At 40.0% G+C, this 120,510-nt stretch overlaps 2 protein-coding genes across 3 annotated transcripts; both read right to left on the reverse strand.

The window, feature by feature from the left end:
• Window positions 1-1,056: 1,056 nt before the first annotated feature.
• On the reverse strand, window positions 1,057-85,175 carry DENND2C (DENN domain containing 2C). Its single transcript, XM_030935716.1, is given in 20 exon segments — window positions 1,057-2,169; window positions 3,927-4,013; window positions 4,260-4,496; window positions 10,667-10,772; window positions 11,715-11,756; window positions 15,203-15,380; window positions 16,115-16,263; window positions 16,712-16,852; window positions 17,400-17,477; window positions 18,022-18,091; window positions 20,746-20,855; window positions 24,828-25,015; window positions 27,201-27,245; window positions 33,073-33,169; window positions 37,215-37,385; window positions 38,303-38,415; window positions 38,825-38,961; window positions 40,480-41,012; window positions 41,014-41,488; window positions 85,061-85,175. Coding segments are annotated over 19 exon segments (2,784 nt in total). The 5' UTR covers window positions 41,284-41,488; window positions 85,061-85,175; the 3' UTR covers window positions 1,057-2,137.
• A 2,994-nt stretch (window positions 85,176-88,169) lies between these two features.
• AMPD1 (adenosine monophosphate deaminase 1) lies at window positions 88,170-111,530 on the reverse strand. Of its 2 annotated transcripts, XM_010371966.2 has the most exons (16): window positions 111,363-111,530; window positions 109,088-109,099; window positions 104,221-104,401; window positions 102,408-102,573; window positions 99,557-99,722; window positions 95,286-95,505; window positions 94,625-94,754; window positions 93,386-93,580; window positions 92,964-93,095; window positions 92,402-92,565; window positions 90,951-91,077; window positions 90,604-90,767; window positions 89,824-89,944; window positions 88,981-89,154; window positions 88,707-88,817; window positions 88,170-88,345 (listed from the first exon to the last, which is right to left on the reverse strand). In XM_010371966.2, exons 1-16 carry the CDS (start codon window positions 111,382-111,384, stop codon window positions 88,187-88,189), a joined length of 2,244 nt encoding a protein of 747 aa, XP_010370268.1. In that variant the 5' UTR covers window positions 111,385-111,530; the 3' UTR covers window positions 88,170-88,186. The 2 variants fall into 2 exon arrangements, with proteins under 2 accessions (XP_010370268.1, XP_010370269.1); XM_010371967.2 differs by lacking the exon at window positions 109,088-109,099.
• Between the last annotated feature and the right edge of the window lie 8,980 nt (window positions 111,531-120,510).

Here is a 120,510-nt window from a genome sequence, read left to right on the forward strand (position 1 = left end):
AAACAAACTGATATTTGCTATAACATTAATAAATGAAAAGTGCACCATCTGAACTTGAATTTGCCCATGAGTTTGAAAAAAAAAAAAACAAATAGGCCCGGTGCAGTGACTCACGCCTGTAATCCCAGCACTTTGGGAGGCCAAGGTGGGTGGATCACCTGAGGTCAGGAGTTCAAGACTAGCCTGGCCAACATGGTGAAACCCCATCTCTACAAAAAATACAAAATTAGCCAGGTGTGGTGGTGGGCACCTATAATTCCAGCTACATGAGAGGCTGAGGCAGGAGAACTGCTTGAACCCAGGAGGCGGAGGTTTCAGTGAGCCGAGATCGTGCCATTGTGCTCCAGCCTGGGCAAAAAGAGCGAAACTCCATCTCAAAACACACACACACATACACACACACACACACACAAAACATTGCACCATCACTGAAAAATTTCTCTTTCCAATCACTACTACTACTTTAGATATTAAAGGTCTGGATGACTAAGTGGTATATGTTCAAGGAATGTTCATATTTTGAGTCTAATTTAATTAGAGCAAAAATTTCAGCATTTCTAGGGGAATAAGAAGAGTCTCATCTAGGCATCTATATATAAAGTCCCTTATCCTCAGAGCTGAAAAGTGGCTCTGGTACACTTAATACAAAATTTTTATTAATAAAATAAATAGCTATATAATCCTACTGAGATGAAATTTCCATCTGGAGGACTAACCAACTTTCTCTGTGTCCATAAAAGTCCTGGCTTCAGTTCTGTGTTGTATAACTTTGGGCAACTTATTTAACTTCTTTGAATTTGTGTTTTTTTCTATTTTTTTTTTTTTTGAGATGGAATCTTACTCTGTCACCCTGACTGGAGTGTAGTGGTGCGATCTCCGCTCACTGCAACCTCCACCTCCTGGGCTCAAGCAATTCTCGTGACTCAGCCTCCCGAGTAGCCGGGATTACAGGCACCTGCCACCATGCCCAGTTACTTTTTTTTAAATTTTATTTTTAGTAGAGAGAGGGTTTCACCATATTGGCCAGGCTGGTCTCGAACCCCTGACCTCAAATGATCCACCTGCCTTGGCCTCCCATAGTGCTGGGATTACAGACGTAACAGCACCCAGCCTTAGTTTCTTTATTAGTAAAATGGAGATATAAATATCTATCTCATAAGGTTGATTTAAGGATTGGTTGAGATGATATGCATACATATACCACAGTGCATGGCACGTGGTGGACACTAAAAAATAAAGGTGGCTCCCATGCCCTTGAGAGGACATTTTCATAATAGTTATAATTCCACAAAGTTTAAATTTATTTACTTATTTTTAAAATGTTTTTGTAGAGATAGGATCTTGCTATGTTGCCCAGGCTGGTCCCAAACTCCTACCCTCAAACTCCTGCCTTAGCCTCCCAAAGTGGTGGAGATTACAGGCGTGAGCCACTGGATCCAGACTTCACAAAGTTTAATGTTGACATGTGAGGGACAAGCAAGCTACTCAAATGCTACACAATTTGGAGCAGGAGTTGCAAGATGTCTAATTTTATAAGGTACTTAATAACAGTACTTTATAATATTACAAGTAGGGCTTCCTCCTGAGATTCCCCTAGATACAATATAAGGCAAAATAATGGAGATATGTGATGAGTCTATTCCTTTGCCCAGGTCAAACAGCCCATGGATTTAAAGCTGACATGATAGTTCAGTGATGAGAATTATGCATATAAGGCCAGTGTTCTCCATTTCCATCGTGTCTCTCTTCTATGTTAAACTCAGCATTTCTCTCATTATTCTCATCTTTGGGCTATTTTTTAAAATGTAACAACAAGGCTTTTCCTTGTGAAAGACAACTACTTTCATAGATGAAGCACAAAACAGAGAATGAGCCCAAGAATTACATAGAAAAGGCTGCTATTAAAAAAAAAAATGGAGACAGAGTAAAGATGGCATTGGTTCCAGACCATTCCCAACAATTCTCCAGTGATTACTACAGCAGCAACAGGAGAATCCTCCTCCGACAGCCTGACTCGCTCTTTAACCTTTTAAAATTTCAAGAATTTTGTAGAATACTTCATGGGATCCTGACCCTTGGAAAAATATTTTCTTTGGCACTTTCTGTTGTATATTCAGGATGGAGACAATCAGAGGTTTCATTTCTTCTGCAGAAATTTCATTTTACTTCCTAAAGGGAAAGAAAAGGACAGTGAACTCTCAATTCATTTTTATTTATTGTACATTATTTGAGGCAATGGGTTAACGGGTCAGTCATTCAGAACAGCCCAAGAGTTAAGCTGACATCTCAAACTCAGTTGATGTGTTTAACCACCAAAACAAAAACAAAAACGAACCCCAAACCCCATGTGTCTAATTAATTGCAGAGGTCAAAAAGAATTCAGACATCATGTAATCCGGTGGTTTTCAACCTTGACTATAGGTTAAAATCACCTGGCTTCTCCCCAGAGATCTCCTGGAGCCCAGGGGAAAATTTTTTAAAGTTGTCTGGAGATTATAAAATGTAGTCAGAGCTGGGAACCACTGATCTAATCTAACTCCATAGTATAAAGATGAAATAACAGCCTAAGGCCTAATATGTCCATGGTCTGTCAACTAGTGAAGGACAGGGCCTAATTAGGGGGCATATATTTCAAAAACAAAATATAAATATCATAGAATATAGGTTATTCATTATTTTAGGCTAGCCACACCCCTGTTCTCTTATATCATACTAGATAATTAACTATTATTGAAAAATCATAAATGTGTTTATGAACTAGAAAATTAAAGACTTGTAAGAAATCCTCTTTTGCCTCAGAAGTCCCTCTAAACCAGGTGTTTTTAATCTGGAGTACCAAGGATAGACTTCATGGGGTACATGGGCAGCCTAAAATTATACGCAAAATTTATTTATATGCTGTAAATACATTTTTCTGGGAAAAAGGACCACAGTTTTTATAAGATTCTCCAAGGAATGTGTCCTAGAAAAGATTAATAATCATGATATACAAACATATCATGAAATAAATAAACTTCTATCAGAGAGGTTCATCTCTGGGAAATGGCCCCACAGACCACTCTGATGAGGGATCCCAAATTTTGAGAAAAATGCTTCTTTTTCTCCAAAACACTTAGAAACTAGCATCATGGTTTATGGTCAGCGTATTTAAGGCTATATTACTGATTTGATTATAAAGCTTTTGTGATGAGGCCCACTTACCGCAAAGCTTTTTCGGCCACATTTATTTTTTATTTTTATTTATTTATTTTTTATTTATTATTTTTTAAATTTTTATTTATTTTTTTCAGAGACAAGAATCTCACTCTGTCGTCTGTGGCAAGATCATCTTACTGAGGCTTCAAACTCCCAGGCTCTAGCAATTCCCCTCAGGCCTCAACCTCCTACATAGCTAGAACTACAGGCATGTGCCAGCATGCCTCATTTTTTTTTTTTTTTTTTTTTTTTTTTTTTTGAGAGAGAGTTTTGCTCTTGTCGCCCAGGCTGGAGTGCAATGGTGTGATCTCTGCTCACTATAACCTCTGTCTCCTGGGTTCAAGCAATTCTCCTGCCTCAGCCTCCCAAGTAGCTGGCATTACAGGTGCCTGCCACTAAGCCAGGCTAATTTTTGTATTTTTAGTAGAGACAGGGTTTCACCATGTTGGACAGGCTAGCTAGTCTCGAACTCCTAACCTCAGGTGATCAACCTGCCTCAGCCTCCCAGAGTGCTGGGATTATAGGCATGAGCCACCATGCCAAGCCATGTCCAGCTAATTTTAAAATTTTGTGTAGAGATGGGGTCTCACTATGTTGCCCATGCTGGTCTCAAACTCCTGGCCTCAAGCAAACCTCCTTACTTGACCTCGCAAAGTGCTGGAATTACAGGCATGAGCCACTGCGCCTGGTCTTCAGCAACATTTATCTAACAAGAAAACACAGCAACTTACCAAGACTCCGCAAAATTCTATTCATCCCACTGGGCTCTGACTCAGGAATTGTTTCCAAATACTGGATGGCCCGGACCTCAAACAAACCTACAAGGAAAAACTCATGTTGGTGAAACTGTCTAACACTCCAGACTGGGAATTACATAAAACTCTGTGCTCATTACCAGTGTATTATTCCCAGGGCTATAACAATATTACAAAATAAACAATTCTCATAATAAACAACTCGGATTTCGAGTCCTTGTTGCTTTACAATACTTTTTATTCATAATATAGTAAAATCTTTCAAGGTATTCACTAAATAGAGAGGGAGAACTTAATAATGAAACCGACCTTTAACTCCACTTTTCCGGAGCTCTCGGTCCTGGATGAATCCTGCAAACATCTGAGTCTCCATGAAGAGATCCAGGAAGTGGCGTACACTTCGGGAGGTGTGGGACTTACGGAATGGTTCCCTTTGGAAAACACGCTCCCCACGCTCCGTGACAGTCATGTTCAAAGAATAATGTCCTACTAACTCCACAAAAAACCTGACAAATGCTTCGGACACCAGAGAGTTGAGTGTCACATCTGCTGCAACATGAAAAAAAAAAAAGAAAAAAACTCCTCAGTTATCTGTATCTGTAAACACTGGTTCTGGTTATGGAAGTCATGCCTAAGAAGTTATAGATCAAAGGACTGAGAATAAATCTAGGAGTGTTCATTCTTCACTTTCTTTCTCCATGACCTAGAAAAGGCTAATTGATTCTACCCTTACCTTCATTTTCTTTCCATACATACTCCTTCTACATCTTGCAAACTGGCTTGCACATCTGTTGATTTCATTGTAACTGCTCTTTCAAAGGCCACTGGTGAGAGCCAGCCAAATTTAATCTGCTCTTCTATTTTTATCTCCTTTAAGCTCCATGTTGCATTTGTGCTGACTACCTCCTCATTTCTTTTGTCCCCCACAACTCTATGCTCTTCTGATTTCCTGGTTCCCTTCCTGACTTGATGACAAAGCAGTTCTTTTTCTCTTGTCCTTTCTCTTCCTGAGCATGGTGCTCAGACACTCTTCTTCAACACCCCCTTCCTTAAAGGGCTAATTGGCACAGAGATAGAGCTGGCTATGATAATACTGTAATTCCAAACCTTAGTTTTCCAGCCCTGTTATCTCACCTTCTACATTTTCAGGCTACCTATGGGTGGTTATCATTTGGCTGTCCCATTAGCACATAAGTTCCATCTGTCTAAAGGTCACTATGTCAGGTTCTTTTTGGAACTTGGACTATGAATCAATTAAACAAACAATACATATCTAAAGCCAAATCCATTATATTTCCCCACCAAATCAGTTTCCCTCTCAATAGTCCCATTTTTTTAAATAAAGATTTTTTTTTTTCCCTAAAATACAGACAGGGTCTTGCTATGTTGCCCAGGCGCTGGTCTCAAACTCCTGGGCTCAAGCAATTCTCCCACCTCAGCATTCCAAAATGCTGGGATTACAGATGTGAGCCACCATGCCTCGGTGACACTGCCATTTCATACTACACTATAATTATTCCATAAAAATAGTGATTTGAGTGCTGAAGTTGCACTGTATTAAGTGCTTTTACAAACATAATAATCTATTATTATTTTTTTCTTTTACGGAGGAAACTGAGGTGCCAAATGATTAAATAAATTCTCCAGGGTCATCCCATCTAGTAAGTGAAGATGCTGGACTCACAAGTCAGGTGATTTTTAATCTCTATAATATACTACATTATATTGCCTTCCAGGTTCCAGGCTCAAACTTCAGATTCAGCTTACACTCCCTCTTTTTCTTCCATATCCAAATAGTCTTTCCCCCCCAACCCTTCACACTGTCATTGCTCTTTTCCCAGGGATGCACTCAGGATGGGAATCAGGGACCTAAGTTTAGTCAGAGTTCTACCATAAAGCAGTTGTGTAATAGTGGGTGGCTCACTTTTCTCAGTTGGCCTGTCCACATCTGGGCAGCTAGCAGGGCTGACCAGGTGATTTCCAAGGTCTCTTTCTGAATTACACTTTGACTCTAATCTAGGGTTTTGCTATATTTTGTCCAACTCCCTTCCTTCTCATCTCTTTCCTTCTGCAGCTGAGAATCCGTGTCCATCACTGCATTTATCTTTTTCTCTTTTTTTAATTACTTTTTTTTTTTGTAGAGATGGGGTCTTGCTATGTTGCTCAGGCTGGTATTGAACTTATCCTGCCTTGACCTCCCAAAGTGCTTGAGATCACAGGTATGAGCCACCACACCCAGCCCCAACACTGCATTTATCTTCAACACTTTTGCCTCACTGTTATGTCTTATTTTCTTTCTTTTAAAAATTATGTTTTTCTATAATTTCTTTATTCTTTCCCTTTTAATGTATATACTTTACATATTCTTTGATATGTATATTTTATAAGATCAACAATGAAATGAATAAATTCTCTACCACAAACAAAGCTTACAAACAGAACATCACTAGTATCTTTGAAGTTTCCTGTGTGACTCTCTCTAATGGCATTCTTCTCCTACTTTCCAATAGAGTGACCATGGAATTTTGTATTTATTATTCCCTTGCTCTGCATTATAGTTTCACTATACCCATATAAAACCCCAATAGCATATTATTAGGTTTTGTATGTCTTTGAACGGTATACAAAATGTTGTAGTCTTCTTCAATTTACTGTTTTATTCAATATACGTTTTTAAGATTCATTCTTAACTGGGTGCAGCTACAATGGCTCATGCCTGTAATCCCAACACTTAGGAGACTGAGGCAGGCAGCTCACCTGAGCCCAGGAGCTTAGGACCAGGTTGGGCAACATAGACTCCATTTCTACAAAAAATTTAAGAATTAGCTGAGTGTGGTGGCACAGGCCTGTGGTCCCAGCTACTCAGGAGGCTGAGGACAGAGGATTGCTTGAGCATAGGGGGTCAAGGCTGCAGTGGGCCATGATCACACCACTTGCACTCCAGCCTAGTCGACAAAATAAAACCTTATCTCAAAAAAAATTCATTCTTAAAGCTTTATTCTCCTGAAAATGGATATTCACATTGTTTTTAGTTTTTGCTATCACATATACTAGCACTATGAAAATTACTGAACTTGTTTCCCAGTGATCATGTACGAGAGATTCACTAGGGTATGTATCTACAAACTACATTGTTGGGCTGTAGGATATGTACGCCTTTAATTTTACTAGATAATGCCAACTTCAAAGTGGTTGAACTACTTGACACACTCTTACCAATACTTGATATTGTTAGACTTAATTTTTTTTTTTTTTGAGACAGGGTCTTGCTCTATTGCCCAGGCTAGAGTGCAGTGGCACCATCACAGCTCACTGCAGCCTCAAATTCCTGGGCTCAAGTGATCCTTCCACCCAAGCCTCCTGAGTAGCTGGGACTACAGGCACACATCAACACTCCTGGCTAATGTTTTAATTTTTTTTTGTAGAAACAGGGTCTTGCTGTGTTACACAGGCTGGTCTTGAACTCCCGGGCTCAAGTGATTCTCCCACCTTGACCTCCCAAAGTGTTAGGATTACAGGTATGAACCACAGTGCCTGGACAGATTTTTTAGTTTTTGTGAATATGGTGGGTATAAAAAATGGTATTGCACTGTGGCTTACATTTACACTTCCCTGAATGTAAATGATGTAGTGAGGCTGCATGTCTCTTCAATTACTTATGTGCTTATCATGTTTCTTCTTCTTTGAATGTTTGTTCCTATCTTTTCCTCATTTTTCTATTGGATTGTTTATCTTTTTCTTACTGATTTGCAGGGGTTTTTTAAAAAAATAAATTCTAGACACTATTCATTTGGTAGCTACATATGTTGAAGATGTCTTCACCTAGTCTGTAACTAGTTTTTAAAATCTCTTTTCCATGGTGTCCCTTGATGAAAAGAAAATTTAAAGATTTAACACAGTCAAATTAACCTATCTTTTCCTTTATGGTCTCTGCTCTTTGTGCCATGTTTTTAAGAACCCCACCACTCTGTTATTGACATAAAATATTTTCTTCTATGCTTTCAAAAATATTTTCAAAAGCTTTGCTTTTAACATTTAAGTCTTTAAATTCACTGGAATTAATTTTCTGTATAGTATGAGATGTACATCCATATTCATTTCTTTTCATATAGAAGACCAATTGTTCTATTTTTTATTATTATTTCTTTATTATTATTATTTTAGACAGGGTCTTACTCTCTCACCCAGGCAGGAGTGCAGTGGCACAATCTTGGCTCACTGCAACCTCCACCTCCCGGGTTCAAGTGATTCTCCTGCCTCAGCATACTGAGTAGCTGAGATTAAAGGTGTGCACCACCACACCTGGCTAATTTTTGTATTTTTAGTAGAGACGGGGTTTCACCATGTTGGCCAGGCTGGTCTCAAACTGCTGACCTCAAGTGATCTGCCCACCTCCGCCTCCCAAAGTGCTGGGATTACAGGTGCGAGCCACCACGCCCAGCCCAAGGATCATTAAATGATCCATCCTTTTTCCACTGATACACAACGCTGGCACTGACACAAATCAAGTTTCCTTATGCATACACACTCTGTATTCTTTCTGTTGCTCTATTTCTGCACCAAACCCAAACTATCTTAATTACTATCTTTATAATAAATGTTGACGTCTAGTAGTGCAAGCCTTCCAATCTTGTTCTTTTTTGAGTGCCTTGGCTATTCCTGGCCCTTTGTACATCCAATTAAGTTTTATGGTGGGCGTAATGGCTCACCCATGTAATCCCACGGCTTTGGGAGGCCGAGGTGGGTGAATTGCTTGAGCTCAGGAGTTCAAGATCAGCCTGGGCAACATCGTGAAACCCTGTCTCTACAAAAAATACAAAAAACTAGCCAGGTGTGATGGTGCACGCCTGTTGGCCCAGCTGCATGGTGGGCTGAGGTGGGAGGATTGCTTGTGCTCAGGAAGTCAAAGCTGCAGTGAACCAAGATTGCACCATTGTACTCCAACCTGGGTGACAAAGCGAGACCCTGTCTCAAAAATAAAAATAAAAATAATAAATAATAAATTTTACAATCAATCGGCTGAATGGAATTCTGATTCTCTCTTGAACCCTCTCCCATCTCACTTTCTTCCCCTCATTCCACTGAATCTGCTGTTATCAAAGTCTTCATATTAGCAAATCCACTGGTCAAATCTTAAGTCCTTGCCATACTTGGTCTCTTTGTAGCTGTAGGCATAACTGATTACTCTTCTTTTCATGAAGTATTCTATTTGCTCAACTTCTGCAATGTCACACTCCTGTTTGTTTTTTATTTTTCTTTTCACTTTTTGTAGAGATGAGGTCTCATTATGTTGCCTAGGCTAGTTTGGAATTCCTAGGTTGAAGCAATCCTCCTGCCTTGGCCTCCCAAAGTGCTGGGATTATAGGTGTGAGCCACTGTACCTGCCCACACTCCTGGCAGTTTACACACATACTTTCCTGGTTTTTCTCCTTTACTGGCTGCTCCTCTTAGTCTCCCTTGCTGGATAGTTCTCCTTCCAACCTCCAAGTGTTGGAAATCTAACCACGCCATTTAAAGCAACAGAGGGCTCAATCCTTAAACCTTTGTTATTTTCTAACAATACTCACTCTATAGGATCATCTCATCTGGTCCCACAGCTTTAAAACAGCAATTTCTAAATGTTTGCTTTTAGCCCAAATCTTTCTTCTAAAACATTTCCAGTTGGATGTCTGCTTAAGTATTAAACTTCTAATAGGTATCTCAAACTGTAACATCCAAAACTAAACTTTTTATTACTCCTCTAAATCTGCTTCTTCTAGGCCAGGTGTGGTGGCTCACAACTGTAATCCCAGTGCTTTGTGAGGCTAAGGCCGGAGGATTGCTTGAGACCAGGGGTTTAAAATCAACCTAGGCAACATAGTGAGACCCCGTCTCTACAAAAAATAAAAAGATTAGCTAGGTGTGGTGGTGCATGCCTGTAGTCCCAGTTGAGGCAAGAGAATTGCTTGAGCCCAGGAGGTTGAGGCTGTGGTGAGCTATAACTGCATCACTGCACTCCAGCCTGGGTGACACAGCAAGAAACAAAAAACAAAAAAGGAAAAAACCCAAAACAAACAAAAGAGCCCTGCTCCTTCCCTAATATTCCCTGTCAGTACATAGCCTTAGTTTTCTCATCTGTAAAATGAGGATTAAATAATGATACCTGCTTCATAAAGATAAAACAAAATGTATATTAAGTGTTTAGCATAATGCCTGATATAGTGTAAGCACCCAATAAATATTATTTGCCCATTTATTTAACAAGTATTGAGTACCTACTTACTGAATACTGTTTAAAGTACTGGAGATAGAGAACAAAATAAAGCCACTGTTCTCACAGAACTTATGCTGTAGCATATGAAATAGTGCTAAGAGCCTTGAAGAAAATTAAAGCAAGGGGAAGAGGATAAGGAGCACTAGGGGAATGGGTACAATTTAAAATACGACAGTCAGGAAAGGCCTCAGGGAGAAGGTGACGTGAGCATGGACCTACAGGAAGAAAGGGCAGGAGTCATGTGGATATCTGCGGGAATAGCATTCTATAAATGTAACTGAGCAAGTGCAAAGGTCCTGAAATAGAAGAGGACTTGGCATATTGAGGATAAGCAAGGAAGCTGATTATAAGATTTTCAAGGCGCAGGCAATCTAATGCTACTTTGGTATATCCTTTAACATAGTGCTAGGCATTCGGTAAATATTTACTACCTTAAACCTTAAGTCCTTGGCTCACTTGATACCTTGTGAAAAATTCTGCTCCTGAGTCAAGATTTCATTTCTTTCTTTCAAAATCTGCATCAGGGCAGCTTGAAGTTTTGGTGGTAGAATTTCATCCTCATCAGATACCTTAAGAAAAAAAAATGGAGATTTTTCTTTGTATGAGATTTGAGGGATTAAGTCTCAAATATACCCTAGTTATTTCTCCAAAATTCCACAAATGACTTTATATGTCTTGGCTAAAGAGTTAGTCTGAAGTCTCCTTCCCTACATGAAGAATCTCTCATGTTTATGGTGTATATATTTTAACTATATTAAAAAAATAAATAATATACTTTATAAAATTTTCTGGCACTTTTCCACCAGATCTCTCTCATCTACAAGTCTTCTATTATATTACGAAGATCATGCACAAATAAATTGTATTTCAAACGTGATGAGCTAATCAATTCTGAAAATGTCCTGGGAAACACTCTTCTTTTCACCCTGTGTTTCAGAGCTTACACTCTGACTACAGGTTATATCCGGAGGGCTGATCTAAGAAGGCTTTATGAACTCTTCCTTTCTACTTCAATATTAAGAATAAATGATCACTTCATTTTTGCTCCTACTGTACCTTGTACAAATTTCTATTATACAATTTCTAAAACTTTATGTATGTGTCTGTTTCTCCGCATTAGACTGTAAGACGTGAGGGTTCAAACTGTGTCTTACTCATTTTTACATTCTAACAGAGTATGTAGAAACAATCAGTGCTTAATAAATGCCTTTAAAATGTAATTAAATTAGAGGCTTATGTGTCGACCCACCTGGAGTTGAAGGGTGGTTTTACCTCTTTTGAGAATGACACATTTATGTTTCCTCCTTCCTTTGGGATAGACAGCTATAAACTGAAGCCAAATTTTTCAAGTCGATCTTGCTTGACTGGCCATGGTGTCAACTCAAGTATGTATAAGAACTAAAAGTTTTGCCTGAGTCATATTCTCTAAGTACTTTCACATATTGTCTGTCCAATTATCTACAGTAGACATTTATCCTAAAACATTAGTAATTACCTCCTTCGGCACTCACCTCCTGTAAGAACTTGTCTGCACAGAGATCAACTATCAGCACCTGTGAAATAAAGGAGCCAGGCAAGTTCAACCAGAGACATTCACGGACAAATATAGGCAATGAGAATAGTTTTAAACAAAATTTACTCAAAGTTTTAGCCCATTTAAAAGTTAGTCAATCGACACAAGAAATAAATTGCAAATGAAAGAATGATGACGTGCATACCTATAGATTAAAAGAGACTAAAAACGTATCAACTAAATACGACGTGTGGGGCCAGGCACGATGGCTCACACCTGTAATCCCAGAACTTTGGAAAGTCGAGGCAGGAGGATCTCTTCAGTCCAGGAGTTGGAGACCAGCCCTGGCAACACAGTGAGACCCTGTCTATACACAAAATTTAAAAATTAGCTGGGCGTGTGGTACACACCTGTAGTCCCAGCTACTCGGGAGGCTGATCTGAGAGGATCACGTGAGTCTGGGAGGTCAAGGCTGCATTGATTGTGATTGCGCCAATGCATTCCAGCCTGGGTGACAGAGTGAGACCCTGTCTCTAAATAAATAAATGAATAAATAAGTACAATGTGTGGACTTCATTTTGAACCTGATTTAAACAAATTATTAAAAGTTTATGAGACAACTGGAGATTTAAACACTGGATTTTGCTGATATCAAGGAATTGTTGGATATTTTAGGTGTGATAATGGTATTGAGGTTATGTTTAAATATGCCCTTATGTTATAGAGGTTCACACTGTAATATTTAGAGATGAAATTGTGTCAGGATATCCTTCAAAATATTATGGGAAAGAGGAATGGGTAAGGGTAAAGACTGGCCATTACTTGATAAGTACTGAAGTGGGGTGACTGGTACACAAGGATTCATTTCACTCTTCTGTTTACTTTTACATATGTTTAAAGTTTCCAAAATAAAAAGTGTTTTTTTTTTTTTTTTTAAGAAGGACAAGGCAGCGGAGTAACAGGGAGCAGTCTTTTCAGTAAGTGGTATCGGCACAGATGGTACCATATAAAAACAAATGAAACAACCCCTACTTCACATTATACACACAAAAAATCAAGTTCCAGGAGGATTCATAATCAAAAGTTAAAGGCAAAATAATGAAAGGCCCAAGAGATAATATAGAAGGATATTTTCATGAGGTTAATATAAAGTAACTTAAGCAGCTCACTAAAAACACCATGTATAAAGAGAAAGACTGATAATTTTAAATTATTTTAAAATTCATTTTAAAATCATGTGAATTATTTAAATTCACATTAAAAGTAAGAATTTCTGTGCATTAAAAAACATCATTTTTGAAAATGAAAAGGCAAGCCACAGACAAAGGGGCCAGTATCCAGAATATAAAAAGACATCTTAACGCCAGGCGCAGTGGCTCATGCCTGTAATCCCAGCACTTTGGGAGGCTGAGGTGGGCGGATCACCTGAGGTCAGGAGTTCAAGAGCAGCCTGGCCAACATGCTGAAACCCTGTCTCTACTAAAAATACAAAAATTAGCCAGGCGTGGTGGCTACTCAGGAGGCTGAGGCAGGAGAATCGCTTGAATCCAGGAGGCAGAGGTTGCAGTGAGCTGAGATCGCGCCATTGCACTCCAGCCTGGGAGACAAGAGCGAGACTTCATTTCAAAAAGAAAAGAAAAGAAAAAGAAAACATCTTAAACAATAAGAGAGTAGGGGCTGGGTGTGGTGGCTCACACCTGTAATCCCAGCACTTTGGGAGGCCGAAGAGGGCAGATCACTTGAGGACAGGAGTTTGAGACCAGCCTGGCCAACACGGTGAAACCCCGTTTCTACTAAAAATACAAAAAATTAGTTGGGCATAGTGGCGTGCACCTATAGTCCCAGCTACTTGGGAGGCTGAGACACGATAATTGCTTGAACCTGGGAGGTGGAAGTTGCAGCAAGCTGAGATCACGCCACTGCACTCCAGCCTGGGCAACAGAGTGAGACTCCATCTCAAAAACAAAACAAAACCAAAACAAAACCAAAAACAAAACAAGAGAGTAAACAATGTAGTGGAAAGAGACAAAGATTTTTATAAAAGATGATATTCAAGAGACCAATAAATAGAAGGATGCTTAACCTCAACAGGAATCAAATTAAATTAAATTTGTGCAAATTAAACCACAATGTGAATAACACTACGCACGCACCAGATAGGCTAAATTATACAACTGATGACAGTGATGGTGAAGACGTGGAGCAACAGGAATTCTCATACGCTGTTGAAGGGAATTTAAATTGGCACAACTACTTTGGAAAACAATTTAACTTTATTTATTAAAGTTGGAGATATGTTTACCCTATGACTCAGCAATTCAATTTCCAAGTATATACCCATTGAACTACGTGTGTATGCACTGGGAGTCATGTATATTTATAGCAACATTATTTATAACAACCTCAAACTGGAAACAACTCAAATGTTCAATTGTAGAATGGATAAGAAAATTGTGGTACATTCACACAATGGAATCCTATATACAATTAGAATGATCAAACTATTGTTGACCTCATCAACATAGATCAATCTTACAGATATAATATTGAGCAGAGGAAGCCAGGCAAAAATATATATACCATATGAATCTATTTATATCAAGTTTAAAACCAGACAAAGCTGGATTACATTGCTTAGGGAGGAATGCCTAGGGGTTAAACTATAAAGAAAAACAAGTCAATGAATACCATAAAAGTCAAGATAATGATTACCTTTGGTGGGGGATGGGGATGGGGATGGAAACAGAGATTAGAAAGAGGCATGAGGGGCACTTCTAGGGGGTTGGCACTGATTCCATTGTGGTAATATTTCCATTCCATTCTAATGCTGGTTATGTATCTGTACATTTTGCTTTAACCACGTATCTATATTGTGTTTTATTTGAAATAAAGTTTTTTGGGTTTTTGCTTTGAGACAGCGTCTCCCTCTGTCGCCCAGGCTGGAGCACAGTGGCATGATCTCAGCTCACTGCAACCTCCGCCTCCTGGGTTCAGGCAATTCTGCCTCAGCCTCTCAAGTTGCTGGGATTACAGGCATGTGCCACCACACCTGGCTAATCTTTGTCTTTTTAGTAGGGATGGGGTTTTACCATGTTGGCCAGGCTGGTTTCAAACTCCTTGACTTCAAGTGATCCACCTGCCTCAGCCTCCCAAAGTGCTGGGATTACAGGCATGAGCCACCATGCCAGGCCATGAAATAATTTTTAAAGTTAATCCAGAGTACTGTACCCTTCAGAATAACACAAGAATGAGCCCAAGGTTACTACTGTAAATAAGATACAGGTTTGAATTTATGTGTACTATCAAATTTTCCCATCTTAATACTAGAAATATTATAAACAGTAATATTATAATACAATAGAAATATTATAAATAGCATAAAGTAGTAATAATAACTATATTAATTAATAACAATTCCACCACTCTTAAGATCACTTATTTTTACTTCTCAATGCTCCAATATTAGGTTCCATTCTTCCATCTCACCTCTTCAATGGGTAGGTCCTGGAGCTGTGGTAAGCAGCAAGACAGGATTCCAATAAGGAATGGAGTAGGTGAGCAGACAATGTCAATCATAGATGCTGGCAGGACTGGGATGTAGGTATGCTGCCAGGTGAACGGATACAGTGTAGCTACCACAGCATGGCCACATTTTGACAGGGTGCTAGCCAGAGGAGAAAACAAATGGTGTCATATATAGAGCAACATAAGGAGGACATTTCAGTTATGTTAAAGAATTAAAAATTGATGCTGGTTAGTGATCATAGATTAAAAACTATGTGAACAGTCATCAATTTTTTAACATTTTAGTTAAAATTTAAACTTAATTTACTGAAAATGTTCAATCTCAATCCAGCTCATCTCCACAATTTCTCATGCAAAAAATTAGTGTACTTAGAAAAGTATTACCAACTTTTGACAATAGGGTAAGCAAAATGCATTTAAAAGGGAAATTTATTATAACCCAAAAAAGTCATTTGTATAGCCTAATGCAAGTGGCTTTTTGTTGATTTACCATTTGAAATTATCCATGCCACTATATACTACTAGATAATTGAAAGACTGATCCTACATTTTAAAAATATGCCCAAATTTTTGTTCTCACTCATAGGTGGGAATTGAACAATGAGAATACTTGGGCACAGGGTGGGGAACATCACACACCGGGGCCTGTTGTGGGGTGGGGAGAGGGAGGGAGGGATAGCATTAGGAGAAATACCTAATGTAAATGACAAATTAATGGGTGCAGCACACCAACATGCATACGTATGTAACAAACCTGCCTGTTGTGCACATGTACCCTAGAACTTAAACTATAATAATAAAAAAAACTCCAATTTTAAAATTTGGAACAAATAAAACACCAGTGTGAAGTAACATATTTCACTTATTTCTTACCTTAGGCTGTCAGCAACAAAGATTACCCTACGCTCCAAAAGGAGCGAGGCACAGACGCGGATGAGATGACATACACTCAGGCACTTAAAGAGACATTCAAAATCAACATGTTCCAATCGGGAATCTAGTGGTCGGCAGAGTTCAATGGACTGAAATGCAAGAAGTTGAATCAGGTGAGCTAATATTGGAAAACAATCCCTAGTGCCAACGCTATGGATCCTGTTATTCTTACATAAGTTAAATTCAAGAAGGGTCTGCTACACAGGATCTGTGAAGCTTCCTATACTAATGCCAGGACCCAACAGCTTATTTTTGTTCTGTAAATCAAGATCCTTTATTCCTTCTGACAACAGTACATACAGTCTTCATTTATCACATTGAAATTGTCATTACAAAGGGACTCAGTCTATGTATGGTAGAAAATCTCTGGGTCCTGGGTCTAGGAAGAACTATGTTACAGATCAGCTGGATATTTCTCCATTGCTTTTACAGTTTATGGAAAAGGGAAATCTATCCCCTTGGGCTCTGGAAACTGCCTACTAGTATAAGTCCTGCTTTTTAATGGCTATCAAATCTTTTCAAAATGAGCTAACTTACCTCATCTCCAGCCCCAGGGAGGTAACTCTTAACTGTGATGGTGCGTCCAGGAGCTGGGAAAGGAGCTTCTATGACACTTCGCATGAATGGGTAAACAAGGGCTGGAGACATTTCTCTTCTCTTCTCTACTTCATCCAGAATCTATACATGCAAAGCGTTACTTTGTTATGGACTAAGTTAAAAAACATAAAAGAATGCTATTACAGGAACTGCCCAATCTGGTGTACAAACTTTAAAATAACCTAAATATAATTTAAGGCAGATAAGCTTCTGCAATCAATAAAAGTTAAATAAGCATCATATCTCTTGGGAGGTATCATTATACCCTGAAGAAAAGTTACTAACATAAATCAACATATTTTTAAAGGAGAAGCCCCTTTTTGGCTCACTAAGGGAGGGACAAGGAAGGTGACAGTAACAACAATATCCTGCAATTTGGTCTAAGAAAGACGCAAGACAAGATAAGCTTTGGACTATGTTCTCCCTTAAGCTGAAAGTTCTAGCAAACCAAAATGAAGATGATATAGCAACAGCAAATGGATTAGAGATGTGAGTTTAAGCCTTCAGGCATGTGATTCCTAGTTTACTAATAGGGAACCTTTCTGAAGTAGTATGTTAAAGTCTATGCCACTTAACATTGCGAGCTCAAAAAGGACACCATTTTTCATACAGCTCATTCTCCACTCACCTTTGAAAAAAGATTGAAGCAGCCTAGGCGACTAACCATGCAGTATACCTCAGGGAGTCGCTTTCCTTTGCCTTCTGGCTAAAAGATAAAAACAACAACAACAACAAAATCAAGCAGTGTAAGTTTTTATTAATATTGATTTGGACTACTAATTATCTTTTACTACTCTTTAGTACAGAGCAGTAACCAAGGCTCACATCTTCAGTGAACACTAAAAGATGTGAAAAATGCTAAAAATGATAGCATGATTTATTCTAGGTATAGTGAAGCCATCTAAGCAAGAAAAAAGTCCTAATATGGTTGATGAGTAACTCAGAGCTCCTTCGAGTAGCTCATTGTACTCTATTCCAAATGTACCCAGATGAGATTCAGCCACTATGTCATCAGTTACTTTCTCTATTATAAACAAATAAAATAAATCCATACCCCTTCTCTTCTAAAACACTCCGTGGCTAACCCCCACCTTGCTCTTGCTGTTTAATGCTAATACAGCTTCCTTAATACACAGGTAATTGAGCATCCCTCAAACTCATCTAGAGATAGTGCTTCTGAAATTCCTACTCTGACTCAATTGTTCCTTGACCAACCCTGTCTTGGTAAGTAACACAAATCTGATACTTACCAAGAGCTTCTTACAGTAACCAAACCACCGGCTTCCATCTTCACCAGTCAAGACAAAGGAGAATGTTTCACTGAAAAAAGAGCCAATAGTTAGTTTAGGATCCAAACAACCACTTATGGCATTCTCCATGGAACAAACAATTGAAAACTAGAATCCAACAGTAGTCATTTTGTGATCTAAAAGAAGGCATAATATTACATTCATTGCAAGTCACATTCCTCCTAAGGAATGAATGCCCAGGCCTTAAGAATATCTTGCCTTGTACTGGAGTGAGAGAATAGGTATGGGATAAGCTGTTGATGTTCGTTCCTTTTGTTTTCTTATTCATCCACTCTAGGTATTAATCAGGCTTATTTTCATTTAAATTTTATTTTTATTTTTTAAGACAGTCTCACTCTGTTGCCCAGGCTGGAGTGCAGTGGTGCAAACAGAGCTCACTGTAGCCTTGACCACCTGAGGCTCAAGTGATCCTCCCACCTCAGCCTCCCAAGTAGCTGGAACTACGTATGTGTGCCACCATGCCCTGCTAATCTTTTAATTTTGTATAGAGATAAGGTCTCACGATCTTGCCAGGGCTGGTCTCAAACACCTGGGTTCAAGTAATCCTTCTGCCTCGGCCTCCCAAAGTGCTAGGATTATAGACATGAGCCACTGCGACTGGCCTTATTTTCCTTTTGTTGAATCCTCAATTTAGTCAAACAGGTAAGCTACAAAGACTTTTGATATGTCATTTCTCAGTTCCAAATTCTTCTCTTTAGTTCTGAGAGGCTGTATAGAGCAGTGATAGGCAAAGGATTATATCCTTAATATACAAAAATTATTAGGAAAATATCAACTCCTCATTAGAAACATGGGCAAAAGAAATGCGTTAATAATTTACAAAATGAAAACCTAAATATGCCGAAGAAAGAAACTCAGACTCAATAATCAAATAAGTCCCCCCCTTTTTTTTTTCTGAGACAGAGTATCACTCTGTCACTCAGGCTGAAGTACAGTGGCGCCATCTCCGCTCACTAGAACCTCTACCTCCCGGGTTCAAGCAATTCTCCCGCTTCAGCCTCCCGAGTAGCTGGGACTACAGGCACGTGCCACCACACCCAGCTAATTTTTTATTTTTAGTAGAGACAGGATTTCACCATGTTGGCCAGGCTGGTCTTGAACTCCTGACCTCAAGTGATCCTCCCGCCTTGGCCTCCCAAAGTGCGAGGATTACAGGCGTAAGCCACAGCACCCGGCAAAGTCCAATTTTTTTTTTAAGAGACTGGGTCTCACTGAACACAACTTAATTTTCTGAAGACATATTTATTATCTTCCTTCCTTCCTTCCTTCCTTCCTTCCTCCCTCCCTCCCTCCATTCCTTTTTTTTTGGACAGAGTCTTGCTCTGTTGCCCAGGCTGGAGTACTATGGCATAATCATAACTCACTGCAACCTTGAACTCCTGGGCTCAAGTGGTCCTCCTGCCTCAGTCTCCTGAGTAACAACTGCACACCACCATGTCTGTCTAGCTTTTTGGTATTTTCTGTAGAGACAAGGACTTGCTATGCTGCCCAGGATGGTCTCAAACCTGGCCTCAAGTGACCCTCTCACCTTAGCCTCCCAAAGGGCTAGGATTACAGGTGTGAACCACTGCACCTGGCCTAAATCCAAACTTGAACAATATATACATATCTGTATTTGGCTAAAAATAAAGATTGGAAGGGAATATGACAAAATATTTACAGTGATTACCTTTGAGTAACCAGATTGCCAGTGATCTGTAATTTCTGCTTTTTACTTACTCTTCTGTATTTCCCAAATACTCTAGAATAAACATATATAACTCGTTGTGGGGGAAAGCCAGCCACAGAGCAGCCAGGTCAATATGAAAGGCGCTGTTTATAAAGGTAGCAGTGCAACTGACAACACAAGAGCATCAACAGTGATGGCTGAGAGATGAGAGTGTCAATCAGGCTAAACTGCTTATGAGAGACAGTGGCTTAGTCCGGAGGCAATGCGAAGTTGAAGTGCAGAGCTATTTAAGCAACGGCTGAGGCTGTTATCCAGAAGGTCATTACCATGTGATATGGTTCAACAAATCAAGCTTTTCAAACTAAATGGCATCAGCAATAATTACAGTTTTGAACAAAGCAGGCATCTATTAATATTTACAAGCAGAATTCAGAAATTGTGATAGTTCATTAAAAATAGTAATTTCCTCTAGATACCTGGAAGAAATTCTTTAACACTTCCTTTCTTAATATACTACACTTCCCAAACTGGAGCCTCCCTTTGTACAGGTTCCACAGGGGAACATAAAAGCTGGGCTGTGGATTCTTCTGTTAATTTGAAGGAGAAAGAAAATGAAGATGAAGACATTGCTCTGTTTTATCTCTGTTTCTAGGTTGAGTCTCAAAATCCAAGTCTTTTTTCCTTTCTGTACACTTGGGAGCATTTTTGATTGCACGTAAAATAGAACTTTTGTTGTTGTTGTTGTTGTTGAACTGGCAAGCTTGAAGTGACTCTCAAATTTGTTTTCCTTTTGACACTGAAATTATTCCATGTTTTTCTTTTTTTAAGCCCCACATAGGAAATGTTCTAATTCTGCTTCTTCCTTTCCTCCCACCACATCCTTGACTTGCCACAGTATTCACATAGCTTCACTAATGGCTCTACTCATTTCTCAAATACTCTGATTTATTTTTTCAGTTCTAATGAATATAAATTAGATAAATTAGCCCATTTACCTCTTGAGTTCTGAGGTTGGCATCCAGTCCTTTGAATCAGGAAAACAAAATTTTGGGATAACTTTAAGCCTCTCTTCCGTGTCTTTGGACTGCTTATAGCCATGATCGTCCTGAAAAAGATAACACCCTCAAATACCCTCAAAATAGGTGACTTAAATTATACTATGTAAGTGGGGAATAGAAATAAAAAACCCAGTCTCATCTCAGGAAAAAAGGTCTCTGATAAGCCTGGGCAGTTACTGATAAGCCTCAGCATGGTTTTGTACTGCTTAACAAAATTAAAAAGTCAATTCTGGAAATCACTGGAGGTGAACTGAGAACAGCGTTACTGAGAACAAAGAATCCTATTTTTACTGAGAAATGGTACCTGTGGATATCTCAGCATCTACTGTAAGAGAGATTAGTGAAAAGTTTCCTATCAAGAGGAAATATCTTAATTCAGGATTGACAAACTAATGGGAACCCAGTATCTTTATGAACCGAGGAACATAAGATAAAAATTCATTCTTCAATATACTGAGAACAAAAACCTAGTCACCTCAAGACACTGTCCAATCAACAATCAAAGAAGCTTTGAAATGGTAGATGAATATTATTTAGAAAAGATACGGCCAGATGCACTGGCTCATGCCTGTAATTTCAGCACCTTGGGAGCCCAAGGTGGACATATCACTTGAGCCCAGGAGTTGGAGACCAGCCTGGGCAACATGGTGAAACCCCATCTCTACAAAAAATACAAAAGTTAGCTGGGTGTAGTGGCACATGCCTGTAGTCCCAGCTACTCAGCAGGCTGAGAAGTGGGAGGATCTCTTGAGCCTAGGAGGATGAGGCTGCAGTGAGCAGTGATTGCTTCATTGCACTCCAGCCTGAGTGACAGAGAGAAACCTGCCTCGAAAAAAGAAAAAATAGGCCGGGTGCGGTGGCTCAAGCCTGTAATCCCAGCACTTTGGGAGACCGAGACAGGCGGATCACGAGTCAGGAGATTGAGACCATCCTGGCTAACACAGTGAAACCCCGTCTCTACTAAAAAAATACAAAAAACTAGCCGGGTGTGGCGGTGGGTGCCTGTAGTCCCAGCTACTCGGGAGGCTGAGGCAGGAGGAGAATGGCGTAAACCCGGGAGGCGGAGCTTGCAGTGAGCTGAGATCTGGCCACTGCACTCCAGGCTGGGCGACAGAGTGAGACTCCGTCTCAAAAAAAAAAGAAAGAAAAAATGAGAGATACTATTTTGAGAATCCATCCCATATATAATCATTTCCTTTAGCATAGAATCTTTGCTACCTAATTGCTGGTTTGCAACTTCTTGTAAAAGTTTAGCATAGAAGACCCTTTTGCATAAATCTGGTACTGTACCTATGTGACAGTCTAAATTTCAGTAAACTAGACATTTAGAAATTAGTATGACCTGTCCTCTATAAAAACAAGCCCTTAAGTCTAATTACCATATTGCCTTCAGATAACTAGTAAAAATCACCTCCCCTTTAATTTCTTTTTTGTTGTTGTTGAGAAGGAGGTCTTGCTATGTTGCCCAGGCTGGTCTCAAACTCCTGTGCTCCAGTGATCCTCCCGTTTCAGCTGGTCAACTAGCTGGGATTATAAGCATGTGCCACTGTGCATGGCCCCTTTAATTTCTTAAAAAAACCAAACTATGTAGCCATTCTGGGTCACTTAACAGTGCTGTGACATTGTACTTTCAGGCTACATTGAGAAATTTTATGAGAAATTAAACTTACTGATTATTTACTGTAGGGATATTTTTGAGGACCTTTTGAAAATGAGAATCCATGCAGGAAATGTCTCTTAGATTCCAGTACAGTTGTACTTCACCAGCTTTTTTAGTGAAACATGTAACTCAGGGTTATAAACCCAAAAGTCCTAAAGTGGCCAAGCAGGTAACTGAAATGAGAGAAGTGGTCCAAGTAATGAGCAGGAGAGTGAGTAAATGTCCCTATTAAAGGGATCACTCCTTACTAAGGAAAACTACATAATTCAGACAGCATAATGCAACATGAAAATGTGGAGCTTCTTGTCCAAAAAGCAGAAAAAATTAAACATAAAACATCTTTTCTTCCATGGCCTCTGTAATGGAGTTTTTATTTGCTATTTAACATCACACTCCCTTAGGCATGAGGATCCTGGGGGATGAGTGTAGACTCTCACAGACACCCAAGTGCTGCAGTCTGCAATCTGGTACACAAGGGGCCCACGAGGTACTGGGTTTCCTCTCCGGGTAGCTGCAGAATTGAGACTCTGTGTTTCGACTGGGGGTTGGGAAGTTAAGCCAGGCATCTCCCCTTCCCATGGGGGCCAACATTCCAACCCACAGCAGTTGAGCAACCCCCAAAAAGTCACCCATGAGTGGCACCACCAGCCCAGGCCAGGGAAAGCTTCCCCATGCCTTGCCTGGAGATGCTGCAGAGCAATGCTGGCCTGATCCTAACCCTCCCAATGCCTGTGCCCAGCAGGGGGGAGAAGGTGGCAGTAGTCACTGAGTAGAAGTGGAAAGGGCACATGCTAGGTAGGACCCAGGGAATCAGGCAGTGGAGAACAGGACAAGAGAACTCATCCTAGGGAAGCAGCAGAAGGTAACAACATGCATGAACTCAGGCTTTAAGACCTTGGCACATGCCCAATTTTCCTATCAGACTTCATTTACAAACACAAATTCAAAGCTAAAATTATTTAGCATTTCAAGATGGTGACTGCAGATCGTTAGACCCTACATGCAGGGCCCTTCTGAGTGAGGGCCTTATGTAACTACACTGGTCACCTGCTCTGAAGTCCTGCTCCTTATTAAGCTTCAACCCATTCCTGACACTTAGGAATGCAGGCTGTGTTGGCATTCTTTCCAGTTTCTCAGGAAAAGGCAGAAATACCGATTTGTATGTGAAATTTGATTGTTAAATGTTGGCAACAAAAATTATTGTTGTTACTTTTACACAAACACTATGCAAAGCAAAAGAAACCCAACCATGTCTCTGGGCTTAACTGGTTCACAGGCTCAATAAGCTCTGTGAACCAGAGACTAAGATCTTTTTCAGTAGTACTCCCATCATCTAATCCTGGCAAATATTAGGTATTTTAAAAATATTTGAATGAATGAATGATTTTATTTTAAAAAAGGTAGAGAAATCAAATATTATTGTTAATAATAATGGTTACCAAAAATTAACACCTACCATTTATCGAGTACATACTATGTGCCAGGGATGGCATTAAGCACTTTATATACATTATCTCACTAAATCCTTACTAGTAATGGATAACATCATATTGAGCTTACTATATGCCAGACACTGTTCTAAGTGCCTTATATAAATTAGCTTATTTAATCCTCACTATGATTCAGAGGGGTAGATACTATTGTGATTACCCCCATTCTACAAATTAAACAACTAAGACACAATATGGTGGCTCACGCCTGTAATCCCAGCACTTTGGGAGGCCGATGCGGGCAGATCACTTGAGGTCAGGAGTTCGAGATCACTCTGGCCAACATGGTGAAATCCTGTCTCTCCTAAAAATATAAAAATTAGCTGGGCGTGGTGGCACATGCTTGTAGTCCCAGCTACTCAGGAGGCTTGAACCTGGGAGGTGGAGGTTGCAGGGTTGCAGTGAGCCGACACTGCACCACTGCACTCCAGCCTGGGCAACAAAGCGAGACTCTGTCTCAAAAAAAAAAAAAGAGAGAGAAAGAAAAGTAACTTCTTAAAGTCACAGAACTAATAAGTGGGAAACGCAGAGCTTTTGCACAGAGTACATGCTCTAAACCACTACCCTATTCTGTCACATTTATTATTCCCCTCCTTAAGGATGAGAAAACTAAGGTTTTGTAACTTGTTAAAGATTATTAAATGGCAGAGCCAAAAATTTAAAAAACTAGGAAAATGAGCTATTTTGTTTTGCTTTGTTTCGCCTGGGTTGCAGCTCATGCCTAACATAAGATGTTTTCAGAGCCACCAGATCCTACCACAAGTATTGGTAAAAACTGGCTGAGATAACAAAAACCAAGAGGACAGGAAATAAATGCACACAGAGACACAGGAACATTCCTGAATGCCTCTTGGCCTCCTTGTACCTACCTTGCCAGGGAATTGTTGTATGACCTGGGGAATATAGCTTATTCCTGATGGTTTCTTCTGTAGAGACACCACCACAAAAAGTTCAAACAGCTGCTGCTCCTGTAATTCAATAAGATCCCGCTCCAAGGTCTGGTAGTGAGGATTCCTCTTGGAAGACTGTTGCAGTTGTGCTAAGCGTTTATGGCGATCTGTAATGAAATCATGGAGCAATGTTTTCTCTCTGTAGCCCTACCTTCCTTGCAGCACCAGAGGTCATGACCCACACAGGATTAATCTTCACACAGTCACTGCGGAATGAATGCTGAATAACCAGTATCTGCCACATAGACATATCTGTTAGGGCTGTGACATACTAGGGGGAATAACTGCAGACCCTCACAAGTGCGCAGGGTCCTCACTCCACTTCTGGACAGCAATGGGACTAACATTCCATGTACCAACCAATACTTATGTATGTCCCAACAAATAATCTATGCTATCCCATCTTTCATGGCATCACACCAGGACACATGGAAAATGTCACGAAAAAGTGCTAGACTGACAACAGATGCTACTGCTGGGAATGCCATTAAATCACACGGTGCCAGGTGGCAGGGGGCAGGGGGCAGACATTTGATAAAATAACTGAGTCCTAAGTACAGAAAGGGGTGAGTTTGATAAATTAAAACAAAAATTATCCTCACATTGAAGAAACTGTCCAGTTCCCTTCCCTCCTTGCCGTATATTACTAACAATGAATATATGCTTGTATCAGTAAATGGTGCTAGACGCAAGAGAAAAATATTAAGTGGAAGAAGATATCCATCAGCAGACTTTCTCAAAAGAATAAAATTATGGAAGCATACTATTTAAACAGTCATAGCAGTATCAATCAAAACTGGATAGCACCTATCCTCTATTCTCATTTATCTCTAAATTTTGAGCAATCTAGGGTGGTCCCCACGGAAGGAAACTGTGGACTTGCAGAATAGTCTACATGTCCCAGTGATTTGCTTATGTGTCATTCTGAGCCACTGATAGACTCAACCTCTAATTGTCTTTCCTTTCTTTTTGATATAATGCATTCTGTCCCAAAAGAAGTTATACTATAGATCAAAATATTAAGAACATTTAAAAAAAATGCATCCGGGAATGGCTCCCCAGAATAATCCAGTACATTCAGTGCTCTAGGCAAAACTTTACTTACGTCAAAGGGCTGAGTTCAAGTCAAGAAAACTTTAGGTCCTGTTTCTCAGTAGTAACAGCCCTAAATTAGTCATCTTTACATATCTAGACTGAACCTGATGATTATTAAATTTCACCTTCAGTCAGGCTACAGAATCAAACACCTGAAGCAATTCAGGCCGGTGGAGGGAGCACAAGACTATATTAATCATAAAATTAGGGTGTCAGATTGGAAGTGGAACTGCCCTGTACTCAGCTCTGATAATGTATGTCTTCTACTTTTTACACGGCTTAGTATGTCCGTCACTGAAATATGAAGTAGATAACTTGCTGTGGTAACTAGATAACATCATCATTAGATGAAGGATGAAGGCATCATGAAGTGCTTGGACAAACAGAGTCAAAAAAGCATGATGCATTCTATATTCTACTAGAAAGTAAACAGCACAATAATCTGGAATATAAATGCCTATAAATAACAAATAGATGTTTACTTTTTCAATATCAGAGGTATCAAAGTTACTTAAATAATTACACTTGAGTGGCTACAAAAAAATCAGATATTTGGCTGGGCGCGGTAGCTCACACCTGTAATCCCAGCACTTTGGGAGGCTGACGTGGGAGGATCATGAGGTCAGGAGTTTGAGACAGCCTGACCAACATGGTGAAACCCCATCTCTACTAAAAATACAAAAATTGGCTTGGTGTGGTGGCGCGTGCCTGTAATCCCAGCTACTCAGGAGGCTGACACAGGAGAATCGCCTGAACCCAGGAAGCAGAGGTTGCAGTGAGCCGAGCTCGCACCACTGTACTCCAGCCTGGGCGACAGAGGGAGACTCCGTCTCAAAAAAAAAATCAGATGTTTACTGCTCAGAGGATGATTCACACACTCTATTTTGGCTGCCAGGAAACTACTGCATATATGTCTGGACATGCAGCCCTCTGCTGCTCCCCTAAGAATATTCCATCATAAGAACCACACTGTTCAACCTCACTCCACCATGGGAGACTTTAAATGCTGTCAAACAGCTGACAGTGTTTAATTCTAACTGTTTAATTCTCCAAACCTCAACAGGTTCTGAAAATAAGGAAATCACCTACAAAATGGAACTTCATGTTGGGAAAAACATGCTTAATCACAAAGGTAGGTGCCCTCCACCTAACTCATGATCATCATAAGAACGGGAGCAGCTCCATTGACTCACTCACTCTTTGGCAGATACTCGGCATCACTTTCATTCCCACTGGTTTCACCTGAAAAAGAGAGACGGAGTTTCCATTTGTATTGTCCAACAGTAGGAAGTACATGAGGATGAGAACAATGCAAACCCACAAACCTGGGGACTTGGGAGTAAGGAATAATAAAGCTGCTGAGCCTTTCTCCAAACCACTTGGTTGTATCAGGTTGGGACAGTTATCAAAAGAGAGCAAAAGGCTCAAAGAGGAAACTCCTCTACTACATCTTCTTCCCACACCCTACTTCACTCCTCAGCTCCCCCTCATCCCTAATTCTAGAAACTAATTGCATTTCAAACCAGTTTTAAGAAGTCTAGTTCAGAGTGGATTCTATTTCTATATCCACATAGTTGTCTGTATATTCCAAATAAAGTATCAAAGGCAAACACCAAGAGGCCTAACCAAGAATATAAACACCAACCAGACTATAAATTTAGAATAACAGGAAACCATGAGAACTAGGAGAGGGATATTACCAAGTCAGCCCACCTCTTCTATAATGCCTCTAAACTACTTCTAGTCCACATGGATTTTTTCTTTACTCCAAATTCTCATAGTACTCATAATGCTTTGAACTATTTTCATTTTCCCCAATCAGATTTTAAGTATTTTGGAGATAAGAGACTATCTTGTTTTCACAAGGGAGTGTTTTGTATAATTCTGAGCACACAGGCAACACACACACACACACAAGCAGCTTTTAAAATAAATAAATGAAACATTTCTAGATTAAGTTTGAAAAGTTAAAGCAAAACAGAAATGCAAAGAAAGGGAAAACATTTAAATGTATCAGAAAAAAACAAGGCCTAGAAGTCATAAGTGAAATTTGATGATATAAACTTGTATCTAATTTAAAAGTCAGTATTAAACTCAAAAAGTGAACGATAAACTGGGAAAGTATTTGTAAACACATTGCAGATACAAGGCTGTTTCTTAATGTTCAAAAAACTGTTACAAATCGAGAAGAAAAAGCACAACAGAAAAAAGGAATAAAGGGTGGGAACAGGCAATTCATAGAATAAGATTTGTAAGTTGTTGATAAACATAAAAACTGCCCAAATTCATAATGAAATAAACGTAAATTAAAACAATAAACAAGACATACATTTTCAACCATGATACTGCCATAAAAAGCTTTAATAAAGCATAGTGTTTATTGATGAAGATTATGGGGAAAGAGGTATTTTCAAATGATGTTTGTAGAAACAAGCTGTTACAATCTGCTTGTGGGACAATTTGGCAGTAGTTACAATTTTTTTTTTTTTTTTTTGAGACAGGGTCTCACTCTGCTGCACAGGCTAGAATGCAGTGGCACAATCTTGGCTCACTGGAACCTCTGCCTCCCGCGCTCAAGTGATCCCCTCTACCTTAGCCTCCCGAGTAGGCTGGGACTATAGGCGTGTGCCACCACACCCAGCTAATTTTTTTTTTTTTTTTTGAGACGGAGTCTCACTCTGTCGCCCAGGCTGGAGTGCAGTGGCACGATCTTGGCTCACTGCAACCTCCACTTCCAGGGTTCAAGCAGTTCTCCTGCCTCAGCCTCCTGAGTGGCTGGGATTACAGGCATGCGCCGCCATGCCTGGCTAATTTTTGAATTTTTTAGTAGAGACAGGGTTTCACCATGTTGGTCAGGCTGGTATCGAATTCCTGACTTCATGATCCGCCCGCCTTGGCCTCCCAAAGTGCTGGGATTATAGGTGTGAGCCACCACACCCGGCCACCCAGCTAATTTTTGTATTTTTTGTAGAGACAGGATTTCGTCATGTTGCCCAGGCTGGTCTCAAACTCCTGGGGTCAAGTGATCCACCCACCTCAGCCTCCCAAACTGCTGGAGTTACAGGTGTGAGCCACTGTGCCTGGCCAAAATTTTAAATCCATATGTTCTGTGATTAAGCTCACTTCTAGGAACTTATTCTACAAAAATAGTCTTATATAGAAACATAAGTAAAAGATGCGTTTGCAGCATTGAAGATTTTTATGTATACACACACACACACTTTTAAATATCCACAGGTTAAATAAAATGTTAGAAACAACTAAACTGTCTACTAGCTAAATAAAATTATTTTACTTCTATGCAATGAAATACAGTACAGCTATGTGGATCTCTGTGTTGATATTGAAAGAGCTCTGAAATACATTAATTAAGCTTTTTAAAAAAGGAAGGCATACAAAGCCTGAATAGTGTAAGAGTATTTGTGTAGAAAATGTATTTGCATGCACATGAAATTTTCTAGGTATGCGAGGGGGAAGTTTGGAAAATTCTGGCTTTTCATTTTATAATAAGGAATAAGAGAACATTAAAATAAATGCTGCCTATTCTTAAGATAGGTGGGAAAGACACATAAGATGTTACAGAAAAAGTGCTTGTTTAAATATTGCATATTACATATGTTTTATAACTCAAAATTAACCACCATGACAAAAAGTATAGTGTGGCTATAAAATATTATTCAGAGGACGAAACAAACACTGTGAGCTCCTGGTCCTATCTATAGTCTTAGTACCAGGTACCTCTTAGAAACTTAGGAAGTGCTTGGAAAAAAAGAAAAGAGAGAAGAAAAGGGGAAAAGGCAATATAACTAGAAAAGTCCTTATAAAAGATCACTTAATTGGCTTAATATATTCTCATCTATGGGTTTTGATGACCTGTATTCTAAGACAATGAATGAAGGTTCGGGGGATTATGAGGCAAGAGAAAAATCTACTGAGAATCCACAGGGATCGAAAAAGTACCAGATAGTCCACTTTTAATATGAGACTTCAACACACAAAATTATAATGACAGAATTGATGAAGGCTGATAAGTCCTTTTGTAATATGTGAAAACTGAAAGTTAAGAAATATTTAGGGCCAGGTATGGTGGCGCATGCCTATAATCCCAGCACTTTGGGAGGCCGAGGCAGAAGGATCGATTGAGCCCAGGAATTCAAGACCAATCTGGGCAACATGGTGAGATTTTGTCTCTATAAAAAATTAAAAATTAGCTTGGTGTGGTGGGCATGAGCCTGTGGTCCCAGCTACTCAGGAGACTCTGGTGGGAGGAAAGCTTGAACCCAGGAGGTTGAGGCTACAGTGAGCCATGTTTGCATCACTGCACCCCTGCCTGTGTGACAGAGTGAGACTCTGTCTCAGAAAAAAAAAAAAAAAAAAAAAAAAATCAAGAAATATTCAGGTTGGAATATATTCAGTAAACTCTAGCAGGGACTTCAGAGTAGGTAAATATAATTATCTATTGTATTAGGCATTGTTGATATACAGACAAAAGCTTAAGAAAGAAAATGAAAATCTGAGAACTGTGATGATAAAGGCAGGAGATCCTCAGGCATGAGAGAAATTTCTCTGGTGCATTGGAGGAGTTGGTCAGAGGTAGGGAAAGGTAAATGTTTATTTTATTTGAGCCATAAGTGAAGGGTTACAATGTAGAGGCTGCTCCTTTTTTCTTTACTTTTGTTTTGGACAGCAGAAGTTGGCTAGAAGTTGGAGGATTTTTTGTTCTTTTCAACATTAATACAGTCAAAAAACTGGCTCTTCAAAAACTTGTCTTAAAGCCAAATTTACTAGAATGTTCCTAATCCATAAGGCATAGACTACAAATAAATTAAGGGCTCGGTAATAACCTACTTAGAGATACCTGGGTGCAGTGGCTCACGCCTGTAATCCCAGCACTTTGGGAGGCCAAGGCGGGCGGATCACGAGGTCAGGAGATCAAGACCATCCTGGCTAACACGGTGAAACCCCATCTCTACTAAAAATACAAAAAATTAGCCGGGCATGGTGGTGAGCACCTGTAATCCCAGCTACTCGGGAGGCTGAGGCAGGAGAATGGCGTGAACCCGAGAGGCGGAGCTTGCAGTGAGCTGAGATTGCGCCACTGGACTCCAGCCTGGGAGACAGAGCAAGACTGTCTCAAAAAAAAAAAAGCAGCAGCAAAAGGAAAAAAAAGAAAATTCTGGCCAGGTGTAGTGGCTCATGCCTGTAATTCTAGCACTTTGGGAGGCCCAGGGAGGTGGATCATTTGAGGTCAGGAGTTCAAGATCAGCCTGGCCAAATATGGTAAAATCCCATCTCAACTTAGAAAAAATTAGCTGGGTGTGGTGCCATGCGCCTGTAATCCCAAGCTCCTCAGGAGGAAGAGGCAGGAGAATCACTTGAATCCAGAAGTCAGAGGTGGCAGTGAGCTGAAATTACACCACTGCACTCCAGCCTGGGTGACAGAGTGAGACTCTGTATCAAAAAGGAAAAAAAAAGAAAAGAAAATTCTATCTTTAAAAGTCTGCAAAAAGAAGAAATATTCTCCTTTGCTATGACTTAGCTGTTGTTTCTAAGGAACTTATAAACCAAAATTGCTAAATTCTACATATTTGCCAGATGCATTAGTCCATTTTCACACTGCTAATAAAGACATACCCAAGGCGGGGCACAGTGGTTCACGTCTGTAACCCCAGCACTTTGGGAGGCTGAGGTGGTGGATCACTTGAGGTCAGGAGTTTGAGATCGGCCTGGCCAACATGATGAAACCCCGTCTCTACTAAAAACACAAAAAATTAGCCAGGCATGGTAGTAGACGCTTGTAATCCCAGCTACTTGGGAGGCTGAGGCTGAGAATTGCTTGAACCCGGGAGATGGAGGTCGCACTGAGCCGAGATCATGCCATTGCACTCCAGCCTGGGCAGCAAGAGCAAAACTGCATCTCAAAAAAAAGGCATATCCAAGACTGGGAAACAAAAGGGGCTGAACTTGACTTACTGTTCCATATGGCTAGGGAGGCCTCAGAATCATGGTGGGAGGCAAAAGGCACTTCTTACGTGGTGGCAGCAAGAGAAAATCAGAAGAAGCAAATGCAGAAACCCCTGATAAACCCATCAGTTCTCGTGAGACTTATTCACTATCACAAGAATAACATGGGAAAGACTGGCCCCTATGATTCAATTACCTCCCCCTGGGTCCCTCCCACAACATGTGGGAATTCTGGGAGATACAATTCAAGTTGAGATTTGTGTGGGGACACAGCCAAACCATATTCCCAGACAACCAAGTTAAGAATCTTGCATAAGTTTTTAAGAAAGTTCTAATGATTTATTATAAATGTTGACAATTTCTTAGTTAACAATATAAGTTTTGTCTAGGCATCTGAAGGATACAACTTTTTTTTTTTTTTGAGATGGAGTCTCGCTCTGTTGCCCAGGCCAGAGCACAGTGGCGTGATCTCAGCTCACTGCAACCTCTGCCTCCTGGGTTCAAGTGATTCCCCTGCTTCAGCCTCCTGAGTAGCTGGGATTATGGGTACGCACCACCACGCCCAGTTAATTTTTGTATTTTTAGTAGAGACGGGGTTTCTCCATGTTGGTCAGGCTGGTCTCGAACTCCTGACCCTGTGATCTGCCTGCCTCGGCCTCCCAAAGTGCTGGGATTACAGGCATGAGCCACCATGCCTGGCCAGGATAAAACTTATTAAATGACTACAAGTTGAGTACCACATACCTTCAGTCTATACAAGACTAATGTTTTCATACCTACAACAAAAGAGTCTATACTGATAAATGATTATAAATCAAAGTAGGACTACAAAATAGTGATTCAATTTGTCTATGAAAATTAGTATCATTGGTTTATGATTATTTTTGCATTTATTTATTTGTTCATCCAATAGGTATTACTTGACACAGAATTAAATAAAATGGGTTTGAGCAACAATCCCTTATCTTAAAGAAGTTTATGCTTAAGTGGGATAACAGGAAAGTAAGCCAAAATTTTTAATACGTATCAAACATTAAGTTATATGGTGATTCTCCTCCTGTATCCTGACAGCTACAGGATAGCTGGAACAGATAACAATTCTTACCTTTTGTTGGAGGTAATTCCTTTCCAGTGTAAGTATGTAACTTTACCTTCTTCTTCCCTCTTTTAGATTCGAATATGTCATCTATTTTCAATACAAGCTGAAAAAAGACCAGAAAAATACAAATTAAGACCAACACCCAAAAGTTTCACAGTTTGATGATATTTATCTATTAAGGATTCTTATTCAGAGAAAAGACCTATTTTATAAATAGAAACCTTTACCTTTTTGAATATTGGATTTAAAATGATGACCTTTAATTAGATGATACGTTGTTCTAATACCAAGTCCACATAACATAGGGAAGGAAAATGGGAAAGGATATCGTATGAATCCAGCACAGGCTTTTAGACTCCTTGTCACTCCATATCACAACATGCAGGAAATGTGGCTATTGCCCTTTGTATAGTGATCAAGCCTCTACTATTAAACTCAAGTTCTCACTTGCCTGGAGCAGGAAGCAGAACACTCATTTATCTAAAAGGCAAGGTGAGGCATAGTTATTTCTGCTCCCAGAAATTCTTCCCAAGGAGCAGATAAACATACTTAGAAAGCTTTTGTCAAAAGGAATATTCTAAGAGTACTAACATTACCATTTATTTTAGAAATATGTCATAAAATTACGAGACCCAAATATACTGAAATATAAAAACTATGTTTTTTCTTCCACTCATCAATCTATTTCTCAAGCAAGTAAAATCCAGACCATTTATTTTTAAATTGTTATATAATTGCTTCTCTCCATTTCATAAGTATTACTCATTACAAAGTTTTCTTTGCTGCTGGGAGAGATGTGTGTGTGTAAGAGAGACAGGAGACACACACAGAATGCGGTAAAAAAGAGGAGATTCGGAGCTGATCAACAGGTACTTTTAAAAGGAGGAATTGATTAGTTTTTCTATAAATACTTCTCTTTTTTTCTTAAAATTCCAAGCTTTTCTTAAGTATCAATCCTGATTTAACATACTTAAAGCCTAGAATTACAATTGTTAGGAACATTATAAATGACAACAACCAATAAAGTTCCCCGAGAAAAATGCTCTTGTATTCTCTTTTGTCCTTGTTTCTCTAGCCATCCTGGCAATCAACAGGCAGTGAATCAGTCCAGTGCAAACCACCGTCCCCTGCCAACCACCCATCCCCAAAAAACCATGCAAGAAACATATGCTTCCAATACACAGATTATTACCACATTTTTGGATGAGTTTGTGCTCTTAAAAGATTTTTATCGCTGCAATGCAAGTGAAAAATTGCCAATGTTCTTAAATATTACCATTACAAAAAACAAATTTAAGAGAATCTAAAATTAAAAAGTACTAAGAGCTATAGGAAAGATGTATGGAAATAAATATATATTTGGGTTACATAATGACCCAAAATAGCATAATTGTTAATTTGCATTTGAAAAGTAGAATCAAAAGTATATTCAAGTATAAAGGAAAGAGAACTGTTCTAAAACTATGCGATAAAGTGATAAATTTAAATTTCTGTCATGAGCTAGGAAGAAGAGCCTCCTAGTTGCAAGAAATACTGTAGAATATTCTTCCTAAGAAATGATGGAAATCATACTGCTGTACACACAACACAAACAATAGAGGCAGTAGGAAATGTACTCTAGCAAACAATCCGACACAGGTTTCCACAGCAGGGAAGGAACGGAAGAGTGGGGAAGAGGCAAATGGACTAGATCAGTGAGGTGAAACTGTGAGGCAGTTTCCTTTCCAGGGACAGCTGGAGGCCTTAAAGGGGAAATAAATGAAAATGGACTTTCTTATGGAATGTTGTTCTAGAAGATACTACAAAGCCAAAATTTGTATTGCATAAGGGACATCCTAAAAAGATTTAATCCAAGGAGGGTCATGGGTAGAAAAGCTGTCATGGCTTGTTCCTGCCTGACAATTAAAAATTCATAATCATTTTTTTCTCCTCATGTCTCCAGAAACCTTCAGAAAAATATTAGAAAGGGAAAAGTTAGATCATATCACCTATCATCAGATACAGAAAAAGCTTCGAGTACTTGAGATCCATAATACATAAAATATTGAGGCATGAAATCAAAAGTGCTGTAAAGCCTCCCTGGGTCTCATTAAACTCTATAACCCGTGATTCCTAAATATTTGTTAATGCCATTATAAGAACCACATCTTAAACGCAATCCCTTAAGGTGTTTGCATTCTTCTCCCTATGAACACACAATTTGTCGTTTCTTGGCCATGTGGGAGGCTGCTTTGTTGTGCCAACATGATCTACCAGAGGATGGAGCTACTGCAAGATGCCTGGCAGTTCTTTAAGCCTCTTTTTAAAAAAAAATTCCTCATGATACACAGAAAGATAAACAGTCAATTTTTTTTTTTTTTTTTCACTAAGAGAGATCAGTTTAACTCTTTTTTTTTTTTTTTTTTTTTTTTTGAGACAGAGTCTTGCTCTGTTGCCCAGGCTGGAGTGCAGTGGTGTGATCTCAGCTCACTGCAAGCTCCGCCTCCCGGGTTCATGCCATTCTCCTGCCTCAGCCTCCTGGGTAGCTGGGACTACAGGTGCCTGCCACCATGCCCAGCTAATTTTTTGTATTTTTTAGTAGAGAAGGGGTTTCACCGTGTTAACCAGGATAGTCTCGATCTCTTGACCTCATGATCCACCAGCCTTGGCCTCCTAAAGTGCTGGGATTACAGGCGTGAGCCACCACGCCTGGCCCAGTTTAGCTTTAAAAAACCTCTATGTCTTTAACTTTTCACATAGTAAAGAGGAAGGGGCAGAAAACTGATCATAAGAATTAAACTGTGGAATAGAATATTTCCCAAGGAATCAATCAACAGTTACTAACCCAAGAAACAGATGTGACTTTTGTTTAATGTTAAAATCAAGTACAAAAAGTACATGTTAGGCCGGGCGCAGTGGCTCAAGACTGCAATCCCAGCACTTTGGGAGGCCTAGGCGGGTAGATCACGAGGTCAGGAGATCGAGACCATCCTGGCTAACACAGTGAAATCCCCTCTCTACTAAAAATACAAAAAAATTAGCCGGGCGTGGTGGTGGGCATCTGTAGTCCCAGCTACTCAGGAGGCTGAGGCAGGAGAATGGCGTGAACCCAGGAGGTGGAGCTTGCAATGAGCCGAGATTGCGCCACTGCACTCCAGCCTGGGCAACAGAGCAAGATTCTATCTCACAAAAAAAAAAAAAAAAAAAATTACATGTTAAATGAACAAATTCAGATGGGATTAAAGAAGGAATAATATTTAAGTGATCTGATTTCTTCATTACAGCACAATATTTGCACAGTATTTTGACAATTCTGATAACACCCTGCATTACAGCAGAACAAAGTAACAGAGAAAGTTTAAAAATTTTTCATATAATTTCTTCAGTGTTTCTCCTAAGAGAAAATGTCTATCAGTCTGGTGCAGTGGCTCACACCTGCAGTCCCAGAACTCTGGGGGGCCAAGGCAAGAGGATTGCTTGAGGCCAGGAGTTCAAGAACAGCCTGGGTAATATAGCGAGACTCTATCTCTACAAAATAAGTAAACACGTAAGAAAAAATATATATATGTATGCCTGCAAGTAATCTCAATTTCTTCATTTTGGTTGCAATGCTTCCAGTAGAGATGACATACAGACTTACTGCCTTTTCTCCCTTGAGGGAGAAGTCATTTATGTATTATGATTGCTGATAATTTCTATTCCCAAGTAATAGATTTGTTTTTTTCTTTGGAAATTTTTGCCCCAAATAAATGGCATATACTTTTTCGTTACTGAAAATCTGTAAACTCAAGCACAAAACTGAACTCACTTTGGCAATGATATGAATGAGTGAATTAGAACAACACTGAAGCCATCCTGAGAGAACGCCCTTTTACATAAGATTCTGGTGCTTCCTTGAAATAGGCAGATGATTTTAATGAGAGCTAAAGTAACTGAAGCGAAGTCCCCATCTAAATCAATTTTACAAATCCATAATGAAACTCTGGCAAAAGCCATTCATGCACTTTTCTAGCATGAGCAAAAATTTAAAACGTAACGCTGCCTTCCAAGTCTTCTAATCCCAGTAGGTCAGTTCTAACCTATTATTCATTCCAGTCTACAGTTTACTTATTCTCATTCATGGAAATGCTGAAATAAGAGTCAAAGAATGAAAGCACTGGAGTCTTTACCCTTGGAAGATTTTTCATTTTCCTGTTTGCAACTTCACCAGCTCGGAAAAGCTTCCATTCCGTTAAAGTGACCGGCAAAGTGGTATCTTTTGTGAGCTTTGACCGCAAATAAGCTTGTGAGTTCTTTACTTCCATAGTCTTCCGGTGAAGGAATTGAGGTTTGGGAGGGAGCTAAAACAGGATAAGATGTACTGTTAAGATCACCTAGTTCTGTTGTTGTTGTTTGTTTGTTTGAGATGGGGTCTTGCTCTGTCACCCAGGCTGGAACTCAGTGGCATGATCATGGCTCATTGCAGCCTCAACCTCAGAGCTCAAGCGATCCCCCCACCTCAGCCCCTTGAACAGCTGGGACTACAGGCACGTGTCACCACATCTGGCTATTTTTTTTTGGTAAAGATGGGGTTTTACCAGGTTGCCCAGGCTGGTCTCAAACTCCTGGGCTCAAGCACTCCTCCCACCTCCGCCTCCCAAAGTGCTGGGATTATAGGTGTGAGCCACTGCGCCTGGCCAGCATCATCTAGTTAATCTCTGTGTTATCATACAAAGTCAAAGCTATTCCAGAAATGCATTTATCCTATATTTCATTTAAAATCATTTCAAATGAAGATAACATAATTTCTTTCTCACCATTTATAAAGAAGTTTCTCAGGTTTCTAATCCAAAGTTCCACTACCGGGTAATCAAATTCCCAGAAAACAATGGCCCACAGTTTTCATGAACTCTAGGGAGCCTTTGCTTCTAGGTGTCTCGCAGGCTTTCAGGGACTAGGAAGGTAATTTAATGGGCATAGGTTGATGTAGATTAATAGGGAAAGTGGGAACTAAAGTGAACTGAAAAGTTCATGGCTGTCTAAAGGCATATATATTCAATTATTTTTGAAGTGTTAACCACCAAAAAAAAAAAAAAAAAAAAAAAAAAAAAAGCTGTATGCTATCCCAAAAACAAAACAAAACAAAAAAACCACCACCAACATTAAAACTTACATTTCAGTGCCTCTTAGTTCTGGCCCCAGTTAAATACCCTTAATCTTTTTGTAGATACCATGAATAAGATTCTAATGTTTTCTTCAATTAATTATCTGGTTATACCTTGGGCGCTTTAAAAGCACTTTTAGCGGGTGGTAGCTTCCATGCTGAAGGGGATCTCCACATAGGTAAAGGCTGCACTGGAATATCTTCATATGGATTTTCTTTGGTGGGATCTTAAAAAATAATTTTAAAAAAGTTTACATGAACATAATTAAATGCAAAGATAACCACGGCTAGCAAAAGAAAGAAAAAGCTAACTATGTTCAGCTTTCTTATTCGACATTGCCGTAGGGATGTGGGTTAAAGCACTTTAAGCTTACAAAACCACTTATGTGTCCAACAGAGCTAAAAGAATTCTCAAAATGCTATATTATAAAAATCTACTTATGAGCTGAGCAGTCTATCACATTAGTTGTAAAATTCATTAGAGAATAAAATAATTTATACACCAAAGGTTTCCATGCTAAAGAGAAAAACCTAGGGCAATATATGCTTGATTATAGAAGAAAATACCATCCTACAATTAAAGGCTTCACCAAATACATAATCATCAAACTTAATTGCAAAGTTGTCAACACCTACATATGATATCTTCATAGATATTGTCCTCAGACTGTGTGTAATAAAGTGCTGACCCAGAATTTTTTCCAAGTTCTTCATGAATCATCTGTGAGTTCCGATTTCGAAAGTGCTGAATATCCTCAAATTCAAAGGATTTCCTTAAGAAAATAGATATATTTTAAAGTTATATCTTTCAAAGCTCTAATCTTTATTTTTTAACATTTTTATTTATTTATTTGATTGTTTTATTATTGTTATTTCTTGAGACAGAATCTCAGTCTGTTGCCCAAGCTAGAGTGCAGTAGCACAATCTTGGCTCACTGAAACCTCTGCCTCCCAGGTTCAAGTGATTCTACATTGCCGTAAGGATGTTACGCCTGGGATTAGAGACGCATGCCACCATGCCCAGCTCTTTTTTGTATTTTTAGTAGAGACGAGGTTTCACCATCACCACCAGGCTGGTCTTGAACTCCTGACCTCAGGTGATCTGCCTGCCTCAGCCTCCCAAAGTGCTAGGATTACAGAAAATTCTAATCTTCTTCAAATTGGTATGGGAGACAGAAATAAATAAGTACAGAACTTGTATGCAAAATTACAAAGGTGTTTTATCAGAGATCTAAGAATAATGAAGTAGGCTGTGCCTTGTAAACACCATGAGAAAACTGGATGCTTGCAGCGAATCACATTCATGTTCTACATTGGGTTCCTTTATTAAGTTCACTTAGTAAGGAAAAGTGGGGCTGAGGCCAGCATGCCCTAAACGAAGTGGAAGAATGTTACTGCTTCCCTACAGAATTTTTTAATTTAAATTTTATTTTATTTTATTTTAGAAGCAGGGTCTCATTCTGCTACCCAGGTTGGAGTGCAGTGAAGTGATCACAGATCACTGTAGCCTGAGCTCTTGGGTTCAAGTAATACTCCCAAGTGGGTAGGATGACAGGAACACATCACCACACCTGGCTAATTTTTTCTTTTTTTTTTTTTTCTGTAGAGACAGGGTCTCACTATGTTGCCCTGTCTAGTGTTTGGCTGGTCTTGGACTCCTGGCCTCAGGTGATCCTCCTGCCCCAGCCACCCAAAGTGCTGGGATTGAGCCAGCACACCCAGCTCCTATAGATTAATTTTGTTTTTTGTTTTTTTGAGACTGAGTCTTGCTCTGTCACCCAGGCTGTAGTGCAGTGGCACGATCTCAGCTCACTGCAAGCTCAGCCTCCCAGGTTCAAGTGTTTCTTCTGCCTCAGCCTCCTGTATAGCTGGGACTACAGGTGCACACCACCACGCCCAGCTAATTTTGTATTTTTAGTAGAGACAGGGTTTCACCATGTTGGCCAGGCTGGTCTTGAACTCCTGACCTCAAGTGATCTGCCAGCCTCAGCCTCCCAAAGTGCTGGAATTACAGGAGTGACCTACCATGCCCGGCGCTGGCCCAGATTCTTAAAGATGTATTAATAAAATGGAAGGTGTTCTGATGCTCTTATGTCAGTAGATTATCTTAGACATTACTACATTTCTGCTTTTTTCTCTTATTTTCCTTCCACATTAATCAACACCTGCATGTTCAAATCAAGGCCATCACCTAAGCTGGGAAATGGAAACTGGTTTGAAAAGGAAAAAGAAGCTCAATAATCCTGTAAGGGAAATACCTACAAGTGTTTATCTGTAGGATAAAAACATACCTTTTAGATCTTCCTCTTATTTTTCCACCATATTTCTTTGGTTCAGGTTCCTGAGAAGAGGCCAAAGAAGATTGTGCACAAGAATTATTTTCACAGTATTTTTTGTCACAGTTTCTTTCTTTATACGGCATAACACCAGATTCGGATAAATATCTGAATGTCCTACGAGGTTTTGGCAAAGGATTTATGGAAGGTCCACATTCTTGCCCCTCAGGCTCAGAGTAAATATTTTCTAAGCTCTTGGTTATTCCGTATGAACTATCCAGAACTCTGAAGTTCAGTTCTTTTTCTGAAGAGTCACAATGTTCTAAAGCCAAATTTAAGAGTTTATCTGGGGGAAGTGCTTCTATTTTCTTCCACAGTATTTGTGAGGTATAGAAGTTTCCTGGAGGTAATGAAGTCTCTGGATCTAAGACATCTTCTTTACAGCTTTCAATTTCTTTGACCCGAGAACACACCCAGTTGGATTCTGATTCATTTTTAAAGAAGTGTGTATCATCATATTCCTGTTTCTTATTTTCATTCTCACTTTGATTCATGGCTTTTGGTATCTTCATTTATATCTAGACCTACATTCTCACAGCTGGTTACATCCAAGTTTTTGCTCTTTCTCTCAGCTATAGGATTTTTCTTAGGAAGGATCTCTTGGTGACAGTTATATCTCACTCCAAAGTCCTTTGGACGCCACTTTTCTGGATTAGATATATTAGCCCTTCCTTCCCATTGAGAAATTTTTTGTTTGATATTTTTGCAGTGGCTTCTTGACAGTGTCTGAACAGCAGTACGAGAAAAGCCAACATCCATGTTCCCAACTGGGTGAATGACAAGTGATTAATCTTACAAAGGTTCCATTACAAGTAAATGTGAAATATTGTATTCTTTATCCTGTCAGAATCCAAACGATTCCAGTATTTTCCCTTCATGTTTAACTTGTAAATCTCTTTGTAAAAAGAACAATTTTGATCAGTGATCCTTGTTGAAAATGGCTACAACCTGATCTTGAATAATCCTGTGAAAATGACACAAAAATATGTTAACACATTTTATAATTTCCTAATTTAAAACTCCACTGAAACACTGTCCACCTATCCCTCCATAATTCATATACATTGCACATGTAAAAACATACCTGTCATCTATTAAGTGATCCAACTACATAAAGGCACTCCTAAGATGGTGAGACAATAATACTAACAAAACATTATTTCTGGTATTTTTCAAATTGTCAGCTTTAATGTTCTGCCATATTTAATTTCCTAAAGTTAGCTAGAATGAGATTTTAGAAAAAATTATACATAGTAGTATACAATATTATTTCGTAATAAATTAATTCCTTTTTTTGAGACAGAGTCTTGCTCTGTCACTCAGGCTGGAGTGCAGTGATGGTGATCTTGGCTCACTGCAACCTCTGCCTCCTGGGTTCAAGTGATTCTTCCACCTCTGCCTACTGAGTAGCTGTGACTACAGTTACGTGACACCACACCTGACTAAGTTTTTGTATTTTTTGTATAGACGGAGTTTCTCCATGTTGCCCAGGCTAGTTTTGAACTTCCTGAGTTCAAGCAATCCACCCCCTTGGCCTCCCAAAGTGCTGGGATCACAGGCATGAGGCACTGCACCTAGGCATAAATTAATTCTTTGTGAAACCTTCTCTTAATGAAACAAGGAGCAATGGCGTATCATAAGGAGCATATATATGCACAGAATTACATCTCAAAAACCCCCCAAAATTTATGTATGTCCACAGCAAGAGCCAGTTAGCATGGAAACACACCAATAGCCAACTTCCTCTTCCTGTCTTACGTTGATTAATAATATCAGCCCATCATATAGCCTATTTCAACTTTACTTTTAGCAGCACAGGATTCCATATACACTAAAGACAACTCAAGGTGCTCATTAACTATCAGTTGCTTTAAAATGTAATAACCTATTTTGATGACTGGACTTCACACATCTATGCTACCACACCCTTGACCCAAATCAACACAAATACTTACAGCCACTGTCACATTCCTTCCTTTCACACAGAGGCTTCATTCAGGCCCATAAACCATTTCCTCATATGTAAGCTTCAGTGGAAAACTTTTCCTACCAACTGAGTAAAGACCTGATCTCAAGTTCTACTGTATACTTGTTAAAAATAGCAGTTGATTCAAAACTTCCTGAGGCAGGGATCATCCTTCCTTGAGCTTTGTCTGTGTGGCCTTGATTAACAGGCAGGAAAATATCTTAGCCCAGCTCTGTCAGTACAGCTGACCAAAACTGTTACATACAGAAAGCACACAAAAATGTTATTCTTGGCAGAGCAACTGCTAACTAAGACTTCCATCAACTTTCATTTAAACCATTCCTACCTACAAATCTGTGGGAAAACCAGCTTTGCCAGCAAATAAACTTTGGTGACAGTCTGATGCAAAAATAAAAAAACTTCCAAAAAACTTTCAGAAATTAACCTCATGTGGATGAAAACATAATAACTATACCCAAAGCCCAAAACACCACAACTGTTGCACAGAACTCTTGATAAAAAACGAATGCATACAATTTAAAGATCTAATCTGCTACTGTTGATTATTAAAACTGAAAATTCTTTTCTTGCTTCTGATATTTACAGGGAATTCCTAGGATTTTAAGGTGTCTTTGAGACTCAAGTTTTCTTCACTATAGACAAGATAGGACTTTTTTTCTCTGGCTCCTGGGAAACTCCTAGAGGTTTTTGGTGGTCCTTGTTAACCCTTTCTTTATTCTTCTCTGGTTAATGTGTCTTAAGCGTGAACGGCTCAAATTGAGAAAAAAAAAAGATGAAAATTGTCAGGGCTAAAAAAAATTTTTGACCTGAAAATTACTGGCAACATGGCTGGGTGTGGTCACTCACACTTGTCATCTCAGGACTTTGGGATGTTGAGGCAGGAGCATCACTTGAGGCCAGGAGTTTGCGAGCAGCCTGGGCAAAACAATGAGACTTCATCTCTACTAAATAAATAAATATATAAAATTAGCTGTGCATGGTGGCATGTACCTACAGTCCCAGCTACAGGTTGGGAGCGTGAGGCAGGAGGACTGCTTAAGCCCAGATATTGGAAGCTGTGGTGAGTTATGATCACAGCATTGTGATCTAGCCTGGGTGATGGAGCAAGACCCCAACTCATAAAAACAAAACAAAACAAAAAAAAGGTAAAAGTCAAATGACTGGCAACATGGCTAAACCTATAGAATTCACACACAAATATGAATGATGTATACTGATGGTGTTTCAGTTGAACAGAGTAGCACGGCAGGTAAGACTCTCATAAAATAGGTAGGTATTTACTTTCTCCTAAATGTATGCTTTAATACATTATAGCTTTCAAAAAATGAACTATTTCAAAAATGAAAACACTTTAATGAATTTTAACTAGATCTATGACTGTACTGATAACACAGAAAACCTGTCTTAGAGCTGATTTAACAGTTTCAATTTTTGCCAAATTAACTTACACGCTTTATAATGTGGTTTCCCTATTCTCACATATAGGTTGTGATTTTGTCCCATCCAAAAATAAGAATTGCTCACCTCAGTTGTTTGCTTACAGAAACCTCACATCTGTCCCTTTAACCTAATTATATTCTGAGCCACCTTGCTCCTCAGTGCCTCCTCTCCCATGGCTCTCCCAGCCTATGAGATCTTATTCATCCCATTCCTCATCTTCCCAGTTTCTTGCCTTAACCTCCATTATTATTGGTGGACATCCTAACTCCTAAGTGCTGGCCCAACTTTCAAATCCTAGATCTCTCCCAAGATTTGTCTTTTGAAAACTTCCAAAAGCCAACTTATTTGCATACTTGTTCTAGAGACTGCTTCTCAAGTTTGCTTTAACAGTTCTAACAGAAACAGAGGTTGAGAAAATCTAACAGTTTCAACAATTTTAAGAATCATTTTGTCTTTTATTTTTATAGCACAAAATGAGTCAGAGACTTTTTCAGCTATTAAAAACTACCGAAGTCAGGTGCGACTCACAAGAAGAGAAGGCAGAATACACATAACCACAATGGGCAATTTCAACAAAAGAAACAACAGCGGTCATTCAGTTCCTCACCTGAACAATAGAAGTATAAACATAAAAACTCACGCATGATTTTTTTCTTTTATGAGATGAAGTTTTGCTCTTGTTGCCCAGGCTGGAGTGCAATGGTGTAGCCTCGGCTCACTGCAACCTCTGCCTCCCGGGTTCAAACAATTCTCCTGCTTCAGCCTCCTGAGTAGCTGGGATTACAGGTGCCCATCACTGCACCCAGCTAGTTTTTTACATTTTTAGTAGAGACAGAGTTTCACCATGTTGGCCAGGCTGGTCTCGAACTCCTGACCTCAGGTGATCCAGCTGCCTCAGCCTCCCACAGTGCTGGGATTACAAGCGTGAGCCACTGTGCCCGGCCACGCATGATTTTTAGAAGCCTATTCAAACAGCATACTTTAAGATGACTCTTAATCATGTCCCTTTCTTTTTATTTTCTATTGCTCTTCTGTGTATTTATTTTCATTCAAGAAATATACCAACTGTAGTTTACCAGCTTAAAATACCATTTATAACATAACCTATCATATATAGAATTTTGTGTATTTAACATATTAAGAGAAACCAATCTGAATTCACTCAAGTAAATTAAATTCTCCTTGGGAAAGAGGATACTGATGCTCTATTTTACTAATTCAGGTCTTGGACAGGGCAAGTTTCTCACTCCAAATCTTTTAAAATATTTTATTTGATTAGATATAAGCATCTGGAAAAATAACTTGGAAGAATTTGGAACATTCTAAAATCTGATTTATAAAATAATTGAGGGGTACACTGTAAAAATAGTGAATTTTACCTCAATTAAAAAGAAAACTGGCTGGGCGCAGTGGCTCACGCCTGTAATCCCAGCACTTTGGGAGGCTGAGGCAGGTGGATCACGAGGTCAAGAGAACGAGACCATCCCGGCCAACACGGTGAAACCCCATCTCTACTAAAAATATAAAAAATTAGCTGGGCATGGTGGCACGCACCTGTCATCCCAGCTACTCGGGAGGCTGAGGCAGGAGAATCGCTTGAACCCGGGAGGTAGAGGCTGCAGTGAGCCGAGATCACGCCACTTCATTCCAGCCTGGCGACAGAGCAAGATTCTGTCAAAAAAAAGAAGAAAATTGATGAAAGGGACCAGGAAAACTTCACTTCTGGCCATGATGGAGTAGCTGAACTAGGCTTGCCTTTCCCACATTAATAACTATAAAACCAGAAATATATATAAAATAAATGCTTTCAGATACTGGATAACAGATAGCTTAGGATTGTGATCCCTGAAAGAAGAGAGAAAAATGAGGCAGGTTCTATGATGGCCCAGCTTTCTCCCTGGAGACTCCAGAAAGTAGGGTCAGGAAGGGAAACCCAAATAGACATGGCAACCTTACTGAGTTGAGGATAATGAGATTGGAATATGGAGAGGCTGAGGCAAACGGAATTTTCAGGGCACAGTATCAGAAAAGAGAGTAACATAGAGAAAAAGCTCCAGAAATCTACACAGAGTCCCCTTGAATCTTTGGTTGAATACTAAGCTGTTAATGCATAGGGTAATACTACATGAGGCTAGACAACGAACAACTAGTGGAGAAAGAAAAACTATGGGGGATTTTTAAGCTAAACCAGGGTTCACCCAGCTCTGGGAAACCCTCAAAGTCCAACAACAGAGGAGCAACCTCATTGAACGCCCAGTTAATTCAGTAGAGAAACAAGAGGTCATGATTTACCAGTAGGATGAAATTAACCCTAGAGTAAAGGCTATCTTAGAGCCACCCTAACAAGGATTAAGTTGATTCTTATGAAATTTAAGTATGCACAAAAACAAAATTCAGTAATTTTTACATGAAGACAACTAAATCCAGACACTCAGCAATGTAACATTTAAAATGTCTGGGCGTGGTGGCTCACACCTGTAATCCCAGCACTTTGGGAGGTCAACGTGGGTAGATCATCTGAGGTCAGGAGTCCGAGACCAGTCTGGCCAATATGGCGAAATCCCATCTCTACTAAAAATACAAAAATCAGCTGAGCATGGTGGCACATGCCTGTAATCCCAGCTACTTGGGAGGCTGAGGGAGGAGAATTGCTTGTACCCGGGAGGTGGAGGTTGCAGTGAGTCGAGATTGTGCCACCGCACTCCAGCCTTGGAGACAGAGCAAGACTCCGTCTCAAAAAATAAATAAAAACAAATAAAATGAAATAAAATAAAATGTCCATCATCTAATCAAAATTACTAAACATACAAAGAAACCTGAAAATAAGACCTATACCCAGGAGAAAAATCAATCAATAGAAGTAGAACCGGGCCGGGCGCAGTGGCTCACACCTGTAATCCCAGCACTTTGGGAGGCCAAGGCGGGTGGATCACAAGGACAGGAGATCGAAACCATCCTGGCTAACACGGTGAAACCCTGTCTCTACTAAAAACACAAAAAATTAGCTGGGTGTGGTGGCAGGCGCCTGTAGTCCCAGCTACTCGGGAGGCTGAGGCAGGAGAATGGCCAGAACCCGGGAGGCAGAGCTTGCAGTGATCCGAGATTGCATCACTGCACTCCAGCTTCGGCGACACAGCAAGACTGTGTCTAAAAAAAAAAAAAAAAAGAAGTAGAACCAAAATAGTACAAAATAAAAGAAATAGATCCAAAATAACAGACATGATGGAATTGGCAGACAGGGACTTCAATTTAGCTATTATAAATATTTTCATAAATTTGAAGGAAAACATGAACATAAGTAGAGTAATGGAAGATATAAAAAAAGACAACAAATAAAACTTCTGGAGCTTAAAAATATACTATCTGAAATGAAAAATTCACTGGATGGGTTGAAGAGCAGATTTTAGTTATTTTAGAAGGAATGACCAATAAAGTTGAATAAGTAGCAATAGAAACTGTTTTTAAAAACGCCTGAAGCACAAAGTGAAGAAAAAAAGCTAAAACAAAGATGAAAAACAGAGCTTCACTGGGACAACATCAAGTGGTTTTGCTTTACCCTACATATAACTGGAGTCGCAGAAATGAAGGGGTCGGGAGTGGGGACAGAAAACAAATATTTCAAGTAAAAACAGATGAAAATTTTCTAAATTTGATGAAAACTCTAAACCCAAAGATCCAAGAGGCTCAACAAACCCCAAACAGGATAAACACAAAGAAAGCCACCAGGCAAACCATAATCAAGTTGCTAAAAACCAGTGATAAAAAGAAAATTCTTAAGAAGTCAGAGAAAATATATATATAGAGGGGAAACAAGGTAAGCCAGAAAACAAGGAAAATTTTTAAAGTGCTGGAAAAAACCCAACAACTGCAAATCTAGAATTCTAGACACAATCTTCAAAACAAAGGCGAAATAAAAATGCTTTCAGTTAAACTAAGCTGTAAAAATCTGTCAACAGCAGACCTGCATTCAGAGCCAGTGACATAATTCATGAGTCCAAGTATAAATTGAAAATGTGGGGTCCCTGTTCAAAAGGCAGTAAAAGTGCCTTTAAAGGTACACATAAAGCTTTTTCTTTTCTTCTGTAGCCTTGCTTTCAACTTGTGGTTTTTTTTATTTTCTATTTAACACTGTTTTAAGTAAAAAAAGAAAATTATGCTATTAGCAGAAATTTTACATGTATCTATATTTAGTGCCCATTTTAAATGCAAATATCAGCACGTTTAACTCGTATGCAGCATCACGTAAAAAATAATGTTAAAGTTCTTCAAGTTGAAGAAAAAATGATACCAGATAGATATCTGCATCTAAAAAAGGAATGAGGAGAACAAAACATGGTACTTGTGGATAAATATAAAAGGCATATTTTTTCTTGTTAATCTCTTTAAAAGATGACTAAAGTAAACATGATAATGCACTGTGAAATTTACAACAATGTGGAAATAAATGTAAGACCAGGGCATAAAGGTAGGAATGGAAAATTGTGTATGGTGTTGTAAGTTTCTCTAACCCACAATGGAACTGAATTAAAAATCACTTCACGCCAACGCGGTGTCTCACGCCTGCAATCCCAGCGCTTTGGAAGGCAGAGGCAGGTGGATCACTTGAGGTCAGGAGTTCAAAATCAGCCTGGCCAACATGGTGAAGCCCCGTCTCTACTAAAAACACAGAAATTGGCCAGGCATGGTGGCACATGCCTGCAATCCCAGCTACTCAGGAGGCTGAAGCATTAGAATCACTTGAAGCCAGCGAGGTTGCAGTGAGCCAAGATCGTGCCACTGTGCTCCAGCTTGGGCAACAGAGTAAAGCCCTAGCTCAAATAAATAAATAAATAAATAAATAAATAATTTTTTAAAAAGACAGAAAAAAGAAAAAAGAAATCACTTTACATATGATATGAAGTGGTACTTTATATATAATTTTAAAATGATGGGTTAAAGTTGTGTTATAAACCCTAATGAAACTACAAAGAAAAAAAAGAATAGCTAAGAAGTCAACAAAAAAAGATTAAATGGAATTCTAAACAAAAATGGATGCCAAAAAAGCAGAGGAGTTGGAGGGGGAACCCTAAGAATGGTAACAACAATAATAAAAAACCCACATGGGATAAACAGAAAATGAATAGCAAGATGGTACACTTAAATCTGACTTTATCAATAATTGTATTGTATATAAATAGGTTAAGCTCCAAGCACAAGGCAAAGATGATCAAACTTAATTTAAAAAGCAAGACCTAACTCTATGCTGTTCATAAAAAAATGCACTTTGAATACAAAGAGACAGATTTGTAAAAGAGACACAAACAGTAAACACTATCATAAGAAAGCTGGATTGTCTATATTAATATCAGACAAGGTAGACTCCTGAGCAAGAAATAACAGCAGTGATAAAAGAGGGACATTACAAAAAGATAATGGAGGCAATTCATCAAGAATACCTAACAATTCTAAATGTTCATGCACCTAGTAAGAGTTTCAAAAATGTAAGAAGCAAGAAAATATCAAAACTAAAAAGCCAAATGGACAAATCCACAATTTTAGTTGGGGATTTCATAACTTTTCAACCCTAGTTGATAAAACATATAGACAGAAAATCAGTAAATATATAAAATCTTTGAATATCACTATCAATCAACTTGACATTTTAGAATGCTTTACTCAACAAACATAAAATACATACTCTTTTCTTTTTTTTCTTTTCTTTTTTTTTTTTTTTTTTGAGACAGAGTCTCACTCTGTTGCCCAGACTAGAGTGCACTAGCGTGATCTCGGCTCACTGCAGCCTCAGCCTCCTGGGTTCGAGCGATTCTCCTGCCTCAGTCTCCTGAGTAGCTGGGACTATAGGCACGTGCCACCAAAAATACATACTCTTCTCAAGTGTACATGAAACATTCACCAATTGACCATATGTTGGGCCATAAAATAAGACTCAATAAATTTTAAAAGACTGACATCATACTGAGAATGTTTTCTAGCCCAAAATGGAACTGAAAGAGAAATCAGTAACAAAAAGATATCTGGAAAATCCCAAATTATTTGGAAATAAATCTTATAAAATAAAAAAGTTTAAAAACACTAAGTGAGGATACTACTTCTTGATATTTGAAACTGGAACACGGCTGGGCATGGTGGCTCAAGCCTGTAATCCCAGCACTTCGGGAGGCCGAGTCAGGCGGATCACCTGAAGTTAGGAGTTGAACACCAGCCTGGCAAACCCTACCTCTACTAAAAATACAAAAATTAGCCAGGCGAAGTGTCATGCACCTGTAATCCCAGCTACTAGGTAGGCTGAGGTACGAGAATCGCTTGAACCTGGGAGGCGGAGGTTGCAGTGAGCCGAGATCGTGCCACTGCACTCCAGCCTGGGCGATAGAGTGAGACTCCATCCAAAAAAAAACTGGAATACATTTTACCTCATAAAGTTTCAAATTATTATTTTAAATTTCTCTCTAGGTTAGGTGCTCTACCTTAACATTTGTTTAAATGGTCCCATTGCTAATCCTGCACAAAATGTACCAACCTTTTCAACATCATAGTCTTCTACATCCTGTACTGAAATTTGAGTGTCATCATTACGCCTAATAATATCTTCAAAAGGATCAATTATTTAAAGTTCTCCCTTAAGAAGAAAAAAAGCGTAAACCCAAAGAAAGTGGAGGAAAATAAAAAGTGAGTATTAATGAAATAGATGAACATAGGATAAAAATCAATGAAACAAAAAACTGTTTCTTTAAAAACATTAGTAAATTGACAGACCTCTAGGCAAAGTGAACAAAAAAAGAGTCTGAGGCTGCAGTGGGTTATGACTGCACCACTGCATTCCAGCATGGGTGACAGAGCAAGACCGTCTCTTAATACAAAAAATAGGAGAAGAAAAAGAAATAACACCAATCATATACAAACTCTTTCAGAAAACAGAGGAAGTAGAAACCATTTCAACTCATTCTATGAGACCAGCATTACCCTACTAGGTAACTGGGCAAAAAACTTATAAAGAAAAATACAGAATAATATAACTCATGAACATAAATGCAAAAGTCCCTCTAAAATATTAGCAAATCCATTGGGCGCGGTTGCTCACACCTGTAATCCCAACACTTTGGGAGGCCAGGGAAGGCCGATCACTTGAGGTTAGGAGTTCGAGACCAGCCTAGGGAACATGGCGAAACTAGTCTCTACTAAAAACACAAAAAGTAGCCGGGCATACTGGCGTGCACCTATAATCCCAGTTTCTTGAAAGACTGAGGTGGGAGGATTACTTGAACCCAGGAGGTGGAGGTTGCAGTGAGCCAAGATCACGCCTCTGCACTCCAACCTGGGTGACAGAGAAAGACTTCATCTCAAAAACAAATAATAATTATATATATATATATATATATATGCAAATCAAACCCATAAATAAATATACAGAAAGGATACCAGAATGCAAGGTTGCTTTAACATTAAAAGTAACCATGTTTATGGGATAAAGAAAACTATGTGATTATCTTAATAGGCAGAGCGAGGTGGCTCACGCCTGTAATCCCAGCACTTTGGGAGGCTGAGGTGGGCGGATCACAAGGTCAGGAGATCGAGACCATCCTGGCTAACACAGTGAAACACTGTCTCTACTAAAAAGTACAAAAACTTAGCCAGGCGTGGTGGCAGGCGCCTGTAGTCCTAGCTACTCGGGAGGCTGAGGCAGGAGAATGGCATGAACTCGGGAGGCAGAGCTTGCAGTGAGCCGAGAATGTGCCACTGCACTCCAGCCTGGGCGACAAAGTGAGACTCCATCTCAAAAATAATAATAATAATAATAATAAATTATCTTAATAGATGAAGAAAAAGCATTTGAAAAAATTTACACTTTCAGCAAATCAGAAACAGAACAGAATTTCTACAACCTGATAAAATATCTATAAATAAAAAACCCAGTGCTGATACCACAAAAAGTGGTAAAGACTAAATACTTTTTCCTTAAGTATGGGAAAAAGGCAAGGATGTCTCCTCTTACCACTTTTATTCAACATTGTAAAAGAAGTTTACAAAGGCCAGGTGCAGTGGCTCATGCCTGTAATCCTAACACTTTGGGAGGCCAAGGAGGACAGATGGCTTGAGCTCAGCAGTTCAAGACCATCTTGGGCAAAGTGGTGAATCCAGTCTCTACAAAAAATACAAAAATTAGCCAGGCATGGTGGTGCGCGCCTGTAGTCGCAGTTACTCAGGAGACTAAGGTGGGAATGGGGGAGGACTGCTTGAGTCTGGGAGGTTGAAGCTGCAGTGAGCAGATCTCACCACTCCAGCCTGGGTGACAGAGTGAAACCCTATCTCAACAGCAACAACAACAACAACAACAACAAAAACATAATGAATAAGGCAAGAAAAACTAAGTAAAAGGCACAGAGATTGTAAAAGAAGCTGTTTTTTTTTTTTTCCTGCAAACAATATGATTGTAAATGTAGAAATTCCTAAGAAATCTGTATTACAAGATATAAGAATTCATAAGAGAATTTAGCAAGGTCTCAGAATACATGGTCAGCATAGAAGAATTAATTGTGCCTCTACACACTAAGAATAAACAATTGGAAAATGAAATTTAAAATAACATGTACAACAGCATAAAAACATTAAACAGTGGCCGGGTGTGGTGGCTCACACCTGTAATCCCAGCACTTTGGGAGGTCAAGGCGGGCAGACCACTTGAGGTCAGGAGTTCGAGACCAGCCTGGGCAACATGGTGAAACCCTGTCTTTACTAAAACAAAAAAAAAATCCAAAAAAAAAAACTTACCTGGGTGTGGTGCACACCTGTAGTCCCAGCTACTCAGGAGGCTGAGGCACAAGAATTGCTTGAACCCAGGAGGTGGAGGCTATAGTGAGCCAAGATCATGCTACTATACTCCATCCTGGGCAGCAGAGCAAGATCTTGTCTCAAACAAAAACAAAAACAAAACCAAAAAAAAAAACAAAAGAAAAGAAAAAGAAATACTTAGGGATTCAAGATGTGTACACTGAAAACCACAAGCTAATGTGGAGTAAAAAATAAAGAATAACTACATAGACAGATATTATACATTAATGTACTGGAATATTCAATTTTTTTTTTTTTTTTTTTGAGACAGAGTCTTGCTCTGCTGCCCAGGTTGGAGTGCAGTGGTGCGATCTCGGCTCACCGCAGCCTCAACCTCTCAGGTTCAAGCAATTCTTCTGCTTCAGCCTCCCAAGACTGCAGGTGTGTGCCACCACACCTGGCTAATTTTTGTATTTGTAGAAGAGACTAAAATGTGGTTTTGCCATGTTGCCCAGACTGGTCTTGAACTTCTGGCCTCAAGTGATCTGCCTGCCTCGGCCTCCCAAAGTGCTAGAATTACAGATGTGAGCCACTGGGCCTGGCTAGGAATATTCAACTTTGTTACAATAAAAAATTATCTCAAAATTGTTCTATAGATTCAACACAATCCCTAGACTATTGAATCTATAGATTCAACAAAATCACAGCAGGCTTTGCGGTAGAAATTGACAAGTTGATTTTCAAGTTTATAAGGAAAGGCAAAGAATCTAGAATAGCCTAAATAATTTTCAAAAAGAATAAAGCTGGAGGGCATACGCTACCTGATTTTAAGACTTATTATAAAACTGCAGTAATCTCTACAATGTATGTTAGTTGATGGGACAGACAAAAGAATCAGCAGAAGAGCAGAGTCCAGAAATGAATCCATATTTATATAGTCAATTGATTTCCACAAAGCTGGGGAAAGAATAATCTTTTCAATAAATGGCATTGGAACAAATAGGCATCTATCTGGGAAAAAAAAATGAACCTCAACATTTACCCATAACATTTACAAAATTTAAGTTGAAATAGATCACAAACCTAACTACTAAGAGCTAAAACCACAAACTTCCTAGAAGAAAAAAAGTCATGACTTTGAGGAAGGAAAAGATGTCTTAGGACACAAAACACATTAACCATGAAGAAAAGGAATGGATACACTGGACTTCATCAAAATTAAAACCTTCTGCTCACTTAAGATATTGGCTTAAAAATGAAATGGAGCTGGGTGTGGTGGCTCACACCTGTAATCCCAGCACTTTGGGGGGCCCAGGTGGGAGGATCGTTTGAGCCCAGGAATCTGAGACCAGCCCTGGCAACATAGTAAACCCCATCTCTACAAAATTAAAAAAAAATTAGGCGGGCATGGTGTCATGCATCTGTAATCCCAGCTACCTGGGAGGCTGAGGTGGGAGGATCGCTTGAGCCTGGGAAGTCAAGGATGTAGTGAGCGATGATTACTCTACCGCACTCCAGCCTGAGCAACAGAGCAAGAAGACCTTGTCTCAAAAAAAAAAAAAAAAAAAAAAAAAAAGAAAAGAAAAGAAAAAGAAAAAAAGAAAGAAAGAAAAGAAAGAATATGTAGGCAGAAAAGCAGTAAATATATAAAAGACTTGAATATCACTATCAATCAACTTGACTTAATTGGCAATAAATAAATAAATAAATGGCAAGCCACAAAGTGGGAAAAAATATCTGCAATACATATATCTGATGAGGACTTAAATCCAGAATATGTAAACAATTATTACACTAAAAAAGTCAAACAACACAACTAAAATATGAGGAAGATTTGAACACTTTACAAAAGATTTATGAGTAGCCAATAAAGCACATGAAAAGATGCACACCATCCTTAGTCACCAAGAACATGCAAATTAAAACACAAGATTCTAAAATTACACACCCACTAGAATGGATAAAATTTAAAAGAATGACAATACAAAAGACTGGAGCACCTGGAACTCTCAAATACTGCTAGTGTAACATGGTGCAACTGCTTTGGAAAACAGTTTCTTACAAAATTTAACATATGATTGCTATATGATGTAGCCATTTGGTCAGGCGTGGTGGCTCACACTTGTAATCTCAGCACTTTGGGAGGCCGAGGTGGGAAGATCACGAGGTCAGGAGTTTGAGACCAGACTGGCCAACACGGTGAAACCCTGCCTCTACTAAAACTACAAAAAATTAGCCAGGCATGGTGGTGGGTACCTGTAATCCCAGCTACTTGGGAGGCTGAGGCAGGAGAATTGCTTGAACCCGCGAGGTAGAGGTTGCAGTGAGATGAGATTGCTCCATTGCACTCTAGCCTGGGCAACAGAAGCGAGACTCCATCTCAAAAAAAAAAAAAGAATTTTTATTTCAGCTATTATATTTATCAGCTCTTAATTTTCTATTTGGTTCTTTTTTTTCTTTATATTCTCATTTGTATTTTGAAATACTCCATCTCTTCATCCATTATATTAATTTTTTTCGAGATGGAGTTTTGCTCTTGTTGCCCAGGCTGGAGTGCAATAGAGTGATCTCAGCTCACTGCAACCTTGGCCTCCCAGTTCAAGCAATCTGAAATGCTGAAATTACAGGCATGAACCACCTGGCCACCACTGCTTTTTTAATCCTATCAATATTAAGCTGGAAAGAGTGGGGCTGCAGTTTCACATAGTTTTGGTTCACCTCTGTAATCAACTCTGGCAGGGCATTACTGCGTAATATGTGGGACTACACAACTTTTTGTATCTCTCCTGTCCTCCTTCAATGCCACTTTTTTAGCAAAAGCTGGGACAAAGAGGACACAGCAGATAATTCCTGGGCTAAGTGGTTTGTTTTTCCATTTGAGATTCTTCCAGATTCCAACCTACATTTCAATTTCAACAATTTACACCATTAACTAAGGCTTGTCTGATTGCATAAAGTCTTACCATCTATGTCAGAGCTACTTGAATCCAGATCATGTGCTTGTCCCAGGTGTAAAAGTTCCTGTGGCTCTCTGCTCATTTATGAGGGGCTATTTTTACTTTGAAAATCAGTTCATGAAAGTTTATGTGCATCCACTGCTAGTCACAAGTCCCAGAGAAATATATGATTTTTATTTTGTCTGGAACGTTCTTGTTACTATCAGAGCAAAGGTCTTTTTACATCCTTCTACATCCTAAATGGAAGTCTTAAAATAATCAACGAAACAAAATAGTGTAGAATAGAATACATTAGAGTACACTGCATGTATTGCTTCAGAAACGTTTGTTTCAGGGATGTGTGTGTGTGCATGTGTGTGTGACCATGGTGAGGTATGGTCAGAAAATTGTGGAAAGCATCTGTTCTAGAGATATTAAGGTCCACTTCCGTGCTAAGCAGGAGTTCAGAGAAAAGATGTGACGACACCAATCTTTAAAGAAAATAGTCCATAGCTAGATCAACTTCATGCACTGAAACTGTTCAGAAACCTGAAGGCTTTTTTTTACATATCAACACAGAACAAAGTCAGTCTCTGGAAAAATACACAAAAACATAAATTTTTTTTGTTTTATGACAATTTAACACAAACTTAACACAATTTTAACATAATAAGCAACTGCTGTTAAAGAGTAAAACACATGCAGATATTTTAATAATAGCCTTTGATTTTTTATTAAAGCTATTTAATAGTTTTGAGTGCCTGTGTACTATGTCTCAATTTGTTGCTTACTGATTGCTATTATTAGGTTGAGAATGCACAGAAATTCTGAAGAAAGAATATGTTCCTTTTATGTTTGGCTTCCTTAAAAAAAAAACTTCCTAAAATCTCTTTTTTAGAGAGCAGGAAAGAGATAAGAAGATTCTCTGAAGGTAGGAAAGCCATTCCTAGGTGAACAGAATAAATCACTTTGGCCGGGCATGGAGGCTCATGCCTGTAATCCCAGCACCTGTTGGAGGCCAAGGTGAGAGAACTGCTTGAGCCCAAGAGACCAGCCTGGGCAACATAGAGAGACCCTTTCTCAAAAAAAAGAAAGAAAGAAAGAAAGAAAAAAGAAAAAAAAATCACTTTGAACTCAGCAATTAGAGGCAATACTAACATAATGGCAAAACAAATATATAGCTGATAGAGTTTGGATATTTGTCCCCTCCAAATCTCATGCTGAAATCTGATCTCCAATGTTGGAAGTGGGGTTGAGTGGGAGGTGTTTGTGTCACAGGGATGGATCCCTCATGAATGGTTAAATGCACTCCCTAAGGTAACAAGTGAGTTTTTGCTCTATTAGTTAATATAAGAGCTGGTTATTGGAAAGAGCCTGGCACGTCCTCTCATCTCTCTTGCTCCCTCTCTTGCCATGTGACACGCCTCCTCCCCCTTCACTTTCCACCACGATTGTAAGCTTCCTGAGGCCTCACCAGAAGCAGATCCTAGTGCCATGCTTCTTGTCCAGCCTGAAGAACCATAAGCCAAATAAACCTCTTTTCTTTATAAATTACCTAGCCTCAGGTAATCCTTTATAGCAACGCACAATGGACTAATACAATAGCCAACAAATATTTATGAAACAATTGGGAAAAGCCAACTGTATAGTTTTAAACCTATTTTAAAAAGCCACAGGTACACAAAACTTGTATTTTTATGATACATACAAAAATATGATCACAATTTTGCCACTAAACTAGTTTCTGGTATAAATTATATATATATATATATAATATATTTTTATTTATTTATTTTTGAGATAGAGTCTTGCTCTGTTACCTTGGCAGGAGTGAAGTGGCACAATCTAGGCTCACTGCAACCTCTGCCTCCCGGTTCAAGTGGTTCTCCTACCTTAGCATCCCAAGTAGCTGGGATTACAGGCACATGCCACCACACCCGGCTAATTTTTGTATTTTTGGTAGAGAGGGGTTTCACCATGTTGGGCAGGCTGGTCGCAAACTCCTGGCCTCAAGTGATCCGTCTGCCTCGGCCTCCCAAAGTGCTGGGATTATAGGCGTGAGTCACCGCGCCCCGCCAATAAAATTAAACAGGTAAATATTTCATGGTGTGCAAGAGATAAGATAAAGTCTATACTCCTAAATATGACATATAAGGTCTTTTGCCCTCTAATTCGAGCTTTGACTCTTGCCACTTGCCTTACTCACCAGCTACATATTTTCCAATAATGCCAAATAGTCTGGAACTATTAGCAGTCCAAAGTTAGAATGTTTGAGTTACAGAGTTTAAATACCAACAGCTTTGGTTCTTGGTTGTATATCATTAGTCAAATTACTTAACCCTTCTAAGTTTGTTTTCTTATTTGTAGAATGATCACAATGTTTACAGATAATACTTACTGAGTACTTAATATGAGCCAGGCATAGCTCTACTAACTTTATCCATATTAACTCACCTAATTCTTGTAACAACCCCATGAGGTAGATACTACTGTAAATCTCATTTTACAGATAAGACAATAAGGCACCAAGAGGTTAAGTAACGAATACATGTCTTAACATCCTTTGGCACAACAGATACAGATATTTATTTTGTAAGGTTGTGAGGATTACATACGAGATAAAGTAACTAAAATGTTTAAGACAGTGACTGGAATATAGTAACTGCTCAATAAATGACAGGTACTATAAATTTCTCTCTGAATACACCATGTACTTTCAAGATCAGTTGAAAGTTTTTCCGTGAAAGCTTCCTTAGCCCTCTCCCCAGAGTTAATCACTCCTTCTGTGTGCTTCTATTACACCTATTTGCATATTGTTATACTTTTCCAATTCTGAATTTGCCTTACAGCAAATACCTGTGTACGTCTTTTCCATGACCTCAAGACTCTTAACACTCATTCTTGCTGGAGACACTTAGAAAAAGAGGAAAGTCAGGGATAAGACTGAAGGGGAGGTAGCATGAATAGTGACAAGCAAATGCTTCTGCAATGCTGTCTTAGAAGACCTAAAGTAAACCTCAATCTCAGAATGTCACTCCTGAACTTGTTATAGCAGAGGATGCTAAGGCTTGTGTCAGGGAAAAACAATGAACAACATAAATTCTGCTCAGGAAGTTGGGTGGGAACTTGCACTATTCACATTATTTGCTTTTTTCAATTTTCTATTACATTAACACATTATTTAATTGAAAGCCTCAATACATTTTTAATAAAGCCCACAGGAATATATCTTGCACAAGATTCTTCATTAAATGTGGCTAAAGATATTTTAAAACAAATAATAAAGGACCAGGCTAATAGAGGAAAAAGTGTCAAACAGGCTTCTACTTTTCAAACCTCTATCATCTTGTTGACTGTTCCTTGAATAACAAATCTTCAAAGCAAGCACATACAGGATACCAGCCTTTTATCTCACTCCTATCAGAGGAAGCAGCCTTATAAGTAACTAAAAATGGTTCCCAAAATAACAAAGAAACTTTAAATAAAGTTCTAATATTGCTTACAACACATAATATAAATTTCTCAAGCCATTACTCTACCTATTGGCAAATCAAGAAATACGTAAGATTCTTTAAAAAGTAAATTTAATCCTTTAACAGTTCTATCAAGTCTGTTGAGATATTTGTCATGGAAATTTTTTCAGGTTTTTTAAAATGAAAGAATGAAAAATGATAGCTGATATAATGCAGATTATATTCAGAATTTTGACGCATAAGCCAAAGACTTAGAATAACAAAGACTTAGAATAATGCTAACTTCATGATTGTGTTACATGGTTGGTTATCTGCACTATTCATAAAACCTTCCAAATGACTACAATTCCTTTTCCCTGCTGTTTACTGATTGTAGTGGGTACTACTGGAGGGTTTATTTGCCACAGCTACATGACCCTAGGTGTTATCTCCGTAACAAACCCAATGGTAATTCCTGTTAGCTCCACCTTTAAAACAAATCGAACTCCCACCACTTACCATCTGTACTGGTAACACACTAAACCAGGCCACTATCACTTCTTCCTCTCTCATTTTCTATTTCTAGTCAATTTTCACCTTCCCTGTTCATTCTATCTAAAATAAAGCTCCTTTTCCAACACGATTTTCTATGTCCACACTCTCTGAAATTGTGTTACTTATTTGCTTATTTACTTCTCTCCCTCACTGGAATGTAAGCTTTTTTACTACTGTATCCCCAGCACCCAGAAGAGTATGCATTATACAGTAATCCTTCAGTAAATATTTGTTGAATGAATGACAAAATCCTAAGTATAAGAATGCTTAAAAGGAAAAGGCTGACGAAAAATTTGCAGTGCCTGTTACTTTAAATGCCTCCAGTGATTTGAAGCTGCCCCATTTGTAGAATCCGGGAAGCTTCTTAGAATAGTTTAAGAATATGAGTAACACCAAAATAACTTATTTAAATAATTCACACCACAATAAGAATGTTTTTTGTATATTTACAATTTGCCAAGCACTATACACAGAATCTCATTCAATCCTCGTAACAATCCTTAGACGAAGACATCTTCATTTTCTAGATGAGGAAACTGAGGCTTAGCAAGTTTAGATGGCTTTCTAAGGTCATACACATTGTTACAATTTGAAAAGCATAATTTAATAGCACATAACATACTACCTTCAGGATAGAAAGACATTTTGAGAAGGGGCAATATCTAAGTTAGGGGTCTCCAATGAAGAAAACGATTTATAGTTATTTATAAATTATAAACATAAAACTATAACATCATGTACATTATAAAGCATACTGAAACTAAAAATTTAAAGGTAGGAGATTTTAAAAATCATTCTGCTAGTTTAAATTAGTAAAAATTAAATATGTAAAAGGAGGGTATAGTAACCATTTCATTCTCACTGAAGCTTAACTACAAATATTTTGAGTAAGAGCAGTGTGATGAAACGTGGTTTTGATACAGTGATTCAAAGATTCAGTCTAAAACTCAGTTTATTTCAATACTTGGTTCTAAGGGTGTTACAGACTGAACCGTGTCCCCTGAAAATTCATATGTTGAAGTCCTAACCCCCAGCACCTCAGAATATGACTGGATTTGGAGATCAGATCTCTTGAAAGGTAGTTAAGTTAAAATGAGGTCACTAGGGTGGGCCCTAATCCAATGACTGGTGTTCTTAGAAAAAAAGAGGAAATCTAGACACAGACAGATTCAGAGGAGAGATCATGTGAAGACACAGGGAGAAGACTGCTATCTACCAGCCAAGCAAACAGGCCTCACAAGAAACTTACCCTGTCGGCACCTTGATGTTAGATTTCTACAGCCTCTAGACTTGTGAGAATATCAATCTCTAGTGTTTGAACCACTCAATCTGTGGTATTTGGTCATGGCAGCCCTAGCAAACTAATACAAAATGCCAAGGTAATAGAAAAAGGCAACTCACCACAAATACATGGAGACAATGAAAGAAGAGCTTCACTGACCGAATCAGAATACTTATTTGTCAATTCTATTCACCTTAAATTAAGCATGGATTTTTGTTGAAATTTGACTAAGTTTTCATTTTCTCTAATGTTTATCATCTGCACTTTCAAACTAACTGAACATTTAAAAACCTCTAACTGATTCAAAATCTAAGTGTGTAGATAGGAGAGCTTTAAAGATAATACATTCTTTGTTTTGGGCAACATTAAGTAGTAATTGATATATTACCAAATATCAAATTCTGTCTGCAAATCATGTTTCTTTAGAAAAACAATTTCTCATTCATTGCTTTTTTGTTTTTTTGTTTTTGAGATGGAGTTTTGCTCTGTCTCCCAGGCTGGAGTGCAGCAGTGCATTCTCGGCTCACTGCAAGCTCCTCCTCCCGGGTTCACGTCGTTCTCCCGCCTCAGCCTCCCAAGTAGCTGGGACTACAGGCGGCTGCCACCACGCCCGGCTAATTTTTTTGTATTTTTAGTAGAGACGGGGTTTCACGGTGTTAGCCAGGATGGTCTCGATCTCCTGACCTCGTGACCTGCCCTCCTCAGCCTCCCAAAGTGCTGGGATTACAGGCGTGAGCCACCTCGCCCAGCCTCTTGTTCATTGTTAAAACATCATGTTTACCTTATAGGAACACACTGACCATGTTTAAGAGAATTTTTTGCTGACAACCACTTATCATTACAGAAAATCAACAATTTTAGAACACTTTTCTTTGGAAAAGGAAAATGGTGTGACTTATTTTAAGATTGGCAACTTTAAAAAATACTTTTCCATAATGTATCAGAAAACTAGTAGGTGATATATTTTCATGACTGTGACACTTCTCATTTTCAAAGGATTATAATGATTCTATTATTTAAGATATAATCTGTAAATCCACCTACCTGGACACATATGAACTGCTATATGTTACAACAGCTAAAAGTGAACAAACAAGTGAGGATGTCACCGCCAACTCCGTTTTGTTTGAGGGAATGCCTACTCTTCCCCTGGGGATCATTGCTTATATAAAGTCTGATCCAGAGAAAGCACCAGTGTCAAACCGTGCATTAAATATTTAGTAAGGCTTAATTTTATTCTAGATGAAAATGAATACAAGTAGCATTTCTAATGTTTTTTTCACATCCTAACATACCATTCTTGTGCACCTCTGGGAGATCATGAGTCCATAATGAGGTATTCTAACTTACACATGCATTAGCTTTAATGTTCACAATTTCACCTAGGTAAATAGAGAATATTTAGGGAGGGCACGGTAGCTCACGCCTGTAATCCCAGCACTTTGGGAGGCTGAGGTGGGAGGATCACCTGAGGTCGGGAGTTTGAGACCAGCTTGGCCAACATGGTGAAACCCTGTCTCTACTAAAAATACAAAAATTAGCTAGATGTGGTGGCGCATGCCTATAATCCCAGCTACTCAGGGGGCTGAAGCAGGTGAACTGTTTGAACCCAGGAGGCACAGAGGTTGCAGTGGGCCGAGATTGCACCATTGAACTCCAGCCTGGGCAACAGAGCGAGATTCTGTCTCAAGAAAAAAAAAGAGAGAGAGAGAGAGAATATTCAGGGGTCGGCTAAAATAACCAGGTGGCCAAAAGTTGTATGAATATAAAATGTAAACAATCCTTTCCTTTGTTTACTCAGAAGAAGGAAGAACTATTTCTTTTTTAATTTTTATTTTTAATTAACCAATTCCAATTGTATATGTTTATGGAGTACAATGTGATTTTTTTTTTAGACAGAGTCTTGCTCTGTCACCCAGGCTGGGTGGGTGATCTCCACTCACTGCAACCTCTGCCTCTCAGGTTCAATAATCCACTATTGTACAGCCTGGTGACAGTACTCTCTAATATTCTTCTGGTTTCTCAAGCCATTTAGTTAGCTTCTAAATCACTTATTTATACTATTAGATAATGTTTGTGAAAGGAATGCACTGCCACGTCTGGCTAATTTTTGTATTTTTAGTAGAGACAGGGTTTTGCCATGTTGGCCAGGCTGGTCTGTAACTCCTGACCTCAAGTGAACCGACTGCCTCAGCCTCCCAAAGTGCTGAGATTACAGATGTGAGCCACCATGCCTGACCTGTTTAGCATATATTTTAAATAATGATTATGTATTAAGTGTTTACTGTGCCAGACACTATGCTATGTATCTGCTTGCTTTCATTACTACATTTAATTCTTTTTTTTTTTGAGACAGAGTCTCGCTGTTGTCGCCAGGGCTGAAGTGCAATGGCGCCATCTTGGCTCACTGCAAACTCTGCTTCCCAGGTTCCAGCAATTCTCCTGCCTCAGCCACCCAAGTAGCTGAGATTACAGGTGCCCTCCACCATGCCTGGCTAATTTTTGTATTTTTAGTAGAGGCAGGGTTTCACCATGTTGGCCAGGCTGGTCTCAAACTCCTGACCTCAGGTGATCCACCCGCCTCGGCCTCCCAAAGTGCTGGGATTACAGGCGTGAGCAACCGCGCCTGGCCTCCATTTAATTCTTACAACAACCCTAACAGATAGCTAATATTACCTACAATAGTAGCAAGTTTTATTATTTTGTGAATGAGTAAACTGAAGCTGAACTGGTTAATTACCCAAACTAACACAAACCTAGTTCTGCTTTACTCCAAAGTTTGTGCGCTAAACCACTATATATTATATTACTTGTTAGTTGGTAGACACAACAATAATATAAACTAACGCAACAGGATGTCAAATGCAACTTTTCCTGTGTTCTCCGAGTTTCAGCAGGGCCTCAAAGGCCAAAACCAAAACAATAGAAGTCGAATACCCCCACATTCTAAGAAAAGTGCAAGGCTTAGAAAGTGAGGTTGCCAAAAATTGGCTCTGCTGACATTAGTTCACTACCCTTCTCAAGGCTGTATAAGAGAAGAATTACAATTTCTTAAATTGTGAGGATTACAAGGGACAACAGAGAGGACTTCTTTAAAGAAACTAAGTGGTGTGTTTCCCTGCCTCCTATAAGGAAAGAATGATGTACCTCTTGCCTACCTCAAGCCAGGGACTGAAACCTCAAGATAACCACTCAAAGTGCTTGAGGCATATGCCCAGACTTGGGGAAGTACATAGACACAGGGACTGGTATCTGACTCCCATCTGGTGGATAAAATGAGCTGACATGTAACTAAATGTCAAAGACAGCTTAGGCACAACAGTCAAATGAGAAATTTCAGCAGAAGTTCTACAAAATGCCACAATGTGGAAAATTACATGTAAAACTAACTTTAATAACATTAAACTTTTAGAATTTAATTATGTTGATGCAATGTTATTAAATGCCCATATAATTAAATAAAATGTCTCTTTTCACATAATTATCCTTTTCTTTTTGAGACAGAGCCTCGCTCGTGTCGCCCAGGCTGGAGTGCAGTGACATGATCTTGGCTCACTGCAACATTCACCTCTCAGGTTCAAATGATTCTCCTGCCTCAGTCTCCCGAGTAGCTGGGATTACAGGCGCCTGCCACCACGCCTGGCTAATTTTTGTATTTTTAGTAGAGACAGGGTTTCACCATGTTGGCCAGGCTGATCTCAAACTCCTGACCTCAAGTAATCCACCCACCTTGGCCTCCCAAAATGCTGGGATCACAGGTGTGAGCCATTGCACCCAGCACTTTTCACTTAATTATCCTTTTAAAAATCCCCTCCAAAGTAAAAAATAACTGTCCCGGCCGGGTGCGGTGGCTTAAGCCTATAATCCCAGCACTTTGGGAGGCCGAGATGGGCGGATCACGAGGTCAGGAGATCGAGACCATCCTGGCTAACACGGTGAAACCCCGTCTCTACTAAAAAAATACAAAAAAACTAGCCAGGCGATGTGGTGGGCGCCTGTAGTCCCAGTTACTCGGGAGGCTGAGGCAGGAGAATGGCGTAAACCCGGGAGGCGGAGCTTGCAGTGAGCCGAGATCGCGCCACTGTACTCCAGCCTGGGCGACAGAGCGAGACTCCGTCTCAAAAAAAAAAAAAAAAAACTGTCCCAAACTAGAACTTTGCAGTTATACAAATTGCTTCAAAACAACTTTAATGTAACCTAGTATTTTCCTAGTGTTTTTGTTTTGTTTTGTTTTTGAAACCAGTCTTACTCTGTTGCCCAGAGGCACTGGTGTGATCATAGTTTACTGTAGCCTTAACTCCCTGGGCTCAAGCAATTCTCCTGCCTCTGCCTCTCAAGTAGCTGCGACTACAGGAGCATCCCACCACATCTGGCTTTTTTTTTTTTTTTTTTTTTTTTTTAATAGAGACAGGGTCTTGTTGTCTTGCCAGGGCTGGTCTTGAACTCTTGGGCTCAATCCTCCTGCCTCAGCTTTCCAAAGTGTTGGTATTGTAAAGTATGAGCCAACATGTCTAGCCAATAAAACCTAGTTTTTAAACCACAAATCCAAACTTGGTAAGCTCTTCTTAGCAAGACATTGGAAAATAAAGGCAGCAAAATCATTACTAAAGTATTCAAAGGTTGAAGAAATTTTCCAAAAGCTAAAAAGAAGCAATAAAAAAAGTTTTAAAAGTCACAAAGTAATACTACTAGTAATACTACCACTTTTTAGAAATTTTGAAAACAGAGAAAACAGGAGAAAAATACCTGTAAGTCTACTATCTCCAACATGGTCACTGGAATATTTCGGTGTATCTCCTGTTTTTTAAGCACATTTTTATACAGATGCAATTACAGTGTATATATAATTGTATCCTGCTTTTTTTATTCAGAGTTACATAAAAAGATGCAATTTTGGCCAGGCTCTGTGGCTCATGCCTATAATCCCAGCACTTTGGGAGGCCGAGGTGGGCGGATCATCTGAGGTGAGGAGTTCGAGACCAGCCTGGCTAACATGGTGAAACCCTGTTCCTACTAAAAATACAAAAAATTAGCCGGGCATGGTGGTGCACGCCTGTAATCCCAGCTACTCAGGAGACTGAGGCAGGAGAATTGAACCCAGGAGGTGGAGGTTGCAGTGGTCTGAGATCGCGCCATTGCATGCCAACCTGCGCAGTAAGAGTGAAAGTCTGTCTTAAAAAAAAAAGAGAGATGCAATTTTCAAGAATTTCAGACTGCAGACATAACAGGCTTTCTTAAAAAACACACATTCATAACAATTGTACGATGTAACTTTCTATTTCATTCTAAAGCTTAAAAGCCAGAAGATGTATTTCTCAAATTTTCAAAAGATTCCAAAATTATATATTCTTTGCATATTTTATCTCATTTGACAATAAAAGAGCAACAAAAGTAAAACTGCAGTAACATGGTTATTAAATACATCTCATATCCCTCACAGTGCCATGTAAAACACAGTAAGGGCATTAGCTGGGTGTGGTGGCAACCGCCTGTAGTCTCGGGTACTTGGGAGGCTGAGGCAGGAGAATCGCTTGAACCTGGGAGGTGGAGGTTGCAGTGAGTTGAGGTCTCGCCACTGCACTCCAGCCTGGGCAACACAGGGAGACTAAAGACTCTGTCTCAAAACAAAACAAAACCAACAACCAGACCTAGTAATAGTAAGGGCTGGGCATGGTGGCTTACACCAGTAATCCCAACACTTTGGGAGTCCAAGGCAGGAGGATCACTTGAGGCTAAGAGTTTGAACCAGCCTGGGCAACACAATGAGACCTTCCCTCTACACACACACACACACACACACACACACACACACACACACAGGCCAAGTATCAATCATGTGCTGTAGTCCCAGATACTCAGGAAGCTAAGGCAGGTGGATTGCTTCAGCCCAGAAGCTGGAGGCTGCAGTGAGCCATGATTGCGCCACTGCACTCCAGCCTGGGCAATGGAGCAAGACTGTCTCTAAAAATAAAAAATAAAAATAAAAAGTGCCTGTAATCTCAGCACTTTGGGAGGCGAGGTGGGCAGATCACCTGAGGTCAGGAGTTCAAGACCAGTCTGGCCAACATGGTAAAACCCATCTCTACTAAAAATACAAAAATTAGTCGGGCATGGTGGCGTGTGCCTATAATCCCAGCTACTTGGGAGGCAGAGGCAGGAGAATGACTTGAACTTGAGAGGCAGAGGTTGCAGAGCTGAGATCACGCCACTGCACTCTAGCCTGGGTGACAGAGTGAGATTTTGACTCAAAGAAAAAAAAAAGTTATTACCAACTCTTCTTCCTGAAGAATTTGGCCCTAATTAGGCAAAGCAGAGTAAGTAAGGCAGGCATACTTCCCTCATGCTAACAAGCAAGGTAAGGAGAGCATTTGTGTAGGAGGGCTGCCTACCGTGGAAGTATCAGGGCCTAAACAAGGTAAGGAGTGCACTCCCACAGAGGGGTAGCCAGCATGGGATGTTAGAGCTTCAGCAGAATGAGGAGGGTATCCAGGCTGATAGATGGCCTGGTGCAGGGTTGTCAGAGTCAGGGCAAGGTGAGGAAAGCATCCTAGGAGGTAGCCACCTGGCACAGAGCCAATTGGAAAGTGGACCTTGGGCTTGATTTCAGCTTCTTGGCTGGGTGCTGTGTGTAATGCACAAACTACTTAATCAAACACAGCACCCTGACTCAGTACTATGCAACTATTAAAAAGGATGAGGTAGAGATCTGTATGCAGACGTGCAAAGATGTCCAAAATAAAAGCGGGGCAAAAGCAAGTGGAAAAACAATTTTCAATACACTTTTTAAAAAGGATATACATATATCTATACACCTGCTATACATGTATCTATATACATGCCCTCCCCTCACACACGCACTGCAATAATATGAATTTGAATGTTACACAATTGACTCTTATTCTCTGTCCAGCCTCCTTTTCTCAAATGGGGGATGGGCAGGCTATAGTTCTCTTCCTCAAATTGTACGAGGCGAGTAGTTAGGAAGCAATCATTTTGTGACCATTTGAACTTTCTCAATTCAGTACAGTAATCCTTTGGTATGTGTAGGGATTGGTTCTAGGACCTCCCTCAGATACCAAAACCCATAAAGGCTGAAGTCTCTTTTATAAAATGGTGTTGAATTTGCATTATAAAACCTACTTACAACTTATATCCTTCCATTTACTTTTTCTTTTTTTTTAAGAGGCAGAGTCGCCTCATTGCCCAACCTGAAGTATAGTGGCTATTCACAGACACAATCATGGTGCACTACAGCCTTGAACTCCTGGGCTCCAGTGATTGTTCCACCTCAGCCTCCCAAGTAGCTGGGACTACAGGCCCCATGCCTGGCTCTATCTCCCATATGCTTGAAATAATCTTGAGATTACTTATAATACCTAATACAATGTAAATGCTATGTAAATTACTATTATACTGTAATGTTCAGGGAACAGTGACAAGCAAAAAAAAGTCCATTCATGTTCAGTACAGATGCAACCATCCAATTTTTTCTGAATCTTTTCAATCCATGATTGGTTGTTATCCACAGGAGCAAAATCCATGGATACAGAGGATTGGTTGTATATGATCAGTTATACCAATAAAGTTTTTTTAACTTCACATTGGTACTTTTTTTGTTTTGTTTTGTTTTGTTTTGTTTTGTTTTGTTTTGTTTTGTTTGAGGCAGGATCTCACTTTGTTGACCAGGCTGGAGTACAGTGGTGCTACCTTGGCTCACTGCAGCCTCTGCCTCCTGGGTTCAAGAGATTCTCTTGCCTCGGCCACCCAAGTTACAGGGATTACAGGTGTGCACCACCACACTCGGCTAATTTTGGTATTTTTTTAGTAGACATCAGGTTTCATCATGTTACCCAGGCTGGTCTTGAACTCCTGAACTCAAGCGATCCACCTGCCTCAGCTTCCCAAAGTGCTGGGATTACAGGTGTGAGCCACGGTGCCCAGCCTCCCATCAGTACTTTTTATACTATTAATATTAAACCATATTTTTTAAATGTTGTTTTTTCATTATCCTTATAATAAGACTCGAGATTTTTATAAGATTGAATTTTCTGGTCCCCACTTATTAAATTACAGTGGCTACACAAGAAATTGTCAACAATGGTACCAGTGAGAGAACCTGGGGTGGGGAAACAAGTTATTTACTTTTTATTTTATAGCTTTTTATAATGATTACACGTTTTGTGTTTTTTGTTGTTTTTAAACGTTAAAACAGGATCTGAATGGTGGAATAATGGACCTTTTAAGTGGTATTTGTTATATTTTTCTATATTAAGTAAAACCCTAATAAATTTTTTTAAATGAACACATACGATGATGCAGAGATATCACTTCCAATAATTTACCCTAATGAAATAAGTAGACAAATTCACAAAGATATATGTACAAGAGGAGATTTAGAATATTATAAAACTGAGAACAAACTTCCAGTAGGTAATGATTAAATGTACCATGGTAAATCCATACTCCGAAATACAATGAAGTTATAACATGCTCAAGATCTATTAAGTAAAAGAATGTTATAAAAGGTTGTGTAATATAAATTAACTTTAATCTGTATGAATAAACAAATAGAATTTATAGTTAATATGGATATGCACCAAAAAGCTAACAATGATTATCTCTGGGTGATATAACTATGGTTGACTTTTCTTTTGGTTTATCTGTATTTTCTAATTTTAAAAAATAAATGGGCTGGGCGCAGTGGCTCACGCCTGTAATCCCAGCACTTTGGGAGGCTGAGGCGGGTGTATCACGAGGTCAGGAGATCGAGACCATTCTGGCTAACATGGTGAAACCCTGTCTCTACTAAAAATACAAAAAATTAGCCGGGTGTGGTGGTGGGCACCTGTAGTCCCAGCTACTCAGGAGGCTGAGGCAGGGGAATGGCGTGAACCCGGGAAGCGGAGCTTGCGGTGAGCCGAGATCACACCACTGCACTCCAGCCTGGGCGACAGAGCAAGACTCTGTCTCAAAAAAAATAAAAATAAACATAAACATAAATCACTTTCATAGCATTTGTTTCAAAAAGAGATAGCTTACTTTTTAAAGAGACACAAATACTTATTGAACACCCACTTCATACAGAGCATTGTGAGAATTAAAACAGCAAGAACAGTGATTACACTTTATTATATATTTTGTTAAATACTATGTGCCAATCACTTCAATCACATTATCACAATTAATTTTCATAGCACCTATTTGGGGTACTACATAAGATTAAGTTTTGGTACATACAACTGGAACTGGAAATAGCAAGTGGTTTAAGCAATACCGATGTTTGTTTCTCTGCCACTTAAAAAAAAAAAAAAGACAGAGTAGGCAGTCTAAGATGTCATCAAGTCCCCAGGTGCCTATATTCTGCTATGCCACCCTCAACACATGGATTCTGTCTTCAAGATCACTTCATAGTTCACACATGGAGCTCCAGCTATTATATCCACATTCCAGGAAGCAAAAAGGAAAAAGGTTCTATTTAAGCAGTCTTCCTGGAAGCACCACACAACACTTTTGCTATGGCTTATTGACCAGGACTTAGTCACATGTACAAACTGCAAGCCAGGCTGGGAAATATAATCTTTAATCATTTTATCCTGCAATGTGCCTCAAGTAAACTACTGAGTTCTATTACTTAGAAGGATGGATATTAGATTAGCCAAAAAATCTCTGCCACAAGCAGATATTATTATCCTCATACGCACACAGAAAACAGAGGTACAGAATCAAACGGTTACATGACACAGCATAATTTGAAAGCGGTCTATATACATTTCACTACACATTCTGTGTCCTATTAGAAAATTATATGCATGAAAATAAATATAAGCACACTCACAGGACATTTATATATGATTAAAGGCAGTTTATTACTAAATGAGTTACTGATAGATGAGAAGTCATCTACAAAATGAACAAAACTAAGAGCGCATTCCTGGCAAACGTAACATCAGCAACAAATTACTTATGAAGCACCTATGATGCACCAAGGGTTTTCAAAAACCTTAAAAAATTTTTTGTTTGTTTGTTTGAGATGGAGTCTCACTCTGTTGTCCAGGCTGGAGTGCAGTAGAGTGATCTCAGCTCACTGCAACTTCCATCTCTCGGGTTCAAGCGATTCTTCTGCCTCAGCCTCCTGAATAGTTGGGATTACAGGCGCCTGCCATCACGCCAGGCTAATTTTTGTATTTTCAGTAGAGACGGCGTTTTGCCGTGTTGGCTAGGCTGGTCTTGAACTCCTGACCTCAGGTGATCCACCCACCTCGGCCTGCCAAAGTGCTGAGATTATAAGCATGAGCCACCGTGCCCAGTCTAAAGCCTATAAATGTTTTAAAATGTAACATAAATCAAGCACATAAAGTCCACTAATCTATGTACAGCTCAAAGAACTTTTATATATATATATAAAATATATACGTCATTCATGTTGTATATAGCAGCCAGTTTTTCTTCATTTCTGTATAGTACTTCATTTAATGGTAAGGCCAATATTTATTTATCCATTCTCCTGTTGACTAATATGCGAACTGTTTCCAGGTTTTGGTTATTATGAAGAAAGTTGTTCCAAACAATTTTTTTTCTTTTTTTTCGGAGATGGGGTCTTGCTCTGTCATCCAGGCTGGAGTGCAATGGTACAATTATGGCTAACAGCCAACTCAGCCACCTGGGCTTAAAGTGATCCTCCCACCTCAGCTTCCCAAGTATCTGGGACCACAGGTGTGTGCCACCACGCCTGGCTAATTGTTTAAAAACTTTTTTTGTAGAAATGGGGTCTTACTATGTTGTCCAAGCTGGTCTCAAACTCCTGGCCTCAAGCGATCCTCCTGTTTCAGGCTCCCAAAGTGCTGGGATTACAGAAGTGAGCCACTGTGTTCAGCCTGTTATAAACATCCTTTTTTTTTAAAAGACAGAGTCTCGCTCAGTCGGAGTGCAGTGGTGTGATCTTGGCTCACTGCAACCTCTGCCTCCCAGGTTCAAGTGATTCTCCTGCCTCAGTCTCTCAAGTAGCTGGGACTACAGGCGCGCATCACCACGCTCAGCTCATTTTTTTGTATTTTTAGTAGAGACGGGCTTTCACTATGTTGGCCAGGATGGTCTCAATCTCCTGACCTTGTCTGCCCGCCTCAGCCTCTCAAACTGCTGGGATTACAGGCATGAGCCACCGCATCCGGCCTAAACATTCTTACATGTATCTTTGATAGACACAATCATACTTCTCTTGGTATCATCTAGGAGTAGAATTGCTGGGTTATAGAATAGGCATATGTTTTTGGGTTTTATTAGGTTTTGGTTTTTGAGATGTAGTCTCACTCTATTGCCCAGGCTGGAGTGCAGTGGTGCAATCTTGGCTCACTGCAACCTCCACCTCCTGGGTTCAAGCAATTATCCCGCCTCAGCCTCCTGAGTAGCTGGGACTACAGGTGCATGCCACCACACCTGGCTAGCTTTTGTAGAGATGTGGCTTCCCCATGTTGGCCAGGCTGGTCTCGAACTCCTGACCTCAAGTGATCTGGCCTCCCAAAGTGATGGGATTACAGGCCTGAGCCACCGCACCTGGCCAAGTAGGCATATGTTTAACTTAAGTGGACACTGCCAGAGTTTTCCAAAGAGGCTGTACTAATTTACACGTTTGCCAGCAATGTAAGTGGTTGCAGTCACTCTTCAGTCATACTGGAATTGTTAGTCTTTTTAATTTTATCCATTCTGGTATGTAGTAGTATCTCACCGTGGTTTCCATGTCAACTTTTCAAACTCATTTGTTTCTTTCGTTTGGTTGTTTCTTACCATATCATATTTATTTTTACTTTATTACTATATTATCATATTTTATTTTTTAAGATTATTTTTATACATCATCATGTTTTGTTGGAATTAAGCTTTATAAACTTCAAAACATTGGTAATCAAGAATAAGTCAGTTCTCAAACATTTTAGGTAAGTCCTCATGTATCACATATGGTCATGAAAGTAGACAAAAGATGGAAGAAATACTATCAATGTGTGGAATCATGGAAGCCAAAGGAAGAGACTTTATCAAGAAGGAAAGAGCGGTCAATAATGACAGATACGTTGTCAAAAGGTCAAGTAAGATAAAAACTGGAGTGTCTGTTGGTCATTAGGACTTGGACAAGAGCAGGTTCCGTGGCATGGAGGAGGCTAAAGGAAAATAAGTGAACTGAGAATTGGATGAGAAAAAAAGAATGCAAATATCAACTGTAGACAATCCATTCAAGGAGTTTATCCAAGTAGGCAAGTGGACAATAGAGTAGAGCTGGACAGGAACGTGAAGTCCAGGAAAGCTTTCTAAATTTATTTCCTAAACAAGTTTAATCTTCTTTAAACACCAGTGGGAAAGAGTTGCTAAAGAGGAAGAAAAGAAGCAAGGGTATAAAGCAAAGACCTCAAGAAGGAGAGAGAGCATGGGCCTCCAACAGGACCTGGAAGGATTATCAGCATCTGCCAGGAAGATGGACAGGTCTTCCACTGGAACAGAAGGTAAATGATAAAAGAAAGATAAGAGTGCGGGTAAATTTCCAGGTTTAGCGGCTAATACACTTATGAACTTTCCATCTGATGGCTTCTATTTTCAATTTTAACAGCCATGGCTATCTGCTGAGAGTAAAGTGAGAGACACAAAAACCAAAGGTTTAAGGAGAAGGAAAAAGGTTTAAAACAGGAAGTGTGGGGGGGAAGGTGCAAGAATACACAGGTTCCCTAAGCAGAGAGTTTTCAAAGAGTTATGAAAAAAACCTTTGAGAACATTCATCATGATTAGGGACCATAGATGAGAAGAAAAGAGAGCGTCAGATAAAGAGTGGGAGAAAGGCTGGTGAGGGATAACAAAACCAGGATAATATCACGAGAGGAAAAAAATTCTAAAAAGAAAAGAAAGATGCAAACCAGTGTCATACAAGTAAGGAGAATCAAGACTGAGAAAGGATCCTTGCATTTGGTAAGAGGGCATTAAATAAATGGTTTCTAAAGGATGGTGAAGGCAGGTAACAGCCAAAATTAAACAGAAAATTAGTGAGGAAATGCACAAAGTATGAATACAACATTTATTTGAAACTCAGTAAGAGGGATAATAAAAACAAAAAGGAGACACAACTACAAATGAAACATTTTAAAGTTGGGGAAAATCGATATTTTTTAAAACTGCAGCAAAAAAATAATGAAAGACATAATAAATACACAGAAGAGGGAGGAGAAAGTCTGATGGAAGAAAGGTGCTACGGCTCACAAGAGGGGCAAAAGAATGGCAGTACTACTTTTCAACAGTTCTTTGTCTTAATACAAAATGATAACTGAGGCAGAGGAGGATTGCTTGAGCCCAGAAGTTCAAGACCAGCCTGAGCAACATAGTGAGACCCTGCCTCTATTTTTAAAATTGTTTAAATGATGATAAGCAATACCAATTAATCATTCTTCAAAGTAAAAGAAGAACTAGCTGCAAGAATTCATTCTCTTTTTGGAGTGCACATTAAACTCAATTATTGATTTGATGCATCGCTTATCAGTCTTTTGGCTAAGATCAAGTGTACTGATGTGATGGGGCACAAATGAATCTCTTGGCCAAATATTTTTCTTTAATGTTTCAGGTTTCTCTTCAGGAAAATAACAACTAAAAGTCTGGTAATAGTAATAAGAACTAACAATATCTCTACATTTTATTTTGGTCAAACTTTCTTCACTGATAATGCCGTGTTCAAGATGCAGTAGTGGCCAGACGCGGTGACTCACGTCTATAATCCCAGCACTTTGGGAGGTAGAGGCGGGTGGATCACTTGTGGTCAGGGGTTCGAGACCAGCCCGGTCAACACGGCGAAACCCTGTCTCTACTAAAAATACAAAAAATTAGCCAGGCATAGCGGCCAGCACCTGTAATCCAAGCTACTTGGGAAGCTGAGGCAGGAGAATCGCTTGAACCCAGGAGGCGGAGCTTGCAGTGAGCTGAGATCCGGCCACTGCACTCCAGCCCGGGAGACAGAGCGAGACTCCAGTCTCAAGGTGCAGTAGTGATGCTTGAAAGATACAGTAGCCAGATATAGACAATAGTACCAAGTGTCATTTGCCATAACAATGTCTTTTGGAATCCTTCAGCATATAGCTTCAAAGGTAGTTCACTAGACCACCAAAAGCAGCAAATTTGCAAATTTTGTTATTCTAAAATATTGAAAAATATCTGCCCAATGAGATTCTTTCTTACTCTCCCTCCTCCCCTCCCCTCCCTCCCTCCCATCCCCTCCCTTCCCCTCCCTCTCTTCCTTCCTTCCTTTCCCTCTCTCTTTCTCTTTCTCTCTCTCTTTTTTTTTTTTTTTTTTGACAAGGTCTCATCCTGTTGCCCAGGAGGGACTGCAGTGGCATAATTGCAGCTCACTGCAGCCTCACTCTTTGGACTTAGGCGATCCTTCTACCTCAGTCTCCCAGGTAGCTAGGACCACAGGCATACATCACCACACCTAGCTAATTTCTTGTATTTTTAGTAAAGACTGGGTTTCGCCATGTTGCCTAGGCTGGTCTCAAACTCATGGGCTCAAGTGATACTCCTGCCTCGGCCTTCCAAGCGCTGGGATTAAAGGCATGAGCCACCATGCCTGACCAAGATTGCCTCTCAACTAGAAAAATTCTGGATTCATAAAATCTGCTTAGCTCCTTATCTCAACTATCAAACTCCATTATGATATAGTAAATAGCTACAGTTAACTCTGAATAAAATATTTTAAACGTTGGTTACTCAGCAAGCTTCCTTTAATATAATTAACAACTTTCAATATATTCATGAGATTCAGAAAGCTTTCTGTGCATTCCAAAGCTTTGCAATACATAACACAGCAGTTTCAAACAGCACTCTTAGCCCTTAGAACAAACAGAACAGAAATGGAGCCCAGCAGTGACTTGCTGGGCAGTATGTTCATCCACAGCCAGCTTATTGTTTTTGCTGGAGGGAAAGCTCCAAGGAGCTTTCCTGCTGCCCTGGACAGTCAGAAGAAAGCAGGAGGATGTCTATACCTTCAGCTGTATTGTTTTGACTACTGGCTGTAAGTTTGTCTCTAATTCCCTCCCTCCCCTTGAGTGTTGGAAGGTGCTTTGAGGAGATACTCACTAAAACACAAGTGTGAGACTTGCATGGGAGGCTGGACAAGGGGGAGGGAACACTGTTAGTAGCAGCTTCAAACAATGCTTAAAATAACTGCTTTATATTTTCTAATCACATTTGCTATTCAATTGCTCATAATTAATAGTTTTTTCCCAGTTTAATTTCTGAGGATCAACAATTTATTTTTTTAAATTCTGTAAATATGCCCATACAGCTGTGGTTAAATTTAAACAACACAAGAAAATCCTCCTTATTATCTTCACTACCTAAAAGCACAGTACAACTTAATGATACCAGCAACTCCATCGATTTGGACTGCAAAATCTGCGCCAGACTCTAACCATCTTACAAGTACTGTTGAAATGTCCCACGATGGTAAAGAATAGAGATATGTCATCACTAAGAAGTATAATTTTTAATTTCCAGCTCATTTAGTGTCAAAAATCATGAGCACAATATCCATGAATTCTAGATGAATACTTTTTTCAAGAGATATGTAGTCATTTTTCCCTTATGCCACTGATATACAACTAAATGAGACAATAATCCTTCTCAGGAATGATCCTTGAATAAATAGGAAACTGAGATAACTTTGTCTCTTTTTATTTCTTTGAAAATATTTGAAAGGGCTTATTTAAAAGTCCAATATGCTATGTTTCCAAGAATCTTTTTAATTTTAAGGATTTTAAATTTTCATTTGCAACATTATATGAAGACATGGGTCTGTCATTTTACTCAGATTTTGCCCATTTGATAAAGCCATATTTTAAATAATCTTCATTCAAAGTATTATACTTTTTCTCTGGTGACCATTTCCCTCAACATTTCTGTTCTTCCAGATCCAGTTATTGCACCTACTTCTGTATTTTTTACTTTGTTTTTTCCCTCTAATAATGAAACAACAAATTTGAAAGGCAAATTGATCTAGTTTGATTTAAAAATACAATTATCACTAGACTCTTGAAAATATCACACTTGACGAATGCAAAGTTCAAAAATAAAATTTGGTTCAACAACTCACCATTTTTAACAACAGCAGATAAAATTCTCCTACACTTTGCTTAACCCTGATTTATGTCAATATAACTATACAATGATAGCTATCACATTACACTCATGATTAAACGGACCATCACTCTAATTCACATAATTTTCCTCTTTTGTTCCAAGTTACCCCTTATAGTTTAAATAGGGCCCAGGGAAAAGGAAATTTTCAGTAAATACTGTTGTGCAGCAGGCTATGTCATTTCCTCACAGAAGGCTCTATTATTACAGCCTTAATAGACCCTTATTTAATCAGAATATCAAAGAGTACAGATAAATATTTAAATACAAAATTACGCTTTACATTGCTAAGTAACCAATTCAAACACATCCCACACAGCTGGGAGATTTTGTTTTTTCACTCCAACAGAAAAAAAGACAGAGAAAAATGCAAATCCCTTTTCAGCAGCAGCAAAAATAACTCTCTCTCTCCCCCACCAATCTGTCCTGAATTTTAACATCCAAATAAAAAATCCACAAACGTCATTTCTATGAATTCAAACTTGAAGGAAAACAAATAATTTCTCTCCATATCCTTTGTGGTAAATACCACTGCTACGAAAACTATGAAAGTTAGAAATTTAACTTTAAAAAGTAGAGCATAAGTAACCTTTAAGTAATATAAATGGATTAATATTGCCTGAACTGAATGCTAAAAACTCTTGTTTTCACACCACTAACCAGAAGTCTAAGATTCATAAGAAAAAAAAAAATCTTGAGTTTCTTCCTCAAAAACACGGACCAGGCATAATGTCTTCATACTCGTAATCCCAGCACTGCGGGAGGCTGAGATGGGAGGATCCCGAGGCCAGCAGTTCAAGCCCAGCCTAGATAATGTATCAAGACCCCATCTCTACAAAAAGTTTTTTAAAAAATTAGAAAGTCTGGGTGGCATGCACCTGTAGTGCTAGCTAACTTGGAGGCTGAGGTGGAGGGATCGCGTGAGCCCAGGGATTGGAGGCTGCAGTAAACTGGAGTGCCACTGCACTCCAGCCTGGATGACAGAGAAAGACCAAAAAAAGAAAAGGGAAGGGAAGAGGGAAGAGGGAGAAGGGAAAAGGGAGAAGGAAAAGGTAAACACCTGGGATAGATGTGAAAAAGTCAGTCCTTTAAATTTTCTTCTCTTATCATCATTTAATCCTTCAGTCTTAAAATTTGCTATACTGCTTATAAAGTGGAGACATTGTCATATTTTCTTATCTTTAGGATAAAAATTATTCATTCAGGGCAAAGAAGAAAAAGAGAAAAAAATTCCATCCTGTCCAATCCTCTGGGAACCAGTGAAGAACACCCTTTCAGGTTTATCTTTTATTTCACCCAGGCTTCAATGTCGCCACTTTCACAGAAGCAAAAAGATCAATGTTTTATTGATTCAGTAAAGAATATTGAATATCAAAAACCATTTTTCAAACATACTTCTTTATTCTGACTCTACAGGTTAATCTATTTCTCTGTATCTCAGTTTCCAAATGAGTAAAGGGAATATTTTCCATTTAAATGAGAAATGGAAGATGAATGAAAATGTTTTAAGTATTTTAAGAAATGTACTAGAATTTAAAAACAGGAGGTATAATTTCGAAGAACCATGATTTTTTTCTAAACCAAGCTTACGAATTTAAGTACTTCAAAGAAGATCCCTTTGGCAGACTATGGCCTACCTGTGGGCCAAATCTGGCCCACTGCCTGTTTTTGCAAGGCCTCTTACGAGTGGTTTTTACATTTTTCAATGGTTGGGGGCAAAAATCAAATAAGTATAACATTTTGTGATGTGAAAGTTATGTGAAATTCAAATTTCAGTGTCCATAAATAAAGTTTTATTGGAACACAGTCCATGCTTACTCATTTAAGTGTTGTCTATGGCTGCTTTTTGGCAGAATTGGGTAGTTGTGACAGAGACCGTATGGCACACAAATATTAATATTTGCTATCTAGCCCTTTACAGAATATTTGCTAACCCCTGCCTTAGAAGACCATATAGTTATTCTCTTTTTTTTTTTTTTGTCTTGTCACCCAAGCTGGAGTGCAATGGCAGGATCTCGGCTCACTGCAACCTCTGCCTCCCAGGCTCTAGCAATTCTCCCACCTCAGCCTCCCAAGTAGCTGGGACCACAGGCATGTGCCACCACGTCCGGCTAATTTTTAAAAATTTTTTATAGAGACGAGGTCTCCTTATGTTGCCCAGGCTGGTCTAGAACTCCTGGGCTCAAGCGATCCTCCCATCTTGGCCTCCCAACGTGCTGATTACGGGCATGGGGACACAGTCTTTTGTTGTTTTTTAAGCTTTGTCTATGATTTCCAAGAACTAAACATCCAGTGTTGGGATAGGAATATGCTTTTAAAGCTTTGATTGATGGTTAAAAGAAAAAAAAACAAAAAAAAGCTGAGCACAGTAGCTCATGCCTGTAATCCTAGCACTCAGGCAGGCTGAGGTAGAAGGAGTGCTTAGGCCTAGGAGTTTAAGATCAGCCTGGGCAACACAGTGAAACCCCACCTCCACAAAAGAAAAAAATTTATTTATTTATTTAAATTTTTTTTGAGACGGAGTTTCACTCTTGTCTCTCAGGCTGGAGTGCAATCGCGCAATCTCAGCTCACTGCAACCTCCGCCTCCCAGGTTCAAGTGATTCTCCTGCCTCAGCCTCCCAAGTAGCTGGGATTACACACACGCACCAACACATCCAGCTAATTTTTGTATTTTTAGTAGAGATGGGATTTCACCATGTTGGCCAGGCGGGTCTCAAGCCCCTGACTCAAGTGACCCACCGCCTCGGCCTCCCAAAGTGCTAGGATTACACGTGTGAGCCACTGTGCCTGGGCAAAAAAATTGTTTTTTAATTAGCAGGGGGTCAGGCCGGGTGCGGTGGCTCATGCCTGTAATCCCAGCACTTTGGGAGACCAAGGTGGGAGGATTACCTGAGGTCAGGAGCTCGAACCAGCCTAATCAATATGGTGAAACCCCATCTCTACTAAAAAGTACAAAAATTATCCAGGCGTGGTGGTGTGCACCTGTAGTCCCAGCTACTTGGGAGGCTGAGACAGGAGAATCACTTGAACCTGGGAGGCAGAGGTTGCAGTGAGCTGAGATCACGTCACTGCACTCCAGCCTGGGCAACAAAGCAAGACTCTGTCTCAAGAAAAATAAAATAAAAAATAAAAACTAGCAGGGGGTGGTGGTGCATGCCTGTAGTCCTAGTTTCTCAGGAGACTGAAGCAGGAGGATCCCTTGAGCCCAAGAGGTCCAGGCTACAGTGAGCTATGATTGCATCACTGTATTCCAGGGTGGCCGAGCAAGACCCTGTCTCTTGAAAAAAAAAAAAAAAAAAAAAGTAAATAAGTTATATGTGCCACACAAATAAAAAGACAGAAAAATAATTTCATAATAAAGCCAGAAGATCAATGTTCTTGTGTGGCTGTGAATTTGCTATAAAGCTTTTTCAAAGAGAAGCTCCAATAATACTTTGGGCAATACAGACAGTCCCTGACTTGATGTTTTAAATTAATGATTTTTCAACTTTTTTATGATGGTGCCAAAGTTGTATGTGCTCAGTATCCTCCTTAACTTATGATAGGGTTACATTTGGATAAACTCGTCGTAGGTTTATCATACGTTGACTAACAACAGTTTCAACTTATGATGGGTTTATTCAGACATAACCCTATCGAAAATTGAGGAGCATCTGTACTTCTGGAATAAATGAGTGACCCCCAATTGAAATTTTAAAAGAACAGGACTCATTTGGATATAAAAGTTGTTCAACTTTCAAGTAAAACCCATTTCATTGCTTTATAATAATTTATAGAACAAAATAACATAGATAAATACTCCCTTCTACCTATACAAAGCAAGTCACTTATTCTTGGCCCTCTTCTCTTCTAATTCTGTAGGCTCCCTTGAGCAATTTCATCTGCTCTTACAGCTTCAATTAACACTTACTGGCTACCTCTGAAATCTGAATCACCAATTTTAGTCTGGCTTCTGGACTCTAGATCCTCTCTTGACATCTCCACTTGAATGCTCCAAAGATAATTCAAATTCAACATGCTCAAAATAGAAACAATTATCTTCCTCCAACATTAAAAAATAAAACAAGACCCTTCATCCAGTTTTCCAAGCTAAAAAACTAAGTCATTTACTTTTCTGTTCACCTTCTGAGCCAACTGATTTTAAAGCCTTGTCAAATTCTACACCTTCACTATCTATCCTCTCCTCTCCATCCCTACTACTATTTTCCTACTCCAAGCCCTTATCCTCTCTTATCTGGACTATTTCAATAGCAATAGCCTCCTAACTTATCTCCCTACCTTTTGTCTCTCTCCATCCAATCCAGCCTCCAAACCATCTTCAAGTTATCTTTCCTAAATACCTGTATCTAAAATCCTTCACTGCTCTCCATTGTCTTTAGAATCAAGTCCAAAGTCCTTGGCATGATACTCTGGCTCTTCATGACGTAGCACCAGAAGACTTTTTCCCCTCTTTTTCTGAATCATAACTTTTTTTTTTTTTTTTGAGACAGATTGTCAGGTTGGAGTGCAGTGGCACGATCTCAGCTTACCACAAGCTCCGACTCCCTGGTTCAAGTGCTTCTCCTGCCTCAGCCTCCCGAGTAGCTGAGATTACAAGCATGCGCCACCACACCCGGCTAATTTTTGTATTTTAGTAGAGACGGGGTTTCACCCTGTTGACCAGGATGGTCCCGATCTCCTGACCTCTTGATCCACCTGCCTCGGCCTCCCAAAGTGCTGCGATTACAGGCATGAGGCACCGCATCTGGCCCTAAATCTTAACTTTTTACTTACCTAAGTCTGTAATGTTGTCTTATAACATATCTTGTACTTCAAAGTATTAAAAGTACCTTTAACGCCGTATTTTTTAGTTAAACTTTCTGCCAAACTGCACTAATTACTCATTTCATTGTTACAAATGAAGGGAAGTGAAATACCACATTACCTAGCAATTTTAGTGATCCTAATGCAATCAGCAAGGAAGCTTTGCAATTTTCTTTTTTCATGTTATTTCCAGGCACCATCTCCTTTAGCCCAACCACCCATTTCTGTACACCCTGGCCTTCAGTGACAATGGACTACAACACATTCCTCAAACATACCATACACTTTCATACTTATCCCTGTTCTTTATTCATATCACCTGTTTCCTGATCCAGTTTCAGCAAACTCCTATTCATCCTTCAAAGCCAAATGTAGTATCTTCTCTCTAATCGTCCTCCCTACCACATGCAGAATGATTTTTTCTCATCAGTGGTTAAACTCTATCTATACTTCTTTTTTTTTCTTGCATCTCTTCAAACATATATAAATCTATACTTCTTTACAGCTCTTACCACGCTGAAATTGTAGGGACTTATTTACATGTCGGGTTATAAGCTTCTTGAAGATAGGGAAGCATTTTCTTTTCTTGAATCTAACACTTAACTTACAGTCTGAGAACAGATATTTTTAACTTCTTAATGAAAGAAGTTATGAGGTGCTTTTTATTGAAAAATAAGCACCTCATATTGTTAAGATAATGCCATAACTGTTGTTGCTGAGGGACTGAGAGCTTAGAATCAACCCCACGTCATTCACTGGCAACAACAAAAAAAGGGTTCCTACATACAAACTGTAATTAAATCGTATCTTGGACTTGCCTTCATCTATATATTGCAATATCAGTTTATTTTTTCCTCTTTCTTTCCTTCTTTTTGAAATAGTTTTTTATAGACCTCTTTTTAAAATACCTATTAGATGTCATTTGTATCTCACTCACAGAATTTGAAACTCAGTATAGTGCAGAGGTTACAACCAGGTCCTTGGAGTATGACTGATTTGAATTCTACCTTTGCTATCTAGGTTGTCTAATCACGGGCAAGTTACTTAATCTCTCTATGCCTCTTAATGAGATGATCATAATTAACATCTCTCATGGTGCTGTTGTGAGCATTAAATAAGCTAATACATGTAAAGAATTTAGAATACTGCCTGGCACAGAGTAGGTACCAATGAATGCTAGTCGATGTTGTTATTGTTACCATCCGCTTTAAAAACAGCTTTTTTTTGGTACTTATTTTAGCTCACTTGGTAGAACGGAATCTCCTAGATGAAAAGAATTACATACTGCTCTTACATAAATATAATCTTGTGCCTATTGCATAGTAGGCCCTCAAAAAACAATGTGAATGTAAGGTTTCAGACCTCCAAGATCAACAAATTGTAAAATCACAGAAAAATTTATACATAGAGTACATGTTTAAAACTCATGTTTTAAAGTAGTTTCAAAAGACCCATCCTCCACTGAATTGTTGAAACATGTTTAAGTAAAACTTCTACAGCAACACACACAAAAATTACATTCACTAGTAACTTTCCCTCTACTACTTCATTTAATTTGATCTTGGTATCCAGTGGCCTAAAAATCTTGCCTATAACTTAAGACTCACTACAGATCATTTAAACGCAATATAATTTCCAGCTTTAGAAAACTGCTTATTGTCAATAAGAAAAATGAATATTCTCCTTTATTGCTGCATTTAAAAAACGCACTGCCACATTCAACACACACACACACACACACCAACTAATGAAAGACCAAGACACATAATTACTACATTTCCTGGTTTCTGCCTGACAAAGTCAGAACAGGCCTACAAGTATCCCCAGCAAAAGCCTACGGGTTACAAAACTGCCATTTTCTTTTGTATTTCCCATCTCCCCGCTAAAATCCCTTGCACACATATCCATAGTAAAGAACAAAAACGTCTATACTAAAAGCTGTATGAAAAAACATATATTAACAATATTTTGGAAGATTTAAATCTTCCTATAAGCAGCCCGTCAATTCACAAAAACAAATGAAAGTCTTGATTTGGAACAATATTCCCAGCTTACTTTAGCAAGCATCTTAAACTACAACTATTTAGCTAAGGCAAAGAAGTAGATTATTTGATTGCTACAGACTTCGTGGTAAATGATTCAGCAACAGTGTATAGATAACACTACTGCGCTATTCTAGAAAATTTCATCAATCATTTAAAAATAGAACACACTCAAACAATGGTGACTTTGTGGGAAAAGTTTAAACAACTTATTTACACAGTAAGCAAGGATCTATCACTTTATCTAAAACACTGCAGGAGAATCACTAGCTTTAGGGTAAAGGTTTGTAAAGTGCCTACTATGTACCTTAGTAGTTGCTTCACAGAATATACACACTCCACACACACGTTCAAATATCTGAGATTTGTAGAATACTCTCACTCATCTCATTTGGCCCTGAGAATGCCCATAGGCATGAACTTACCAGTTTCATAGTTACGGAAAGGGAGGCCCAGGAAGTTAATTTGACCCAGGTATCACATCTGGTTCCGTGGGTTCTGGCCCTAGACTTGAGCCTTTTGACTCATAATCTAATCATCAGCTGCTATACAGCAATAGTTACTCAAATGCTCTTAGGTGTTCCATTGTCAGATTTTTAAATTAAAATTCTACTTGACAACTTTCGGTATTGTGCTTATTAGATGCTGTTAAGAATCAAAACACCAAAAAAAAAAGCAAAAAAATTGTTTGGAAGTGGATCGTCCCAGCATGTCGAAGTTCAAGCTCACTAGCTCATCTTGGAGAAAGCCCGCGTTTCCCCGGGCTGCGGGGCGCTCCCTCCCTCTTTCCCAGCAGAGCACGGCGCCCCGCCTAGGGGTCCCCAAACCCCTGAGGTGAGCGAGGAGGTCCTCAGCCAGGCTCCGCCGCAACCCGTGCGGCCACGAGAGGACGTCCCAAAGCTGGGCCCAACACCCGGTTGCTCCTCCGGACCGGAGAGGTGCCGAGACGGCAGGGCTCGGAGACTCCACCTCCGCCAGTCCCGCTCACACCTTCCGCGGACTAAACCGCGGCGCCTCAGCTCCGCGCCCGACGCCCAGAGGGGTGATGCCAACCACCCCGAGTCCGAAGCCCCTGCGACTTGAGACCCCGCACCGAATCACCCCGACTCCTACCTGTCTGGACCTCAACGTTGTCTCTGTGGCCAGGCTAGTCTCCTGGGTCTCACTCGGGTCCGCTGCGTCCCGCCCCCGCAATCCCTGCCAAAGGCTCCGCCCCGGCTGCAGCCCCACCCCCTAGCCCCGCCCGGTCTGACAAGACTCAGTTCTTATTGGCTCCTATTCCCACCCCTCCCGCTACGCCCGCCCCTGACACCGCCCCGGCCGGTGGTGAGGGAAACTTCCACACCTCAAGTTTGCTGAAGGGCCAGTACCTTGCCAGGAACTCGGTCGCTGCAATTCCAGCAGGCGGGCGATCGGTGCCACCGTCGTCCGGCCGAGCCCTCGAGCCAGAGCTCCATCGCCTTCGCCTGCGGTCGCATCGGGCCCACGGCGACGGCCCTACGCTTTATGTGAAGGTTTACTCTTCACAGCTACTCAACAAGAAAAAGCCTGGCTTAATCAGGGAATCCAAGCACTCTTTCCTAGGCTGACCTCAGTGGGCAAACAATTGCACTACGGTGCCAATTTGAAACGTCAAGAGAAACAAATAACTCTTGCAGCACCTCAGGCTTGGAATCTCAGAACAGGGGTGCCTTGATACTCCCAGTGCGTGAGGTCAGCCCCCACGCCCTGTTGAGACACATTTGCCTAAGCGCTCCGCCTGCAACACGCTCTTGCTCAGGTATGTGCATGGCGTTGTGCCTACTGCAAGCTGTAACCCAGTTTCACCGAGGCTGCGGGACAAGGATCTGTTGAGCCTGTTTCCCAGGCACTCGCTAACCACCCCACCTCGCCTCGCCCCGCCCCACCCAACCAGAGCCTCTTGGGTCTGGTGACCAAACTTCCTACATTTGTTCACACAGAGGTACCAAAATAGAAGACTACCAGAAAGAGAGGTGTTTAGTTACGTATCACAGATGACGGTCACAAGTAAACTTAACCCAAACAATAAAGGCAGCATATCCCAAACAGTTGTGAAACTATGACCTGTAGACAGTAAAACAGAAATTACATTCTATGATGGGGGGAAAAAGTAATGACATACTTAAAAAAAATCATGTCCCAGTGAGGAGATAAATGTGGATATTGTTTGTAGTAAATTTTGAACACTGATCTTTATGGGCTTCCCTCACCAAAAAATAAATAATAATAATAATCTTATCTAACGTATCTTTTTATTTATTTATTGAGACAGGGTCTCTGTGTGTCACTCACAACAGAGTGCAGTGGCCCAATCATAGCTCACTTGAAGCCTCAACCTGTTAGGCTCAAAGAATCCTCCCACCTCAGCCTCCCAAGTAGCTAGTACTATAAGCATGCACCACCACCCCTGGCTAATATTTTTATTTTTTTGTAGATACAGCGTCTCACTATGTTGCCCAGGCTGGTCTCCAACTCCTGAGCTCAAGCAATCCTCCTGCCTCAGCCTCCCAAAGTGCTGGGATTACAGACACGAGCCACTGCACCCAGCCCAGAAATGTATTTTTTGTCCTCTGCATTCAGGAAGATTATTTGGCAAAATGAGGCAGGTTGAATTCCAAGTATCACATATGAAACCAAATTTATAGATGTAATAAATGAATTCACATGTGTGTATTGTACTGCCCTCTCATGGGTAAGATGGAGATATACATAATGGTAGTTACTGCCCTCTGAAGTCTGAGAATACAGTGTTTAATGTAGCAGTCTGTACTATTTTGATGAGAAGGAGGCCAAGGTAAAATAAAATCTGGTTCTTTAAAGGGTTTACAAATACTCAACAAACAAAACTTCAACTTAAGAAATCAGGAAGAGATTCTTACACCAGAGCTAGTACAAACATGCCGTCAGGGTTACACCTATGCTTATGGCTGCCTGTATAGAATATAGAAACATGCAGGAATTTGCTTTCAATTTTTTTTCCATTTGAAAGTTCAGGCTGGGCGCAGTGGCTCATGCCTATAATCCCAGTACTTTGGGAGGCCAAGGCACGTGGATCATTTGAGCCTCGGAGTTTGAGACCAGCCGGGGCAACACGGTGAAACCGCGTCTCTACAAAAGATTAAAAAAATTAGCCAGGTGTGGTGGCATGTGCCTGTAGTCCTGGCTACTCGGAAGCCTGAGGTAAGAGGATCACCTGAGCCTGGGAGGCCAAGGCTGCAGTGAACTGTGATTACACCACTGCACTGCACTCCAGCCTGGGTGACAGAGCAAGACCCTGTCTCATAAAAAAGAAAAAAGTTCATAACTTTTGAAGACATCTCACAAAATTCTCTTTTTTACTTGTAGCCACACTATAACTTCATGCTGAGGACAACTAGAGGATAGGAATGAAGTCTTATTCTGTATACCTTTGGTATTTAGAATAGTACCTGATAATTTAGCTATTTGATCAATAATTGTTTATTGAGAAAATTGAATGAAATGTCAGCCCAGCCACTAGATGCCAACACAGTTGTATGTGTGGAAGTATCATCTGCCCATTTGGAATTTCACCTGACCTTGAGTAATAGGCATGCTTCTTAAAAGTTATATGTGTATTTTACTTTGGTAAGCAAAATCATTTAAAATGTACCAATTTAGCTCACTATAATCTTATTGTCAATTACATCCTTAAAGCTAAGAATCCTTTTGTAAGATAAATTCTCCCTGAGTATAATAACTCAGAAGTACTGATTTTTTATATTGAGGCACACACCCTCTGGTTTTGTCTAAAAAAGTCACTATTCACTTATACCTTGTCAAAGGACTTTTTAATGGTTCTAAGTGCCTTAAGCAAATTTCATTCTGTAAACCAGAAGCCTATCTCCCAAAAAGTCATTTGCTTGTATTTTTGCCCAGCTTTATTAGATATTTTGCCTGAAAGTCATAGAGACTACAGTCAGAGAAACCTACATTCTCACTGCTGCCCTTCACCAGGTATATCCTTGTGCAGGTTATTAACCTTATTAGCTTTAGTGTACTAATTTCCCCAAAACGGAGATAATAATATCTACTTTATATTTCCCAAAATGGAGATAATAAGGATTAAATGAAATAATATCAGTGGAACATCTAATATTGTCCTTGGTTTATAGTAGGGACTCAATTAAGAGGTAACTATTATTATTCAAACTCTACAATGAAATTCTCACTCATATTATTATTTGGTTTATTTATTTTTTATTCTGTTGATTTAAGACCCTCAGCAATTAAATTGAGTTCATAACACCAGGTTTCATAGCGATAGGCCATGCGGATTTGGGCTACGTTTGTCCTCCGGATATCATTTCCAGCAGGGCCTTCCTCAAGGTAATTGTCGCCCAGAAACTTTACTTTCTCCTATAAGAGAAAAGGATGCAGAATGATCGTTGTCTCTTTTCACACTGGTATAGACAATAATTGCATTCTTTACAATAATTCCTTCCTTATGTTAGCCACTGACAAAAGAAGAATAATAATAAACCATTAAAAGCACTCATCTAGTGCCTCAGTGTTCACAGTCTGCTGAGTAATCAAGTGTATTTTACTTCCCTTGCCCAAAAGGCATAGGCAAAGAGAATAATCCCTTCTAGTCCTTGTCCATAGTAACTGCATGTAATTCGTGGGCCAATTTTTCCACATGTGTTTCCCATCTACTTTTTCGGTATTCAAGTTAGCAGACCCTATACTCAGAAGGGAAGCCATTTGAGGACAGATCTACCTCATGAGAAATTCCACACTGCAAGACACTGTTCCTTGCTACTTCGCACATATCACAGGTGCTCAGCTTGAAGACTTGTGCAGCAATAGCATATTCTTCCATTAGGGGCTCCTGCAGTTAATTATTAAACAAGGAAAAAAGAGGAATGAATTAATAAATAATATGTATCCTGCACAAAAGAAAGTAGTGAAATACCTTTATTTGACTTTCAAATTCTGGGTGGGAAAAAACAGTTCAGCAAAATACACTTGTATTGCCCAAGTCCATACTATACCTTAGTAAAGTGGAATTGCATTGGGTCATCTGTGGACAGTGAGATCATTAGCCCTTTCTGAAGGAAGTTCAAAAAAGGATTTTTGGCATACTCTAGAAATAGGCTATTGTTACTTAGTGGTGACATGGCGATGGGAATCTGGGCTAAGAAAAACAAGTACTGTAACACAGGACTCTGAAAAAGAAAAGTGAAAAAATACTTAAAGATGTTGAAAAAGAAATACAAACTAGAAACACTACAATCTCATGATCTGCCTTAAGCTTCAGCTTTCAACAAAATTATCACTTGTTCTTCAAGTCCCTTAGTAAGGAGAATTTAGGAGTTTTTCAATGTAAATGCTATTTAGGATAAATGTATTTAGGATACATTAATTTTCAGAAGCAGTGAGTTAAACCAGATTGTTTATTCGATCTATAATTGCCTACGTTAGATGGTCTGTCTCAGGCAAAAGACTTTGCCTTGAAACATTCTTTTTTTTCCCCTCTCTCTACAAGAAAGCTCTGACTCTCACAAAAAACATCTTGAAGCATGCTATAACAAGAAATCTGGCAAAAACTAGCTTAAGGAAAGCCAGGCCATCTCTGAATTATCCCTTGTCAGGATTCTAAGCTAGAAGTCAGGAGATCTGTGTTAACATATCTCTAACAGCAACTAGCAAGGTAATCTTGAGCAAGTCCCTTTACTCCTCTCTGTAGAATGAACTGCACTAAACTAAAAAATCTTTCATGCTCTACTTGAATATGATTCCAGTGTCGATAATGACTTGGGACAGTATGTTTGGCTAAGGGAAAAAAGATTCCTCTAGCTCCAATGTAAAAATTAAGAAGAGAGCTTCCAACTCACCTTTTTTAAATTTAGGCCATGAGATATATTATCTGCTGTCATGAATGCTGTCATGAGATGGGTGAGGGCTCCAGCTTCCCCACAGTGAGGTCGGAACAGAAACGTATTCATGCCTCGTTCCCTGGGGAAATAGAACTGCTATTGGAATCACAGGTTCTGAGTATGGAGTGATTCACAAGAAAATTCAGTAGAAAAATGAACACTCTGGAAGGAAGTAAGCCCTTCAAAGGATTCAGCAAAACAGTCCCAAATCATAATCTTAACTCTTTCTAAATACAAAGTTTCTAAAAAGAGGCAGCAGAGGATATGGGGGTAAGGAAGTAAATCAAGTGTTGATTGCCTGGATGGAAATACCTTCAGTCTCAATAGGAAATTTACCAATATCAACATCTCATCATTTATTCTATTCTATTCAAACTTTAAGGGAGAAATGTTTCCAGAAAACCCCAGTATAATATTCCTCTACTTATTCCTTACCCAAATATATCAAGAAGGGTAAAATATATGAAGTGTTATAATTAATTACACAATGATTAGTATAAATTCCTAAACTTCTCCCCCAAAAAAATGAATTGTGAAAGTTATTGAAAGCATCAAAATATCAATCTCTGCCCCTAAGTAAATAAATTGAAGAAAAAAGTTAAGAGAAGGAAATTTCTGATTTGGGCCCGTTGGAACCATCACAGTAATGCATGAGACCCTTGACCACCTTTAGTGCCAATATATGTGGAAAGAGCTGTGTCAAATAGACCCTCCTAGCTCCAGTTCTCTCCTGCTTACTTTCTCAGGCTGTTGAGCACCATGATGTTTGCATACATGTAGTAAGCGTAGTAAGTGTAAGATGGATTCTTTTCCAATGTCCACTCTTGGGGCTTGGGACTCTTAGAGGAGAACATGTGGCCACTGTGTTTGGACTCATCATCCACACTGTCAAAGCCAGTGATCTGTTAGGAAAAGTGAGTCATGCAATGGGTTCAGTCCAACTGCAGGGTCCCAGTCCTCATACAAACTTTCAGGTCCAAAGGCACAGACCAAACATAAAGAGATAAGCACCAAGAATTCATCATAACCAGGTAGGAAGGTGGGTTCATGAGCAGCAGTATGAAGGCCTGAAGGGTCATGCTTACATGCTTGAGGAAGACACTGAGTTCTGGGTCAGTCTGGGGATTGATGGTGGCCTCAAACACTGGCATGAAAATATTCTCCAGCATTTTTCCAAAATGTGGAAGGAAATTCTTGGAACGGAACACATCACTAGAGGCAAGAATTAAGAGAATTTAGGAGAAAAAATGATTTTTAGGACTGATAGCCCTAGTATGAGGGAACCAGAGGACCGAATGTCTTGCACAGGAAAAGACTTGGTATATCTATCCTAGGTCCATGCTCCTCATACATTCTTCTTGGTCCCCTATAGAGAGGGATTCAGTTTGGGCTGCACGTAGGAAGTAAAAGTTTTTTGGTGTACCCTATTCCCCCATCTTTTTTACAAATCTTTGTCATAAGAAAACTAAACCTTCACAGCTAAGTCCTCATAGAGGAATATAGCAAGTATGTCATAAAAGTTTCAATATATGTGTGCAGCTACAAGACAGTGAGCATGAAATGATTTCCAAGAATACCTCTGGTCTGCAATTTAACAAACTCTTATATAGCAGTTAATATATCCCAACCACTCTTCTAAGTGTCCAGAAATATTAGCTAATGTAATCCTCGTAACAACTCAATAAGTTAGGTATTGTTTTTAACCTTGTTTTAGAGATGATGAAACTAAGGCACAATGGGGTGATATGACTTAACCCAAGGTAACACAGCGAAATGGTAGAGCCAGGATTCAAGTATCGCTACTCTCGGTCCAGAATCTGTACTCCTAACCAACATACTGCCTCTCTGCCTATTAGACAGGAAGTATTATCCCAGTCAAAAAATTGCTTTTTTGGTTAAAGAGACAGGATGAAACTCTTACATTGCAGTAGGTCACAAAGAACACAAAGACAGGCAGCCAGAAAATACATAAACACCTAAGTTAGATAAAAGATCAATGATACTGAACAAACCGAAAGAGAAGCCATCCCTGAAGGTGATGAATGAGAGCAGAGGGTATGAAAGGGAGATGACATCCTCAGCAATACCATTGATAAATACTCTTTGATTGTGGAGAACTTGAGCACTTGTAGGTGGGACAATTGACAGACAGTAGTAAAGGTTCTGATACAAGAAAGCCACATCCCAGTAGAGATGAGCATGGGAAAGAATGGACTTGACACAGAGAAGACCAGGTGAAAGACAATGTATACCAAACTACATAGTTCTTATTCTATCTTAGTTTTAATCATTCTCAGTAAGTTATTTATGATCTTCATAAAGCTAGAGGACTGAACTGAAATGATCTTCCTAACTCGTGTCTGTGGTTAAGAGTGCTGTACCCAGAGTGGACAAAACCAAGCATGCAGGACCCAATAATGAATGCTGTTTTAACAAAGCTGATTTCTATCTAGATGGGCAACACATTCCTTGTTCATACAGGGGAGTTGAAGCAGATGAGACAAGTGCAGGCTCTAGAGTTTCTAGAGGTACATACTAGATCCTGGGGACCTGGATCATCCATGTCATGTTGGGGCAGTGGATGCGATTGCGGACGAACCAGGAGGAGAGTTTGTTCCACTCATCAGGACTGCGGCCATAAATAGACAGGCGGGGCTCAGCATGCTGGTACTTGGCCTCCACCAGGTCTGCACCTACCTCCTGCAAAGCCAAGAGAGAAGTTCAAGCCAGGGATTCCCACAAGTTTCTCTGGGGTCTAGGGAGAGGAGATTCCCTTTCTAACTCTTCCTTTCAGAATCTGAAAAGGCTAGGTCCTTAATCAGTCTCAAAACCACACCCTTAATTTCTCTACCTTAGGAATAGAGGTCTTTAAAAATCATTAGAGTGGATGTTTCAGAAGAAATTCTTATATTCATTTGTGTAGTGTTTGGACCCAGGGAGAGCATCCTCCCTCCCACCCTCCCTCTCTTCCTTCCTTCCTTCCTTCCTTCCTTCCTTCCTTCCTTCCTTCCTTCCTTCCTTCCTTCCTTCCTTCCTTCCTTCTTCCCTTTCTTCAAGAATGATGCCAGGTACCATAGATCTGATTGGTTCCTCCTCACCTTGATGATAGTGGCAAAATATTCTCCATTAATGTAATTGTCTGTCTTCAAGTAGAGGTCCCGTAGCTCACTTGCTCCTACCGGATTATATTTGTCATTGAACTTATCAAAACGCTGGAAGGTCTGGCGTCCCTGAATCAGGAAAAATTGCAGAAATGTATTATTACCAGAGCTGTCTGGACACAGAGAGCTAGGAAATAGTCAAGCAGAACTGGGGTCTGGTAGTGGGGGAGGGCATTGGGCTCCAAGAATGGAATTTGGGACAGGTGACAATGAGCAAACTTCAAAATTGTCTGTGGTGCTTTCAGGCATCGTGGCAAGCCAAGATAGTTAAAAGAGCTCTGAGAAGGGAGGGCTTGTAGGAGAAAGACACGTGAGGTTCTGAGTATTAGAGTGAAACTGACATTGGCATTTCAACCTACAGCATGAACATCCAGAGAATCAACAGTCAGGTCATAAGGATGCATTTTTAATTTCACAAAAAGTTCCTTTAGGGTCAGATTCTTCTCTTTGGTGCTATGGACCACTCTGTCAGCATCAGTTTGGTAAGATTTCTTAATAAAACGCAGGAGATGTTTCTGGTTCATGCAAGCGGCTGCATGGATATGAGTGTCCACCTGTATGTACATTCAAAGAAAGAAAAAAACATCAATCAGCCTTAGTTATGATACTCTGTTTAGAGGATATGGTGCTGCAAATCCCACTGTGTTGGGACAAAGTAAATAATGAGGATGTGAGCTGACAGTTGGTGGAGGTGGTCCAGCAATAAAAAACCCGTTACAACTGTGATGTGCCCATGTGAGGATGTGGAAGATTCGGCTAGATGCAATAATAATGTTTGCTCCTTCCGTATATCTGTACATCCAATTTACTTCCTACGTCTGATCCACACATTCTTCAGGACCATTCTTCACTCCTGAAGCACAGCTGGAAGTGAAGTCACTACCATAACTTTCAGCCTCTCAGGATAAAGGATTGAAATTATGAAGCCATGACACGGTGATGGCTTTTATGAGGTAGATATTCTTATAACTAAATTTTATACACTGAAATTTCAGAAGATTAAGTAATTAGTCCAAAGTTGTATAGGCAGCTGAGCCAGGATTTGGGCCTGAATCTCTGCTCATACATTTCCTATTCCCACTTCCTTGTAATCATTTTAATGGTCGGAATACATCTTGAAAGTGTTTCTAGTTGATTGGATTTCACAGTCTCTAGGCTAGCTCATTTGATATTCACAATCCTCGTGTGAACTGGACTGTGCAGATTTAGTTCCCAATTTGACAAATGAGGACTGAAATGAAAATATGTCATCACTTCCTCCAAGGTCTTACAGTCAGGAATTCAAAGAAAAAGGACTAGAGGGAAGATCTTTCAAATTCTAGAATGGTCATTTTTGATTTTTTTGGTTGTTATTTTTGTTTTGATGATAACTATAATTTTTTATGCCAAAAATGTGGCAAACCTTTCTGTGGGGAAAACAGTAGAAATGGCACTTAACTCTAACCCATTAGACATAATCTGTCATCTGCTTTTACTGAAGTCCACCAAACCTGTAGAAATCTTAGATTAATCAGAAACACACTGTTGTCTTGTGCTTCTCAATAAATAATTGGATTGCTTTTGCCCAGGAATTACCTCAGAGCAACTAAAATGTTTACCTTCCTGCAGTTATAAAAATCTCGGTGGGGGTTGTTTTTCAGCTCTTTTAACTCGTCCATCTCGTTGAGCATCTGATGGACCTGGAACTTGGAGGAGAGGAACTTCAGACGCCGGTGGGTATAGGTCTTACTGTGAAAAATAAAATTAGATAATTCCAAAAAGTTTTAGACATTCAAGGAAAACAGTCACAATTTCCAAACTATCAGGACCTTTACCATTCCTAGGAAATAATTATTGGAACAAACCTTTCAGTTTACTCTTCAGTTAATCTCATTGAGAAGTAGTGGGCTCCAAGGGCTTAATCTTTTCAACAATGTTGGACATAATAATGAGGGAGAACTTGGAAAGATATCTTAAAACTCCATGGAGAGAGTGTTGTTCAAAATTAAAGGCCCTGGCTTTGGGGTCAGCAGATTCGAGTGCAAATCCTGGCTCACCCAGCTGTGTCACTTTTGGCAAGTTACTTAACTCATCAACGTCTTAGCTCATAAAACTGAAATTATGAAAATAACCACCTCACAGAGCAAGTGTAAGGCATAAAAGGAACAATGTGCATGAAGGGTTTAATATAGTGTTTGAACATAGTAAGCATTTAGTAAACACTTAGTCTTACTATCAGTAGTCATAGTACTAGTTGTTTAGGTCTCGCTAAACACTTACACAGGTCCTTGAGCAATTAAAGCAAGTAAAAAATTCATATCATCTAAGAAGGTGTCCAGATTTGGGTAAGGAAGTGGCTTAGGCTGATCTTTGCTGGCTGCTGCTTCGTTAGGATAGACGTAAACTACACCGTCCTTCATTTTGAGGTGATAGCCCAGGTTTTCAGGAAGGTTGTCTGTTCGGAAAGGGTCCTCTCCCTTCTTCACAGGAGGAGTAAAGACTTTTTCAATCAAGCACAGAGTAATATATTAGCACATAGGATGAACGACCACATAAAAATAACCAAAATCTGAAATACTACAACGTTTCTTTAGCTTGGAATTCAGTACTTAAGTTGTAATTATCTATAAAGCTAACCTTTATTTTTGCATTATTTTTCAAAGGTGACTTAATAGTATAAAATAACTATAAAAATAATATGTTGGCTGGGCGTGGTGGCTTGTGCCTGTAATCCCAGCACTTTGGGAGGCCGAGGCAGGTGGATCACCTGAGGTCAGGAGTTTGAGACCAGCCTGACTAGTACGGTGAAACCACGTCTCTACTACAAATACACAAATTAGCCGGGCTGTGGTGGCACACACCTGTTATCTCAGCTACTCAGGAGGCTAGGAGTAGAGAGTTCGAGGAGAATCACTTGAACCCGGGAGGCATACGTTACAGTGAGCTGAGATCACACCACTGCACTCCAGCCTGGGTGACAGAGGGAGACCCTATCTCAAAAAAAGAAAAATAAAATAATATGTTATCTAGTGTAAGAATGATTTTTCAATTTATTTGGAAGAACTGTTTACATAAAGTAATCGATATACTACTTAGAAACAATCTTCATTATTTACTGAAGTTGGTCATCAAAGGCTTTCTGTTTAGAGCATATTATTAGGTCTTAGATAATGAGATAAGAATAAAAGTCAAACTACAGTTAAAAAAATAGAGTTTAGATCTTTAGCTTATTTAAGCCAATCTTTTTCATTAGACTTAATTTAGAATGTTTTCTGAAATAGGCTTTTAAAGATCAGTTTTGGGTTCACAATAAAATTAAGTAGAAAATGCTGTTTCCAGGCCGGGCACAGTGGCTCACGCCTGTAATCCCAGCACTTTGGGAGGCCAAGGTAGGTGGGTTGTTTGAGGTCAGGAGTTCAAAATCAGCCTGACCAACATGGTGAAACCTCATCTCCACTAAAAATACAAAAGTTAGCTGGGTGTGGTGGTGTACACCTGTAGTCCCAGCTACTCAGGAGGCTGAGGTATGAGAATCTCCTGAACCTAGGAGGTGGAGGTTGCAGTGAGTGAGTGTGTGCCACTGCACTCCAGCCTGGGTGACAGAGTGAAACTCCACCTCAAAAAAAAAAAAAAAAGAAAGAAAGAAGGAAAAAAAAGAAAATGCAGTTTCCCCACAGCCCTTGCACCCACACACGCACAGCCAGTCTCCACTCTAGGCATCCTGCATCAGAGGGTCCATTTGTTATAACCAATGAATCTACATTAACACCTTATAATCACCCGAAGTCCATAGTGCACATTAGGGTTCACTCAAAGCCTATGAGTTTTGGCAAATGTATAATGACATATATCCACTCTTACAGTATCATACAGAATAGTTTCGCTCTCCTAAGAATCCTCTGTGCTCCACCTAAAGTGGTTTTAATGTAAAAAAGAGATATAAAATAAATTATTATTGTAACAGTAATAATTCTTATGAGAATTATTTTTCCCACCTTTTAAAGCACATACAATTTCTGCTAAAGGAATTGAGAAGAGATTAAGTGGATGTGTTCCCTTCTTTCCACTGCTAGCAGTTTCAGCCTAAGGAAGCCATGAACACATTTCACACTGTCAGAGCCTTTAAGAATTCATCCTTTTACTTTCAACAAGTATGGTCATTTATGCCTCTTCACTGCTGTGCCCAAGGAAGGCATCAGAAAGTCTCCTGTTCGCAAGTGATGCCTACAGCAGCCAAAGTGAGAAAAATAGCATAGAAAAAAAAAACAGTCTGTACATTTCCTATTCAAAATTGGGAGAAAAGGAACCTAAGAGAAGTGAAACAGCATGTTGCTACATCAAATATTAATTTTGAAATCCTTATACTTAAGGATTAATAGCTCACTATTAATGATATAATTACTATTAAAGCATAACTTAGGGGAAGTAAAGACAAAACAAACTAAATGTCAATACTATAGAGGATGGGTAAACCACTGTTATGAGTTACCAAACTGGAGACATGTTTAATATGATTTTAATATTAAAAGGAATTACAGACAGGAAGTTGTGGAACTGGGGATCTTTAATAATATTACAATTTGGAAGTTCAAAAATATATTTTTTTTTGAGATGGAGTCTCGCTCTGTCCCCCAGGCTGGAGCGCAGTGATGCCATCTCGGCTCACTGCAAGCTCCTCCTCCCTGGTTCATGCCGTTCTCCTGCCTCAGCCTCCCAAGTAGCTGGGACTACAGGCGCCTGCCACCACACCCAGCTAATTTTTTGTATTTTTAGTAGAAACGGGGTTTCACCATGTTAGCCAGGATAGTCTCGATCTCTTGACCTCGTGATCCGCCTGCCTTGGCCTCCCAAAGTGCTGGGATTACAGGCGTGAGCCACCGCGCCTGGCCTCAAAAATCTAAAATATTTGCCTCCCCAGAAATTTTAGTTCTAGGAATATAATCCTAAAATTATGAGACAATTACAGGAAGATGTGTATATAAAGATGTGTATATAAAGATCCTTTTTAGAAACAAGTTTTAAAAAGTCAGAAATTTAATTGCCTAAAAATAGGAATTAAGTCAATTATGTTCCAGTTACACAATAGAAATCTGTAAAATTATTAAAATCTGATTGTTGAAAAATATGTACTTAACTTTCTACAAGGCAGAAAGTAAAAACTGAGATAAGTAAATACAGTGCTATAGAAAGTCAGAATATGTAGTTTACATCTATCCAGAAGGCAAGAAATGATAGTATTTGGGCTGCCTCTTGAAAGATTGGGTTGGCTCTAGAGACTTGGACGTGTGGTGAGTAAGTGAGAGGAAGGACAGTCTGGGCACAGGGAAGCAAAGCAGCAATCCAGGAGCAGGAAAGTGTTGAACTATGCAGGGAACGAGAACTATTTCCAACCAGAACCAAGAGTATAAAGATGGAACAGAGAAAGTAAGTTCAGAAATAGCTTGAGTGGGCTGGGCGTGGTGGCTCCCGCCTGTAATCCTAACACTTTGGGAGGCCGAGGCGGGTGGATCACGAGGTCAGGAGATCGAGACCATCCTGGCTAACACTGTGAAACCCCGCCTCTACTAAAAATACAAAAAATTAGCCAGATGTGGTGGCGGGTGCCTGTAGTCCCAGCTACTCGGGAGGCTGAGGCAGGAGAATGGCGTGAACCCAGGAGGCGGAGCTTGCAGTGAGCTGAGACCGTGCCACTGCACTCCAGCCTGGGCAACAGAGCTAGACTCCATCTCAAAAAAAAAAAAAAAAAAAAAGAAAGAAAGAAAGAAGTAGGTTGAGTGTGCAAGTTCAAAAATAAACAGGCCAGGTGTGGTGCCTCATGCCTGTAATCCCAGCACTTTGGGAGGTTGAGGCAGGCAGATCACTTGAGGCCAGGAGTTTGAGACCAGCCTGGCCAACACGGCAAAACCCCATCTCTACAAAAAATACAAAAATTAGACGGGCATGGTGGCACACGCCAGTAATCCCAGCTACCCAGGGGGCTGAGGCAAGAGAATCGCTTGAACCTAGGAGGTGGAAGTTGCAGTGAGCCAAGAGGGTGATGCTGCACTCCACCCTGGGCAACAGAATGAGACCTTGTCTCGGAAAACAAACAAACAAATAAAATGTAGTTAGGGGGCGAGAGGATGTGGGCCTGAAATGCCAGGCTGAAGACTGGACTTTGCTTTGTAGGTAGCAAGGAGCAGCTAAAGGTTCTTGTCAGGAGAAGGATATGCTCAGATCTGTGTTTTAAAAATTAGCACCAAAGTAAAGATGAACCAAAAGAGAGTGAGATTGAAATTTAGCAGAGTAGTTAGGAAGCTCTTGTAATTATCTGGACAAGGAGAAGGCTAAGCCTGAATGACGGTTTAGGGAATGGTGAAGAGAGAAAGTTCAGAAAGACGTTGTGCAGACTGAATCAAGTGATTGGACACATGAGGAAATGGGGCCAAAGATGACTATTACTATGGTATTTTTAGACTAGATTACTTATAATCTAGGGGCATATTTTAAATTTAATATTTAATAGTTTAAATAAAAGATATGTTTCTTACATTATGTGAGAGAATTGTTACCTGGATAGAAGCTCTCATTTGCTATCCAAGCCTCACCATCAATGTTGCGTAAGTATTTGGAAGGGGTTTTAGGGAACCTCTGAAATGACTTCTGCATGTATTTCTCACGTATGCATAGTGCCCGATACAGACCTTTGCAAACAATTTCAAAATCTTCAACTGTAACCTGCCAAAAAAATAAAATAAAATAAAAAAAAACTCATCATATCAGAGTCAATCCCATGAAAAACTGAGAAGTTAGTAAAGCTTATTCTTGGCACCTCCCAGCTCTCCTGTGTATCACAGCCCATTCTGAGCCTCACCACTCACCTTGCTGCTTCTTAATTGACTTGGGACCAAAATCTCCCTCCCAGAGCAGGTCCTGAAGCTTTTCTAGCTTTTTCGTCTCTTACCTGTCCTACGAGTCTTTCCCTTATAGTCCTGTATTTGTTTTTGGTTTTTGTTACATAGCAGGGATTATCTAGCAAATAAGATTAAAAGAATCCATTCTAACATGGTATATACTTTCTTCCTTCCAAGTACATGTGAATATTTTAAGCACAAGACAATACCTCAGGCCAGGCGTGGTGGCTCACGCCTGTAATCCCAGCACTTTGGGAGGCCAAGGTGGGTGGATCACAAGGTCAAGAGATCAAGACCAGCCTGGCCAACATGGTGAAACCCTGTCTCTACTAAAAATACAAAAATTAGCCGGGCGTGGTGGCTCGTGCTTGTAGTCCCAGCTACTCGGGAGGCTGAGGCAGGAGAATTGCCTGAACCTGGGAGGTGGAGGTTGCAGTGAGCCGAGATTGTGCCACTGCATTCCACCCTGGCAACAGAGCGAGACTCCATCTCAAAACAAAACAAACCAAAACAAAACAAAGACAATACCTCAACTGAAAGACTATGTGACTCAAATTGTGAGAATTCAAACCACTTGGTCAGTGAGGGAAATATTTTGGGATGAATAAGGGATCACAAATCTCTCAAACCCATGCACTGCCTTCTTCAGCTATGATGATCACAACATCATTCTGTGAGAAGTTAGTCTTTTAGATGATTTTATTTCTGGGTAAAAATTGAGAGATTCTAGAGGAAAGCTTCATTTGAGCTGCTGGAAATTTCCCCTGCCCCCATTCCCAACTCCTGACTGGGCCAGGCAGGCATGCCCAAGTAGTTATAACTTGAAATCACTGAATGTTCATTATCAGAACCCAAAGACTTTTACTATGGGACTAACATATGCTTGTCCCCAATAGTTTAAGGTCCAAATATTGATCCTGAATTAGCTTAACTATTTTAAAGACCTGCTGACCTTGGCCAAAAGAGTCTGGCACAGGTGCTAGGCCTGGGGGTCTGCTTCCATGCTTCCAACGGCACGTGTAGCTCATTGCCACCTAATAGGCCACTAGCCTATCAGGTCCTCAAGAATGAGAGCTGGGTCTCATTCACCTTCATGTTCTCAGCACACAATGCCTAGCACAGAAGAGATGCTTAATAAAGACTGATTAAATTGAATCAAGTGTTTAGCAGGAATTAATGATCTTGGGAACTGAGCCCTGGTTTCCCCTTTGCCTCTGTTTAAATTACAAGGGTGAAGACTGATTTGGGTACAGACTACAACCAGGTAGAGCGTAGAGTGTTGCTCAGCAGCCCACATTCAGCCGACAGGCACAGCAACATACTTCGTTTTTCGCAGTCTCCAGGTCAAGGTTTCAGGTGCCCTCCAGCTTTCACAGGAGGAGAAGCTACTCCTTGACTTCTGTACATTTTGTTCGTCCTCCTAACCTCTTTGTTTTTATTGTTGTTTTCATTTCTATCAAGCATGCAGGTATGACGTTTATCTCCAAATTTTTACGTTATTTTGAATTCTGGAGTCCTCCAAACTGTGTTTCCCCTGTACTCATCTCTATTAGGCATTTCTTTTTAGTTATTTAGTGCCTAAACCCCCTGACGTTTAGAGAGCACCCATGTTATATAGAAAATGAATAAGCAAGAATGAGGTGCATTTAATTGCCCTGTCACATTTAAGTATCTTAGGACTGACTCTAAGTGGGTCAGTTACATGAGAAGGGAACCCAGCACTGGTCATTAAAACTATATTTGGAGCATCGACTGATGGCTGCACAGCAGTTTCACCAATATAATGCTGATTCTGCAAGTCCCTGTGGCAGATATTTATTAATTGACCAACTGTTCTGGATGAGACAAGCAGGTCAAGTTGTTTGTGACGTGACTTTACTATCCCTGTGGCATACTAGAGTCTGTTCCAAGTAATGATCTACTATGTAACCATCTGCAATGAAATTGGAGAGTTCAGCTCCTCAAAACACAATAGCCTCATTAGGATTCTCTAACCTCTCTCTCGTCTTCCTTCTTTTCTCTGATTCCTTCTTTTTTCTCTTCCCTCTCTCTTTCTCTGGATCTGTTTTCTTTGGTTGGTTTATGCTATCTGCAACCCTTCTCACTATCCTAAGTCTGCTGGGGTCTTTCTTTTCCCCAGAGACTCCGTGCCTCCCCAGAGGCCCCTTTTTCTGATTTATGATAACATCAGTGAGATTTGACCACTCTACTGCTCTCTTTGATCCTTTTTGCCAAAATGTGTCCATTGTATTCTGTAACATACACACTGCATTCTACTCCATATTCTCCATGTGCAAGCAAATGAGATAGAGGATAAATTATGTGGGATGATAAAAACAACAGAAATATAAGACATACTATATTAGTAGTGAAATGCAATAATGAAGTGTAACAAAGTACAGGTGAGCTAACACCTCCCTCAACAGGAAGGAGAAGAAGGTAAGGAGCTAGAACTGTCAAGCTGAATGGCTTCCTGGTTGCTAAGTCTGAGTGGCAAGGACCAACTCACCCCAGAGGCATAGTCACCAGTGATCTGCACTCTCTGAAAATCAGGCACGGTCTGGTAGGTTGGAGATGAGGAAATGTATTCATCAATGTGGGACAGTTTGGTGGAAGATGTTTCACTTAGTGGAATGGACAAATTAACAGTCTTCCGTCCTTGGAAACGCTTTTTTCTGGGTTCAAAATTTAAAAGTAAGAGTTAATTTTGTCTTCATCAGGCATTTCACTGTGACAGATAGATGTTTCTCTATACGATTTTATTCTGAGAACAAAAAGTAAAATTTTAAATGTGGTTGGGTATCAGAAACAGGATCCAAGCATAGTGGGAGAAGAAATCACTGAAGACACATGACAGTGTGCCCCTCCCCCTGGTCTACCTTGGAACAGCCTTAGCAATCCTAGAAGACCTTCACCATGACAACCTTCTTCCCAGACAATCCACTCCCAGCTGAACAGGCAGTCTAGGTACTACAGAAAACACAGGCTATGTCAGTTACTACCTGTATCATTTTATTCATGTTCCTTAAACACAGATAAAGGAGCTCCCATTTATCCACCTAAAAAAAATGGTGCAAACATGACTACCTTATAGGATTTCTATGGGATTTAATGTGTACACAATGCCTAGCAGAGTACCTGGAACTTATAAGGTATTTAATATTATTTTCTCAAATCAACAAGTATTTGTTGAGTTTGACCCAAGTTTATTGCTTTGACCCAAGTCCTATGTTAAGTCCTATGGGGGACACCAAAGGAGGTGGATTGCTGTTCTTTCCTTAAAGATGTAAAACCAAGAGAAAGACAGCAGTATAGTCTTTTCCCCATGAAGCTGGTGGGATCGGGGGAGGACTTAAGGAGAGGATTCCAACAAAGTGGTTAGTATAGGTTTGAGGTTTGAGGACAAAAGTGTGGCCAGTAGTGAATCCTAGAGTGGTTCAAATAAAGGAAAATAGATTTGGTGGAGAGGGATTTTCAGCCTGCTTGGGGGAGGCAGCAAGTATGCATCACAGACATAGGATGGGCAGGGCATGAGGGCAGAAATAGAGAGCAGTATTCCTCAGGCCAGGAGGTGGTCAGACTAACTGGAAGGCAGGATTCACGTCAGGGAGCATAACACTAAGATTGGCTAGGGACAGAGTCTGAAGATGAAGGCTCTTGTGTCCCAGTTTATATAATTGTTGTGTGTAAATTGAATATGTTCACAGCAGCCATTTGCCCACTTTGGTTTGAAATAATTCTATGGTATCTCGAAGTCCTCTTGCTTAGATGGGTAGGGAGGCTTCAGTCAAGGGAGATGTGAACGAGATAGGAGGCTCACTGCTTTCTTCTTTTTTCATCATTGGCTCCTCACTCTACTCACTCTAGCATATCCAGTGTGGGGGGAAAAGGAATTTTTTTTTTTTTTTTGAGACAGAGTCTCACTCTGTGACCCAGGCTGGAGTGCAGTGGGGCAATCTCGGCTTACTGCAACCTCCGCCTCCCAGGTTCAAGCGATTCTCCTGCCTCAACCTCCCAGGTAGCTGGGATTATAGGCGTGCACCACCTGCCTGGCTAATTTTTGTATTTTTAGTAGAGACAGGGTTTCACCATGTTGACCAGGCTGGTCTCAAACTCCTGTCCTCAAGTCATTCACCCACCTTGGCCTCCCAAAGTGCTGGGATTACACTTGTGAGCCACTGTGCCCAGCCTTAGGAATTTCTAACTCTGGCAGAGTTCTTCCTCTGAATTGAACATCATTTGGATAAATTAAAGCATATCTTCCCTGGCAGATACCCCTCCTTAGGTGCCAATATGCTAAGCATTCCGTTTACACCACTTACCTCCTGGCTTCTATGGAGGTGGACAGAGTCTCCAGATGGAATATGTGTGCTTGCATCTCACGATGAGAAATTGGACAGATCTCATCCACATCAAAGGGGGAAATCTCCTGACGACCTCCTTCATCTTTGACTTCAGAGGCAAACACTTTTTCAGCAAAGCTGCGCGTTGCATCATCAATTTCTAAAAGAGTTTTTCACATATTAGTGTTCAAGCCCCTTTTCAAAAGTCATCTGAGAGTTTCTGCTATGTGTAAGGCATGAGACAGGGACTCTGCTGCGTGCATGGCTCCCCTGCTTTCCAACCAGGGTCCCTGAAACACCGCAGAGCTCAGTGCCTGTTCTCCTTTTAGTGGGTTTCTGTGTGGGTGCCTTGAAAATACGCTCTCAGAAACATGGGTCAGATTCTCGTAGCACATTTCGGAATAGTCCTAAAGGTGGTCCTAAAGATGAGACTGGGCTCTTGTGGGACCAGCACCTCATGTAAGATCACCCGTTTCTGGCAAGGCTAAGTTTGATTTCATAGTTTGAACCATGCAGCACAGTTCTTCCCATTAGGTTGGTGGAGTTTTTCTGATGGTTTTGAAGATGTGGATAGGATTATTGGTCCTTGGAGTTTCTCTTGCTAAGGAGAACCAGTGATTCCAGTGATCTAAGTAGTTCTGAGAAATAAATGTGTATTTTAGGGTCTTTCTTCTACTTAAGACAGATACTGTGTTTCTCTCACACATCAAATCTTGTTTTCTTCAAATCCAGACAACTTTGTGATACGCCGCTGTATGCAGGGAGGGGACCACTGACATTTACTACCTAGTACTGGAAGTCCCATTTCTTGTGGACGTGGGCCTCAATAATGAATGACCTTTGGAAGGCCAAGTTTACTTGTATATACCCTAATTTTCCCATTCTTAAAATGAGGGGAGATGATGCTTCTTAGTTTGGCAACGAATAACCCCAAGACCCTCAGGATGTAAGAAAACCAGTGTCTCAGGGCACGGTGGCTCATCCCTGTAATCCCAGCACTTTGGGAGGCCGAGGAGGGTGGATCCCTTGATGTCAGGAGTTGAGGACCAGTCTGGCCAACATGTGAAACCCTGTCTCTACTAAAAATACAAAAATTAGTTGTGCGTGGTAGTGCACACCTGTAATCCCAGCTACTCAGGAAGCTGAGGCAGGAGAATCACTTGAACCCAGGAGGCAGAGGTTGCAGTGAGTGGAGACTGCACCTCTGCATTCCAGCCCGGGTGACAGAGCAAAACTCTGTCTCAAAATAGAAAAGAAAAGAAAACCAGTGTCATCAAATAAGATGGTGAAGGCCATCAAGTATCTGCCTTTCTGTTAAGTTCCACTGTGTTCTCCAGATCCTCAGTGTTTTCTGTCTGAATAATCATTACCTCTAATACTTTTCCTAGTATTTCCAGCAAATAGCTGGTAGCAATAATGACAATGGCAAATAGCTAGCTATTTGGAGCAACAGTAGAAGACAGAAACATTCCCCACAGGATGACAGAGCAAACTGTATGCAGAGAGAAAGATGCCCCCATCCATTAATGTCTATACAGACCTGCAAAAGTCCATCTTTTCTATTCTAAATTAAGTAGATGTCATGTGTTCAAGCTCCCTGCTCTGCACTTAACACCTCCTACATCTTCCTCTATTTCCATTTCTTTATCTGTAAAGTGGAAATACTAATACCTACCCAACCTCGCTGGCAAGACTGTTGTGACACGAAGTGAGATAGTGTATGTGGAAATGCCTTAAGACAAATAAAGCACCAGATTAAATTGAATGAGGTAATGTGTAGCATTGGTCAAACAGACATTTGGTGTGTGGGGTTAGGTTTGGACTATGAATGAGATGATAAATGATATGACTTAGTACGTGATGAAATGTACATTGGAGATGATAGGAATTGATTCATAACTTCCCCAACAATAACAGTCAGGTCAGCCAGTTTTTAAAACCTGGTTTGTTACAGCAAAGTTAACAGAGAAGCCCACTATGTTGGCCAAACTTGATGCATCTATTTGCCTTGTTAAACTCAAACACCTGAAATGGAAAAGCATCCTTGGATGCTATCAGTAGTCCTTTGGCAAGCACCATGATCCATGAAGGAACAAATGGAACACCAAGTAAATGCATTCGATGGCCTGAGAATGCCTCCACACCCTACTGCCAACTGATCCCCAGAGATAGTGTCACTTCTTCCTAAGCATCATGAGCAAGCACATGCATCTCAAGGGAGAGTGGCAAGCAGAAGTTGGAAGAGGCTGCATGCACCATGAAGGGTAAATGGAAATAGGACAGTTGGTTATGAAGATGAGAATGAGGATGATGCAACTGGTCAGTCATGCTGGATCTGCAGCAATAGTGCTGGAGGCCTCAGGAAGGACAGTATGGAAATGGATGCCCAGAAACCAAATCCTACTTGCTTGATATCTGGCTTTTCCAGAACAAGCATTCATTGTCTGGGACTACACATTTCTATTTGTTTCCTATTTCGAAACAGTATTGTTTTTACTAAGATCGTATCTCTCTAAGCCACTATAGACAGTTGAAAAGTAGAAACTCTACTCTTGAGAAGTAGCTTACACGATGACCAAAAATTATATGGTTGATATTTCCTTCCACTGAATCAACCACTTGTTTTGACTTCATGTAACCACAGCTGAAATTTGACTCTTAATTCAAGAGCTCTGCTTTTCAAAAATACCTCGGGGAGTGGGCCTGGCATGGTGACTCACACCAGTAATCCCAGCCCTTTGAGAGGCTGAGGTGGGAGGATTGTTTGAGGCCAAGAGTTCGAGACTTTGGAGACTGGGCAACATAGTGAGAACCTCATCTCCACAATTTTTTTTTTTCAAAAATTAGCCAAGCATGGTGGCATATGCATGAAGTCCCAGCTACTCAGGAGACTGAGGTGGGAGGATCGTTTGAGCCCAGAAGGTTGAGGCTGCAGTGAGCCATGTTCGCACCATTGCACTCCAGCATGGGCAACAGAGTGCAAACAAACAAATGAAACATACTTCAGGGAACGGTGGTGATTATGGAAAGGAAAAAATGAAACTTATATTTCAAAAGATAAGTAGATAGGCCAGGTGCAGTAGCTCACGCCTCTAATCCCACCACTTTGGGAGGCTGAGTGGGTGAATCACCTGAGGTCAGAAGTTTGAGACCAGCTTGGCCAACATGGTGAAACCCTGTCTCTACTAAAAATACCAAATTAGCTGGGCATGGTGGCACATGCCGGTAATCCCAGTTGCCCAGGAGGCTGAGGCAGGAGAATTGCTTGAACCTGGGAGGTGGAGGTTGCAGTGAGCCAAGATCATGCTGCTGCACTCCAGCCTGGGCGACAGAGCAAGACTCTGTCTCAAGAAAAATAAAAATAAAAATAAAAAAAGAAAATGCGTGTATGACAGCTGGATGGCCTTGGGCAAACCACATAATAACTGGGAGCCTCAGTGTTCATTATCATAAAGGGGAATGTTAATAATAATAATGTCAATTTCAGAGAATTCTTATGAAGATTACACAAAAAATACTTTAAAATTATGCAGTACTATACAGAAGTTGGAGATTACTATTATTAACACCGGAAGCGCAAGACTCTTGAGAAGAGGAATATCATGCTTGCTTCTTAACCCAACAAGTCCAGAAAAACATGCTTGTTTCTCAGCAGTGCTTTATTAATGTGTAGGAAAGACAAGGTTGTACGCCTTTCATCTGCCACATCTCATCTCCCAAAGGAATTCAGAGGCAGACCTACTATCAGTTAGCAAAAGGACAAGTCTAATTTGAGATTGAGGGGAATAGATAACTAAAGTTATAGTTTTATCTAAAATAGGTTTTTAAGGCCAGGCACGTTGACTCATGCCTGTAATCACAGCACTTTGGGAGGCTGAGGTGGGTGGATCACTTGAGAACAGGAGTTCGAGACCAGCCTGGCCAACATAGCAACACCTCATCTCTACTCAAAATACAAAAATTAGCTAGGTGTGGTGGTGGGCACCTGTAAACTCAGCTACTTGGGAGGCTGAGGCAGGAGAATCACTTGAACCTGGGAGGCAGAGGTTGCAGTGAGCTGAGATCATGCCACTGCACTCCAGCCTGGGCAACACAGCAAGACCCCATCTCAATAAATAAATAAATAAAATAGGTTTTTATTTTATCTGGTCACAAAAATTCACAATTTTATGTTACTTTTATTTTTATTTATTTATTTTTTTGCACTGGAGTTGCTTTACTAAGGCGTGATTCAATAGGCCCCTTTGGCTAATCTATGTTATTTATTTCAAAATATTAAACAGGCTGGGTGTGGTGGCCCACACCTTGTAATGCCAGAACTCTGGGAGGTTGAAGTGGGTGGATCACTTGAGGTCAGGAGTTCGAGACCAGCCTGGCCAGCATGGTGAAACCCTGTCTCTACTAAAAATTAGCTGGATGTGGTGGTGTGCACCTGTAATCTCAGCTACTCGAGAGGCTGAGGCAAGATAATTAGTTGAACCCAGGAGGCGAAGGTTGCGATGAGCCGAGGTCACACCTCTGCACTCCATCGTGGGCGACAGAGCAAGACTCCATCTTTAAATAAATAAATAAATAAATAAATGTGCCACATGAGGTTTTCTTTAAAAAAAAAAATATATATATATATATATATATATATAGTTATACACACACTAGAATCCAGAAAAACCATGAGCTTATTTGCTATGCTATGGGATAGCTATGGTCATTATGAATCTCTGTTGACTTTCAAGGCTATTATTTAATAAACACTGCTGAAAAATAGCCATGTTTCTGAATTAAGGAATAGTATATTTTCTTTAATTGATACTCTGACAAATGGCAACAAAAGTAATGCAATACTCACGTTTCTCTTCAGCTGTATGAAGTAAAATAAAACAAGATAAAATATGTGAACAACTTTCTGTAATCATCGTGGCTATTAATCACTGCTTTGGGGTAGACGCATGTAGATTGCTGTTATTTCAACTCAGCCTTCCAGCTTGTCTACACTTCGCTGCCATCAGAAAGCTTGGGAATATGGTCATTATACAGCTCTTCATTTTCTTTTCTTTTCTAATATGTCTCTTAACATTTTTAAAAGGCACTCTCTATAAAGTATGATTTTTAAAAATATCTGATGAAGAAAAATGGGAACGCTCATATGATGTTGACAGTTCATTTGGTAAACAATTTAGTAACACCTACCAAACAACCATTTGAGAAGCTATCCTCTGGAAATCATCCTTAAACATGGAAAAAGCTTTAAGTGTCAATATTGTTATCAGAACACATTTATACTTATAAAAATCCATAAAGAGGCCAGGTGCAGTGGCTCACGCCTGTAATCCCAGCACTTTGGGAGGCCAAGGCGGGTGGATCACGAGGTCAGGGGATCGAGACCATCCTGGTTAACATGGTGAAACCCTGTCTCTACTAAAAATACAAAAATTAGCCAGGCATGGTGGCGGGCACCTGTAGTCCCAGCTACTCGGGAGGCTGAGACAGGAGAATGGTGGGAACTCAGGAGGTGGAGCTTGCAGTGAGCCGAGATGGCGCCATTGCACTCCAGCCTGGATGACAGAGCGAGACTCTGTCTCTAAAACAAACAAACAAACAAACAAACAAACGACAACAACAACAACAAAAAAACCCCAAAACCATAAAGAACCTAAGGAATTAGTTAAGAAAATAGAATATGCAGTCTTTTAAAATGTTTTTTAGGAAAAGTTTGGGATACCATGGTAAATGGATAAGTTGTAAAGTTAAGCCAAAACATTATCCTGACAAAAGCAGGATATAAAATTACATGTGCAATATAATCGTAACAGTGTCTTTTTAAAAAAATTCTTTAATTTTGCACAGAAAATAGATTGAAAAGAAAAAACACTAAAATGTTAAGAGTGGCTATCTTTGTATAATGGATGTGCAGATTTTTAAAATTATTACTTTTGGCTGGGTGCAGTGGCTAATACTTGTAGTCCCAGCACTTTGGGAGGCTGAGGTGGGCAGATTGCTTGAGCCCAGGTGTTTGGACCAGCCTGGGCAACATAGCGAAACCTTGTCTCTACAAAAAATACAAAAACTAGCTGGGCATGGTGGCACGTGCCTGTAGTCCCAGCTACTCAGGAGGGTAAGGTGGGAAGATCACAAGATCCCAGAAGATTGGGGCTGCAGTGACTCATGATCGTGTCACTGCACTCCAGCCTGGGCAACAGAGTGACACCGTGTCTCAAAAAATAAATAAATAAGTAAAAAATAAAATTATTATTTGTACTGAATTTCCACACTTTCAAAATGAATGTTTATTACTTTTATTTTTTCAGCACAATTTCTTTTTTTTTTTTTTTTTTGAGACGGAGTCTCGCTCTGTCGCCCGGGCTGGAGTGCAGTGGCCGGATCTCAGCTCACTGCAAGCTCCGCCTCCCGGGTTTACGCCATTCTCCTGCCTCAGCCTCCCGTAGCTGGGACTACAGGCGCCCGCCACCTCGCCTGGCTAGTTTTTTGTATTTTTTAGTAGAGACGAGGTTTCACAGTGTTAGCCAGGATGGTCTCGATCTCCTGACCTCGTGATCCACCCGTCTCGGCCTCCCAAAGTGCTGGGATTACAGGCTTGAGCCACCGCGCCCGGCCAAGCACAATTTCTATTTCACATGAAACATGTATTGCTTTTATCATTTAAAATTATAACGTTACTATTTTAAAAATTACTCTGTGTACAAACCTGGACAACAGAAAGCTATTCTCATGAACTATCAGAAGACACACATTGGGTTATTTTTGTCATGTTCATGATTTTCAGCTAATACCATAGCTAGAGTCATTGTGTAGGAGCTGTGTCAGAGCTATGGCAGCGCAGGTTTTGTTTAGACTAGCAGAATAGTTATTCAATATTTCACAGAATTTCTACTGGGATCATCAAAGATGCAACATACATGATAACAGTTTTAGAAACTTACCCACATACCAAAACTAAAAACAAACAAAAAACCCTTGAAAACATTTTATGTTTTCCTGAAATGTATTTTAAAGCTATCATGAACCCCAAATAAGGAATGATCAAAGCTGATATGCTAGCTAAAGGAACAGTTGCATATGAAAGAAAAAAAAACCTGAGCTCTCCAAACACTTTGTACACCTACCTGCGAGTTTGAACAGAGGCATTGTTGCTGAAATCCCTGATTCTAGGATAGCACAGTAGAAAAGAAGAGAGAGGAGACCATGGGTGACTGACTGACACTATAAAATATCCTGACATTCATTTTATTATTTTGCTTTGCCCCCTGAAATTTGACCCTTCTCTGCTAAGTGGAGAGAGATGAGCTTTGGACCTATTTATAGCTTGAGGCATTTGATAGTGAAAAACAGGTGAAGCTTTCAGTCTTTACTTTGGGATTAGAAGTTATCTGTGGTGGGTCAAAAACTGCATTTCAATACTGTCTAAACCTTCCTACAGACTGGATCCTTGGCAAGGGTGGTACACGATGTGACCACTGATGGTGATTTCCCAACCTAGTGAAACACAAGTCTTTCTGGTTTCTGAAGCTACGATCCTCAGGGTTTCACGTCACACGAACAGCTTTCTGTGGTTGGTGAATATGCTGGTACATTCATCAAGCTCTCAACAGACACACACACATGCACGCACACACGCGCAGGAATGCATGTTTTTATTAGAAATATATCTGACTTAGCAGAAATTCAGTTGACAGTTTAATGAATTAAGTGGTAAGGTTACTTCAAGTCTTACAGAAACTCAGCTGTCCTCCGGAGTGTTCAGTTACCACTTCTCTACTTATTGTTATAATAGGAACAATAGCTTTGTTTTGTATAACATTTTATTGTGGCCGGGCGCGGTGGCTCAAGCCTGTAATCCCAGCACTTTGGGAGGCCGAGACGGGCGGATCACGAGGTCAGGAGATCGAGACCATCCTGGCTAACACGGTGAAACCCCATCTCTACTAAAAATACAAAAACTAGCCGGGCGAGGTGGCGGGCGCCTGTAGTCCCAGCTACTTGGGAGGCTGAGGCAGGAGAACGGCGTAAACCCAGGAGGCAGAGCTTGCAGTGAGCTGAGATCCGGCCACTGCACTCCAGTCCGGGCGACAGAGCGAGACTCCGCCTCAAAAAAAAAAAAAAAAAAAAAAAAAAAAAAAAACATTTTATTGTATGTAAAACGCTTTGCAAACATTAGTTGATACCAATTACAATCCTGTAAGGCAAGTAATACCTTATCCCTGTTTCCCAAATAAGAAAACTGGGGCTCTGACTGGTATCTTGCTCAAAGTCATTCTGTTCATCCTAAATGGCAAAACCAAGGCTCTCTGGACCCAAATCTCATGCTCTTTCCACAATAACACACAGTCTTCCCCCCCCCCCCCACCAGACAGAGTCTCGCTCTGTCGCCCAGGCTGGAGCACTGTGGCGCCATCTCGGCTCACTGCAAGCTCCGCCTCCCGGGTTCACGCCATTCTTCTGCCTCAGCCTCCCAAGTAGCTGGGACTACAGGCGCGTGCCACCACGCCCGGCTAATTTTTTGTATTTTTAGTAGAGACGGGGTTTCAGCGTGTTAGCCAGGATAGTCTCGATCTCCTGACCTCAGAATCTGCCCGCCTCAGCCTCCCAAAGTGCTGGAATTACAGGCGTGAGCCACTGCGCCCAGCCAGTTATGACTAAATATTTGATGGTTACTTCTAGGTAAAGAAAGTACGCTGCTAGACTCAGCAGAAATTTTAAATTATAACAGCTTATATTGAAGACCAGCTTGGCATTTCAGATTAGCAACAGAATTATGGGTATAGACCAAAGGATCTTTTTACTATTAACTATTTCTTTTTGAAAATTGGGACAAGCCTTTTTGTTGGCAAAACTTAATAATATTTTAGTGTTTAGCCTTATGGCCAACCTCTCAATCAACAATATTGGAACACATTACAAAGGTGTTACTGAACCAAAATATTTGCTCATTTCTTTCCAACTCCTTTTGGTTACATTTTCAGCTGGATTTCCCAACAGTATCCACAAATTGATATATCCAAACTAAGCATCTTCCTCCATGAACCTGCTTCTCCTTCAGTAATTCCTATCTTTATATAAGTTACCCTCCAATTTTCTCATTCCAATTGTGTAAATACCCTTATTGCCTACCCAAAGGTCATTTTCCCTACCTTTCTTACAAACAAAAAAAATTTCGTTTGAGCATTAATGTACTCAGCCAAAAAACAACATTTGCTAGATTCCTTTGTGGCTAGAAGTGGCCGTTTGACACAGCCTGGCCAGCGTGATGTAAGCAGAATTTCTGGGTGGGATGTCTCCAAAACTTCTTTTAAAAGGAACCAGCTCAGCTGGCATATGTTTTGCCTTTTGCCCTTCCTCTTCTTCCTGCCTGAAAAAGGAAATATGTGGATGGGGGGCTCCAAACCAACCATTGTTTTAACACAGATGGTGAGCAGAACAAGAGCCACATGAAGAGTATCCGAACAGAAACAAAGAATTAGGGTCCCTGATGGCATCCTAAAACCACATATTAGTCCAGGACTTCCCATATTTAGAATTCTTGTTTAATTAAAGAATGTTTTCTTAACAGACAGGGTTTCACTATGTTGCTCAGGCCAGGGTGTAGTGGTTATTCACAGGAGTGATCCTACTACCAATCAGCACAGGAGTTTTGACCTGCTCTGTTTCAGACCTGGGCTGGTTCACTCCTTAGGCAACTTAGTGGTCCCCAACTCCTGGAAGGTTACCCTGTTGATGCTGAAATTAGTGTGGACACTTGATCAGCATAGATTACTATAGCCCAGAACTCCTGGACTCAAGTGATCCTCCTGCCCGAGCCTCCTGGGACTGCAAGCATGCAACACCATGCCCAGTCAGACTTCTTGATACATAAGAAAAATGGCCGGGCACTGTGGCTCATGCCTGTAATCCCAGCACTTTGGGAGGCCGAAGCAGGCAGATCATGAGGTCAAGAGATTGAGACCATCCTGGCCAACATGGTGAAACCCCGTCTCTACTAAAAATACAAAAATTAGCTGGGTGTGGTGGCCTGTAGTCCCAGCTACTCAGGAGGCTGAGGCAGGAGAATTGCTTTAACTCGGGAGGCAGAGGTTGCAATGAGCTGAGATCACGCCACTGCACTCCAGTCTGGTGACAGAGCGAGACTCCGTCTCAAAAAATAAAAAGAAAAAGAAAAAGAAAAGAAAGAAAAATAAAAATAAATTTGTTTTAGTCACTGATTAGTCAGTTTTTTTTTTTGGTTATTAGAAGCCAATGTAATTCTACCCAATAAGTCATTAGTTACCTCAAAGTTGGATAATTGCAATAGATTCCTAATTACTTCCCCTGCCTCCAATCCATATTGCATAATACCACCAGGTTAAATCTTCTGAAAAACCACTTCATCATTATATTCTCAGTTCGGAAACATTCAGTGACTCTTTTTTTTTTGAGATGGAGTTCTGCTCTGTCGCCTTGTCTGGAGTGCAGTGGGGCGCTCTTGGCTCACTGCAACCTCCATCTCCTGGGTTCAAGCGATTTTTCCTGCCTCAGCCTCCCGAGTAGCTGGAATTACAGGTGCACACAACCACGCCTGGCTAATTTTTGTATTTTTAGTAGAGACAGGGTTTCACCATGTTGGCCCGGCTTGTCTCTAACTCCTGACCTCGAGCGATCTGCCTGGCTCGGCTTCCCAAAGTGCTAGGATTATAGGCGTGAGCCACCGTGCCTTTATTTTTATGACTTTCTTAAGAACATTTTCATGTAAGTCATCAAAAATGTAGTTCAAGAATGTTTATTGTAGCTAAACCTTTATGATAGTCAAAAGGCAGGAAAAACCCACATGTCTACAATAAAAGATTGAATAAAGCATGGTATAACTGTAAAGTAAAATGCCACACAATGAAATAATGATGTAGATGAATACATATTAACATGAAAAACATTCACAAAATGTTATTAGTGAAAATAATATTACAGCGATGTAAATATGGTATAATCATGTCTTTGTGAGAAAACAAAAGTATTAATTTACATATCACTCCCAGCAGTGAAAGCAGCTTGGGTAGTTTACACTCTTACTCTTTCTGGGTAGTGTGATGATGATGATTTTTACCCCATTCTTTTGGCTTATGTACATTTTCTACCATGAACAAGTATTATTTCTATCACCAGGAAACAAACTCTGAATTTAAAGGAAAACAAAAATAAAAATCTCAGTTGTATCATCATCTGCAACCTTCAAGAAAAATGCCCAGAAATTCCCTCTAATGGGAAAAGTCTATCTACTCATTCTTTTTCTCTAATTAAGCATGCATTTCTTCAGGCACAAGCATATAAGATCAACTAGGCTCATTTAATTCTATTTTTTGTTTTAGTTTTCAGCAAAAATATTGTTTTCTATGTCTTTTTTTAAAATTATACTTTAAGTTCTGGGATACATGTGCAGAACGTGGAGTTTTGTTACATAGGTATACACGTGCCAGTGGTGGTTTGCCGCACCCATCAACCCGTCACCTACCGTAGGTAGTTCTCCTAATGTTTTCCTTCCCCTAGCCTCCCATCTATTTTTTATGTCTTTTGAAATGATTGGTGTGCAAATATTTCAGTTATATGATGGACCACATCAGTTGGAGCTAACCTAGGGACTTAACCATTGTTTACAACATTATTTTAGGGGAAATCATTCTTTTTTTTTTTTTTTTTTTGAGACGGAGTCTCTCTCTGTCGCCCAGGCTGGAGTGCAGTGGCCATATCTCAGCTCACTGCAAGCTCCGCCTCCCGGGTTTACGCCATTCTCCTGCCTCAGCCTCCCGAGTAGCTGGGACTACAGGCGCCCGCCACCTCGCCTGGCTAGTTTTTTGTATTTTTTTAGTAGAGACGGGGTTTCACCATGTTAGCCAGGATGGTCTCGATTTCCTGACCTCGTGATCCGCCCGCCTCGGCCTCCCAAAGTGCTGGGATTACAGGCTTGAGCCACCGCGCCCGGCCTGGGAAATCATTCTAAGATCCAAATATCAATTTTACAAAGGTACTTTTTAAATAGGAGATTTCTTGTAGTTCATTCAGTTGGAGATACCTGAGGATCTGTGGGAAGCAGATGACACTGTACAGGAATGAACTGTACACAGATTGCTGTGCTTGGCTCCTTATTGTCCAGAAAGCCCTTACCTCCATTCTGCTATAGCAGGTCTCCCTCTCTGCTGTGAAACTTGCTGGGGCTCCCACCTCTTTCCAACTTGTTCATCACCCCACATCCTTCAATGCCTCAATGACCACTGTAAGTTGTGGTTGAGAAGACAGCATACCAAAGGGTTCTGTGGGGCTGAGGGTGACTGTCGGTAAACTGCCAGCTCCATTTTTTTTGTTACATTGCTTCAGTGGGAGCAGTTCTGAGTTCATTACAACTTCCAGTTTAGGAATAAAACTGGAACATAGTTGCCAGCAGCAACTATAGATTTTGTCATCCTGTTGGAGGTGTATAACAATGCCTTTATACTTAAGGAATGCGTTTTGGTTTGGAGCATAACCAAACCTGTGGAATGATGAGGCATTTTATGGTACTTTACTGCATTCAGTCTCATTTTCCCGTCAGTAGTGATTTCCCCTACATGCCTAAAAATAAAGAAGTCAAATTTTTAAGACACATCCTTTTCCGTGAGACAAACTGACTTTATTTCCTGTCTCTGGAATGGAACTGAAATTCAGCAATTTGCTTTAAACAAAACAAGCCGTACTTCAGCAGTGTACTATGTTCTGTTAGAGGAGAGAGGGAGGCATACTATGGGGTCACTGCAATAAAAACAGTGCTAGATAGTGTTCTAAGTTATTGTTTCTTGTTGATGTTGTTTTTACTATATATTAACTTATTTAATTTTCACAATAGTCTTTTGAAGAACTGTTATTTCTTCCATGTTACAGTTGAAAAACTTCAGGTATGGAGAGGTTGACTTGCTCAAGGTCAGACAACTAATAAGTGGTAGAAGGGGCATTCAAGGCAAGGTATTCTGGCTCCAGAGTGGGCGCTCTTAAGCACTGTGTTATACACCATCTCACTATTATGTAGAGTGCAATGAACGTGATTGTGTCTATAGAATATTGGGATCTGGACTAGACTTGAGGATGTGATCTAGTGATTCCCACTTTGATAGATAGTCGTAGAAGTAGATTGGTGAAGTCAAATGGTTTTTATACTTTTACTTATGAAATCTTTTTTTTAAACTAAATCTTTTCTTCCCCCCACTAGAGACAGGGTCTCACTCTGTGGGCCAAACTGGAATGCAGTGGTGCCATTATAGCTTACTGCAGCCTCAAACTCCTGGGCTCAAGTGATCCTCCTGCCTCAGTTTCCTGAATAGCTAGGACTACAACAGGTGCGGGGCTAAGTTTTAAAACATTGTAGAGACAGGGTCTTGCTATGTTGCCCAGGCTGGTCTTGAATTCCTGGCCTCAAGTGTGGCCTCAAGTGATCCTCCCACCTTGGCATCCCAAAGTGCTGGGATTACGGGCGTGAGCCACCATGCGCAGTCACTAGTAGTTTTTAAGCCATGCTGCTCAGTCCTTGGAGTATAAAGGAGACTTTTAGGAGAGGCTGAATGGCTGTGGTTCTGCTCCTCCTCCCTTGTCCCCCAACTTCAAGGAAGGAGGAGGAGGTAGGGTGAAGAACCGGTTGGGAAGAAGTGGGAGTTCCCAACAAGTTTCACACCAGATAGTTCCACGTTCATCTCTTTCATTGCAGGCTTTCATTCAAGATTTAGTTTGAGGCTGGGCATGGTGGCTCACACTTGGAATCTCAGCACTTTCAGATGCCAAGGTGGGAGGATCACTTCATTTGCCATGCTAGTTTCATTTTGGACTTTAATAGTAAATGTCAAACTCCTCAGCTTCACAGGCAAAACAAGCATACACTTAAAAGATCTCTTGATCTAACTTTCAACATGTCTTTACAGTTTATACCATTGATTTACAAAAATATTCCTATCAGGAATGTTGAGTCTCAGTTGTAAATGTGAATTGATTTATAAGAAAATGTTTTAAAATAATGTGCAAGTTTTCTTTCAGACTGAATTATAATCCACACTTTTCAAGCTCCTACAGAAAGTATCAATAGCGCCAATTGTATCATGTCCACAGCATCCATTCTGGAAGATTGCTTTTCCTAACCTGGGTATTTCAGGCTGCTGCAAATAAAGGAGCCTGCTCATAGGCAACTGCTAGCTACAACCACATCCTCCCCTATCAGGCACGTAGCTGCCTCTATCTTTAGAAACATTTAATAGAACTCTAAGACCCAATATTGCAGGTGCTACCCATTTTTACTTCATATGGCTTCTACAAGTTGATAGTAATCTGAATTTATACTAGGTAAGAGACTAAGTTCATTCCTCCCCTCCATTCCCAATTCCCACCCCTGCTCCCCACCAACATCAGTAGTTTATAATAGACTATTTTGGTGCAAGTGTGAAGTAAATCATGTGGTAGAATACAACTGCAAATAAGAATGGTCAACTCAACTCTTGGTTCATGAATCAGAACCCTCATATATCTTTTGCAACTGGAAAGAATGTTTATCTCTATTTTGTATGTTCCTGAAGTTCCAGCTTTCTTTTATTAAGGTAAAGGGTCACATTTCACCACCCAGTTATTTTTAAAAGCATTACAAAGCATACCCTTCCCACTTGGAAAATGGACATTGATTCTCTCTGTGCTCTCATGGAGCTGGACATGCTCAGTTTTGCAAAATGATCACTAGCAAGGCCTCTTGGCCTCTTCTCATGTATTTATGGGTATCAAATAACTCATGCAACTATGTTGGCCTTTCAGTGACCTTAAGTATTGCTTATGAGAACAGAAACCTTAATAGCACAGAGATGCACAGGATGTTCCCTCATATTCCAAATAAATAAGTTTCTTTAGGTACCTTCTCATTATTTCTGTAGCTTTATTTTGCTGAACGGAATAGCAGTTCTCACCAGAAAACACCCTTTCCTCTTTTCTGTTATTAGAGGGTCAAATATTGGAACAAAATTTTGTAAAATGTATATGAAAAAGAAACAGAATTGTCACTTTGTTTCTCTCTCGAACTATCACCTAGGCCTCCATATGATGTGATAGTTTGAAAGATACAAAGTCCATAATTCTATTTTTCATATACATTTTTACGATTATTTACACTCTTTCTAGTTGTCCTAGAGAAAAATATTGTCATTTAAAATTGGTTTTCCCAAGCTTACTTCAGCCACATGTTAATGACCTACCTTCCCTGCCTTTTTTTTTTTTTTTTTAATTATACTTTTAAGTTCTAGGGTATATGTGCATAACGTGCAGGTTTGTTACATATGTATATTTGTGCCATGTTGGTGTGCTGCACCCATCAACTCGTCAGCACCCATCAATTCATCATTTATATCATGTATAACTCCCCAATGCAATCCCTCCCCCCTACCCCCTCCCCATGATAGGCCCCAGTGTGTGATGTTCCCCTTCCCGAGTCCAAGTGATCTCATTGTTCAGTTCCCACCTATGAGTGAGAACATGCGGTGTTTGGTTTTCTCTTCTTGTGATAGTTTGCTAAGAATGATGGTTTCCAGCTGCATCCATGTCCCTACAAAGGACGCAAACTCATCCTTTTTTATGGCTGCATAGTATTCCACGGTGTATATGTGCCACATTTTCTTAATCCAGTCTGTCACAGATGGACATTTGGGTTGATTCCAAGTCTTTGCTATTGTGAATAGTGCTGCAATAAACATACGTGTGCATGTGTCTTTGTAGAATAATTTATAATCCTTTGGGTATATACCCAGTAGTGGGATGGCTGGGTCATATGGTACATCTAGTTCTAGATCCTTGAGGAATTGCCATACTGTTTTCCATAATGGTTGAACTAGTTTACAATCCCACCAACAGTGTAAAAGTGTTCCTATTTCTCCACATCCTCTCCAACAACTGTTGTTTCCTGATTTTTTAATGATTGCCGTTCTAACTGGTGTGAGATGGTATCTCATTGTGGTTTTGATTTGCATTTCTCTGATGCCCTGCCTCCTTTTTAAGAAAAAAAAGTGAAGAAGAAAAATTGTGATAAGTCTTTCGTAGAGTAAACCAAGGTCTCCAAAATTACAGCATTCCAGTGTTAGTTGAAAATGCCTAGATTTGATATTATTCTTTTTAAAATCTCCTTAAGGTTGGGAAATCTGATATATCCTAATTCAACTCTTCTATTTTGTAAGTGAAGAAACTGGGCCAGCGTAGTAAAATTATATTGGGCCTCAAGTTCTCCAGCCCCTAGCATCAATC

This window comes from Rhinopithecus roxellana, chromosome 8 (assembly GCF_007565055.1).
Source record: "Rhinopithecus roxellana isolate Shanxi Qingling chromosome 8, ASM756505v1, whole genome shotgun sequence".
NCBI classification, from domain to species: Eukaryota; Metazoa; Chordata; class Mammalia; order Primates; family Cercopithecidae; genus Rhinopithecus; species Rhinopithecus roxellana.

Excerpts from the sequence above, each read along its gene's own strand:
- AMPD1 (XM_010371966.2), bottom strand. The coding sequence starts at position 111,384 with ATGCCTCTGTTCAAACTCGCAG. Across the intron at positions 99,723-102,407 it reads CTGGTGACTATGCCTCTGGG|GTTACAGTTGAAGATTTTGA; the intron begins GTGAGTTGGTCC and ends TTTTTTTGGCAG. Across the intron at positions 89,945-90,603 it reads GTGCTCAACAGCCTGAGAAA|GGAACGAGGCATGAATACGT; the intron begins GTAAGCAGGAGA and ends CTATTTCCCCAG.